Genomic DNA, 120,979 nt, shown 5'->3' on the forward strand with positions numbered 1-120,979 from the left:
CTGTGTCTCTTATTAAACCCCTAACTAACAATGTGCCCATGTGCATCCTCGGAGTTCGCAGTTGCTCATTAGGGAGATTTGAATAAGATTAGATCAAATAAAAGCGACAAACCCTTTCCATAATCATAAGGAGCGTGTGTTAAAGACGCACTTCTAAATATTGATGACACCAGGTGTCTGCGAAAAGGAGATCGTAACCTACCCTCCGCCGACACCCATCACAAACATGGTAAGGCTAGACAATTGTTCACCTGAAAAAAACACCGGAACATATCGTACACGTCAAAATAGGGAATTGAACATCATTGTGGCCACTGATGTGTGAAAGTTTGGAAATGTCATACATATGTCTACCATCAAACGGTTTGAAATCTGTATTAAGGCCTTGGGCTTTTGATCAAGTGTTGCAATAACGAACTGCATTGGAGATCATTTCTGTAATTGATGGTTCAAATTCAGAAATGTCGTCATCATGTCCATAATAAAACGTTGTGTAATAAAAGCTTTACTGGGGCCTTTAAGGTTGTAACTTTGATCATACAACGTTTGATCATGAGTCGTATGACGCTCTTTGAAATCTTCGTAGAATGAGTTGTGTAATGTAGACAGCAAAGAGTGGAGCTGCTGGAATATTGTTTCACATAAAAAGAAAAGTCTCCATCTTGTCATACGGTCATCTTGGTAACCTTTTGTCACTCTGAATCTGTAATCATAGATCGCTTTGGTAGATTGGTTAACATGGCTTTGATTCATGTGTGTGATGAATGGTGTTGGTTAACCTTTCTTTGCTTCGTACGTGATGGGGACGATGGTGTTCCTGACAGGGGACCGGCGTAGCCACAACTTACAGAAAACATACTGTGAATCATTGTCGGTATCACTGTGGTGAAAACAAAATAGTCTTTCCCGAAGCATTTTCAGGCCAGTGAGCAAATCGCATAGTGAAAAGGCGGCCCTTCTACGTCTGGAAAAGGCAATATCAGTCCTGCCTTTGATGACTCGGTAAAAGTAATGAGATTTTGCTGGGTTGGAAAATTAAAAAGGAATCTTCGTATATCAATGTTCTATTTTTTCAATGCATGGGATACACATTCTCCACTGACAAAGACAAGAAACATAATCTATCAGAAAACTGTACGGTACATTCTCGCGAAATCGATCTTTGGAAACAAGCTTAATTTGCGATATCGCGGTATTGGGGCAAGATCTCTTATGGTCGTGCTGTATTGTACATAGTACCTTTATCAGATTAAGTCGAAAAGCGAGAAAGTGATATTTGAACATGGTGTATAATCGCAAGCGCGACTTGTCAAATCAAGCCACGAAAACGCGAGAATGTGACATTTTATTTTCTCGCATTTTAGACGCTGTGTAAAATCGTAGGGTCATCGCGCATGAGCACTCTTGTAGTTCTGTGGACATTCTTCTTTCATTGTCTTCATTTTTCAAATTATGACTAAGCTTGTATGTACTAGTAATTTCGGCAAAACATAAAACTAACTTACCTTTCCGTTATTAGTCTTAGCCATGAAAAGAAGTCTTCTCGTGTTAAATTAAAAACCCTCAACAGGCTCAATATAATTTAACGAAAAAATGCGTATTAATGTATTAATGTCAAATGATAATGGAAACTTTTCGGGGTCTGGAATCTGGACAAAAACATCACCGTCAGTTTTACATTAAAGCGTCAGGAAGTTTTCAGACGGTTAATACTTGTTATTCACTTATACTAGTAGAATTACTATATACTATTACTTCACACTAGGGGGCACGGGTGGCCCACTCGTCTAAGGCGCCGCGATTCGCTATGCAGCGTTGCGTCCCTTGGGCACGACAGAAACCTATGACTGTGGGTTCGAATCCCGGATCGCCCCGATTATATTTCTAGGTTTGTCAGCATCATACCCGTGCTCGTGGGTTTCACCGAAGTGGTAAACGTCTGAGACCTGCATCACTTTGGGCTTTCCTCCCACATTAAGCTGACACGCCGTTATATTGCTAAAATTGCGAAAGAAGCTGTTAATTCTGGAGCAGATCCAAAAATAATTCTTTGACTACAATAGTTGAAGTTTAGAATTTCTTGGCACATAGCACATGAACCATTATGCATGTACTGACTATGCATTCCGGCAAGATCGTAAAGACGGTATCTGACGCACAAGGTATTGGTCAATCACAGAGCTGTGAGTTTCTCCAAGGTAATATTATACACGGATAGAATTGTAAAGTAGTCCAACTGTTAACATTCCTCTCCTTTCGTATGACTTAAGGTTGGCATCAATCAGCATGATTGTTGATTTAGAGGGTATATGGTCAAAGATAAATCTTTTTTCATCCCAGCTGATGGTTGAGTGTGACACTTCTTTGGCGTTTGGGACGCATGGTGCTTCCACTCTTCTTCGTATGCAGGCATCTATTGGCCACCTGTAACCTGCCGTGCATGGAAGTTGGCTCCTTGTCATACAAACTCTAGGAGCTCTCGCCTCCATTCGCTGATCTAACACGCTAAGATTTCGAGGAACCCATCTCAGACATTCACAAAACTTCGAGAATGATTGTTGAAGCACTGCCATGAGAGATTGTACACTCTTTCACGGTTGCATCTATCTTGATACGATCATCTCGCATGATGAAGACTTCTACTCTAGCAACCAGGACATCATGGAGTACTTGGATTGTCTTCAAGGCCTTAGATCGCATCCAAGGCTTCCACATTCGTGCTTGAATTCCGAATTGCAATTGTTGAATAATTGGGAGCTCCATCTCCATAAACACCAACCATACACCGTTGTATGTCTGTTGCCCTTTCAGCTTTCCTGCTGGGGAAATTGGAGATGGATTTGTGTCTTGATCTGGTCATATTCATGGTTTCAGGTGGGTAGTTTTGCTATTATAGAAGTCTTGTAAATATATCATGAAGCAGATACTTGATATTAATTGGACAGTGGTGTGAAAGAAAAATACTTTCCTATCAACCCAAACTTTCGTATCTTGTTCTATTAATTTATTGACTTGACAGAAAATAAGATAAAAGCAATTAATAATACAAACAGATAAATGGCGCCATTGTGGAAGAAGCCAACTGCTGAAGACGTTTTTGAAGGAAGGGGACACAGAGAGGGATGAGCAGGGGGATGCAATAGAGAAGACGCCTCACGCAAAGTGCACTGTGGTGTCAGATAAGTATAATACTTGAGTTTTGAGAAGTGTTGCAAGGTACTTTGTGCTTGCTAAAAATGCTGTGTAATATTCTCGCTCACTTAAAGGTCCAAAACAAACAACTGATTGTATAAGCGAAAATAAATGAAAACAACACTTTGCTTAACCATAAATTACCTTTTTAATCAATTAATTGATCACAATTGCGTTTTCATTCATAACTGGCAATATACGATTGAAGCATTCTCTGTAATAGAACTGAATGGTGTCAGGACACACAACAAGGAACATGACTACCGCTGTGTACAAGAGAACAACAGGACAACTATGTACACTGTTGTAGTTTAATATACACATTGTACCAACATATACACAAATAGTCAAATCAGTCCTCTGCAAATACAACAGAAACAGTGGTATAAGGAATGAAGTGGTCAACATGTTTAGTATCAATAAAACCCTATATTGCAAACACTTGTATTATACTTCAGCATGGTCTTTTCACCCTTCAATACCCATCTATACAAATGAAAATAAAACATAAAACAAATTAAAATCTGTATAAATCTCTGCAATAGTACAATATTAAACACAAAAATTCTTTTCTGACAATCATAAATACATATAGACAAAACATGAGTGTAATACTCACAATAATAGATATGTAAATTCACACAAATGAAGTGCAAGAAATGTAAAAAGAAAGGTTATACGAATATATGAAATTCATTTCACTATGACTCTGAAGATTTACATAGCACAATAATTTGAGTCAAAATCACCTTATACTACAAAATATTACTAAATTGGAATGAAAAGGTTCCAATCTACATGGGATAAAGCTCTAAACTAGATGTATCAATACCTCTGGGTGTTGTGTTACCTATCGAAGAACAAGTATTCTACACACTCTGTACACAGATTCCTTACATAAGTAACTGACTTAAAAAGGAAGTGTCAGATGTAGCTAAAATTTGGTCAACATTATTGATTGTTCTTTATGCAAATTCCCAAAAGCATATGTTTAATAAACTTACATTGTTTCAAGGTTACATGCCCTATTTCAACAATATTGAGTACTTGGGCATTACTCAAAATGCAATTTTGTGACCGCAAACAATGCATAGACATTCAACTGATACACATATTAAAGAAAAAGTACACATACAGAGGTGCTAGACTTACACCAAGCTTCAGATACCAACTGATGAATGTATGAATGGAACAAATAATGTGGAGGTTAATGAAGTTAGATACTAAAGAAACATCATAGGCTAATAGGCTGGCATGATGGTTAGAATTTAAGAAAGCATCTTCTCTGGAACCATGCTAGTTAAGAGTTCATGTACATCTGGGGCTATTTTGTAGACGTGAAACAACAATTATGCAGTCAAACATTTACATATGTGTGAATTATGTTCAGTATTCAAACACAAAACTGATAATAGTGGACAAACCAAAACACTCCACATTCTTAATTAGAGCTACATCTATAATAAGGAACAAGTGTAATGCTCACACACTTAACCCTGATACATCAGTGTTTGAAATTAAGGGAGGTGCTAGAGATTTTACCTGTAGAATTTGTATTTGACCCCCTAAATCTTCAACTTCTAATATTAAAGTGATGACAAGGACTCCATGATTTTCATACCTTAGTTTGACCACTGTTCAGCACGTAGACATACAATGCCAGACATTTACCCTTAAAGGGGTACCAGGCTCAAGACAATTGACAGTCCAAACAATGATTCAAAATCATATTGTTATTTCTAGTTGCACAAATTGTATGTGTATCAATTTGGCAGTTAATGATTACCCTACATACAGACACCATCTCATTTTCACCTGGGACATTCCTTACAATGTCTAGGCCAAGACTGGACATGGAATCAGATGTTGGAGCATTATAATGTCCTTCTTAAAAGTGAGTGAGACTGGTTTAAAGCCACTTTGAACAGTATTTCAGTTTAAAGTGGGAGGAAAGCCTAGAGTGGTGCAGGTCTTAATCAACCCATGCACATCAATCTTAAAGCTACAGCTGTATAAGGTAAACTTAATCTCACCTTGATGGATTCAACCTGTGCCTGCTGCATTTGCACTTCCAATCTGGTAAGTGACATTTAATATTAAACTAGCATTCAGTTGGTGGTAGCTTTTTCGAGACAATTTCACAGATTGTCAAATCCATTTGGTTGTCATGTGTGGATCCACTGCTTAACAACAAATTGTTAACCAGGTAACAAACTTGGGCATCATTTCACAGAACACAAACATCTAATTCCATTGCATGCTTCTCCCATATTAAACAATTCAAATAAACATGTCCCTGTTGAATTGAACTTGACTATCGCAATTTGGTTCAATTACTATAATTGAAATAGTTTCCTTAAGGACTGGTACATATTCTTTGTGGTCTTGGTGATGATGTCATTGAATCCAATGAAGTTGCAATAAGAACAAAAAATCATAAAACTTGAATCAATCACTGTCATAATTTTTCATGAAGATATCAACATTTTCATTCAAAGTTAACCTGTATTTTAACCAGAATGTTAACATCAACACGTAGAGCAGCCAGCAACTCACATCATACAAGAGCATCTGGTGTAGAAACTCAGTGTTTTAACTCTCACACAGTATCACAGAATTAACAACAGAAGTTTACAACCTTGAAATGGAGCCTTGAACATATGCATCATGGATGCAGATCCCACTCATTCAGATCATGTGGCATACATCCTTACTTTAATAACTATATACAAAACAGGATAAATAAGTACAGCCTACCAAACATAAAGAACTACACTAGGTGTATCCACAATACAGATCAATTGTTGATTACATCCTTTCAGAGGGCATTATCACCTATCAGAAGTATACATCTTGGGTTATTAGGTATCGATATATAACAACATGCCTACTTCATTATCACCAATCAGAAGGACACACCCAGGACTATTAGGCATCGATATACAAAGAGATGCCTACTTCATTATAACCTATCTGAAGGCGCACCTTGGGTTAATAGGCATCAATATATAAAGAGATGCCTACTTCATTATCATCTATCAGAAGGACACACCCAGGACTATTAGGCATCGATATACAAAGAGATGCCTACTTCATTATAACCTATCTGAAGGTGCACCTGGAGTTATTAGGTATCGATATATAAAGAGATGCCTTCTTCATTATCACATATCAGAAGGATACACCTTGGGTTATTAGGCATCGATATACAAAAAGACGCCTACTTCATTATCACCTATCAGGAGGACACATCCGGGACCATTAGACATCGAAATACAAAGAGATGCCTACTTCATTATCACTTATCTGAAGGTGCACCTGAGGTTATTAGACAATGATATATATAGAGAGATGCTTACTTCATTATCACCTATCTGAAGGCTCACCTGCAGCTATTAGGCGATGACATAGAGAGAGATGCTTCCATCCTTTCTAGTTTTGAGAACTATCATAAACCCAAAAAGGATATTGAACAACCTGTTTGTAATAGGATATGGAGCGACAGGTTCTGCATGTGCATTTAATACTCACTCTAGACCATATATCAGACTATACATAAGACCATATATCAGACTGTATGTAAGACATATATCAGACTGTACGTAAGACCATATATCAGACTGTATGAAAGGCCATATATCAGACTGTAAGACTACATATCAGACTGTATGTAAGACCATGTATCAGACTGTATGTAAGACCATATATCAGACTGTACGTAAAACCATATGTCAGACTGTATGTAAGGCCATATATGAGACTGTACGTAAGACCATATATCAGACTGTAGATAAGGCCATATATCAGACTGTACATAAGACCATATATGAGACTGTACATAAGACCATATATCAGACTGTAAATAAGACCATATTCCAGACTGTACATAAGACCATATTCCAGACTGTATGTAAGGCCATATTCCAGACTGTACATAAGACTATATTCCAGACTGTAAATAAGACCATACTCCAGACTGTACATAAGACATTCCAGACTGTATGTAAGGCCATATTCCAGACTGTACATAGGACCATATTCCAGACTGTACATGACCATATTCCAGACTGTATGTAAGGCCATATTCCAGACTGTACATGACCATATTCCAGACTGTACATAAGACCATATTCCAGACTGTATAGAAGACCATATATCAGCCCAAATAAAAGACCATACATCAAACTGTATATAAGACCATATATCAGACTGTACATGATACCCCATATCAGAATGTATACAGACTACATAACAGACTATATAACAATCTGTAAACAAGACTAAATAACAATCTGTACATAACAGACTGTACATAAGACCATATAACAGAACGTCAATAACACTGTATATAAGACTATAAATCAGACTGTGTACAAGATTGTATATCAAACTGAATAGAAGATTATAGAACAGACTGTACTTCAAACTGATACATATCCTTATATCACTATATCAAAACTACAAGTCAGAATGGATTGGAGATGAAAGGCAGATCTATGATTTTGATGTATCTTGATAGACAGACATGATACCTGACATCAAACTAGATACCTGATTCTGGATCAGTGATTGAATGTTACTTAATTTCTCTCCGACTTCCAACTCAAATATGTTCGTTAATTCCTGTTTTATTTGATGTTTCAATACGGGATGCACTTCTATTGTTGATAAACATCTAGTTAACAACTAGTATTCTTCTACATGAACACTTGGTCTGTACAAGTAACAGTGACTCACAATCCGAACAGGTGCAGATCACAAAACACCATAACAAATCCTGCACAGTAAGGGCAACACCTCACATCCTGTGAAAAAGTGACACATATTATCTTACAAACATGTATAACAGATTCTATTATGCTTTCTACAATGAAAAAACACATAGACGTTTATTAGATACTTCAGTCAATAATACTCACGGTCCCACTATACTGTGTCCTGATGAAAATGATAACAAAATGGCCGACTGGTGGGAAAAGGGGGATCACTCTAATATTTAGTCATCAAATATTAAATAAAATTTTACAAAGAACTTTCTAAACTGTATACAATTATATCAAGAAGAGTATGGTTGTTGAGCTTAAACAGAAGAATAATTTCCATGGGTGAGAGCATTGTTATATAAAATATACAGACAAAATAAAATCTAGGGATATAAAAGAATACAGAGAATAAAATACAAGAAGAGAGTGAAGAAATTCTGTACAAATGACTAGAAAGTTTGCCGGAGAACTCTCTACTGTTGAACCCAACTGGCCCAGAAATGAGTGCACACATCACCTCAAATCTGTACACAGCACATGTGCAACTCAATACACTGGTGTCTGTATTTACAATATATTGCACGTGAGATCAAATAGAGCGATGGAAATCACTAGCAGTTCATACCATTTCATCAACTGAAGTCAAACAGATTATAGAACTAATTGGAGAAAATATATTTCTGAGTATTATAATATATACATAATATAAACAAACAGAAGAGGGGACAGGAACATGCTGTAGGTAGCAATAATGAGGGTTTATATCAATTCTACACTTATTCCTTAAAACGGTAAACAGTGTTCAACCAACAGGGTGTACATGAAGTGTTGCACATCTTGTATTACAGATGCATTTCTATTTCATTGAAATAATGTTCAACATGAGGTAACTGAATCGGGCCATAAAAAAGAACCGTTTCGACATACCAGTAAGTTGCCTATTGCACAGGAGATTAACATGAAGGAAAAATGTTTCCGTTTTGGCATCCAGTGCTGTAGCCTATTGGATCAAAATGTGTTAAGAAGCATACCAGCTTAATTAACCAATATGATCTTTATTTGCAGTGGCACTTCAATCTACTTTAAAACAAGTATTTTACTTTATTCTACTTTTTTTATATTATTATTATTATTATTATTATTATTATTATTATTATTATTCAAGACATTGTTCATACTAAATCAGTTAATTTTGAAATTAATGATAGGAATATACTATGCCATTACATTTATAGGTACTACCAGTTTCCAACTACTCTTCAATAACTATTCCCATTTCGTGTCATTTGCACCTTCTCTAGGACATCATGTCTAGTTATCAAAGAGACTTATTCTTAATCAGTTACATCAAGTTACACACAACAATTGACTAATACTGTCCAAATCATACAATGAAGTAAAATATAACTTATTTATCACAACCCTGCAAGTTGCCTTGTGTGAGCAGTACACCCCTTACATATCAACAACTGTGCATAACAGCTTACTCAGTACTATATTCCTAAAGCACAACGAATGGGCTTTGTCTACACTTACTCCCAACACTACAGTACACAATTCAATAGATTCATCTAACATAATACCTCATTTAATTGTGTACACATTTCTTGCTAACTCTTCTTAAATCTGACCAATAGAAAACTTCGCAGCAAGACACAATGACACACAACTTGGCTAGAAAGTTGTAAGGAATATAGTATATATAGGAATCATGTCATAATTAGCTAGTGTTGTACCACTAGTCCACTAGCAACACTAAAACCATCAAATGTCTGACATATAGGACTTTCTCTTTACGATGGACAAGGAGCCTATACAATGGGCTAATACGCAGTTCTAATCACAATCACCTTCAGTTATCTACAGCTACATCAAATAATCTGAGATGACTAGGAAACCACTGATCTCACCAATTCGGAAACAATGTCAATTATGCCAGAGAGAAAACATCACCATTGTGGCCTGTTCGAACTGCACTACACCATCTTGGTTTGATGGAACTACATGTGACCAGCAAGGTTAGCTAAATTACCCTCACAGTTTCAATGCCAGACATAACCTCAGCCTCCAGTCTATGTGATGCCACTTTCTATATTATCCATATACAAGTGAGTGTACATGACTTGACCATGTCCTTCAAATGTCTATATCACCATGCTGGTCAAGACGGCCAGGTCTGGACAACTATATCTTTCTCCGGCAACTGCCTGAACTTCATGGAACCGTCAACGCCACACGAGAAAAGGTGATGACCCGGGCCCAGAGAAACCTGGGCCACACCTGACGTGGACCCCACATTCTTGAAGAAGGTGCTCTTGCTGTGCTCTCCAGGAAAGGAGAACAGAAGCTGGTGAATATCTAGGCCCCAGACCTGAAAGACAGTCACAGTATTACAAGATCATCTACAAAAGCTCAAGCATAATTATCACATATTGATTTAACTGTTAAGGAGTTTAAGGATTTGGTCGTTTTTTAATTATCAATCACTTGTAATAACTGGTACATTCCCACCTATCAATCATCAGTGTGTTTCAAATATTTTGTGTACTTTCCACACAATACACTTTTAGCACTTGCACTCATCATCGGACTCGAATGTGAAAATGTCGGATTGCACATTCTACAGATGAGTGTGTTAATGTGAAAGTAATGAATAGTAACACCAGACTAAGACTTATTTCAACTGTACATTTTTGACAGTATTTAAAAACAATTTCCATAACATGAAATAATTACATCAAGCAACTACTGATCTCAAAATGTATCATTAATTGACATTTTGACAGTATTAACTCTTGGAAGTAGGATGTGCATTATATATACAAGAGAATACAGTGTTATTCACAATGCAGTAATATATCTAGTCACTAAACTTATTACTCTAAACACATATTTTGATGTTTTTTCCATATATATTATGTAATTTGGTGAAAATAAAAAAACTGTAAAACAAGGAACAAAATTGCTCTGGCCTTCCATTAAATACAATAAATCTACAATCAAAGTATCAATCACTGCATCACCTTCCAAGTTACCTTAAGATTATAACCTCTAGTCAAATTTGGCAAATGTTCGACCATCTGTTTACCATGAAAAGTTGACACTAAGATGGGAAAGAAGTTATTTTTCTACATTTAACTGCATATAGCATAGTACAATCCTGACCTTCACATCGCCTTCGGCAGATCCTGTGACAAAGTATTCCTCTTCTGAATCCATGGCTAGACATTTGATTGGTCCATCATGAGCCTGGAATGTGTGTCGCATCTGTCTCTGACGCATGTCAAAAATACCTGACACAGGCTAAGGAAACTGCTTTCTTCTTATGGAGAATGAGGAATGTGTCATAAAGGTAGTCATCAAGCATTCATCCCAAGCGCTGCTCAATTGCAACACATGATTACACAATAGTGCTATTTTTAGCTTCACATGGAATTTCAACCAATACATGATGTGTTTTAAAAAAAATACATACACATCAGTAAAATGGAACTTCCATTGTAATGTATTGAGGTGAAGAGTTACTTCAGGAATTCCAGGATGTCGTTACTGCTTGATGGCTTCATTAAATTCATGTGTGCATCATACATCTTGAGTGAAAATATCTTCAGGTAAAATATGACGTGTATTAACAAAGTGTATGTGAACTCTATATAATAAAGAAAATAATCATTCATGTGAGTGAGCTTCTATGCCGATTTCAGAACTATTCCAGGGAAATCACAGCAGAGGACAGAGGGCTGCATACATTGTATCCATGTTGGGAATCAAACATGGGCCTCGGGGATGATGGGCAAACACTTTATCCACAAAGCTAACCTCTAATTGCAATAGACTTTCAAGGGTGTATGCTGTGTAGAGTGAGTGAGTGAATGTTTTATGGCATTGAGTAATATGCAGTAATCGGTACAGGAACAGGCCAATCAGGACATTCTGCAAACCCTTTTGGAGTCTCAAAGCTCTAACACTTGACATTTTCTGTAGATTTAGTGTCAATTCATTTTTATTAGCTAAGCTTACTAGACCAAAAGAAATTTTACAGGAAGCAATCGCAGCCTTATGACCTATCGTAACTTATAGTTTATCACAGGCTTACGAACATCAAGCACTACAAACACTTTGTGGATCGGACCCCGGTCTTGGGACCAGTGACAAAAGTAACAAAGCAATGGGTAGCTGATTATACGACACATATGGGCACTTCTGGGCACTTGGGTCTTATTCTGTATTTGGAGGAATCAGTAAAGGGTAGCTTGCTTTCAATTCTTTACGAAAGGATACATATTTCTCCCTTCCTGCCCCCACTGATCAGCATCTGGTGTTGTGGGGCGTACACGACGGCAGGACTCCCATGTTCATGACACGTGAATGCTGGAACAAACAACAGCTTTAATTTAAAACTGATTTTAAAGTTCTATCTAAACAAGCTGTCCCCGAAACCTTTCACATTAAAAGCTCCAATTTCTTTTGGCACCAATTTCTGGTGATTAAAGACTACAGACTATAAACAGTTTTATTTTGATTGGAATTGTTTGATGCATGCTGCAAAGGGTAAGTGTCCCTGCATGTTCTGATAAACAGCTATAACAGCAGCAAATTATGGACATGTACAGCTAGGTTAACATGGACTTCTACCAGAGTGCTATTGTACTAAGCGATCTTAGCGTTAAGGTGAGTGTAACTTCTATGCCTTAACATAGACTTATGACAGTTGTAGCACTAAGGTTGTTTGTACAACAGCACCCTGACCACTACCTCATGATGTTAGTACATGAGGGTGAAGGAGACAACTACACTACTACATGCAATGGAAACATTATTGCATAATAAGTCAAGATGAATTCCAAAGGTCCATTTGTAAAGATAGTTTCTTATGTTAATAAACTCAGTATAGTAGACATGAGAAAAATCATAAATGGAGGCAGCAGAAACAATTGCAGATCAACTGCCAGTACCCTAAAGTGTTTCTGACCATGTGGCCCAGCACCTGCAGTCTACTCACCGTGAACCAGAGCACTACACTGAGGCAGCAGCAGAAACAAATTCAGATAAACTGCCAGTACCCTAAAGTGTTTCTGACCATGTGGCACAGCACCTGCACTCTACTCACCGTGAACCAGAGCACTACACTTAGGCAGCAGCAGAAACACATTCAGACAAACTGCAAGTATCCTAAAGTGTTTCTGACCATGTGACCCAGCACCTGCACTCTACTCACCGTGAACCAGAGCACTATACTTAGGCAGCAGCAGAAACACATTCAGACAAACTGCCAGTACCCTAAAGTGTTTCTGACCATGTGGCCCAGCACCTGCACTCTACTCACCGTGAACCAGAGCACTACGCTGAGGCAGCAGCAGAAACACATTCAGACAAACTGCCAGTACCCTAAAGTGTTTCTGACCATGTGACCCAGCACCTGCACTCTACTCACCGTGAACAAGAGCACTACTATAGGCAGCAGCAGAAACACATTCAGACGAACTGCCTGTAACCTCAAGTGTTTCTGACCATGTGGCCCAGCACCTGCACTCTACTCACCGTGAACCAGAGCACTACGCTGAGGCAACAGCAGAAACACATTCAGACAAACTGCCGGTATCCTAAAGGGTTTCCCACCATGTGGCCCAGCACCTGCACTCTACTCACCGTGAACCAGAGCACTACACTGAGGCAGCAGCAGAAACAAATGCAGACAAACTGCCTGTAACCTCAAGTGTTTCTGACCATGTGGCCCTGCACCTGCACTCTACTCACAGTGAACCAGAGCACTACGCTGAGGCAGCAGCAGAAACACATTCAGACAAACTGCCTGTAACCTCAAGAATTTCCCACCATGTGACCCAGCACCTGCACTCACTCACCGTGAACCAGAGCACTACGCTGAGGCAGCAACGTGTCCCACAGACACACATTCTTGCTCTCTGATGAGTGGCCCGCTGTGGCTATCAGACTTGATGACCCCACAAATGTGAAGTCACTGGTTGTCTTGTTGTGACAGCTCAAGCTCTGCAACCAGGTTGTCAAAAACATCAAGTCAGGTTATGAAACAAACGGACTATTTCATCTTCTCAAACACAAGGAATCAACCATCATTTCATTTGAGATAAACTGGAATAAATCTGGAGATTGTGTGCTCGTGCACACACATGACACCTAAAAATGTGATCCAGTAGTCAACTAGGTCTTTCAGTATGTATATTATCAGTGTTTTGACTTCCATAAGCTGAGCTAGGTAACCCTTACCATGATTGGTTTGTTGAAGTTGCTGCCAAGGCCAACCTGCCACAGACAGATGGATCCCTCTATGTCGCTTACACAACACTAGAACATGAAGAATTAGTATCAGGAGATATCTCAGTCAAACAAACTAAACAAATATCATACCCAACTTTACCCCTTTAGCCAATCTCTTCTTATTCCTCTGAGTATTATGCTTTTTAAGTAACATAAACACCTATCAAACATGGATAACTCGTTTTTGACAAAGTGTTTCTTTTAACGATTTTTTCAGGTGAGATGAGACAAACATATTGTTTGACAAGATTAACTGAATGATCTATTTGTTAAGTATTTCCTTAGTCTGAAAATGCTCTGGCCAATGAGGCATAAGGTATCACTTCAGTACAGTGAAAGGTCTATTTCACATGTTCAGATAGCAATTTAGATTTAGTGCTTAATGATGAAATACATGAAGAATGTTTACCTTGTTGCCCTGAGCATTGAACAGCACCTTGGTGACCTTGGGGAAGGACCCTTGTTGTCTGAGAACAGTGAGAGGTTGAGCGTGGCCCCATTCCCACAGCCTCACACTACCATCAGCACTGCCACTCAGATCTGTAGTCACAACAAACACATGTCAACAGGGGATTTGAACCATCCCACTCAGATCTGTAGTCATAAACATACACATGTCAACAGGGGATTTGAACCTTCCCACTCAGATCCGTAGTCATAAACATGTCAACAGGGGATTTGAACCTTCCCACTCAGATCTGTAGTCATAAACATACACATGTCAACAGGGGATTTGAACCTTCCCACTCAGATCTACAGTCATAACACACGCATGTCAACAGGGGATTTGAACCTTCCAACAGCCTCACATTATCATCAGCAATGCCACTCAGATCTACAGTCATAAGCACACACGTCAACGGGGGATTTGAACCTTCCCACAGCCTCACACTACCATCAGCACTGCCACTCAGATCTGCAGTCATAAACACACACATCGACGGGGGATTTGAACCCTTCCACTCAGATCTAGTCATAAACACACACACACACCTAAGGAACGCAACACGGAACAGCAGCACCTTTGACAACTGTGTCACTCATGCTCCTATTTGGCAATTTGAAATGATACATATAGCCATGACTGATATCTAACAACTAAATGTTGCTTTTGAATATTGTTCTTCTTGTTTTTAACGTTCCATCACCAGTGACTGGTGAGTCTGTGTACTTACAGTGTGGCAGATGAGGATGGGATCCCATTCGTCGTACTCCAACGACCTGGCGCCGCAGGATCTGAAACACACATCACAGCATGAAACTCCACACACAGGGCATCATAAAGCCAACAGAGTGTTACTAATAATTATTCACAGTTCGACAATTACATTGGCAAGATTAACATTAGGAGTTAACATCTTCAAAAGACATCCCCATCTACTTCTGTATGAAATATTACAATAATATAATTTTATCTGACTTTAAAGCTGATATATTACCTCCATATTACACTGACAATGCTACCCTGCACATGCACAATAGTGGACGGACACCTGGTGCCCCAGACCCTACTGGTGGTGAGCAAACAATGACATGCCATGTTGTGGAGGTTCATGACGGATGCAGATCGGTGCAGTGACAACATACATGACAATGGTTACCTAGACACACGACTGCTGGTAATACACTAATCACAAGGTTACCAAGACTTTCAACTGTAGATTTGGTGAAACCTAACAATCATGGAATGGTGCTGACAGACACAGATCACAGTCAGGGTGAATCTGGGGTTCAAACCCACGACCAGTTCATCCTGACATGCTAAAAGGGCAATAATCTGCACAGTTACGACCACTTGGCCACCAAGCCACCTCTTCACTGTGAAAACAAAGCCCACGTAAGCGAGGTATTACTTCATGGAAGCTGTGGATACACATAAAAAAGATTCCTTTCCTATTGACACTTCTGTCATGAGAATCATATTCTTCATCATCATACATAACTACCATAGCTCACCTGGCATCTCAAACAGTTTAGCCATGTAAGTTTCAACTGACTACCTTCACACTTCTTTTTTTACACAGATGGCAAAACATCAAAGTATAAAAAAAATGATAATAATAGTAACATCAGCTAAAAAGACTCCATAGGATAACAATTTTTAACAATGACGCCAAGAGCCAAGTTGGGGCTAGCCGACTCAAAAGCTTTTGGCACAGTCTGACATACTGATGTCAACTTTAACCTTGATAGAACCATTATGGTCGCCGAACAAGAATGACTGTTGTTTTATGCCACAGTTAACAACAATGTAATGAAACTTTTACAGACTCATATATTACAAATGGTCATCTTTATCTTCAAAACCCAAAGGAAACACGAACACCAGACATGCTACATAACATTCACATATAACAAAGTATGACTATCATCCTTTCAACATAACTCTGTACTGAATAAAATCTATAATGTATATACATGGAGACAGAATGTGCTTCTGGATGTCCACTCCCTTATTCTTTCAATGCAATGTTTCATACAGATGTTTGTACCTTCTCAAGCTAAAGAAATAGAATTTAAGGATGTCAACTCCTTTCTTTAAAAGAACACATCGTTTCGGATTATATGCTTACCTCTTGATCAGGTGAATGAAGGAGTATGCATATACACCGAAACGATGTGTTCCTCATAATAAAATAGTCGACATCCAAACATTTTCTTCTTAATGTGTATCACTTCTAAATGCCTTTCATTGACACATCAAGCTTGATCATACAGATGTTTGAAGCTTTATCAAGCTTGTACTGGAATATTCATTGAAAGAATAATGAAATTGAACTCTACAAGTCAACTCTAGTCTTCACTAATACATATAAAATGTCACTTAAAGAAATTGTGAACACAAGGCTACACACACTGCGACAAGTAACACGACAAAAGGAATACTTTGTGTACATATTCTATAAGGAAAGAAGTCTGAGAAGACACACAACACGGAGATGTGGAAGCATGACAAGCTCACCACGCGTATCAAGCGTTTACTGCGGTCAAGCACAAACTGGGAAAATGCAGGATTGTGCATCCCAGGAAAGTGCAGTCCCTTCACCTGCCCTCCCAGATTAGCATACACAGAGGAAGAAAATACACATTAGTTCAGAGCTTAAACAGACATAGATTAGACGCTAAACCTGAAAATATAACTGAAAAAATTACCAGATTTACAAAAATTTAAAAGTAACAACACTCCATCCTACACATATCCACCATAAAACAGAACCAGTAACAGATATGTACTGAGGTTTCACATCAGTGTAGGTATAACATATCTAGACATGGCAGTCCTATAAAATACATTATAGAGATGTGGAGGATGTACACATTATGTCTTTTTCATGATAAGAGAAACTTTTATTGCTGTGTAGCACCACACCCAGCAATATTCCAGCTCTGTGATAGTGGCCTGTGAACGATTAGCCTGGACCAAACAAACCAGTGATTGATATTAAGAGCAATGTCCCGAGCCATCGGAGTACGATGACACACAATACTCCAAGCCACCGATGAGACAATTTGAAGGATATCTATTCCAAAATGCCACACAGTTACACAGTTACACATGCCACCTGTAGGGACAGAGAGGTACAACTGACAAGAACTGGGACACTTTCAAACATCACTTAGATGCAAGGTATCGCATTGTGAAGACACATGTATACTCCCTATGGAGTTGAGAATGTAATCTCAATACAGATTGATCCACTTCCACTACATGGGGCAATAATGTCATGCTATTTTAACATGCCTTCTGTGATCTTGTTGTTGTTATTATTATTATTAAGGTATCATCTATGTGAGATCATGTCCTAGGATCATAAAAAAGTGGGATGAGTGATTGAAGGAACCTATGTTTCCAAATAGTTCAGGAAGTGAAGAGTTTGTGCAGCAGCAGCAACGACATGTACCAACCCACCATCACAGCCACCATGTCAACTGACCACTTACAAAAATACTTAGCAATCAATATAATTAATTATTAAGTAAACAATGTTGTGGAATATGAAAACAGTTATTGAAAGTACCATTCCTGTTTTACGGGCTGTACCATCAGTAATTATTACCCTCCTTAATACACAAGAACTAGGGCTGGGTGTACTTGATGTACATGTAGAAAGAAACTAAGGGCTGGATGGTACTTTATATATATATATATGTAGCAGCAATTATTTCTGACATATCAATTAAGGTGAATTCATGTTTGAAGTCATCCAGGTCCTTCAAACTTTGGATATTTTGAATTGCAAGAGGTAGATATCATCCAGGTCCTTTAAACTTTGGATATTTTGAATTGCAAGAGGAAGATATGTGCTGAGGGAAGTGAACAAAAATAAATATTCATGAAATGCTGAAAAAGTGAAAAAATTGTGTCACCAACCATGTTTACAGCTTACTACTCTTCTTGAATAAGTAAAATAAATAATGTTAGTGCTTTGCAAAAAACACTGTCTCTCACACTAGCTTTCACACCAGACCACATTGCTATAACTATTTAGCAGGAAAAAGAGGCTGTTACTGTAGAGCAGCTGGAAAAAGGAGGATGAGGACATACAAAGGGCTGAGCTTGCTGAGCACGATGTGGTGGTGTGCGTTGCTGACCTGATGATCGAGCCATCTATCTCCATCTACCCAGGTTATCAGCCAACTATGGATGCATACTTTACCGACTTCACATTACACAGTTTCAATGTTGGTGAGTGAGTATGTTTGTTTTTTAGCTTTTTGCAAATCACAGCAAACTGATGATGGGAAAGATGAGTGACCATGCAGTCAATGCATACCACATCTGCTTCTACATACCAAGGCGTGTTTACAAAACCATCTTTGCACTAGGATAATTGTAAGTCTATGTTGTGACAGTCAAATTGTGCTCAAATTTCTTTGTCAAACAGCAGTCAATGGCCCAGTTCACAAAGTTATTTTAGTATTAGAGCTAGTCTTGAGCCATTTTACCCCATCCACCTACTCCTTATCCAACCATCCCACCTATGTAATATATGGTTATTCCTGTTTAAATGGCTTCCTCGTCATGCGTTCTCTGCCATCATGTTGCTGCAATATATTCCTCCTGTTTCTTATTTAACCCACTCATGTTAACCTCTCTCATGAATGTGCATTGTTGTTAATCCTCCACCCACAAGGTATCATTCTGAACCATGGTCACACTATTCAGTTTTGTTTTACATCGGTATTGATATCAAAAGTGGAATAATAGTGCATTTAAGAACTTAATTTGTTATCCATAAAATGAGTCAAATTAACTTGTCATCCGTCAACTTCTAAGAAATGACTATCAAACAGTTCAGTATTAGAACTGTGACGCCCATATTTTAACATTGGTTTTAAAACGTCCGAGTGCTGAGATCGCTTGTAAAACAATGCCTTGGTCATGTTGGTTGTGCAAAGAGTTTGAGTTTTTACCTCCCATTCATAGCAATTCAGTAAATTGATTACAAACAGAAAATATAGAGAATTTAGGGAATTTCCAAAGAAATACCCAGGTGTCCTCCTGAATTCATGACAAAGAGAAAGTAATGACACCAGGTGTTTGTGATATGACTTCACTCCTCGGTCTTGGTGGTTATTCGGGATCATATTGTGAGAATGGCAAACTGATCCCAAGCAAGATGATGCCACAGTACCACAGAATACAGAGATACAAAGATATTTAGTATATGTGTGAGAGAGACAGGAATCAGGGTCAAGGCCAAGGTCAAGTACTCGGTACAGGCTCACCTGTTTTGAAAATGGTTTCTGTAAGGCACAAAAGCATGGGGTATTGCATCAGCTAGTAATTCTACAAGATATTTCATATCTACTTCAAACCGAGACAGGAAAACAAACAGAACATGTTCATTATACAGAAAGGGTAAAATCAACAGGAAAGTCTAAGAACACTATGCACAAAGGAAAGAGCATTCATCTCATAGGGGCAGTGAACTTTGCCAGCCAGAGGTTCATGTAAAGATGCTACATGTCATTTACAAGATATAACAGAAATACATATATCACTGTCTACATCTGCTGTAAAAATAAATGTCCTTTAATGCCATTTTCAGCAAGATTACAGCAGGCCAAGGGACACCAAGAATGGGTTCGCCATACTGTACTCATGTGCAGAATAAAAAAACTGTCTTCAGCTTGACACGCCACTGGGATCTCAAACCTGTCTGTATTGTATATCCCTCTCAGTTGTCTTAACGTTAACGTTATGAGCTTACAAATGTAAAGAAATATTTTATCAGTAACCTTCAACGAGGTTTTCAAAAATCTCGAACTTAATTATATTTGTCGACAATAAGAATGGCAGTGACAATACAAAGTTAATGTCCTCATTTGTATTCTTATTATATCGGCATCAAACTGGCCAAGTTCACTGTATCACATAGAAATATAAGGAACATGATAATCCATGCCTTATTTCACATGGTAGATTTTCCAAAAATGAGTGTCATAGCAAAGCGCAAACAAAAGAGGGAGATGCACAGGAGGTAAAGTTATGCACATTAATGTCAAATGTTCCTACACTGACAGAAGGATCACTGTTGAATGGCTGACACTATAATCACAACATCTACCTCTTAAAAAACTAAACAGATTAATACAGTCAAGTCCCGTTAATCTGACATGGTTGGGTGCATGTGATTATGTTGGAGAAACAAAATTAACTACTGTCGACGTTCGTGATTGAAAATCGGACAACTACACGATAGATAACGTTAGAAACCAGTGTAATAAAAAAATTATAACTGAAATATTCGTATTGTTATGTTATATTGTGATAAGAATAAGTTTTTTAATAATGCAACCTCTAAAGCTTAACACAAAACTATTGTTACAAGCTGTATGATTCAAAATACTTTTGAAAGCGTAGTCTGGAGTTCTGCAAAGAGCAACAAAGTTGCTTTCTTAGGTGCTAATGTTGACTTCCCGTTGGTCATTTTATTGGACGGTCAAAGTTCGCAAAAGTTGTTCTAATGTGACCTGTAATTCGGTAATTCATTGTAAATTAGGTGTGTCGGAGTGCGAGACTGTTGGATTTACAGGTCTAATTAGCAGTGATTCAATCGGTTCCCGTCATTAGTGTCGGATAAAGCCAACTGTCAGATTAACGAGTGTTGGATTAACGAGACTTGACGGTATATACTTTTGTATGAGTGAAATATGAAAGAAATCCCTTATCATGACTGTAATTCACAATGTTACCATGTCTTCAAATGACTGAAACATGTAGGGGATTTATCTAGGATTAAAAACTGAATGCCCCAGGCAGGAGAACAAATACAGTCAAGTCACGTTAATCCGACATGGTTGGTTGTATATGATAATGTCGGATTAAAGAGTATGTCAGATAAACGAAATATAGTACCAACGTTCGTCGGTCATAGTTTGCGAAAGGTTCTTCTAACGTGACCTGTAATGGGATGTCCTCAGCGATAGCGAGAACTTGTATATGATTTTAATAAGATTGAGATCATCTAAGCATGTGATTAATCCTGTTTTCCTTATTTAAAGCATTAATTGTTTATTGTTAAGCAAAGTTTATCTCTGCAGCTTTGTAATATGCAACGACTAGCCGACTCGTCTCACATCAAAACGCTGGCTGTGTACTCGCGGGCAGATAACCACGTATTACGCGGATCACTGTGTCAGATTGAGACTGATTAATGAGTGATTTCGGTAATTAGGTGTGTCGGAGTCGGACTGCGAGACTGTCAGATTAACAGGTCTAAATAGCACTGATTTAATCGGTTCCATCATTAGTGTCGGATAAAGACGATTGTCGGATTAACGAGCGTCAGATAAACGAGACTTGACTGTTGTAGTACATGTATCATTATTTTGTTAAAAAATGGGATTTTGTTATAAATTCTCATTTTCTGAAACTCAGATTTTAACATTGCATTCCATGTAATAATGTAAAACTAATTATGAAAAGCCTCTTTTGATCCTGTTATCAGTGAAATACAAATCACCTCTAAAAAGACTTACTTACTAAACCCAATTTAAGAATGTTAAGCCAGTACTGACATTTGAATAACGGCCTCTGAGAAGGTCTAGATAATACTCTGGACCACATAAGTACTATACATGGAACAGAGTGAGTTACAGAGTGAGTGATTGAGTTGTGTTTACACCTTTGAACATTTTTTAGTTATCATAATGTGTCAGCTCGATGCAGGATGAAAGCCCAAAGTGTCATAGATGTTTACCGCTTCCATGAAACCCACGGTACAGCATGGGTGTGATACTGACAAACCAAGGATCATAATCTGGGAAAATCTGGGATTTGAACTCATGATCAGCAGATCTTGGCACACAACATAGCCAATTGGTGCACTGCAGCCCACAAGGCCACATGTGTCCCCTTAAGAAATCACACATGTCCAAGGTTTTACTAAACACAAGCCAATATCAACACCAACTTTTAGGGCCAAACATACAGTGTTCCCGTTCACCAGTAATTACCAGCTTTTTTAACAGTAAAATTAGGCTTGGACCAGTAATTCATGTGACTGCCAGTCCCTGTGGACCGGCAAATAAAGTACTTATAAATCTTTGTTGTTGAACAAAACATCGGTGATATTCATACAAGCACATTTTTCGAAAAAAAAATCAGCTTGTCTGTTACTATCAAGGTTTCCCCTTGTCTATTTCTAGGTTAAATATCCATTTGTAGCGACTTCATCTGGAGATATTACAAAAACAAAGAGAAAATTGTGACTGTAGTTTGTGTGAATGACATAGAGACTTCAGAGATGACATCTTTGCACTGAACATGAAGTTGAAATAATTAAAACCAAATAATTTTGATATGTTTTCATATTAGTTCAAAGTTGGGACTGGCAATGATTAGGGGGGACTGGTAATTTTTAGAGTTGCCAGTCCACAAGGACTGGCAGTTTTAAAAGCCAGCAGTAACACTGATATATTAATTATACCTCTGCAGAACAAGGCTCTGATAACCGTGAATCTTAATGTTAATATCATCTCTAATATTCAACAAGGAGAACACACCAAACAGTATTCTAACATCAAAAAGACCTTCATTCAGTCAATATATTATCACAAATGTCAAAGATGATCATGTACAATATGCAATGAAATAGCAAGCACATGATACAACTGCAAGCAAGAGAAAACATAATGGTAATACCCTGGCATGATACGTACCACGCTAGAGCCACGGCCAGTTTGGGCCTGTGGGGTCCCAATAGACATGGAGCCTGGGGTGCTGGGGTAGTAGGGGGTGCTGGGTGTTTGAGAGCCACTCTGGGGGAGCATGGGCCCATCTTGTGGAGTCTGCACCACCAGAAAGTCTGGGACATCAGATGGGGTCGGGTGGGGGCTGAAAGTGTATACAACCTTGGTCAGGCATCTCCACACAGTTAGTCAGGGCAAAATATTCTTACAGAAGAAAAACATATCAAATAACATATTTGTGAGAAATATCTATCCTGGCAATCTAAATACATTTACAGTAAAACTAAATAGGCATTTGATCTATATTGACAGCGGTTTTGCTGGACAAAAATTATTTTCGGACATTTTCATGATCTTGGTCATGTTTCTGGATCATTACAAAGGTTGAGGAAATGTTGATCATATTTGGATGACATTCAGTCGATTTCCTTGAAAATGAATTGATCTGAAATTCATGCATCAAGGTATGATTTAGCCATCAGTGTGTGAAAGTTGGGTTCAATGCCTCTTGAACAGTATTTCAGTTGTATCGTGGCATGTTAGTTGATGCTGAAGGACATGATGCGCCATGTTGGTGAAACCCATCAGCACGGGTATGCTGCCTACAACAAACTAATGATCATAATCAGGTTGAATCTGAGATTTTAAAACCACTCAATCAGCAGATTCGGTATGGCTCCACTTACCACTGCACTACCTGTAAAATACACAGAATTTTTAACCAAGATGACAGCATTCACATCAGGATTTGCACAAGTCTCAATGTTAACACGCCACCATCCATGCTCAGGTATTCCAGCTATATGATGGCAGTCCATACATAATCAAGACATGATCACACAAATCTGTAACTGACGTTATACGCAATGTCAGCCTACATTGAACACCATCAACCAAGTAATCGAGTTTGACAAACAAACCACTAAGTCAGCTCAAGGCAACAAGCCAAGGTTTGTGAGGACCAATTCTAATCCGGGATCCTCATAATTGGGGCAACAAGACTAGGTTTCTGGGGACCAATTCTAACCCGGGATCTCCATAATTGGGGCAACAAGACTAGGTTTCTGGGGACCAATTCTAACCCAGCATCTCCATAATTGGGGCAACAAGACTAGGTTCCTGGGGACTAATTCTAACCTGGGATCCCTATAATTGGGGCAACAAGACTAGGTTTCTGGGGACCAATTCTAACCCAGGATCCCCATAATTTGGGCAACAAGACTAGGTTTCTGGGGACCAATTCTAACCCGGGTTTCTGGGGACCTATTCTTACCCGGAATCCCCTCAAGGGCAACATGCATAGGACACTGGACACCTTTTCCACCTTGGCTACCCATGGGCTACTCACTTCCGTATACACTCAATGTCGTACTCAGTCTCATCCTCCAGCCATGTGGGTGGATGCAGGATGGCACCGATGTCAAGCTCCACAATCTCCTTCTGTGTTGACAGAGTGATGCAGTTTAGGTTGGCCTGTAAACACAATGAGAAAACCATGTACACCTGATGCTGCTGACTAACATGTGTACGTCATACTGACCACAGCCTCCCTCAACAAAGTCACATTCAGTCAAGGGACAGTCTTCTACAACAATACCAAATTTAAGAAAATTATTAGGTTATTCAGGATGACAACCAATTAACGTCCTTGAAAATCAACCAACCCTGTAAGACGATCACAATTATGACACTTTATGTAAACAACAGTCTCAGCAGGATCACCACTTTGTGGGACCTGAAACACCAACACCAAGTTCTGTTGGGATGGATGTCCTGTTTCAAGGCTGTCTTTCCACTGGACACTTTACTCCACATTCTCAAGTTCAAACTGACAAAGTTCATACCTGTTACAGACGATTGTACTTTACACTGCATACAAAATAAAGCTTTTTAATTTATTTTCATTACTGACCTCCTTAATAAGACAACACGGTAATCAAATTATATATTATTCTTTGCAAAATAATAAATAAGGTTACATCTGTCAAATAACTTGAAATCTTAAGTGGTTTCATGAAATGATTGATCATGATACCAACATTCAATAACCACTGCCATGTTTGACAAGTAAGGATTAAGATATGTAGATGTTCAACTTCTTTATTACAATTAGCAGTGACGTTTTTGTGTAGGTTCTAACACCATTAGCGAGAAAGTGATGTACAGAGATGTACGGTTGAGAAGCATAAGCATGTATACAGGTATGAGGTAGAGTTTATACAGTTGAGTTGATTGGGGTGCAGTAACAATAGAGTGCAGAAGCCTGCTATGTAAACAATGCCAGTTGTATAAACAAGAGGATTACAACTGTTTGGACTCTCTGATGAGTTGATGGTAAAACACTCCCTGTATAAACACTACCTCATGCTTGTTTCAATGCTTCTCATGACCAATAAATTTCAGAGACGTCAACCCTATAAGAATGGCAAAATAACATAATATTATGTTTTGGGGTTGAATCAAATGTTCAGTATAGGAAACAGGAGACTGAATACTAATAACAGCAAGTTTTCTAAAACATAAAATGACAGTGAGACGTAAATCGGTTATTTTTTTTAACTATCTTATTCAAGAAAAAACATATACTGTTGAAAAAAAGAAGGGGATACTTGGAAATAACTTTACATTTCCAAAATTGTAAGATATATTGGTTTCTAGTAATAGTTGTATGATAATAATGAACAAATTGGGAATGCATTACAACCAATAGTGAAGTATGAAAGTAGATGTTATGACCGCCAACGATCTTGAAGGACAATACGGGTAAGAGGGAAAATGTCAAAGTTGACGTATTTGGATCAGTAATGTGTAATACCATGAATTGTTGTTGGCCAGCATGAAGTAAATGCAAACTATTGGATGTGTTTTGGTGTAATGTTTTACAGACATAAACCTTCTTGCATAGGATCTTTGTTCTAATACCTGGTACTAACATTTATATTTCATGACTCTTACTTTCTTTGAAGATTACATCTTGCCTTGGGATGCATGAAATGTGTGGTAAATTGATCATTGAACAACTTTTGAGAAGGAAGGACCCACTGGAATCATTCTTCTATTACATTGTAATTGTCCTTAAATCCAAAATATTACATCCAATCCTGACTCTAGTATCATGTATCATGTATCATCAAGTACCAACACAGAAATGACATCTTTTAGAGGGGCCAACTTGACTTAGATCATTTTGTTCTCCAAGCATGTTTGCTTCAGTGAACACTTTAGCCCTTCAGGGTGTTTTGGTTCTGAAGAATAGTTTAAGCTGCCTCTAGCATGTTTAGAAATACTCAAATGGCGTGATCGGGGACACCAAGAATGGGCTTCACACATTGGCTACCCCACTGTAACCAAGTCTCCGTTTCATCTTGCATAGCCTGATGATTGTTATTACATGATAATTCTACAGATTCAAAAAGCTATAGATATTACCTGCAGCGTATTCACTATGTAAGTTCAAGCAATCTAATATACTATTTATTTTCCAACTTCCTTAATATAAGATGATTAATAAAACTAAGCATCTATTTGGTAAGAATGACATAAACATATGCAATATGTATGATTCTTTGATTAGCAAGCATTGCATCAGCAGATTAATGCCATTATATGATAACATTACAAAACAGGTAGTTGCCCCAACAACACATGGTCATGCATGACAGATCTTTATTTAGTATAATAGAAATTATCATACCTCCATGTGATTGGTTCACTTGATCTTGATAAAATACAGTGTATCCCACGTGAGAGGGAAATAAATTTCTGAGCAGGAGAATCAATTTTTTATACCCCTCCATGAAGGTGACAAGCTGCATGTAGATTTCTGAGCGCTTTGAAGTGAAAAGCTGCACATTTTTTCTGAGTCAATGAAAGTCATGTGACATAGCACAAGTAAACCTCTACTTAATCGAACAGCTGTTTTCTATCAAATTGAATTTGTTTTAATTCTTTTACAATGGCAGAATAAAACTTGTTGGTAAGATAAATTCGTTGTAGCAGTATCAAAAGGGGTAAATGTGGTTCTATGCGTCCCTCTGGCTCGTGGGACACAAAAAAACATATGTCCCCCTCGTGATACTGCTACTGCTCCAACTTTTAACGCATAACAAACTCTCAACCTAATTTAGATCTGATTTAAACTGACTGAATCACATAGTACATGCATGCAAAATATTGATAGATAAAAACTGTCATTCAAGAAACTGTTAAAAATGCCAAGCACTGATATGTATAAGATCTAAGATATACCCAATAAGTCAGTATCATCCTAAAAGTTATTTTCTCACAACTGAGACTCATTCACCAAGATCAAGTCTAGATTGATCCACTGGGTGTGAGAGAATATCCGTTTATCTTAGAAGCTCATCACCATTTGAGTGTGGCACAATATTTTCATCTAAAAGTTTCATAATGGCATACCTCTCCCAGGATAAAATCTTAAGACGCATTCAACGTATCCTTGCTGACAGATATTAGCAAAACATAAAGATAGTTTTCATTCTGATGTAAGTACGTCTCTTTCCAACTACTGAGCATCCTGTTCTAACAAGCATCATCAACTAACAAGAGACCATCTACATTATCAGTGCAGCAAGCTGAAAGAGCAGAAACATGATTCACTGCAATGAACTAAACAAAATGAATTAAATGTCAAAAGGACATATCAAATATAGATAGCTCATGCAATAACTCTTACTGTTGCCGAAATGCATTGCTTTAATTCAGTTATATCACAGCATAATGTTCTTGAAAGTTAAAAATTGACACATATCTTTGATGTTTCCACAAGCCTGGTTAAGGTGCTGACAGATGGAGGACCACAATCAGCAGATCCTGTTTGGTCTAAGGGAGGTAACTATGCACAACAATTTGAGTTCTGTAGAGCTGAGACGACATCGTAACATTAACAAATCTGATGTTATCCTCTTGGGAAGTAGCCCACAACAAACAAGTCATGCAAGGAAACCAAAGTCAGAGAATATTATATTACTGGCAGATAAACATGCAAGGAAAATAAAATAATTATGGAAACAAAACCAAGAGAAAATATGAAATACTTCAGCATGTCAATATCTTGCAGTGAAAGCTAACTTCTGCAATCTGCAATCAATCATGTATGACACATACATCAAAAGCAACAATCTACTGCAACAACAAAGTGAACATAAAAGGTGTTAGTGAGGAAATCAAATGGATTAAAATGATTAAAACTATGTCTTACATTACTGCAAGTGCTACAAGGTTAGCAAGGGATATAATTCCTACTGACCAATGTCAAAGAATTCCTGGTAGTGCCCCCGATTCCCGGATAGATTGCCCAGCCGGACGAACTCTACACAAACAACCAGGATGTAACTGAGACTAGCGTACTTACTACAACCCTAGAGCATGACTCTACTCCCACTGGGTAGACCGGTTTACCCTACACACACACAGAACAGTCAAAGCATATGTACAAGAAATAGGAAGTGGGTTAGAGTAGAATTGATCCACACAAATAATTCACGCTTCATCTTCGTTGGCCCACGTTTAAGTTCGGTACTCTAAAAAAAGACATGGTTAGTTCTACTGACAGAGTTTTAATGCCATGTGATGATGGTTGTAACTTGAAAGTAGAGACAGGATGATAGTACATAATAAATCAATATAGCAGTGCAATAGTCATGATAAACTGCACCAGTATTATATAGGAGGACATTTAATTTCTGTGAGAGAATATGCATTTACAGGTATGTATTATTACTTGGTAACTTCTTAAATAATATCTAATAAAAGTAAAATCAGTACATCTTCATACTACTTCTGGTTTGACTGTTTCAGTGGAGAATAACCCCAAAAGAGGAAAAAACACACAAAAAAAAGAAGCTACACTATAGGAATACCTTCCTTCCCCCGAACAAATCATTAGAAAAAAAAATGAGAAAATGAAAACATGTAATGTTTATCTAGTTCAAATAATACATTTATGATAGTGATAACCATAATAATTACCTTTGTTTCAAGCATTCAAAGATGAATTAAGTATAAAGAATGTTAAGGCAGGATAAGCACTATGAAATCAAATTCATACTTGCATCAGTCAGGTTAACCAGAAGTTTCAAATCATAATAACAGATCTCTTAAATGTTTTCGAACAACTGCATCACTGCAAAGGACTTATACGGGCAATGAAAAAAAAAAAAATAGATCTATGAAATCAAATTCATACTTGAATCAGTTAGGTTAATCAGAGGTTTCAAATAATAATAACAGATCTCTTAAATGTTTTCATACAACTGCATCACTACAAAAAGGAATTATACAGGAAAAGATAAAAAAAAGTAGGTCAACTGCCAGTTTCAGATTTTGGCACATGAAGGTGACACACTAATTTGTAAAAACTAAACTATTCACTATATGTGAGGCAATAGATTTGGGAGAAAAAGTGATAAGAATGACCCTGAACATCACATATTACAGAATAACAAATTTGGGGGCCACCACAGAAATGTGTACCTTTATGATCAAGGACACCATTTGTATCATGTCTATTGTGAAACAATGTTCAGTTCTTCATCTGTAGAATATAGTGACATACCTGTATTTTGTTTTGAAGTCAATTATTGTATTTTCCTTCATTCAAATCGCTAAGCTACTCAATATGTTCCTTCATTCAAATCGCCAACCTACTCAATATGTTCAACATAACCCAAAGATTTGAGTTTAATTTTGTCATGGAAGATCAGAGAAAAAAACATGCTTTCAATACAGAACTGTTATCTGTTGATAACAGATGTGGCATAGCTGAATGTTGAAAATACAGTTCATCTTCTAACTAAAAGAAAACAATATCAAAAAGAAAACCGACAACAAATTTACCTACAAACACAACAACGTAAAAAAGAGCATAACCTTATCACATGAATGGTCTTAGTAAGTCACCAGTCATCCCCTCAGAACGCTTTGCTGACCACGTGGTAATTGAACGTAGTTACCTGGTTATTGGCAAACGCTGTGATGATGTCCTGTTCCTTGTGTATGATCTTCATGGGGTCAGGAGCCCTCAAGGTATCGTTTTGTTCTGTGCTGGTTGTTCTCATGGAATCCTGATAATAGCAATCACACTGTGAGTTGTGTACAAAGCCTCTTTGACTCTTTTGTATGTTAGGTGTGCCGCACTCAGCAATATTTCAGATATATATGATGGCAGCCTGTAAATAATCGAGTCTGAAGCAGATAATCCCCTGATCGATATTGTGAGCAAAGATCCACAACGTCGCATCCCACAAGGACAGGCATTCAACATAGTCACCAAGCCTGTCCATCACATCAATTTGGACATCATTTACAGCAAGCACAGGTTGCTGCAGACCTATTCTAACCCAGAATTGCCAAGAGGTAGTTTTTCGAAGAGTATTTCAGTCATAGTCAAAATTGATTGTAATTTTAGCATCAGCCTCAGGTAATCTCCCAATGCTATGCTGCATACATTGCCAACATTTTAAACATTTCCCTCAAAAACAAAAACATAGATCAAATCTGAACTTCACACTCAACACAATCAAGCTTATGTAAATCAAGGTTACTTTGAAAGTTTAATGAGTGGAAATCTGTCACCTAAAAACAGATGTTATCCTTCATGGAAAGCATATGTGGAACGATAACAGGTCTGCCAGAGATAAATAAATATATGTTTTACAAAAGATGACGAGAAAGGCCTGTAGGTTGAAAATTTATAGGTCTGCCAGAGAAGATAGGAAGTACAATGACAAGGAAGTATGTACATACCACTTCACTGTCGACAATGTTCTTCTTCTTGCGGTAGATGTAGCGGAGGAAGATATCCTTCAAGTAGTCTTGTCTCACCAACTGGAACCAAAGTCTCTTCATTGGCAGCGTAGCCTGTCCAGCACTGTAACAACCACAGCTAGAAATTGAACTATTATCAATCATATCATCATAAAAACTTAAACATATTTTTGTGAAGTAACTCCAAGAAGGAATGTTGTACAAATTTCAGTTTAGTTAATGAGTGAGTTTTCCTCCAGTTCATATATTGCACGGGCAGCAATATCATTTCTGGGACACAATGAAAGGGCTTCTAACATTTGAGAATCTGAACCAGGTCTTCCACAAGAAAAAGAGACGGTTCAGCCAATGGGCAAACCCCACTGCCCTCAGCCAATGGGCAAACCCCACTGCCCTCAGCCAATGGGTAAACCTCACTGGCCTCAGCCAATGGAGCAAACCCCACTTCCGTCATACAAGTCACAGTGGCCTCAGAGCACATCAATTCACTGTACAAGTTGAATTCCCCATCTTTGCAAGGATCCTCTGGTCATGGATTTGAATCCAAGATTCTTTGATTCTTGGTCTGTCAGCACCGTGCTCGTGGTTTCCAGTGACAAAGGTCTATAATCTGTGCCCCTTTAAGCTTTCCTCCCATATTAAACTGACACACAAACTGAATGCTGTTTTAGTGGCATTTAAAGCCAATTCAATTAGAAAATAATTTATAATTTATAGTTTACATAATGATCTGCTTCAGATTTGTCCTCAACCTGATGGTAAAAGTGGAAGTCCACATGGAAATGTCACTTACTGAACTTTACTAGTCTCCTACTAGCTTACTTCTGCACATTTCAAACCTTGTATTCAACCCAATTTGGTGACATTCTCACTCGCTGAAGGTAAGTCAAATCAGTGGAACAAGGTAATGAATAAGAATGAGTAAGACCAAATGATACATACACAAAGGGAGTGTTGGCAGGGTCAAGGAGTGCCTGGACCTTGGAGCTGGGCACACCACCGACGACGTCCAGGTAGAGGCCAGGGATGTAGTTGTCCGGGGGTCCTGAGAACAACTCCAGGCGGCCCAGGAGGAACTCATCCCACTGTTCCAGGGTCTTCATCACAGCGTGGAGAAGTGGGGAGCAGTTGGGTAACTCTGTGGACAACAAGATGGCCACATTCTACTCCAGCAAAGAAAGGCCATGAAAGACAAATAATGGCTCTCATCAGAAGCTTCTGTTCAAGGTCATCTGGCTTTTTAGTCATTTTTTATTTCAGTGTGCAGAAAATGTATTCAAACTGCCATTGCCAAAACTGCAGTCAGTGTTTAGGCCAGGAAAGATAACTCTTCCCATAAATTCTAAAAAAAATAGACATTCAAAATACTAATATTGAAACTATTAAAACGATTCATGCACAAAGCCAAACAAAGATGATTCACAAAGCATGTATAAATAACCTGTATGATAATGAGAAACATTATTTAAACCTAACATGGCCTAACAAGAACAACAAATACATCAAAAATATTACTTTGAATCTCCAAGTCTGATATTCATGAGGTGTAGTAAGATTGATATGAGGGTATCAAGCTGCAAGGTTTCCTGCACATCAGTTGTTAATCCTCCCACATTGCTGTCAAGCATTACCTATGATCATGTCATTACAGTTAACCTTCACATATTTTACATATTTATCACAGAATAAAATATTTCAGTCACCATCGCAGCCCAACTTTATGTGTGGTGTCACAGATTCACACCTGATGATTTTACTGTATATTTGGATCCATCAAGGATCTTACAAATAGGAAACTGATTTCTATTACCGGTAATTAAAAAAAAGAAGAAGAATAAAAGAAGGGGTTGGGGGCAAAGCAATTAATATATTTTTAAAAAAAATACAATAAGATACTTTATATATACTTTAATATAACACAGATAAGATACTTTGTCAGGGATTTATACAGTTGGTATTAAATCAACATTCAAAATATGAAGGGTTGTTTTGAATTCTGTAAACAAATTTATTTCTGAAATCACAAAATGTTTGAGACGAAAGGATGCATGGTTACATGTCCTCTTCCAGTGATGAGGTACAGCATACACCATATCACATGTTGCACCCTGTCACTTGTGCATTACTGCATGTGCATTACCAAAACCTCAACAAAACAAATAGTTTATGCACAAAATTCTATCACAATCATTTAACAAAATTTTAAACTAATACTCATCTTCATCAATTTCTAATAAACAATCCTATCTGTGACTTTAGCCACCAGCACAAAGCCAATGTTTTGTAAAACTATGTTCAGTCTAGTAAATACAGAGAAAACAAATGATAAAAAAATGACAACTAAAATCTACAGAAAATGAAACTGAGAGCCATGTTCTTCCAAGTCGACTAAATGTTTTTAGCACTGACTGTCATTATTAATTCTACAGGTATTAACATGGCATGAAACAATACTGTCAGATTAGCATGACTATGTACTTGGTTAAACTGTCCTGAAACCTGAGGGGCTATGCCATGTTTACCCTTTTAACTCTCTTTGTTCATAACATGGAACAATGGAACATATCTCTGAAGTTCTTACAAATAACTCTGTTAGACCTTGTGGTCTTGTTCCAGATCAACAATCAGGACAGTGCTCGGGAAAGTTTTCTTAAATAACTACAATGGGGTTAAATGGGGTTTAACATCACGTCCAAGATTATTGCACTTACATAGCAACGTGCACGTACAGGTGTGTGTTTGTGTGGCTGCTTGTACTAGTCCGGACTGATGCCGATTTATAGTTCTAGCTCACTGAGATACCATGCCACAGTTTAACATGAAAAGCCAACTCAGACACAGTACACTAACTCCGAGCCGACCAGTCCTTGTTTTAGCCCCTAAATGCCGAGCACAAGACAGGGTAACAACAAGTACCATCTTTTAACTTCTTTAAATTGGTATGGCATGGCCAGGGATCGAACCCCGGACGTTCTGCTCTCCGGGCGGACGCTCTACCACTTGACCACGTAAGCTGTCACATTTAAATAAACCAGCAGAATTATGGAATGTGTCTTGAAAAGTTCATTTAATTTTTTGTTTGACAATATGGCTTGCATCCAAGGAACCATGGTCAGGGTTTTACTTCAAGCAAAATACTGCTTTCTAAACATATAAAAATTCAGAATCAATGCATTTTTTTACACTGCGAGTCCTTTAGGAAGCAAAAAAGTAGCTCTGTTTAAATCATTAAAAGAAATTTAAAATTAACTATCGAAACATACATATAGTTTGCTGGACATGTTCGATTTGATTCATAGACTCACTTAGTTTGAACAGTAAAGTCTAAAAGGTAGAATCAGACTTCACAAATACTTTACATTTTGATCACTGGTACAGTGATCAGCCAGGGACCCCAAACGTCAGGATTCACAAACGAAAAGGTCAGGTAAATCCCTGTATGTATGTGCATGAATGAAAGTCAATGAGTTGACCCTATGGTATTAGTTCCACACAGACAGACAAGGATGGAGTTCCACTATGTACTTTCTTCATGATAGAGCAATATGAAGAAGCATTCAGAGGATCAGACTTTCTACATTGGCCATTCAAACAACGGATGTTATTCCATACCAGGAACACGATCAAGACAGCAGGCAAATATTAGTATGGATAGAGGAAAAGAAGGAAGGGATAAAGTTTGTTATGATCATGATGGTAGTAGCAGTTTCAGTGTAAAACTGTGTGTCCCTAGCTGTTCATCATTTTGTTAGAATCATTCTTTGGGCAAATTAATACTGCTTGTCATAAGAATTCCAATTATGGTGGAATTATGGTGTTGTATGAGTATAAGACTGTCCTATTTAATCAAACAATAATCTGAAGTGCATGTTCATAGTAATATTATAATATTGTACAATAAACTAAATATTCAGAGACCTGCAACCTTTCACCAAAAATATAAGTTACAAAAACCCATTCCTTCAAAGTGATATGAAATTCAAATCCATTAGTTCTGTTGTGCAAAAGCACCTTCTGAAGGTCAAATACAAGCATAAGGTCACATCTTCATGAATACAACCAACAAAATTTTATTTAGTATTTTCTAAGAAAACAATTTAATTTTCAACATGATACACATCCTTTTGATGTTAAGAATAAATCTGCCAGAATAAATATTTCAAAAAGTGAGAGAAATATTTTTACTCTTTTTTGAGAACAGTGCTGTTATATCAAACTGGGGACTTACACCATTACGAAGGAAAAGCTTGCATTTGACGTATCTAGTCCCGCTATACGTGTTGTACATTTCTCTGTTTTTCACCATCCTCGAGTATCCAGGGCATGATGTCTCCATTCCATTACAATAAATACCCTGGGCCAATTCGCCACTAAAACTTTGTTTCGGGAAGTGATGCCACTATCTCAATCTGTCTTATCACCACAGAGTTTCTCCCACTCTTGAGTGCAATTTAATCATATGGCTATTTTCAGCATCATATAATTTGAATCAAGATCATAATGAAGCAATTGAAGCCAATAGGTCCAGGATATTTATCATAATAGAATGGAGATATCATACACAGGATACTCGAGAATGGGTAAAAACCAAATACAAGAAAATGTTACCATCCAAACAATGCAAATTGAGGATAAATATTTACCCATCACCACAAATGTTGAATACAATTTGTCAACCTTGTGTAAGATATGTAGTGTAGTTCATAACGAACTCAAAACATAAACAGAGAATTATACAACAAAAGGTGACAACAATGATGCCAGATTCCCTCTTCCTTACCACTCTGTGTCCACACATCAGAAGCTGAATACAGCACGGTAACGAAAAGCACAGTGGTATTACAACTAGTCCTACAATGCTTACTTGGTCAGAATCACAGCTCCTATAGAGAAGGCCAATAAATTGTCAACCTTTGCCATATACGTAAGTGGCATGTAGAAGACGTGGTGGTACCATTGACAACAAGATTCACATGGATTTAAACTTCTTTGTCCTTTCTATGTTATGAAAGCTAAAAGGCAACAATCCTGTCCTTCTATTCCTTGGATAATGAATCACTAATATTGGGATTTCTTAATTAAAAAAAAAAAATGTTTTCTTTCAGCTGATTTAATGAACAGTACTTTTTAAATGTAAGGGCTGGGTATGTCCCTCGACCATTCCTTCGGTGCCATTGTGACCATTACAAAAGCATACAGATTGGACAAGAAAGGGCTGGAAGTCTGACAGAATACTCTCCATTAATTCTTGACCCTTCAAGAGAAGAGAACGATATATTTGAAAACTGCTTGCTCCTAGCATTTCACCATTTCACCTGATAGCCAGAAGTAGCATGGAAACATATTCAGAATACAGAAGTTGGAATCCACACAACTTGTGTCTCGACCCAAAGAAACCTCTCATGACAGCAGTACCAAGGTCTGGGATCCAAACAGATTATAAAGAAGGTTGGTATTATTCTTGTATTTTGTTGCTGTATTACTGAATGTGTGCATGAATTATCCACCTATGAGAAGAACCATGGTGGACAAAGGTGCCGATTGTTTCGTATCCTAATCGTCAACATACCCTTGGAAGTAAGTCAGCAATACATATTTATGGTTAATAACAAGCATGATATCCCCTGGGTGACTACTCAAATCCTCCGCTGATAAGCATTGTTAGTGTTTCCATCTTCAAACCACCAAAATACTGCAGCTGACAATCCTTCCTTTCAGTTCTAAGAAATCAGGTTCAGGAACCATAGATATTACATGATGTCTTCCAGGAACCATGTCAATTTACCTCCTAAACATTTTCTATAATATGTTCCAGCAAACCTACTTGTGGATTAATTGTACATGTTCATGCAAATTTCAATAATTTATATTTTCATGTCATTAACCCTAAGAACACAAAGCTCAGGAAACAATCTGAGGAAATTTAAACACTTTCTTTGATTCATTGGAAAGTGGTGTGTAATTCTACCTGCCAAGCAAGAGCTTATGGCCAAGCTACCAACACTCCAGGCAGTGAAAACAGAGAACAGCAAGGTGACCCAGACAACAGACAGAATATACAACGTAAACTATTTACCAACATAATAATGGTTTTGGCAAGAACAATCTATCAAGGAAAAAGTAAACAAACATAGTAACATCTATAAAACATCACAAAGCACTTCTAAACTCACACAGAAAAACAATAAGTTACAGTGAAACCCAGTTAGCATGGTTAGTATTGACACAGTTAGTCTTAAAACCCTGCCTCCTGGACAATTACTCTCTGTCAACCTCCTCACAATGATAGCCCATTAGCAGAGCTCTATACATCATCACTGCCACCAACCATAGGCCCTGCAAGGTGTTGAACTCGCAACCAATTGACCACTATGATTAAAAACAAGCAATTATTGTTTTGATGTTGTATACACTTCCCCAAAAGTTGAAACAACCTTTCCAAGATTTTTTGAATGCACGCTTGTGGCAGTGATGATACCGGGAGGGTAAGGAAGATGTCACGTGCAGGGAAGGGGCTTAAAGTTCTGTATACAAAGGGACATTACTCCATGTCCATGACTTGTAAAAAGTTCAGGACTTCAGGAAGTTGTTAATCAGAATGACTTCACTAGGAATGGTTCAGATTAACAGGGTTTCACTGTTGATAAAGATTACAAGTATATTATTGTTGATAAAGCTTACAGAAATATTACTGTCAATAAAGCTTTCAGGTATATTACTGTCAATAAAGCTTACAGGAATATTACTGTCAATAAAGCTTACAGGTTTAATAATCTCAATAAAGCTTACAGCTATATTATTGTCAATAAAGCTTACAGCTATATAATTGTTAACGTAGCTTACTGCTATATTACTGTCAGTAAAGCTTACAGGAATATTACTGTCAATAAAGCTTACAGGTTTAATAATCTCAATAAAGCTTACAGCTATATTACTGTCAATAAAGCTTACAGCTACATAATTGTTAACGTAGCTTAATTACTGCTATATTACTGTCAATAAAGCTTACAGGAATATTACTGTCAAAAAAGCTTACAGGAATATTACTGTTAATAAAGATTACAGGTACAATACTGTCAATAAAGCTTACAGGTGTATTACTGTCAGTAAAGCTTACAGGTACAATACTGTCAATAAAGCTTACAGCTATATTACTGTCAATAAAGCTTACAGGAATATTACTTTCAATAAAGCTTACAGCTATATTACTGTCGATAAAGCTTACAGCTATATTACTGTCAATAAAGCTTACTGGAATATTACTTTCAATAAAGCTTACAGCTATATTACTGTCGATAAAGCTTACAGCTATATTACTGTCAATAAAGCTTACAGGTGTATTACTGTCAATAAAGCTTACAGGTGTATTACTGTCAATAAAGCTTACAGGAATATTACTGTCAATAAAGCTTACAGGTGTATTACTGTCAATAAAGCTTACAGGAATATTACTGTCAATAAAGCTTACAGGAATATTACTGTCAATAAAGCTTACAGGAATATTACTGTCGATAAAGCTTACAGGTGTATTACTGTCAATAAAGCTTACAGGAATATTACTGTCAATAAAGCTTACAAGAATATTACTGTCAATAAAGCTTACAGGAATATTACTTTCAATAAAGCTTACAGCTATATTACTGTCGATAAAGCTTGCAGGTGTATTACTGTCAATAAAGCTTACAGGTGCATTACTGTTGATAAAGCTCACAGGTACATTACTGTCAATAAAGCTTACTGCTATATTACTGCCGACAAAGCTTACAAGTATATCATCGCGATAAAGCTTACAGGTAATCATTGTAAGTCCTGTTTATTCCCTAAAATCCCTTTCTTCTTTAACACTGAACATTCCAAAGAGTGATCTGGTGAGACTTGGAGTGTTTTCCCATGTGTCACTCATGTATAGGCATGGTGAGTGTACATCATAAATGCACGAATGAATAATGTCATTCAATGATGGTTGTGTAGCTGCTGTTAGATGCGGTGGGACTCACCTGGGAGCTCGATCCCTATCTGTGGCAAGAAGAGCTGTAGGTTGTGGAGCACCAGGTGAATTGTAGCGTACCGGATCAGACACCACGTGTAGGAGTTGGGGTCACTGTGTTGCTGCACGGTCGTCAGGTTCCTGCAGAGTAGAAGGAATGATTTGGCTTAGTGATGTTGCCAATAGAATTTCACATACATACATGTCAGTCATGCGAGAGGAAATCCTAAAATGAGGCAAGTCATCGACTTAAGCCTCTTAAGTGAAATGTGTTAGCATGGGAATAGTTATTCTTTCAGCAAACAAAGGATCTGGGGCGAAACTGTGATAATAACCCATAGAACTCTGTTAGCTAGGGGATACAACTCAAACAGAGACAGGGGTCTGTGACACACAGTGTATTTGGTCTGTCACTCCCAACTTACTGAACTAAAGGATCCTTGTCACTCACACCATACTGAACCAAAGGATCCTTGTCACTCACACCATACTGAACTAAAACATCCCTGTCACTCACACCATACTGAACTAAAGGATCCTTGTCACTCACACCATACTGAACTAATAGATCCCTGTCACTCACACCATACTGAACCAAAGGATCCTTGTCACTCACACCATACTGAACTAATAGATCCCTGTCACTCACACCATACTAAACTAAAGGATCCTTGTCACTCACACCATACTGAACCAAAGGATCCTTGTCACTCACACCATACTAAACTAAAACATCCCTGTCACTCACACCATACTGAACCAAAGGATCCTTGTCACTCACACCATACTGAACTAAAACATCCCTGTCACTCACACCATACTAAACTAAAGGATCCTTGTCACTCACACCATACTGAACTAATAGATCCCTGTCACTCACACCATACTAAACTAAAGGATCCTTGTCACTCACACCATACTGAACCAAAGGATCCTTGTCACTCACACCATACTAAACTAAAACATCCCTGTCACTCACACCATACTGAACCAAAGGATCCTTGTCACTCACACCATACTGAACTAATAGATCCCTGTCACTCACACCATACTGAACTAAAGGATCCTTGTCACTCACACCATACTGAACCAAAGGATCCTTGTCACTCACACCATACTAAACTAAAACATCCCTGTCACTCACACCATACTGAACCAAAGGATCCTTGTCACTCACACCATACTGAACTAAACATCCCTGTCACTCACACCATACTGAACTAATAGATCCCTGTCACTCACACCATACTGAACTAATAGATCCCTGTCACTCACACCATACCAAACTAAAGGATCCTTGTCACTCACACCATACTGAACTAATAGATCCCTGTCACTCACACCATACTGAACTAAGGGATCCTTGTCACTCACACCATACTGAACTAATAGATCCCTGTCACTCACACCATACTGAACTAAGGGATCCTTGTCACTCACACCATACTGAACTAAGGGATCCGTGTCACTCACACCATACTGAACTAATAGATCCCTGTCACTCACACCATACTGAACTAAGGGATCCTTGTCACTCACAACATACTGAACGAAAACATGCCCAACACTCACAATATACTGAACTAAAGGATCCCTGTCACTATAATATAATGAACTAAAATATCCCCGCACTCATACCATACTGCACTAAAGGATCTGTCACTACACCATGCTGAACTAAAAGGTGCCCAAAACTCACAATGTACTGCACTAAAGGATCCCTGTCACTCACATCATAGTCAACTAAAAGATCCTTGACACTCACACCACATTGAACTGAAAGATCCTTGACACTCACATCATACTGAACTAAAGGATCCCCATCACTTACACCATACTGAACTAAAGAATCTGTCACTCACACCATACTGAGCTAAAGGATTCTGTCACTCACACCATAATGAACTAAAGGATATGTCACTCTCACCATACTGAACTAAAAGATCCCGATCAATCACACCATACTGAACTAAAACATCCCGATCAATCACACCATACTGAACTAAATCCCTCTGCAGCAGCATTATGACTCACAGTGTATTTGGCCTGTCCAATTCATCTTCATCCTCTGTGTCACACTGTTCTGACACATCGGACAACATGGAATCTTCAGAGTCATAGCTGATGATGGACTCGGAGCTTGGGACAAACGGCTGGAAATATTGATTTGCAATTTTAACAAGAAACAATCACCAAAATATCAATAATGATTATCAGTAAGAAACTTAGTTAGCAATGCAAGCATATGTTTTTACATTATACAAATCGTCAAGAATTGTGTTTAACTCCAATCTCTAGCACTGAATATAAATAATTATCAAAAACTTAGCTGATTACCATGCACTCTTTAACATGTTTATAGTAAAGATACAAAGTTAAATATATTACAAATTCCGCCAACAAGACAATGCAATTCTGATCCCCTAAGACAAACTCAATACAACAACTCAGTTGGATAGCAACTTCAGGCAAAACAAACTGATATGCACCATCCTGGCAATAATCTTGCACAAAGTAAAATGAAGGCAATATTTGCTGATCTGCAGCTACCTTGGTCATGAAGTAGGTGATCATGCTGAGCTCTGGAGGCAGGAACCTCTCCTGGAATGTTTCCCTCACATCTGAGGGTTTAGTAAAGCCAGGGGATGGGCCTATCAGCTTCATGTTGAGACGATGACGCTGTTTCGCATTATCATCAGCGGAAGAATCTGCAGCCAGTTTCAGTGAATAAGCCTAAGGCAACTTTGCTTAAAAATTTCAGGTGCAAAAATATTCTATGCTATTATCAGTCTAAAAATCACCATTGTGTTCTATCTGCTTGAGATTAATATGACACAAACTGTAATCTGTTGAAACAAATGCGCTATTTTCTCAAATTTGTTGTCATAAAGTGGTTTCTCCTTACTTTACCTGATCATCAATGCTTTAATGACAATACCATAAATATAACACTTTTTTATTTAAGTTCTTATTTCAATCTAAATCACAGACCTATGATGTATGGGTTTTTTTTAAAACTGTAACGAAGCAAGGAAACCATAATTCTGTGACTCACGGTTTGGAGGATTATTGCTGGATCTCATAACAGTCTTCACTCCCCCACCAAACAGAGCAGACCAGGTCTGCTGGTCAAACACATGGGCGGCCAGGCGGTACAGCATGAGTGGGTCGTACGTTGCCAAGCCATTGATCAACATGCTCACATACACAGATAACAAGGACTCGCACAGAAGGATGTTCAGTTTCGGGGCATCCTCATCTTTTTCTCGAGCTAGCAACACTCGGAGAGATGTCACTCCTGTGAAAGGGTATGAAAGTTTACTACAGAATTAGTTGTCTCCATTACAAGTCTACTAATATCTTACAGTCTGTCATCTTTTAAGGAGAAAAGCCTGGGCCAGCAAATTTGATCCAAGTCTATCAACAGCTACCTTCTCTGTCTGCCAAATCAAATATCACAATTTATACCACTATAGCAGTTGACCTTAATTACACAGAGATAATATGTTTCATACATATGACTAATTACAACAGCAAGATCGCAACTGATCTGTGGAGCATAGTCCCTCGGTACACCTTGGTTTTTCAAAAGGTCTCACCTGGCCACTTTGCTGGTTGAGAGTTGATAACTGCATCCCCTGACCCGCATCCTCGATGACGCTGTCTTCGCACCCCAGCCATCAAGTAGCTGGCTTGGCACACAAAGTTTGGACTGCAAAGGAGGAACAGATGTATTTTCAGTCATCACAAAAGGAAGAAATTCTTTCACTTTGTCCTAAACCAGTGGGTGTGTTGGGTAAGTATAGTTTCAAGATGATTCAATGACAATCTGGTGGTTACAATGTTTGGAATTGCTGATCGTGTGTCCTCACACCCTGACCGTATGGATCACTGCTCTGCCTATCAACCACTGGTTTGATTTTTGACATTTCACTGACCACAGCTTGAATAATCCTGACTTGCATAAAACTACAAGCACAGAACTGGACCATGATACCTATTAATGCTTTTGCTTTGAATTTGTTCTAATGAACTTAACAGCATGCATTTCTTAATTACGAGCATGTATATCCTTATCACAATTAGTCAAAATTGTGGTCACTGGTGAGTTAGTGAATTTGGTCAAATTCTACTTTGAACAGTATTTCAGTATGAGACCAAAGCAATTAGACTGATCAAACAGGTCTCAGACATTAATCACTTTGGTGAAACCCACAAGCACAAGCCTAGAAACATAATCTGGGATTCGACCCCACGATCATAGGTTTCTGGCATGTCCATGGACACAACTCTGAATAGTGAATTGCTCCACCTGAGACAACTGTGCCACCCATGCTCCAACAATGATCACTACTCCAGCAGCTAATGAACATGTTATCCATAACCTACCCAGTAAAACCTTCCAGTCCAACATCTTCATCATTGAGGGACACCACAAAACTGTCACTATCACAGAGACACTGGTAAATACACGAGGACAACGCGACCGCAAGATTTCTCAACAAGAACACATTTCCAACATCAGTCGCCAGATTGGGTGGGATGGGGATTTCAATGATGGTGTGTAGGATGTCCTGGGACAAGCACTGCAGGTAATGGATAGGATCAGCCACCACAGTCTTTGAGCTGGCGATACTGGCTGAGAGAAGGGGCAGCGTGGAGGGGAAGGGGAGGGGGGACAGGAGCTGCTGCTGGGGCTTCTCCTGCTGGAGCTCCTGCAGCAGCAGCAACAGCTCCATCCTCACAGAGGCCAGGCCCCCACCCCCAGAGCCCTGCAGGACACAGTAACTTAGAAGAGTCCTCAGAAGCTGTTGGTTGTTTTTCAACCACTGTTTTCTTCGTGCCATTCTTTCCATCTTGGCTTCCAGATCTAGTTTGTCAGCGAGGATGACTTCATGTAGCGATGCTTTGCTTGCAGATGTGTCAGACTTCACTGACAATGATCGACCAAACTTGGGAACATCCAGAAACTCATCAGAATCTCTACTAGCATCCAAGTTGGCTTTAAAAAACGAAAAAAGGTTTAAGCATATTTTACAATTCTAGATTCAATTTTTACATATTAATGTTCTTTTTACCATAAAATTGGAAATTACAATACCTGATATCAATCTGAAACAAGAACTGAGCTCATGCTTTGAATATTTTTCAGTTCTACTTATACCATTGCTAGTTATGTAGTCTGTGCCAAAACATTTGAATCTGTAAGTCCAAACTTGGATCTTAGCATTATATTGGACTTTTAGCAGAAGTTTCTAGACCAAAAAGACTGCTCAGGTATGTATTGGAGGAGACCCCAATGTTACACAGATGGTAAGATGACCACAGGTATGTTGCTGATAAAGCAAAGATCATAATTGGAGTGATTCTTGGATTTGAACCAATGTTCAGCAGATCTAAGCATGGCTAAGGGATGCGACTCTGAAAAGAGATTTGCATAGATCTATACTGCTTGACAACCTGTTGCCCTGAAAGAAAAATCTCTCCCTTAAGAATATCTTACTTTCTGGAAGTTCTTCTTCCTGTTGACCATAGTTACAGAGGACTCTGAGGACCTCAGCTTCTTTCTCCAGCCATATATAGAGTTGGTAGCGCAGTTGGCCACCATCAACCTCAAACCCAGTTGCCAAAGTTCCAAGTTCCTCCATCAACACTTTGAGACAAGCAATGAACTTGTACTGCTGCGCCATGATGTCAAGCTTCTGAGGAGTGGACTCTGCTGGCACGGAACTGTCATTAGTCTCACTCTTTGTCACATTCTCACTCTTACTGAACACTGACTTAGGCTCAATGTACTCCTCTTCTTCCTCTTCTTCTTCTGATGCATGTCCTATCATAGCCAGTTCACGGTCTAAATCGTCATCAAATCGAACACCAAATGATGGAGTTCCCCAGTCCATGTCTGCCTTACCATTCCCAACACTGAAAGTCACAGGTGTTCCCCAGTCCATATTGTCAGCAGTATCGGACTTGCCATTTGTCAACGGCCCATTCATATCTTTGTTCATATTTTTCAGGTTACCAGAGACGGGTGTGCTCCAATCATTCATACCAGTGTTGGATTCATCCAGCTCAGACAAAGTCCCCGTACTGATACAGCTCACATTAGATGGGTTCCTGTGCTTGTCTAAGGAGTACATCTTCTTGCCCTCCTCAGCATCCTCCACCATTGGGGGAAGCCGAGACAAAACCTCCAAGGCCATCAGAGGGCAGCCATTCTTGAAGTGAGCATGGGCCGTTGAGAAGAACAGCCTCCTCTCTGTTGGTGTGACTCGGTCAATGGTTGTGATGCTGTTGTCCTGCACAGCTACACTCTCGGCCCGAGTGAAACCCGTCATCACTGTTTTACGTCGGCCTAATGAGGCACATGCCAATCTCTGTCTCAGAAGTAAAGGATGAGTCCTGAGATAGTTATAGAAGTTAAACACATTTGGAGTAACTGAGGATGAGTCCAAATCGAATTGTTCATGATCCATTTGTGGCCGTCCTATATTGACTTCCATCAGAGTCTGAAGGGCTCCTTTGTAGTCCTTCAGCATCCATAGTGACATGCTCCTGAGGAAAGGATCCGGGTGAGCTTTGAGGCTGTCACAGCTCATGCCCTGCTCATCACAGCCTAGGATGTTCTCATATATGATCTTCTTGGCACTGTCCGGCATCATGTCCTCTCCATCATACAGATGGCTTATGACAAGAGCCAGTTGGATGTCATGGAGCTTCTCCAGGCAGACCTGAAACACAAAACAATATTGAAGGTTTGAATGTTTGTTGCTCAGCAATATTACAGCAACATGACGTTGGCCTGCAAATAGCACTGTCTGGACCAGGGATAGACATTATCACATGTCTTTGGGGTACGATGCCTTGCAAAGTTACATGAGTCACCTAGGAGGACAATCTGATCCAGTTAATAGCCTCTAACCACACTCATAGATTGCTTGAGAACTATTCTAACACAGAATCCGAGATCAGGCATAGAAAGGAACAATTAATTCTCAGGCAATGGCTTATTTAAGAATTGGCGGCAAGAGTTAAACATAGACTCTTCTTATTTCACTTCCTTTCATCAGCCAATCACATAATTTGATTTGCCTTGAATCAGTGAGAATTTGTTTTTGTTTTGTTGGTTGGTTGGTTTAACACCGCACTCGTAACTATTCCAACTGTATGATGGTGGTCTGTAAATAAATTGATTCTGGGCCAGACAATCCAGACATTGGCATAATGAGCATCGATCTACGCAATTGGGATGCGATGTCATGCATCTGCCAAGTCAGTGAGCCTGACCACCTGATCCGGTTAGTCGCCTCTTACAACAAGCACAGTTGCCTATTACAGCAAGCATGGGTTGCTGAAAACATATTCTAACACGGATCTTCATGGGTCAGAATCAGTGAGATTGTTTTAAAAAAGGCAAAACATTATTTTGTGAGAAAACAATTTGCTGAGGACCTCATGCCTGAGAACCAAGATTAGTAATCTTGTTGTCAAACCACACTGCAACCTGAGTGATTGGTTCACCTCAATAGCATCTTTGAGTGATCCGGCCAGCAGGAAGAAGGCTGCTGCCTCCTGGAACATCTGGCGACCCAAGAGAGCAAAGGCGTTCTTCAATGCTGCCTTCCTCCATCTGTCCTGTGTGAAGTCGTTCTTGAAGAACATCTGCATCTTCTTGTCACTCACAGATCTGAGACAAACACAATACACAAACATTTATTTTAGGGTTTGAGATTCTGTTTTGAGTGTGCGAATGTTAGTTCTGTCACAGTCAGCACTATTCCAGCTATAGGGCGGCATTATAATCATAATGATAAACTGAGTCTGGAGAAGCCGACTGATGGTTGATAACATGAGGATGTTCCACTCTGTCAAGGTACAGTGAGTGAGTAAGTGAGTGTGTGTGGTTTTAGCAATATTTCAGAAATTTCATGGCGGGGGACACCCGAAATGGGCTTCACACTTTGTAACCATGTCGGGAATTGAACCCGGATCTTCAGTGTGACGAGCACTAACCAGTAGGCTACCTGACCCCCCCTCTGTCAAGGTACAACATGACATACAATCAACAAGGTGATGCATTATAATTACATCCCCATGTAAGCTATTATGACAAGCATGAGGTACTGGGGACCTATTCTTCCCTCGAATCCCCTTTGGAAAGTACAATGATGTTTAACTTCTGTTACTCTACCTGTACAGTCCCCACAGGACATTCTTCTTCTTCATTGCCAGGAAGAACAGGGCTGCATCAAGAGGGTTCTTCTTTGCCTGGAAGGCAGCTTTAGCAACCTGGAGGCAACAATCACAATTAGCTACTTCGTGAAGTTCATGAATTTAGGACATTCACACACATACATTCACATGAAACTAACAAAGCATGGATCAGTCAACCAGTCTACTACCAATAATAAATTCCTACATTCCCAAGTCATTAATTCATAAAACATTACTAAAACATGAATGAGGGACATGAGTTGGCTCCTGTGAGGTATCACAGAGGTCACAGATCAAATCACTCTCTAAGGCATGGTTCAACTTTGAGCCAGCATATTAAAGGCATTTTCAAGGCTAAAAGTAAAACCCACAAGTCCTTGCAAACAGATTACCATATTTACCGCAATAAGCGCCCAGAGCTCTCTCAAAATTAGAAATAAGGGGCTCTTATTAGAATATCATTTTGGTGAAAAATAAGTTCAAAGATCGTAAATTTCATTATTTATGCTGACAGCCTCAAATGTTTATATACGACAGATATATTTTTCCGGAATTTAATTGCCCATAATTAAGGGTGCATATTAAACAAGAGTGCGTATTACACATGAATAAGTAAGTCATGTGTAGATTGATCAATCGGAAGGGGTGCTAATTGGGATTGTTCACTAGCCAATAAATTAGCAAACATCGCCGTGGGGGCTTATTAGAGCGGGGCGCTTATTACGTTGAATACGGTATAAGGAAATGTCTACTTTATTTCATGCTCAGAAAGATTCCATTTGAATATCCAAATACATAAAAAAAACATTTAAGTCCACTCAAGAGTTTCATATTGTTTAGCAATCCAGTAAAAGACTCATTTTTTATAATTGATTTCATCAGGCATTGCTAGAGAGAATAATATTGATAAAATATTTATAAAACAGCAGAGTCATAAATGGCTGCAAAATTCAAGGCCTTACAAAGCATTTATCAAATCATGGTAGATTGAAAATGCCGGGATTAAGACCTTTTAAATGCCAGTCTGCCAAATTTGAGCCTTTTTAAGGGGTGTATTAACCTATTGTGTCATAGATTACCTTCTCAATACACTTCTTGAGCTGGCTGATGTTGGTGATCCACCACCCAGCTCCATACTGTTTCAGCTCCTCCCACGTAGGCTCCCCCTTCTGCATGCTGGGGATGAAGGACAGCAGCTCCTGGAATTATACACACATCAGTAAACAAAGGACAGCAGCTCCTGGAATTATACACACAACAGTTAACAAGGGACAGCAGCTCCTGGAATTATACACACATAAGTTAACAAGGGACAGCAGTGCCAGGAATTACACACATCAGTAAACAAGGGACAGCAGCTCCTGGAATTATACACACATCAGTTAACAAGGGACAGCAGCTCCTGGAATTATACACACATCAGTAAACAAGGGACAGCAGCTCCTGGAATTATACACACATCAGTTAACAAGGGATAGCAGCATATGGGATTATACACACATCAGTTAACAAGGGACAGCAGCTCCTGGAATTATACACACATCAGTTAACAAGGGATAGCAGCTCCTGGAATTATACACACATCAGTTAACAAGGGACAGCAGCTCATGGAATTATACACACATCAGTTAACAAGGGACAGCAGCTCCTGGAATTATACACACATCAGTTAACAAGGGACAGCAGCTCATGGAATTATACACACATCAGTTAACAAGGGACAGCAGCTCATGGAATTATACACACATCAGTTAACAAGGGACAGCAGCTCATGGAATTATACACACATAAGTTAACAAGGGACAGCAGCTCATGGAATTATACACACATCAGTTAATAAGGGACAGCAGCATATGGAGTTATACACACATCAGTTAACAAGGGATAGCAGCTCCTGGAATTATACACACATCAGTTAACAAGGGACAGCAGTGCCAGGAATTACACACATCAGTTAACAAGGGACAGCAGCTCCTGGAACTATACACACATCAGTTAACAAGGGATAGCAGCTCCTGGAATTATACACACATCAGTTAACAAGGGACAGCAGCTCCTGGAATCATACACACATCAGTTAACAAGGGACAGCAGCTCCTGGAATTACACACATCAGTTAACAAGGGACAGCAGTGCCAGGAATTACACACATCAGTTAACAAGGGAAAGCAGCTCATGGAATTATACAATCAATTATCACTTAAACCTTTCTCTGTCACTTGACCTGTCATTGAAGCCTTGCCATGTTGATTCCCTGCTTTAACATGCAAAGCCAATGAAGAAACTCTCAGTAAACAAGATTCATTTCACTGCTTTATTCATGGTGTTCATGGTACACAGAATCTGCTAGCTGATCTGAAAGCAGAGGTGGCTCCAGGATTTTATATTATGCCTAAAGATGTGTTATATGTTGGCATGAAAGGTGTTTGACACAAACAGTAACAAAGCTGCCAATCCTCCTACCTCAGTAGCTTCTGAATGGAATGCCCAGACCAGCTGGAAGGACTTGAGTCCCTGTCTCTGCAGGGCCAGCTTCTGGAGAGGTGGCAGCGTACCCAGGAGGTAGTTGTGGTGCCGCATAGCCAGCAGGAACCGTACACCACAGTCATCCATGGACTCTGTCACAACAGTCAATAAACCTTACCATCAGTAAGTCATGTTCCTCTGATTGCACAGTACACTGGAAATAATCATGACTAGAACAGAAAACACAGTGACTGATGGGCTACGATCCTCGCCATCAATGTATGATGACACCAGTCTGTGACAAAACCTTTCAAGCCCTTGGCATCATTTTTTGTACAGTTTTGTTGGAGTTTATAAGCTGAGTTTACTAGATAAAACAGCATTTAACTGCACTCAGGCTTGGGTCTCGTGGCCGAAGTCTGTGATACGCAATTAGCACAGTCACAGAGTCTGACCACAGATCCTCTTTACATGGCTCTTACAAGCACAGAATTCTAGGGACCAATTCTTCATTGAAAATCAACAATGATAAAGTACATGTTAACTGTGCATTCTTGATATATCAATCTGACACAAAATTCAACACAGAAGATTACCTGTGGCATGACTGATGTCTGCTTGGCCTTCTCCCATGCCTACAATGACAAAGCACACATGAAACATGATCTAAATCATGACTAATATGCTCTCAATAGTAATCTAGGTAACACAAACACATCAGGTGGCATATATACTGCCGCCACGACACATACATTACTTTGTTCATAATAAGATGCATATCACAAAACACAGTTAAATAATGCCGCTCAAACAGAAGAAAATACAAGCATCAATTTCTGATATTAAATGTCACAATACTTTAAGTGAATGGGTATTATTTTACACCATGTTTAGCAAAATTGCAGCCAATATCACATAAAAAAACATATATATGACTGGAACGCTTATTGGACTTTTGGATACAGTCAAAATGTGCTTTAGTACCACTTCATAGACCATTATTAATGACTCAACACTTTAGGTAAACTGACGATCAACTTTCAGGAAGTTCTTAACTTACCTGTCTTTGGCTGATCGTGTGAGAAGTTTTCTGAGATGTCCACCTTTGTACTGGCCACTGTGTCTGCCAGAGCCATGAGGTACATCTGATCCAGACTGGACAGTCCAGGGAGGCGGATATGGAGGAGATGGGCCCCGAGGACCTTGCCCTGCTTCGGCCCGAAGTAGTGGGGGTTCATTGCAGTGTGGCTGGAGGAGTGCATCCTGGTTCGCTTGGTACCAGAGCTGTCTGCAGACGTAGACAAGAGTGCTTCATCTAGAGAGTCATCGTTCATCACATCCCGGCTGAACAGCTCTGTGTAGTCTTCAGGATGAGGGTTGGTGTTTGGAGCCGTTGCTGCTCCTGCTTTTGAGATTTCAACATTGACTCCAGTGTTATCCTCATCTGCAGCTAGTAAAGCATATATAGGTAGCGGTGGGATGGAGCTGATCTCGTTCACATCAACAGTTATCTCTTCTTCCAAGCGTAACTCACTTTCCTTATTGCTGGCCGACACAGACACACTTCGTGGACGTATTGATCTTACAGACACAAGCCCTTCCTCATTATCGAGGTCATCGACGTACACGGCCTGCATAGTTTCACTTCCTGCCATACACCTGGCCAGGTGAGCTAAGATAGCCTTCACCCTTTTGATTTTTCCAAAGTTCAACAACTCTATCAACTGTTTTGGATGATATTGGGGTAAAACAGGGTTGGCTTGCCTTGCTGCCTCAAACAGACCAAAGTCATGTATTACACTTAGGCTGGTAATGCTGTCACTCCTTGAAAGACTGTTCTTTGAAGCTGCAGAACCTTGCTCTGATTTCTTCCACATTTCTTTCCTTTTGAAGCTGTTGTGAGATAGACTAGAATTAAAATGCTTAAAACTAGGCATGGAGTAAGATGGCTTGAAACTAGTCGAGGGTTTCTTTCCAAAGTTTGAAGAGCTTGCTACACATGACCGATTCACCTCATTTAGTGTTCGTTTGTCAATGTTGACATCGTCACCAGAAAGACTTTGGTTGTCAGCACCTGAAGCCCCTCGCCATTGAGAATACACATGCATCTCATTGTCCATTCCTAACACAAGGATGCCAGCACGAACCCACGATAAATGCATTGGCAAGGGAGGTAATCCATCTGCTGTAGTGAGCTCCAACGCTCGTAATCTCATCCAGCGAATTTCTTCTTGGTAGTTGTCAACGACAAGTGACTTTGACTTTTGCATCATAGGTCGAGATCGCGCAGTCAAGGTACTGCTTGTTGATTTCAACTGTTTCCCAGTGAAAGCCTTCAAAGATTCTTGTGAGATTTCATTGGATACCTGGATAAAACAAAGACATTTGTACCATTGACAGATATGAATTTGTAAAAAGTATAGAAGTTTCTGCTAATCTATTTCGGAACTTTGTTTGTGACCCTAGATAAAGATAGCTGACTATGGTAGGTACCCAGTACCCAAACTACTATCAATGATGTCTGTAAATGTAGATTGAGTTTGGCCCGAAAGCTATTAGTGAAAGTTCAATACTCTGCTGCCATATGACATTGACAATTAGAGGCATTAATGAGTTGAAGAGTGCCAGTACACAACTTTCAGCCCATGCACCAGTTTAAACCATGCACAAAGCCACCCCTAATGTCTCCAAGGACAGTAACATAACTGCAAAAGAAATGTGATCTCATAGAACTCAAAAACATTGCATCTTTACACAAACATACAATTCTCAGACTAGCTGACACAACTGCCAAAAGATCCTGACACAACTGCCAAAAGATCCTGACACAGTTGCAAAAAGATCCTGACACAAGGTAAAAAAAATTAGAAATAACAGCAAGACCTGAGATCCTTGCACAACTAAGAAGGTTGCTGCCAGGGTGCATCTCCATACCTGTGAGTACATCAACACCTTGGATCCAACTCCCACGGTGAGGATGTGTGAGCCGTCCTCAGCTGACACCCAGTCCAGCTGCACCAGGCACTTCTGCATGAGAAGCCCCAGCTTGTTGCCCTGTTCCGCTATGGATTTCCTCACTGTGTGAATGGTGCTCAGGCTTGGCACCGACTTTGTGCGGGGAATGTTTGCAAATGATGAGGAAGGGGAGAGGCCTCCCACTGGTTTGGAGGCTGACCCATCGGGGTTAAAGATCTGGGCCAGATCAATCTCAGCTTTTGGGTCGGGGATTTTGATGTTTTTAAGTTCAATGGTGTCCTCCAGAACCCATTCAGATCCACCTGTAGGAACAGACATATTTCTCAGGATTTTTATACTAGCACACTGTGGAAAAGCATTTATGTTTCTTTATATATTTAAAATGTTCATATAGCATTCATTGATTATTGTTTCAGTTAAAATAACAAATATGAAGAGTGCTTATTTCAATAAGTATTGTCTTATGGTATAATCATTATACAAAGACAGGGATAAAAATCTGAATTATTTCTTTCAGCTTTGGTATTGAAGGAGTACATTTTGTCAGAACATCACAGAGATATGATAAGACATGCTGCATGTTTGCCTACCTGTTGATTCGCACTCATATATTGCAACATAAAGGTTGACAAACTTGTCGTGTGGGTTTTCCGACATTGCTCGGATTGCACCATGTCTGTAGGCAACAGCGATTCTCCCACTGTAGGCACAGCACACAGTAATAGGCTTGCCTGAATAACAAGAAATCACTCAACATTTCAATATGCATCACGGACATGTGTTCTGTGAAATTACAAGAAAAAATTTCATGAAAAACTTCCCGGTAAGGCTACATTGGGGTCATGTCACCTATTTTGCATGTAATACACACAGGTTATCCTAGCGTGGGGTCAGGTCAACTATTTTGCATGTAGTACACACAGGTTATCCTAGCGTGGGGTCAGGTCAACTATTTTGCATGTAATACACACAGGTTATCCTAGCGTGGGGTCAGGTCAACTATTTTGCATGTAATACACACAGGTTATCCTAGCGTGGGCTCAGGTCAACTATTTTGCATGTAATACACACAGGTTATCCTAGCGTGGGGTCAGGTCAACTATTTTGCATGTAATACACACAGGTTATCCTAGCGTGGGGTCAGGTCAACTATTTTGCATGTAATACACACAGGTTATCCTAGCGTGGGGTCAGGTCAACTATTTTGCATGTAATACACACAGGTTATCCTAGCGTGGGGTCAGGTCACCTATTTTGCATGTAATACACACAGGTTATCCTAGCGTGGGGGCAGGTCAACTATTTTGCATGTAATACACACAGGTTATTCTAGCGTGGGGTCAGGTGACCTATTTTGCAGGTAATAATCTCAGGTAAGACTAGCATGGGGTCATGTGACCTATCCTACCCCCAACACTCACAGTTAAGACAAGGACAAAAATGAGGAGACAAAAATGGTGCAATCAAGTGCAGACATTTGTTTGCATGTCACCTAACCTGGTGAATATTGTGTCAAGTGAATATGCAAGCCAGATAATGTGTGGTATCAATAGTCTATGAATCAAGTGCAGCAATAAAATTCTCCTTCTCCTTATTGCACTGAACACTAAAATTCAAGGCGTCTTTCAATAACCAATTTCAAAAATTGTAAACAATACAATCCAATACATAGCATGCTAAACCAAAACCCTACCACCCAACAGCCCGCACTGACTTTTCACATAGCAACTACAAACAGACCCTGGCACCAAAGAAACCCACATTTCCTTGTTGTTTTGTAAAAGTGGAATCTTTTCAGTATCCCTATCTATCAGCAGGTGCTCAGTATATTTCAGCCCCTACCTGGTATAGTTATTGCACTGTCACTGTGGCACGTGTTCATCATCTCCCACTCTGACCATGTGTAATCCGTGTCGTAAGGTTGTGAACACACGCGTGTCATGACTGCAGGTCGTCTTGGCCTCGCCTCCTCCTCCAGGCTGTACTCGTAGCTGGTGATGCTCAAGAAGCTCTCCTTGTGCTGCGTCGGAGACGCACTCTGGCTGGCCTCCGTCACATCACACTTCCAGAACCGCACATCACCATCAGAACACGCCGTCACCAGCAGGTACGGAGCAAAGCATGCTGGGTAGATGGAGGCCGAGCTAAGATGGCCAGCAGCAACATTCACACAAAGAACCTGCACATCTTCCGGGAGCATCAGCATTTGATTGCAAACCTGAAGGAAAAGATGTTACTCAACATCATAGTTCATGAATCATAAATAGTTATTCATTCAATTAATTTTTGCTAGGAGTACCTATTTGATCTCATAGTCAAGAGCAAGTTGTTCAAAGGTCATAATTCACGTACATTTTTTGATTATTCAAAATGAAATCCAAATTCTCGTAGAGGAGAATCTTAAGGACATGCTCTGAGTACTTCAGTAATATTAATGGTGTCTGGAGAGAAGAACTTGGGAGTGATAGCTATATTCTTCATTTAAAGGTCATGTTGTGGGGATCACTTCTAATTGAAAATGAAAACTACACATGTAAAGGTATTTAGCAGTTTAAAAAAAGAAGATATTCTAAGGGAGACGGACCAATATGCAAATGGATTAACCCCTGTGACTTATGGTCAGTCAAGGATAAAACATATCAAATTATGATAAATTTTCTCCAGCAGAATGTGTACAGGCCGAGTGCAAGTTTTCTGTCCTTACCTTGGTGGTTGTGATGGACATGGTCATGACTGATGCCTGTCTTATGAGGTCTGGCTCATCAAAGGAGGCTCCTCGGAATGGGGAATTCACATCAAACTCATGGCGTACGTAATCACCTACAGGATTAGCATTGCACCGGTTGCCTGGAAAAAGGAAATAGAGGCACTTTCAAACAGTAGGTCAAACCTTTTTCCCAAAATAACTCACATTATTATTATCATACAACTCAGCGTTAGAGAGTTGCCAAACAGCGTAATAATTAAAGACTTGTAAAAATTTGCCATTTCTTAGGGGTTTTGCTATATATTGTCACCATAAGGACTAGTGGACTAAAACTGTTCTGCAGAAACTGGTCAGTCCTAACTGTTGATCATGTCCGGTCAAAATTTAAGAATGCCCGAACAATACTTTTTAAAATGTCCAGACAGAAAAATTTAAATGTCCGGTAAGCAATATTTTAAACCGGACATTTGAGATTCCCAATCGGACATGTCCGGCGCATATGACGGTTTCCGGACCCCTGGCTGTAACTGACAGAAACGTGGGTGCAATAGTAGACATGCTCTAGTTTTATGTAAGAACAATTGATGAGTTTTCTAAATAGAAGGAAGCCATATACTGTAACTTGGAGTGTTTCGAAACATGACCCTTTGATGTATGTGATGCATGCTAATCTGTTGGAAACCTGTGAGAGAGTGAGGTGGGTCTTTTGCTCTTAAAACAAAATTCCAGACATAGTCATGGTTGGAGACACACAGAATAGACCAACACTCTTTTTCTAAAACAGTAAGGCATTTGCTAATCACACCGAAGATCTGGGTTCAATGCACGTCCATGGGTACAATGTGTGAAGCCCATTTTTCGCTCTCCCCTGCCGTGATATTGATTGAATATTCTAATGTTAGCATAAAACCATACTCACTCACTCGGTCATTTAACAAAAGGATTAGTTATTCTGGTAAATGTGCAACTTCTCTTAAACGGCAATACAGACAATGAATTGTTGAAGTGGTAAAAATGTTCATATCAAATACAAGACCAAATATAACATAACATAATAGAATCATAATGATTAAGTCTTGGTCCGCCAGAGATATCGAACCTATGTTAGACCATGATCTTGCAGACCGTGCACCACCACAAAACCATGAAAGAAGATATTTATTGAGAAGTACTTCCTTCGCAAACATGCACGTTTAGCAATTCAAATACTGCATGCTGCAGTTCCCATATTATGGACAGCATGTGTGGCAACATATTTCACATGTCTGACAAACAAATACTTAGAGAGTGCATTGTAAAATTTAATAACACCAACAAGGCTTGACTTTGGCAGTACTCTACCACAAACTGTGAAGTCATGTCTACCATGTCACACGTCTTAGACTTCCAATATGTAGAACTGGAACACCTACTCTTGCACAAAACATTCCAAAAGCTGCTTCATTGTCTCTAGGGATGTCAGTTTGTCTAATGCTGACAAGATTTCAGCCGACATGATTATATTGTGTCGCATTGAAATGCTTCAAGTATTATGGTGAAATCTATGGTTATAAAGCACACATATATATATATGCAGACTAAAACCTATCTTCATTGACACCTGTATTTGTCCTTTCAACCTACTGAAAATTTAAGGCTTAACCAATGCCACATCACTAGCCATTGTGTCATAGTAGAATGGGGGCACACAATTTCGAATATTTACAGCTATCCCATCTGGATTTGAGACCTCTAAATTGAAATCCATGGACCCGAGACCGACGTTACAGTGAGGGATGACTGTATAGATACTGTTGTCCTGTTCCTGTATTCTACCACCTACTGTTTCTCCTTTAGTTGTACATAAACATGTTTAAAATGTGCAAACAATAAGCGGAAAGGGTGTTCTAAATTGTTTAACTAATTCAAAATCCAATTGACTTTTGTACGTAAAATATGTTTAAACTAAAACATAAACGTGTTCTGCGGCTGCTTATATACCAAGAGTAAGGATACAAATATACAAATGGTTTTAATCTGAATATACACACAAAATAGTGACCATCTTCAATTTAAGACAGAACAAAAGTGTCATCTTCTCACAGACAATCTGATATGTCAGCCACCATGACCGTGGGTTTAATGGTGATCTGCACTGCCACCACAACTTCAATCCAGTATTCTTATTTCATGACAGTCCACATGTAAAAATTAAATCAGCTGTAAGCAGATAAGGAAGGGCTTGGACACAGACTGAAAGCAAGGACAGATAACTCTAAAGTCTTACCCTCCGATTGACTGTTGAGCTGGGACGAGATGGTGATCTTCCACATGTGGAGCATGGAGCCTCCACTCACGTTGCGCTCCAGCACCACCAGGTAGAAGTTCTCCTCGAAGGAGCTCATGTTCCTCAGGTCCACGATGGCCTCCATGTTAGGGCCCCCTAAATCACCGGACGAGAAGCGTCCCGTCACAAGCTGTTCTTGGAACACGTGCAGGAGCTGGATGTTCTGCCAATCCTGTTAACATCAAGGGTTTTGGTTAGAGAAAGTCCTTTTATCAGTATTTCAGTTGTTTGACATTGAGCAACACAGTCAAGTGTCCATCTTACAAATCCTATTGTGACAAACCTGAAAGTGTGTGAGTTGGGCTGAACACTGCTTTGACAGATCTCAGTAATAATCATTGCAGGTCCCCATTGAGGAGAAAGCCTGAAATGATGCAGGTCTTAGACATTTACCACTTCAGTGAAACCCATGAGCACAAGAATGGTGCTGACAAACCAAACACTATTGTGGGATCTGGGATTCAAACCCCGAATCAAAAGATTCTGACATGACTGAGGGATGCAACTCTGCACATCAAAATTGTACCTCCTCAGAAGTGTCACCCTTGCCCCCCTTAGTTTAGAGCTTGTACAATAGTTACATCACAATTATGAAAGACACTGAGTTAACAAGTTGCACCAATCTAACAAGATCTTACAAAGAATAGCCTTCGCCAAGCTTGGCATTACAGATTATCATTTGGTGATGTAATGTTGCCGTTAGCAAAATTCCAGCCATGCGGGGTCTGTAAATAATCTAATCTGACACACAATCAGGTCGCACATTGTGACCACACAACCCTCATTAGTCATCTCTTACGACAAGCATGGAGTGCCAGAGAGCTCCCTGCATACAGCCCCATCAGTGAATAAGTATGATTTTACACAGCTTTTAGCAATATTCCAGCAATATCACTGCGGGGACGCCAGAAATGGTCTTCAGCATGATGACCGAATGCTTTAACCAGGAGGCCAGTCCGACCATCCTGCAGTCCAATGACTGTGAACGTCCAGACAATGATATCATCACCTGCTGGGCATCGTTGATCCCCTGCAGCTCCATGATACATCCAGGTCTGGCCGATGACTGCTGACTGACGATGTTGAATACTTCACTAGCAGCTCGCACTGGGGAACCTGTGTCACCATGGTAACTAGAACTTGTTGTGCTGGAGAAGCTGAGGGCTTGCTGCAAAACAAAGCGTTCCTTGTGGTTAATATCAAGATTATTTATGCACTTAGGTCTGTTTGCATTTAAAAACATGAATATTCTAACCATATCATTACTCCATTTGAAGGCTTTTCAATAGCTTAGAATGAAATCATTACACAAAATGCAGTGCCTCACATTGCTGACCAATAATACCAAACAAAACAACCTTCATTTCTGAACATATGGGTCCGCTGATATGACATAGGACCTGTTTCATGATGCAGATACAGGGCCTCATATGCTCAGTTATCAAGGGATGTACAGTTTTCAAAATGGGTCAGTAGGTTTAATATTCTTGAAACAGATACATACAAAGTATCACTTGACCAGTGACAACTGAAATCAATCTGGACCTCTGTGTCTGTTTTGAGTCATTGTTTACATGAACTTCTTATAATACAAAGACCTACATCTTTCCTCTGTACTGAAGCATCCATGAGGAGAGTTCTGGCATCTATCACAGCTTGATAAAGTCTCAGACAGTTTCCATCTGATGCCACAAACAGTGCACTGGGGGAGTTACTGTAGGACCCCAGGGAGGTACTGCAACAAACACGAGTGGACTCAGTCACAGGCATCAGTAAATGGCACTCAGTCACAGGCATACCAATACAAGGCATCCAGTGTTCACTCAGGTATACCAATACAAGGCATCCAGTGTTTACTCAGGCATACCAATACAAGGCATCCAGTGTTTACTCAGACATACAAATAAAAGGCATCCAGTGTTTACACAGGCATATAAAGACAAGGAATTCAGTGTTTACTCAGGCATACCAATACAAGGCATCCAGTGTTTACTCAGACATACCAGTACAAGGCATCCAGTGTTTACTCAGACATACAAATAAAAGGCATCCAGTGTTTACTCAGGCATATCAATAAAAGGCATCCAGTATTTACTCAGGCATACCAATAAAAGGCATCCAGTATTTACTCAGGCATATCAATAAAAGGCATCCAGTGTTTACTCAGACATATCAATAAAAGGCATCCAGTGTTTACTCAGGCATCCCAATAAAAGGCATCCAGTGTTTACTCAGATATACCAACACAAGGCATCCAGTGTTTACTCAGGCATACCAATAAAAAGGCATCCAGTGTTTACTCAGGCACAGGCATACCAATACAAGGAATCCAATGTTTACTCAGTCACAGGCATACCAATACAAGGAATCCAGTGTTTACTCAGTCACAGGCATACCAATGCATGGAAATATCTGGAATATGGACACAGATAACTGTCTACCACAGTATCAGCAATTTTGCAACTTTGGAGCTATTCAAAGCAGGCTATTTCACAGAATGAAGCGTACCCTGTAGCCATAGATCATGTCAGACATCTTTAATTTGATCAGTACATTACACATAGAATTAAATAAGCCATATCATCAAAGTCATCTTACCTAGGTAACAGTGTTGGCACCCATGCCACATTGGAGAATGCCGAGATGGGAGGAGCATTAATCCTAGCCAGCTCAACAATTCCTCCAGACTTAGACAGCGGACCGACTGGGTCGACTCTCCAAAGAATGAGTTCACTACAGAATGAGAATCCTCCATGACTTTCTCCATCATCATCTGTTGCAGAATCCTTCTCTGGAGACTCCTCCTCGGGAATGTTGTGATGGGATGTTGTGAGCAACAACGGTAACACTGGATGACATGATGCAGAGTTTGTTCGGAATCTATGGCCACATGCTCTAGAAGCATGTGCTACACTGACAATTGTCTGAAACTTGGAGTTGTCTGAGAAACTAATCTGCCACTGATTAATGCTTCCGTTGCTGTGTTTTGAAATCATAAGTACATTTGGAATCAACATATTGTCATTCTGACCAGGAGAGTTTTTCCCTGTTGCTGTGGCAGGCTGTCCACTGTGTCGAACAAATCCCTCGTGTTCCATCATGGACACTTTACTTTCACTCATCTTCATGGCTGACTTGATGTCCATCTTGCTGTAGTTGCAGTACATGAGGACGTTGCTGGCCATGGTGCGAGCATCGGGGATGGGAAATGCGTTGGGCAGCCGGGATGAGAAGCTGACTTGGGCCTGACGGAAACAGTACGGGTTACACTCATCCAGCCAGTCAACTAGCCTGAAACAAAAGCAAGGGAGATCATCCATGCTCATCAGAAGTAGAAAGTTCACAACCATGATGACTGTCAACACAAATTAATTACAATGAAGATCTTTAAAGTGAGGCCATTTATATCCTGACTTCAGACATCCTGCTGTGTTGCATCAAGTATTTGCATCAAATGGCCAAATGGCCCATCATCTCCTAAAAAAAGTGGGATCAAGTCTTTGGGTGATATATTGTTGAAACAAAAGATTGACTACAAAACATCAATCATCTTCAATCATTTATCTACTTTCAAAATCATGCAGATGTGGACGTAAGATTTTGCAACCAAAATAGTTAGATTCTCATAAAACTAGTTCACTGTTCTAAATAATCAAAATGTCCATGAAAGAAACAAAATTAAATAATTTTTACCCTCAAGCAATGAATTGTTAGTTAATTACATCAAGATGCAAGTTGAAGAATATTACAAAATATTTTAGCCAAAATATTAATCAATATGGCTAATATCTTGCGACATGATGTTTTGCAGCAGGTAAACAGAAATAGGAGACAGTATGAGTTACAGATAAACAGTAGAGTCAGACTGTGTTTATATGTCACCATGGTCACAGAAAACAAGCATGATATAACATCAACATTTCCATGTTCTGGCTCAATGTGAGCATGGTGGGTGGATACAACACACTGTACTGCAGAGTGTGGGGAATGTATACTGTGTTGGTTCCCTCCACCAAGCTGACAGTGGAACTCACCACACAAGAAAGCTGCCATCGACTGGGTGTATGCTGAACAACATGTCAGAACTCTGATGCCAGTCTCGCAACAGCACCTCGATCTTCCGATCCAACGACTCCACGATCGAACTCTGAAATATCATAGATGGTAGTTTTACTTTTACTTCAACAAAATCTGAAGACTATTTTACTTGTTTGAGTGATTGAAGTGTATTTTAAGTCATATCACAGCATGTCAACCTAATACAAGGTAAGCCCATAGTGACCTTGTGGGTGACCTTGAAATGGCATTTAGAGTGAGTGAGTGAGTATGGTTTTACACAACTTATAGCAATATTCCAACAATATCGCTGCGGGGGACACCAGAAATGGGCTTCACATATTGTACCTATGTCGGGAATTGAAGCCAGGTCTTCAGCGTGACAAGCAAACCCCAACCGCCCCCATGGAATTTAGAAGCAGGAGTGTCAAGCAATGATAATGACTGATAAAGGTACCAACACCTTACTGCAGTCAAAATCCACAAGTCAACCCTGTCCTCCTTTGTTGTTTAAAGCCGCACTCAGCAATTTTCCAGCAATATTACGGCGGTCTGTAAATCATTTACTCTGGACCAGACAATCCAGTTATAAATATCGTGAGCATCGATCCATGCACTTGGGATAGGATGACATACATCAATGAAGTCAGCCAGCCTGAATACCTGATCCCATCAGTCGCCTCTTACAAAATCATGGGTTGCAGAAGACTTCTTCTAAGCAGAACTTCACGGGTCCTGTGCTCAAGATGGTAGGGATTGAGGCAGCATTGTTTTTAGCAATATCATGACAGAGGACACCACAAATAGCTTTCACACATTGTACCCATGTAGGGAATCAAATGTGGGCATTTGGCATAACAACCAAACCAAACTGAGGCTATCTCAGGGGCCCTCTTAAGGTTGCAGATGTTCATAACTTCTGTGAATCCCATCTGTATAGTCCAGTGCAAACATACAAATGCTCCAAAATGGTGTGAATCTGAGATAGACACCCTTGACCACTGAATCCTGGCTGCCCAGGCACTAGAGGTGTAACGATACAGTGAGGGTGTGATACGTTTCGTGTCCTGATATGATTTGTATCCCGATACACTACTTATATTTCATAAGTTGATATTCTTATATTTTGCAGGTGGGTCACAACTCTGAATCACTAGTTTGTAAACTTCAAAGATCAAAGATGGTATATTGTAGGACAGAAACATAAAGGCCATAGGGCACTGTGAATGTTTTCTATTTATAGCCAGGCGGGAAATATTAGTGAATATGATGTAACCTGGTTGTTGAACACAGTGGTTGTTGAACACAGTGGTTGTAAATTCATGCATTGTATCGTGGATCTCTTATCAGCATACAATACAGTATCGCCGTATCATTACACAACTAAAAGGCATGCAAACCAAGCACCACCACTATCCACCCCTATTTATTTACACCTTTCCCCACATAAATAACAAGTGTGTAGTTGCAACACTGCTGCTTCCTTACTGAGATGTCGGTGGAGCTGCCAGTGCCCTCCTCTGAAGACATACTTGACATACTGTCTGTGTGGCTCCCAAGGCTCTTGTTGTCCTTGTGGAAGTTCTTGTGCTTGTGTCTTCTTTTAAAGAATTTGTTCCTCTTCTTCTTACCATGACCTGCAAAATAAGATAATGATCAATCTGATCCTGTGCAGTGGACAAAGAACACACTGTATTCATCTTATGAGTTGGCATTACCTCCACTTCCATCTGTATTTCAGTTTTATATCAGCGCCTCAGCTTAAAGTGATGCAGATCATAGTGGTTTAGGAGGTGTGGCATCAAATGATGCAGGTTGCAAAAACATACAGGAACATAATATTGGAAGCAAGGTGGTTTCCAAGTTAATAAAGTAACCTAGAGGCCTGTGTCCCATTCAACAAAGCGACCTAAGTGCTGAGGGGATCATAACTTTAACCATACTTTAACATAGGCTTATGGTTTGTTGTTTAACGCCTCACTCAGCAATATTCCAGCTATATGACAGCGGTCTGTAAATAATCGAGTCTGGACCAGACAATCCAGTGATTAATGTCATGCCCATCGATCCACGAAATTGGAATCGATGACATGCGTTAACCAAGTCAGCGAGCCTGACTACCCGATCCCGTTAGTCGCCTTTTACGACAAGCATAGTCACCTTTTACGGCAAGCATGGGTTGCTGAAGACCTATTCTACCCCGGAATCTTCACGGGTCTAACATAGGCTTATAACTGTCATAGCGCTACAATCACTTTGTGGAACGGGACCCAGGGGTCTCTTCAGCAAAGCCATCTTAGAGCTACAACTGATTTTGGCCCTTGACCCTTTCCCTACTGAGACACCTTCTCAGCATCAGCATGAACACTGTTTTGCAGAACAAGACCTAGACTTGCAAGGTGCATACCTGTCTCGTCCTTGTCAGCTTCCTGATCGTCATGGTCGTCCTCATGGTCATGTTCATGTTCGTGCTCCTCGCTGTCGAACTCATGGCTGGTGTGGACCTCCTCCTTATGGCTCTCCTCAAACAGCATCTGCTTGTGGAGGTCCTGCAGAATGTGCTCAGCCTCTATAGTGAACTGCAGCTCCTTGTTGTTCAGCCAGTGGATCTTGAAGTTGTGATCCACGTCGCCCTTGTTGCCAATAATTGGCTGAAGTGGAATGTCTACAACAGAGAAGGTCATACAGTCATCATCCGTCAAACAAAGTGGTGTCACAGCAAAACATGCTTAACCTGGAATCACTCAACATCCTGCAGTGGTGGTCTATATGGAAAACACAGAGATGTATATATATATCCTGCAGAGGTGGTCTACAGGGAAAACACAGAGATGTGTACATCCTGCAGTGGTGGTCTACAGGGAAAACACAGATCTGTATATATATATATATCCTGCAGTGGTGGTCTACAGGGAAAACACAGAGCTGTATATATCCTGCAGTGGTGGTCTACAGGGAAAACACAGAGCTGTATATATCCTGCAGTGGCCGTCTACAGGGAAAACACAGAGCTGTGTATATCCTGCAGTGGTGGTCTACAGGGAAAACACAGAGCTGTGTATATCCTGCAGTGGTGGTCTACAGGGAAAACACAGAGCTGTGTATATCCTGCAGTGGTGGTCTACAGGGAAAACACAGAGCTGTATATATCCTGCAGTGGTGGTCTACAGGGAAAACACAGAGATGTGGCTAATGGTACCCTGAGTTTTCCATTTTCACAGGTCAGGATTAGAAGCTCACCTTAATCTGAATCACCAACAAATGACTAAAAAAAGCTTTGATGAACCAGAGAACATTCAGTTAAAGGGATGCTGGGTATCAAGCAAGTTATCACCAACCGAGTAGGACATGCTTGTAGCTATGAATTATATATACAGTGAGTGAGTGAGTGAGTTTGGTTTTATGCCGCTTTTAGCAATATTCCAGCAATATCACGGCGGGTATATATACAGAGATTAACAACAACAAAGGCTTGAATCAAGGCTTCCCTAGGCTGAATTACTCAGTAGTTGATCACTGGCTTGTAGAAGGTTGGAGCATCTGAACCAAAATGTTGCATTGAAAGAATAAAACAAGTCAAAATACATTATCAGTGAGCTCTGTTGACAATAAAGTTCATAAATCGCCACTTGCAGAATGGTGGTGGTAACTCCACTGACCTGTCTCTGGGTTGATGCTCCCAGCCAGGTGGAAGTGCAGTACCGGGGAAACACCGTTGTGGTGGATGGCGAACTTGTGGAAGTCATGGACGCTGCCCATGCTGGGGAGACTGGTCATGCTCATCACAGTGTCAGGGCCGTACTTTGGGTGCTTCTTACGCTTGTGGATTGCATGCCTGAATACAAATCATACAGGGAATTACATCCTGTGTCTTTCACATTATATCATCAAAACAAGTGGATTAAAATAGCAAAACTCCAACAAGACACTTTCATTCTCTATCATTAAGTCAACTAAATATATTAATTTGATGACCCCATTAACTTTAGAGACCATCTAGAAAATATAACAGTGCTTCACCTCGCAAACAAACAAAATATCAAAATGCATGTCTCTAATTTGACTGAAACTATTGAAGCCTTAATGTTTATATTACAGTATAATGTCCTTTCCAAATGACAACCTAAATATTGTCAATGTTCATAAATTAAAAATGCAAAGTTAATCGAAATGTCTTTCCTTTGTACAAAATGGTAAATTGGAGTTACATTTGTTGAAACTGCCAGTAAATGGATTGTTGTTCCCTGATCATGTCACAGTCGAAAAGTCATGTCACATTGTAGTGAGTGAGTTGGTTTTAACGCCGCTTTTAACAGTATTCCAGTTATGTCAGCTTAATGTGGGAGGAAAGCCCGAAGTGATGAACGTCTCAGACGTTTACCACTTCGGTGAAACCCACAAGCACGGGTATGGTGCTGACAAACCTAGAAACATAATCAGGGCGAACCGGGCTTCGAACCCAGAAATCATAGATTTCTGGTGTGCCCAAGGGACGCAACTCTGCACAGCGAATCGTGACGCCTTAGACGAGTGGGCCACCTGTGCCCCAAATGTCATATTGTAATGTTGCAATGCTATTAAGTGCTATAGCAATGCTATGCTATTTCACATCAAAGGAATATTTTGAGCTGGGTTCAACAGGGTTCACACATGGGACCAAAGCAGGGAAGTGAAGTCGGCCTTCAGCCTGATGTAACCACAAGGCTATACTGTTGGAATAAATAATAATGACTACAAACAGATGAGTAGCAACAGCTAGCATTACCTACCTTATAGTCTTAAGTCTCTGCAAGAACCTCTTCTTGTGACGGTGTGTATGAAACTTGGGATCAAGCTGTCCACTTGGGTCAAACTGCTCTAAGTCCAGAAGACCATCATCTGGGAGGATAGTTTCACACCAGATACGACATACGTTGTCTAAGCAGGATGTCACCAACATGTTGGCCACAGAACCTCTGGCAGGACAGAATAAGGATATTAATTCTAACCTCAGAATGCCTTTGTTTTACTAAAATCTAACATTAGATGACACTGATGTGTATTTTTCATTTCTCTTTTCAGATGAAATCATTTAAATCCCACAATAACCGTTAAATATGAATGTCATAAAATATATAACATGATTACCCAAGGTCTCATCACTGCCGGTAAAGTCAGGACAATCCATACTGACCAAACATCATAATAAGGCTGACCCACAGATTAGGACCCATTATCAGCTGATCCTGGCATGGCAAAGAGATGCAACTCTGCATAGCAAATTTCGCCATCATAGACACATATGGGCTTTGTGGACCCCTGACACTGCATTAGAGTGTCAGAGTTATCTCCCTTACCTTGGCATGAGCAAATTCCAGCACCACAGACATCTGGGCAATGCATGCCCCTGACGCTGTTATCAAGTGTCTGAGTCACCTCCCTTACCTTGGCATGAACTTGCTTGTTTTCCTCCAGGAGAAGCCAGTGACAGCACGGGGGTGAGAGATGTACACAAAAGAGTAGTGCTGTTCCTCCACCTTGGGACTGATACTGTCTGACCGGATTAACTGGGGGCTCACTGAAACAATAAACCAATCTACTGCTGAACACCTTGTAGGGTCTTCGGAAAGTGAACGCTTTAACCACAAGGCAACCCGACTGGCCCTGGCACCTTGGACAAATGTGCCACCCATGTCCCCGGGGGTTGAGAGTGACACAAAATTGTAACATGTTACTGTATATCATCTTTGTCACAAACCTCTGGGAAGTTTTACACTCTTTCAGGGTTCAATTACACACATAAACAAGGTCACATTTGACCACCTTAACCTTTTTCAGTCCATTCCAAAATCAAAAGCAGGATTTTCCATTCCAAATAACACTTTTTTTAAATACCCGCCTGCCCGACAGCCTAGACGGTCTATTTTGATGACGGATGGTCAGTTTTGAAAAGTTGCATGCCTGGTGGTCGTGAGTTAAAGTTACTAAGTTGACAATCCACCAGGGCTTTTTCATCTTCTGAGAACTTACATTAAACAGAATTATTCTTATGTTTACCCTTTCGTTAGTTTTGTTCGTCAGTCTAGAAAATTCTGGACTGGCAACATTTTATCTCGTCTGGTAACTTTGCAATGTCGTCAGTCTGGTTGTCTAATTGAAATTTTAGGGAATTTTATATACTGCAAATAACACATATTCAAATGAGATGGGTCAGGTCACTGACGAAGATTGTACAGGTTCCAAGTTTTGTTACACAAGTTAGCACAATATACTCCAATACATCCAGATAATGTGTCACTTTAAAAATGTAAGGATAAGACACTCACATTTTTCACGTTAAATTCATAATTTACACCATTTGAATCAGGGGACAACTTGAATCTTTTGATTTTAACATCAGTGCTACGACAAGGACTTCTTGAATTCCATGCTTAACTCTAAACACTGCTATCTGTTGCTGAATCCTGTATCAAGGTACATGGTTCATATACTCACATTTTCTGTCTTCATACCAGATTTTGACCAGTCTGTCAGCCTGAAATAATATTCAAACACTGTATACATTTGACTTCACAGTTCTCATTTCTTCCGAAAAAGACATGATAGTTGACACCTGGCAATATTTGTCGTTTATGAAAATACAAAAACATATATAACAGTGATATGCACATCCTCTAGTCTGTTAGTCTGAGACTAGTAACCATCTGGACAGACAAGTTGTTTTATGGAAAAATCTAGGTAATTTACATAACCTAAATGAACTTAGTTATATTGCATAACCAAAACAAGCTTCAGACTAGTTGCATATGATCCATGGGTCTACTACCCCTGTAATATATGTGAACTGGATCATCGCATGTGAGTTAACTCATTAAATGTTAAAATGCAGCAGGTGCCAGGAATTCAAAATATCGATGTTCTGTTTCCTCCATACATACCTTGCCTGCTGAGGCAAATACATAACCATCAGGAGAGAACTTGAGGTGAAACACGGCAGAAGAGGGTCTGAAAACAACAGGTGCAAACAGTACTTTAGTAACCAACAACACCACTACACAACAACTACAGTCAATACAGACATAACTCAGTCAACTACATTAGATAACAACAAACCCAATTGCTTAGAAGTGACTATCAACTACATAATTCACATGCATAACACACAACAACTACAGTCAATACAGACATAACTCAGTCAACTACAGTAGATAACAACAAACCCAATTGCTTAGAAGTGACTATCAACTATATATCTCACATGCATAACACACAACAACTACAGTCAATACAGACATAACTCAGTCAACTACAGTAGATAACAACAAACCCAATTCCTTAGAAGTGACTATCAACTACATAATTCACATGCATAACACACAACAACTACAGTCAATACAGACATAACTCAGTCAACTACAGTAGATAACAACAAACCAAATTCCTTAGAAGTAACTATCAACTATATATCTCACATGCATAACACACAACAACTACAGTCAATACAGACATAACTCAGTCAACTACAGTAGATAACAACAAACCCAATTGCTTAGAAGTGACTATCAACTATATATCTCACATGCATAACACACAACAACTACAGTCAATACAGACATAACTCAGTCAACTACAGTAGATAACAACAAACCCAATTGCTTAGAAGTGACTATTAACTATATATCTCACATGCATAACACACAACAACTACAGTCAATACAGACATAACTCAGTCAACTACAGTAGATAACAACAAACCCAATTGCTTAGAAGTGACTATCAACTATATAATTCACATGCATAACACACTCATTGTTAGCCCCTTCGACTTTGTCTATCCTCAATGATCTAGTGAATTATGTCTCCAATCTATTACAATAAATACAGTCATACAGACCCACACAGACCCCTAGTTTTGCTATGAATCAAAATATGTAATGCTAACAATAGCCATCCAATCAAGAAATAAATATGAAGTTACTGAGAAAGACTAGTCACTTGCAAAACAAAGCCTTCACAGCGAATGGGTCCGTGTATTTATCATGATAGAATGGAGATATAATATCCTGGATAAGTGACGATGGAGACTGCCATATCCAGAGTTGACTGCAGAATAACCCAACAGATCAATAAGAGTATCTGTGCAGGTTTTGTGACGGACAGATATATAACCATAAGACTACCCAACATCCTGTTCTGGTGTGAGGAGTAGACTTCAGCTGACCAGTGTCAGATGCAGAGATGAGATCTTGTTGGCTTACAAATCAGCAGAATTCCTGCATACTTCACATTAGTTATTCACATTATCAGAAGGGGGCACTGGTGGCCCAGTCGTTTAGGGCGCCGCAATTCGCTGTGCAGAGTTGCGTCCCTTGGGCACGCCAGAAATCTATGATTGTGGGTTCGAATCCCGGTTCACCCTGATTATGTTTCTAGGTTTGTCAGCACCAAATTGTGCTTGCGGGTTTCACCGAAGTGGTAAACGTCGGAGACCTACATCACTCCGAGCTTTCCTCCCACATTACGCCCACACGCCGTGATATAACTGGAATACTGTTAAAAGCGGCATTAAACCCAACTCACTCACTCACATTATCAGAAAATGACTTATATACAGAACATATATACTACACACACTTCTACAGAGAGACAGGCAAGTCTAAAGGAAAAGCAGCTCAATAGCATCGGCACTCACAATGATGATGAAATGTTGGTAAACTAATAAATACAGAATTTGAGTTGAACTATATCCCTTCTTAAATTTTTTTAATTTTTTTATTATGGCCGGCGGAACTTAGATGGGAATGTCAGTCATGAGAGACAAGAAATATACTTAAAATAGCCTTATATATGCTTACTTGCACTTCCACACACTGTCCCACTCGGTCACGTGAGGCTCGAAGCTTCGCTCCTTCTCTGGGTGCATCACATGACTGAAGTGCGTGTGTATTGGATCATCATCCTCGCCTCCTGATGGGCCAACGCTGAACTGTACTCTTTTGGAGGAGGCATCCTCCTCACTGGGATCACGGTGGCTCATCTGCCAGATCTGGATTACCTCCCCTCCAGTCAGAAGTTTGGACCCTGAGACAACCAGGTCAGGGCAATGGGAATGTGTACATCTCATATTAGAACACTCAAAGGGAGACAACCAGGTCAGGGCAATGGGAATGTGTACATCTCATATTAGAACACTCAAAGGGAGACAACCAGGTCAGGGCAATGGGAATGTGTTCATGTTATTATAAAATACACTAAGGGAGACAAACAGGTCAAAGCAATGGGAATGTGTACATCTTTTCCATTCGTCACCACTCACCTCTTGCCGTAACCGGCAAGAAGACTTGTCCCCCTATCAATGAATGTTATGTGCGAAAATACGACAAACCAATCAGAATGCGTGTATGATTTCAAGTTCTTTGTCAAAGAATACCTCAGAAATTATTTTTGACTTTACATATGTCTTGCATCTAAAACATTCCCAAGGCACAGTTAAATGTGTTCAATCATACTGTATAGTTCCGCATGTCCAGATTTGCTTTAGATTGCATCTGAAATATATATAATATATTGGGAAATATATGTGAACCATAACACGATGATTTGACAATTATTTTAGGTATGCCTGTTTGCGATAAGACGGAACCCGGATTCAAACAACTTAATTAGTACTAATTGGGCCTTGGCACAAATACAGCGTATCAAAGGTTTTTATGTCTTTTTACACATAAAAGTGTGTAAAAGTATGAACAACACAGACTATTGTGAAACTGAGCATAACAAGGTGTTAGTAGATCATGGTGAATGTCCATGACCTATGACACCTTGACGACAGGTGAAAACAGGTGGTTGAAACCCACGTGCATGTGATTTGTCAGTGGTACGTGATTTGTGAGTGGCATTGTGAGTGGGATAGTGAATCATCGTCAAAATATCAGAACGTAAAAGTAACATATTCCCTTCTCAAACAACAACTTACATGTCATTATTATTATGTACATAAACATAGCCGTTATTTTTATTGTTGTTTTGATAACTTTTTTCCAGGCTAATTTGCATAATGCCTATAGCCTGTTTCTGCCTTGTCAATTTAGACTTAGTTTTATTTTTGAATGTTGAAAGTGCCTACAAATAACATCCTTTAAAGTATATTTTGTATTGAGCACTGAGATAAAACTAGCAAATCAGGACTAGTACTTTTGCAGTTGTTTTGTTATTTCGTATTTACATCTACGTAATACTTTGTGTCGATTATTAAATCCAGCAAAACAGTTCTTTTCATTTCCGTGAGTACTTTAGTCCTTATGAAAAAAGAGGACACCTAATTTTCAGTCTTTAATGTGCTATAAAATACATTCAGATATTAACTGAGCCAGAAAACGTGCTGGCTTTGTGATGCAGTTTTTACTGCAAAAAAACATACAGGCCCTACAGGCTACTGGAATTTTAATTTTATTAGCCCAAGGTATTTCCTCTTGCCTCGGGCCTAAGGTTGATCGTTAATTTCCATCCCTGCATGACACATAATTTATTTTACTATTTTGATTCATTTTGGGGTGCTGTTTGTGTTCTACATTTTATGCCTTAAAATTTGTTATGTGCAAAACAATATTTAAAAATCTGTTTCAGCTAGAGATAGTATCAATTCATATTATATTCAGTGAGAGAAATTAAGTCCAAAGTCAAGGGATCCTTGTCATAACCCTATTTTTAAAAGGTAAATTCAAATATCATAGGAAAAGGCCTCAAGGACACTCTAAATTTTAGAATGATAATTTTGTAAAATGTATTTCAATTAACCAAAGCATCAATATATCAAATGATCCCTCCAGTTTACTCAAACATTCATGTTCATAATCTGAATGAATGATGAATGAACAACCATATTTTTACACATCTCTGAAGAAAGTCAATTTTTAAGCACTGATTTAATAACAATCTACACGAACATCTACAAACTGTTTCCATACATTCCAAGGTTAAAGTTATAAGTTTCCGCAAGTACAGCAGTAATCCCTGGATAATCCCTCCCACTGACAGGACATAAACAAATACCATGCTGCTTGTGACCCAGTCTTGACCTCTGTCTCCATGTTATTTACACGAGACAGATAATCAGATTAGACGTAGTTAAAATCACAAGGGCCACCAGTATTTGTGCTCTAACAAGACAGAGGCTTACAGTTTCATGTATTTATGGTATTCATTGCTCGGGACAACACACTCCTTATGACAGGCTGTCATAACTGTCTGGGGATGATTGGCACAGGTTCCTCATGTCTTTGTTTTGTCAGAGTTTAACTACATGAATATGAACTGCATGGATTGGGGCTAACTCTGTTCATAAAACCTACTACATTTCTATCTTGAGAAATACATCTGATGAGTGGCCATCTGTGACGATGTGTTCTACATGAAATAGGTTCCCTCTACAGAATTCATCAACACACTCTGAGGCCTCTGGTTGGGAATTTAACAATAACAAATACAAGGTCAAAATGATCTTTGAAACGATGGCATATAATTCATAGTAGGTCAAGATTAAAAATGTTTAAGGCCTTTGGACCTATGGCATATCGTAGGTAACAAAATAAGGCCCTTGGTTTTTTTGTATAAAATAGGGCAAAATTAAGGCCATTGGAGCTTCAACATGTGAGAGGTCAAAATTTAAGTCTTTGTAACCAGAGATAATTCTCATAATAAAGACCTTTGAAGCTATAGATGATACATGTCAAAATTAAGACCTTTGTAACTAGAGATAATAGTTAAAATAAAGACCTTTGGTTCTTCAGATGATACATGTCAAAATTAAGGCCTTTGGAGCTTTATTGTGTCAAGATGAGATGATCATATTCCATCCCAGAGATGTTTCTGGACAGTTAAATATAGTCGAAGTAAGGGTCAGAGTATGTATCATTTTTAATAATTTACCCAAACAAACCGATGATAAACAACAAAAACAGATTTGCATAAAATATTGAACAAAACCATATTTCTATGAATGAATCAATAGGAATATAGGCAGGATGACAGGATAGTTATTGACTCCAACATGCATAAAGCAACTTCACCAAATCAATTATTGAATTAAAACTATAGATAAACAATAAAGTCAATACCTGGTGACCCAGTCAACACACAATACTATCAAGCAGCATGTTACCCTGTCAACTAAAAACTGGTTTTGTTTGTCACTGAAGTGCAGTAAAACAACATGTGCTTTTGGACTCCAGACTGATCCAATCTGAAGCCCCTAATCGTTCTGCCCATTTATTTCGAGTATTCTGCATAACTCTTCTGTATTTTATACCACTGAAGTAAACAAAATCAAAGCATTCAAAGATTAACTCTGAACTTACCTGTCATTTGAAAGCAGGGTTTAATTGCCACATGGCTAACCAAGTGAAAAAAACAACAACCCCAAAATACCTGAATACCCTGTTTTGGATGGGATGCAAAAGGAACCACTATATATTTTGGGGGCTTAGACTCTTTTAATCCTTAACATTCACCTTCCATGTTCCAACTGAGGCAGTTGACGAAGCATTCTGTTTCAATAGTCGCAGTCTTGTACCAACGATAGTCTAGTTTCTGTTGACAAAAAAGAACATGTATTACATCAGTGAGCTACAGCCAGGGAAGAACATACGTATGGATGTTAGTTCTCGTTGTGACAGTAGGCATGGTAGATGACTCACTTACTGAGACAGCCATGAATTAATGAAATATTTGGATGCAATCTTTGAATGTGAAGGGTGTTGACAATATGTTCTTTTAAAAGTATATCTATCATGCTATTGCAAATAAAAAAGTCTAATTTTGAAAACAATTACAAGAAATTCAATACAACAATACAAATGCATAAATATGCAATTAACATGATTAATTAATGAATTAAAATCAAGCCAATCATCCTTGATGTGTGCACAAATGAAATGAAAGGACTAATTTTAGATTCTGACCGAGTTTCACAAAGACATTTTAACAGATGACACTAGAGAACACACGGAGAAAGTGATGTGACATTTATTTTCTTTTATCTTTATGACATTGAATTTGACCTTCCTCTTTGTACAATGTCACGCCACAACTGCAAGACGGTCGGTGCAGCCGCATGCATAAATCTGCAGCTGTGACAGCGAACGCACACTTCACACACTTATCCTCACACCTGGCGACATGGAGATCAATACAAAATATTGCACATGTCACAACACTACAAAAAGCTGTTTTTCTGAGACACACAAATTTGTCATACTACTCAAAGTTTACTGAGGAGCAAGTTTTGATGTTATCTAAAAATCATCCAACAAATAAAAACTATCCTGGTATACAATGAAAGGGTAAAACCCATAGGACCTCAATTTCATGATGAACGGAGAGAGGCATGCAGTCATGAGCACGAAGTGCACAAGGTGCTTGACAACCTGTGTTAGGATGTATCGTGACAGAATGGCATCACATGGATCACATACACACAACTGAAAGTTGTTTCTTTCAACAATGGATTCCATTTCGTGACTTTTGTTGTTTTATTTTTGGTCAGATACTCTCATTTTGAAGGGTGATCAGACTGATTATTGGTCAGATGTTGTTTGTTGGCATTGAGTGACACATGACAACAGACTTTTGTTCATTAAACATGTCTTCATGCAATATTGTCTTTAGCTATTTCAACAGATGTATTACCAGTGCTGATCCTAAGCAAATTTTGCGTAGTATATGATAACACAGGGATTCATCAGACAATAGTCAGCTTCAAGTCTGCAGTCAATGCCAGTAAAAATACCCAAATGAAATATAGAAAGTACCCAGTTCACGTTTATATAGTTGTCACTAATGTTATGGCTTTGTAGAGGTGACTTGTATTGCACTGATAATAACAGGACCAATAGAGATGAAGGGGCTTTAATGCTTAGTTTTACACCATTGCATTCAACATAACCTCTGCATTACACATGTTAAAGAGATAAGAGCTTTAGAAAGAATATAATTAATTACATCGTCCCAATTTGACTGCCAAGGGCACTTTGATTGGAATCCTAGATAAATCGTTCACCATCTGCTTTGATCACATTGTGAACTACGGCCCAGGATGTAAAGTTATCACAAAGGGAAACTTATCAGTTGGAAAGATGAGCCCAAACTACATATATTGTTGATTTTGATAGTGAACAATATGAGACATTGTCCCCTTTTGCAGTTAGCAAATGACTTTTCCTCGATAACACTGTCAGTGCCACTTGGTAAAAAATTCGCTTTAGGCAAGGAAGGTATGATAAAAGTCTGGCTGACCACAATCTTGTAACATTGTAAGATAAAAAGGACCTAAAACCTGAATGTGGTTGTCCGACTTTGCAACAACGTTCTGTGATTAATGTCACCCATATTTCATGCTTTCAATAACTTGAAACTATCCTACAGTGAAAACTGCAGAAAATAAATAAAAGGGAAAAAAAAACAATAAAAGCTTCCTATTTTCAGCCGGTTGAATGAAGTTTCACTTGGATCAAGTGAGATGTGAGATTGGATTACCATGTTTACATCACTTAATCAATAAGTCATTGATTCACCAACTTCACAGTGCTTCACACAGTGACAACACATCCACATGTTTATCAATAACCTTGTCCACACGAGCCATAACCTCTCGGAACACTCTCCGTTGTTATAACTGATTAATGGATGATTATCATGATTATATGGAACAAAATAATGACAACTTGTGAAATATCTAATACCTTAAATATAGAAGGGAGTGAGGTGATATTGTTTAGTGCTGATGGAAGTCTAGCCATCAGTGAGGGAGTTTGGCTTGATGCCACTATTAACAGTATTTCAGTTGTCAGCTTGATGTCAGAGGAAAGCCTGATGGGGTGCAAGTCTTGGGTGCTTACAGTTACAGGTATGGTGCTGACAAAGCTTGATCACAATCAGGGCACATCTGGGATTCAAACCCACAACGATCAGATTCTGCCATTACTAAGGGAGGCAACTCTACACAGCGAAGTGAAGCACCTTAATCACTATACTACCAACGTGACCTATATATATATGTGAAAAAGTAAGCGTGTGATCCGTTAAGTGAGTTTTACACAAGAAAGCAACATAGCATCTTCCCGAGGCAAGAGAGTTAACTGACTATAAAAGTCAAGTTTCCACCCTTGCCGAACTAGGCTGGTATTATGGAGTTACATTTTGGCTGGACTAACGACTCTATGCATAGTCCAATCAAAATCGCGCACCGAAATCGAAATCCGGTTCATAAAGTGTCATGCAGATTTCGGTCAACTGCAGGATTTGCAAAGCATGTGCACCGCTAACTCGTTGTCAACAGATATTTTCTATATCTTTTCATGTTTTTAATCAAGGTGCTCACGTGATTTGATGCACTTCAAGATGTAAGACTCGTTTGATCACAATATAGATCTTGATTATCGATCAGATCGTCATGAATGGGTGCCACCATTTTGTTTGAAGCAAATGCAAGTGATACAAGAGGTTGAATCTGATTGGTCAATTGGAGAGGCATAGAAAGGACATTACTCGTAATAGCCACTGGTGGCGCTACGATCGAGCCCAGGAATTCCAGCCTAGTTCGGCAAGGGTGGAAACTGGAGTTTTAAAGTCAGTTAAATCTCTTGCCTCGGGAAGATGGCAACATAGTTATTCCCAGCAACCGGCAGGCGTACTAATCAGCACGAAGCTTACCAGTCTACAGACAACAATTGAACCATGACACGTACCAGGATACACCAACACACTACACCAGAAAGTACACTTGAGCATCTGTCTTCCAAGACAGTCGCTCGTCCATGTCTATTCTCAGTGACCATTGGTGCCTGGGTCTAATAAACTTTCTTTCGGTCAAGCAAGTTCATATAAATAACAGTCAGATTAAAATAAACACAAGTGGATAAGAGGTCAAAAGTTTGGGCACACAGTCTGTACAAATGGTAAATAGATGGGTGTTGCATACAACAAAAAATGAAAATAATCCTCAAATAAGTTACAACTGGTTATTATGAAACAAATAAAAGTGAATCTGGTGTAAGAATAGGTAAAATATTTCCACCTGGTATGTACATACACAACAATGCTATGAATGACAGTTAACAGGGCTAAAGATTAAAGTCTCTCATTATGGAAAGGTACAGATACTGCAGTGCACACATTGCAGGGGTAAGCTGTTTTCAGGGGTTAAAATTCCACTGCATTCAGACCTGGTCACAAACTCCTGCATAGAAGAAACATAGACATGCTGTTGATCCAAAACAGTGTTTTTGACATGGATGCTGTTTAGTTAACACTAATTAATTTAACCCCTGAAATTGCTGAAGTGTTGATAACAAGTTCGCTGCTCCAACATCAAAATGAGCACTTCTAACAAAGACGAGAAATGTCACTTAAAATGTAACTTCTGAATAAACAACAAATGAAGACATTTTCAGGTAGAAAGATATCAATTTATCCTTTTCAATAACAGCCTAATGTTGCTGTAAATATTTTACTGTTTGTCTGATTGTTATCGTTTACTGCCATACTCAGTAACATTCCAGCCACAGGAAGGCGCACCGTAAATAATCAAGTGTGGACCAGACACACCATTGACTGATATAATGAGCAATGTCTCACTATGTCAGAGTATGTTGTCATGCCATCTATCACGTTACAAAATCTGAATTGGTTAAAATTAAAACCTTTCTACTTGTACAGCAAAACAGTCATCAAGAAATCACTACAAGAATGGGCATTTGGAAACCACTGTGTCAAAGAACACTTGGGTAATCAAAATAACGACAATTAAGTTATAAAATGAAACCTCTCGGACTAAAGTTGCGAAAATTAAACTCCAAAAGTGTTCAAATAACTCAGAAACAGTAAGTTTTTCAAATTAACATTTGCATGCTATGTCTTGAATCATAACAGCAGTGTGACTCAAATGTGTCAAATGTGTGAAAAGATCCTGATTCAAACTGATTTCCTCAGAGACGGTGCAAATGCACTTCCAAGTTGCATCATAGTGTGTGAGTGAGTGAGTGAGTGAGTGAGTGAGTTGGGTTTTACACCACAGTATTCCAGTTATATCCCAATGTGTCAGCTTAATGCGGGAGGAAAGACCAAAGTGATTCAGGTCTCAGATATTAACCACTTTGGTGAAACCCACGAGCCTGGGCATGGTGCTGAGAAACTTAGAAACACAAATGGGGCGTACCAGGATTTGAACTCATGGTCTGGTGTGCCCATGGGACGCAAGCAACTCTACACAGCGAATTGCGGCATCTTAGATGACTGGGCCACCCTGTGCACCTCAAACTACATCCGAAGGAATGAAATCTCAGAGTTTTGTTTCTTGTTGACAAGAATTGGACGCTTGAATGAGTTTTAGATATAAATGTTCATACATGTCTCTAATCCAAAATTCATAAAAGAAACACTAGTTGCCAGTTACATATTAATTTCAATGTGTTACTTGCATGGGCCTACAACTAGTAAAAGGCCTCTTAAGCATTGTCCTGTAGCAACATTCAACAAAGAATACCCAAACTGTATCATCATGATAATGTTACCTTATGTACTTATGTATTTTGTCAACAACAATGTACTCGTATATGTGGAAACAATAAATCAAACATGTAATAATATTTTCAAATTTATATTGAAAAAGACATATATGAAAAATGAAATATCTCTTTTTAAATAGAGTAAAAATATTATTTAGTGGTAATTTTATTGTTAATGCTGGTGTGTGTTGGCTGGGTTCATATATATATATGGGATGGCAGCAGAAAGCAGTGTTGCATTAAGTCATTGTGGCCATGTTTAAACTACTCTTGGTCCCTTGAAGCACCTTTGTATGTCTAAATATTATCACACATCACAGCTAAGAGTGAGTGAGTATGGTTTCACGCCGCTTTTAGCAATACCAGAAATGGGCTTCACACATTGTACCCATGTTGGGATCAAACCCATGTCTTCAGTGTGACGAGCGAACGCTTTAACCACTGGGTTACCTGACTGCCCCGTTTAGCTTAGAAGGGTTCAAGCAATATTCGTGCGATGTACTTTTCTGTGTCAAGTTTAATCAGATGCAATTCTACATGCAGTATATTAAAAGATCATAAGACTAAGAAAAAAAGAATAATTACACAATAAAGAACTTGCATAAATCGTTTAAATGTCGCATTTAACGACAATACTGAAAAATATTGGAAAAAGAGAGAAATCAACTGTTATGTCACTGTTTCAGTCGATTTGATTATACATTAAATGAGAGTTTGCAAAAGTTATCTCGGTAGGCTAAATATGATTAATATTGTACAGTAGTGATTTCTTGATGGGAGCACATGAACATTGTAAAGACACATGCTAACGCAGGAAAACCAGGAAAACAAACACACAAACCTTTGTATGTCCCTGAAGTAAAAGAACAAACACAGTAACATGGTGTAGTGTTAGAACTAGTGTACAAACCTATTCAAGGCCAGACTCCTTTCTATAGTTTACAGATTATTGTGAAAATAAAAAATAGAATAAAAATACTTGAGATTTTTATTCACAAATTTTTCAAAATATGTTGCCCTGTGTGCAGTGATGGTAGAGTTGGTCTGGTTGTCCTTCCATTTAAATATATAACATGCAAATTATTTTATTTTATAGGTTTGACATGGTCAGTGGATCTGTAAACCAATTTCTAAAAAGGAGTCTAACCTAACCATTTCAATACACCATTTCAGCTAATCAAAACCATAATCACTATGAGTAACTGATAGAGAAACCTCTTATGCTATAAAGGTAATTCAGTGACAAGAGCATTCCACCACAAACTTAGGATCTTAACAATAGACACATTATGCCAAAACTTAAGGACCTTTTGCACATATATACCAGTAAACATTCCCTTATGTCACGTTTATTATATACTGTATTACTCATGCTTGTACTTTCTAGCTATCTACAACATTTATTGGTTTCAAAATCAGTTTAAAAGCACATATACAAGAAGTAATGTTCAAATTCTCAATTGTCTCCGATACTAACTTGGTGAGGACTTGAAAGAAAAACTTTTACAGCATCTGGTACAGCAAGAAGTGATCAGAACAGTAAAGTTATGCTTTTCAATATCCCCTTGTTTCTGTCATTTGGTCTACGACAGTGAAATCTCATGAACTGAAACTCCATCACCTCATTATTCATAAGCAGTTAAGATCTGAACAACTACGACCAAATCCAGAATATTCACTGCATGAGATTATTGGTCAGTATTGATGATGTATGACGATCTGGCTTGGACATTAGTTTGTTAACTAGTCCACATAAATGATCTGTAATAGAATTGCTTTCTACTTAACGGTAAAAGTGGTAGTCCACAAGGAAATGTTACTAGTCCTTCCTGAATTTTATTAGTCTCGGATGAGTGGTATTAATTTCGAACCCTGAAGGCCTATGTGATTATCCCCCGAGCTACAAAGCTTCACATTAACGACTGGGTTAGTGAACGGTGCATGATTACAAGACCAAAATGTAATAGCCATCTCATAAACATTGTTCACATTGTCAGAAGACAACCTGATTGACGATCATTTCGTAACTATCCCCGGTCCATTCCCAATTTCAATGAATAAATTATGTTTTGAAATCAAAGTTTGTTTATTATACTAACTACACCTTCTACCAAACATACATCTACGTATTCGGGCACAATCATTTCCATATTGGAGGGATGTCCTACGTGTTAAAAATACCAAACTTGCAGTGCTAATGGCATCTTCCCGAGGCAACAGACTTAACTGACTATAAAAGTCCAGTTTCCACCCTTGCCGAACTAAGCTTCGATTCCAGAGTAATGTTTTGGCTGAACTAGCAAGTCTGCATAGACCAATCACAATCGCATAACAAACTAAGTTAAAAAACAACATGGATCTCAACGTGCAGATTTCCGTCGACTGCAGGAGTTGAAAGCATCAACAAAGCTTAATAGAGCGTCAACAGATTTTTCCAAATATTTTCATGTTATTACTCAAGGTGCTCCAGTTAATTGATGCACTTCACAAGGTAAGGCCCTATTATTGCAGGACCGCCTCCATGGTCTAATGGTAGAGCATCTGCCCGGAGAGCGGAAGGCCCGGAATTCGATCCCCAGCCGCGTCATACCAAAAGACATTAAATGGTGGTACTTGTTGTTACCCTGTCTGGCACTCAGCATTAAGGGGCTAAAACAAGGACTGGTCGGCTCGGAGTCAGTGGTATGGTATCTCAGTGTGCTAGCACTATAAACCGGCATCAGTCCGGACTAGTAAAAGCAGCCACACACACACACATACACGTGCATGCACGTCGCTATATAAGTGCAATAATCTTGGACGCGACGTTAAACCCCATTTCACCTCATCTCACCTATTATTGCAGTATAGATCGTGATTATCGATCCAATCGTCTTGAATGGGAGCTGCGATTTTGTATGAAGTAAATGCAAGTGATATTACGAGAGGTGGAATCTGATAGGTTAACAGAAGGGGCATAGAAGGGACTTAACTCGTAATAGCCACTGGCGGCACTACAATCGAGCCATGAAATTCCAGTACAGTTCGGCAGGAGTGGAAACTGGACTTTTAGAGTCAGTTAATGCCCTTGCCTCGGAGAGATGTGCTAATGGTCCATGCATGTAAGTTGGTGTCTTTGAAGTGATTCTAGATAACATTGTGTTGAACGTCAAATAAGCCCGAAATGTCATCCATGCAAATATGTATACACGTAGCATTGTCAGTGTTTGAAATTTGGGATCCTTATCAGTCTCATATCTATGACACCTCAGTGCATGACGATCTGACAAACCCTCTATAGGAGGTGAATCTTTGCCAACCAATCTAAACAAAGGGTGTTGAGTTTTTTATCCAATCAGATATTAGCTTAATAAAATGATTCGGCTTTAGTTCCTTCCCATCTTGATTGCAACCTTTTTATCTTTACCCACCTAAAACAAAAAATCTCTTGACAAAAAACAGTTTTGGGTGTACTTGCCATAGCTTTCACAAACGACATGGGGTATAAATTATCAACAATATAATAGCATGGCCTTTATCATTTTCCATTTGGAACTATCCATTTGTTTTCAAGACAATGAAATCAGTTATGATTATCTTTATTTAACAAATAGCTCAACACTGAATGGATGACACAACCTCCTACTGTTTAGCTAATCATCATTCGGAGACGTAAGAGGTCTGATTTTACTAAGACTGTGATCCTTGTCTAAATGACAAACCTGAAATATTTTGGGGGTCGTCTAATTCAAATTCTAAAGCCTAATTTCTAACACTGACTATGATCTTCAACTGTTTCAACAGTGCACTTTAGATGAACACAGGTTAATGCCATGGGATGCCTATATTTCCCATGTCTTCATAAGGTTAAACATGAAACTATTTCTCTAAATATCTCTCTATATATATAATACTTGAAGCTACTTACATGCTGACTTTCATGAATCAGTGGAGTTGGTTCAAATATATGGACTTTCCTGCCATAGCTGGCTGCAATCTGAAAAGAAACAATAATATGAGTAAGCAAGGAGAGAACGCTAAGCTTCAGCAATATTCCAGCTATGTATGTCTTCTCACATTGTGTAGCCGTGGGAAACTGCCCAGGGCCATAGGGCTGATGAGGGCATGCTTTGCCCACTAGGCTAACCCACAGTGCACTGCTACAAAAAGCTACGAGAAATTACAGATCATCTGTGCCAATATCTTTACAGTGAATGAAGCGTGAAGCCCAAAGCCCTTGTCAGGGACTTGCAACACCACTTCAAACAGAATTTCACTTATATCACAGCATATCAGCAAGACATGGGAGGAAAGCCAGAAGTGATGCAGGTTTTACACATTTACCAATTTGGTGAAACCCACATGGTCTGGTGCTGACAAAACTTGAAATATAATCCAGTGTTACAGGGTTAGAAACTAACAGCTTTTGTCCACTAGTCCTTATAATGATAATGTATAGCAAAACCCTTAAAATGCGCCAATTTCTACTAGTCCTAAGGATACCTTTACTATTGGGCAGTTAGGTCAGGACTACAGGACTAGTGCCAATTTCTAACACTGCTGTTACGATACCCATACCAAAGCACAAAAATTAACACAGATAATTTAGAGAATCTTTGCAACTCTATATATTCTTTTGAAACTGAGTTACCTCCATTCTTAAACATGTTCAAAACGAGTGAAGAATTTCCCTACCTTGCCAGTGTCTGTTGAGCAGTCAATGCAGCTGACTTTGATGTTGCCATGGGAGACACCGGGGATGATCTGTACCCGCTCAAAGTTGCTGGCTAGTATGACAATGTTGCACCCTGCGGCATATGCCTGAAAAAATAGAAGTTTTTAATAAGATTATTAAGATTAATAGTTTTCAGAATATGACTGACCCATAATGTATAAACATAAAAATATTACAGTTCAACAATCATTACAAAATTGAAAAAATAAATTTTTGCTCTCATATCCAGGAATGGAACCTTTTTATTTATGCAAAAGAAGATTTCTAATTTTATATCCACAGAGGTTAAATAAGATTAAGTCTCAAAAGATATATGCATGATCAAATGAAAACTTGCTGCCATGTGCCCTATTGTAACTGGAACCAAACAATTACTTGCGACTGTTTACGAGTGAACATTGTCATAGGACCTTAAAAGTTCCCGTGTTATTCGTAAAGTGCATTGTCTTAGAACAGCAACTCTAACTTTCAAAATCCAACAAACTATACATACATTATTTCAATAATAATAATAATAATAATAATAATAATAATAATAATAATAATAATAATAATATTGTATTTCTAAAAAGATACTTTAATCATGTTATTCAAAATGAAACTTACGTCAATACGAATTTGAACAGTGCAAAGATATATTTTTATATGCACAGGTGATCTACTAGACGAGTTGCCAGTGCAAATCCCTTTGGGACTCCAAAGGTAATGGAGGATCCACACCAGTCTAGCTTTGACTGACAACTTTCCTCATTGTGGAGCAATAAAGTCCCTTCCTTCAGCTCGTACTGAACCCACACAGACAGATCAGTGGCTAATTTCAACAAGGGGAGGCTAACACTGTGACCATAATACACACGGACTGCACAATTTCCCACTTGGCTGCTTAATAATAGGAGGAGAAAGGGCCTTCTCCCACAACCAAACTGGCGGCTTCTATGACACAATTAGGCTCCATTACTGAGCGGAAGTGAAGATGGCAAGAAGGAAAACGAGAGAGGAGAAATGGCCTTGGGTTAAACATGACCGTAACTTATTAATGACCAGCCAAAATAATAGTATTGATCTTTCATACCTTGTCCAACAGCCTCCGTGAACGTATACCATGCATATTGATTTTGAAAAGGAATGAGCTCAAATAGTCATTAGAGGAGTTCAAATTAACAATGATTAATGCAAGCCTATTTCTTGTCTTGAATACCGCCTTTTCATCAAAGGTTAAAGCTGCGGCTATTTGCTTTAAAGAATTGGAACCAAACAAATCAATTGTGACTTCAATACTACTAATTTTCAAGTGATTCCTATCAGCTGTTCTGTGCAGACTGAGAACCACTTCTTCAAGCACCAGAGGAGCTACAACTGCAAACACCTTCAGACCACATCCTAATTTGTGGTACAAAGAAAGAACAGAGCTCACAAAGTTGCCCAAGGTGAATAAAGCGTATTTATCTAGAAACAATTTGATTTCTTGCCCAGATGTTGAAAAATACATGTCATGTTCAATTTCAGCCACACAACTTTGTTTATCAAACAGAAAGGAGCAACCAATTTTGAGTAAGGAAGTGAATTTTTTCCCCGCTTCAGCCAGCAATGTACATGCAGCTACATCACAGCTCCATCCAGTAAATAACTGAGACTGGGACAGGGCAAGCAGTGGTTGATAGCATGGCAACAAGGCTTGCTGTCAGGGATCCATGGTAAACACTATGAGCCCTGTCACACATCGTATCCACCCAGTCATAATTAGCTTGCCCTTACAACAGGCATGAGGTACTGGAGGCCAATCCTGCTCTCACAGGGGAAATGTTAAAATATCAAGAGACTGTTTCTGTAACTTGTAGTTTCCTCCTCATGCAGTCCTAGCATGTTCATTTGAAGCTATAAGTCCAGGCCAGTTTAAGGTAGGGCTGGGAAGATACACTATCTGTGCAATCTGATACATATCAGGATACTTGCATGTGCTCTTAAGCCTTTTTTTTCATAGTTTTCATAGACAGGATGGCCTAATACCTGGTACACTGATGATTAACAGTTGGCGGTGGGAAGTATGCCACAACGGATGAAAATATTTACATTTGATTTTTCACTATGAACTTTCAATACTACCGGTAATCAGTGTTTAGTGTACTGCAAACATTTAAGGTATGAATCAATATTTTTGACTTAGTGTGCGACTGTGATCGATATCATGAAGTAAAAATCGTGACTCACCGATGCATCATTGCACCACTAGTTTAGGATAACAACATCATGTCAGTTCCTGAATGGTTCCTGTTTATTGGTTGTTTTGGTTGTTTTGTTCTTGTTTTGGTTTGTCACTCTCAGTTCATGTATGTTAATCTAAAAGTGTTTACAGCTAAAATGGATAGAATTATCAAACAGCTCTCATGTTATCAAAAATGAGCAGGCCACTGTAACTTGATAATGCCTTCATATCACGCCCGTTGTTAGGTGATGTCATAGGATAGGGATAGGTGACGTCACGTTCAATAGTGACGTCATCTGGTTTGTTCCATGACATTTCCATATTTGTAAAAGTGGGTCAGTGACAATTGTGTTGATTGCAGTAAATGTTTCAAAACCGATATTGTTGTTTCTTTTTATTTGATAACAAATTTCATCTATTTTAGCTATAATAACAGTAACGCTATTATTCGGGGCATTATCATTTGTAGAAGCTCTCGGTCTTTTCAACTGGCCTACTGCATCTGGCAGTTAATCGAAGCATATTTTTTTAATGAGTAAACATTATGTTGATCTTTTTTTGTTCCATTTATAAACTTCAATTCATACACTGGTGTTTCAAATTGCTTCCGAATTCAAAATTTAGAATCATACAATATGTTGTTGTGCATATGACAATACACACATATTGTGCATCGTAAGATATCGTTATATTCATAAAACCTTCAATACCCTTCCCTAATTAACACAAACATCTACTGAAAATAATTTTGCAAAAAGAAATATTTGGGCTGGTAGACTTTTTGGCTGAGGCAGATGAATTAATCTCAGACTTTCTTGTGGAGATATATGATTTAAGTAGAGCTGACAAAATGCTACTGATCAGGGCCCTGATTATTCATATCAGTTCCATCCATATGCCTACACAATCTGCAGACAGTAGATGACATACTCGATTAGGTCCTCTATCTCTCATAATGACGAATGAGCCCTCCACTGCACTTTAAAACAAAAGTTCATACAGAGCCTGAAGCACAATACACATGATGAGGACAATCACACATCAGTGCGTTTCAAACAATCAAGAATACAAAAATCAAACTAAAAGCTGTCCACGCTGACAAAGTATAGTCATAATTGATTTTTGGAAGATAAAAATAAGTCAATACAACATGTATAAGAAGGGACGTAACCACCATTTCTTTCAATCAATGTCTTCTATATAATTTACAAGAAATACTTTAAACATTATTTTGATATTGATTTCAGCCACTAAACACATGGCTGAATAATATTTTTAAGAAAGAGGCCTAAATGAAGTCATTTGCCATGTTCATACTCTGAAGGTCTGTGTCATGATTACCTCTATTGACCTTGACCTCATGAAAGAAGTAAAATAAAAACTGTCCAGATTGATATTCCATCTCCAGAAGTCATGTCAAGTCTGGTCAAAATATTATCATGATATTATCACGTTCTAACAAAGTTCATTATCAGTGACCTTGACATCTATTTTCAACTATCTCCTGGCTAACATGTGTGTGTGTGTGTGTGTGTGTGTGTGTGTGTGTGTGTGTGTGTGTGTGTGTGTGTGTGTGTGTGTGTGTGTGTGTGTGCGTGCACGTGCGCATGCGCGTGCGTGTGTTTTAATACTAGTCCGGACTAATGCCAATTTATAGTGCTAGCTCACTGAGAGGACTTGTTATAAGTCTTGACAGTGATGTACTGTATCTCACTCTGTGCCCAAAACTTTTGAGACAACAGGTCGGTTAGTAACATCATTTTCAGTTGATTGTGCTGTTTTCATTAGACTATACTCAGCTGAGCTTACTCGACTGAACCAGACTTTGGCTTCAGGCAAACTTCTAAAGTCACTTACTGCTGTGCTTGACATGGCCACTGGTACCTTTTTTGAGACAAATAAAAGTCTTGATGGACCAGTTGTTTCACTCCAAAATCTTCACCATTTTACACAAACTACTAATAAAAAATGAGCTGAGGGCACTTTATATATGACCAATAGTCCCACTCCAAGACCCGAACATAGAGCAAGGACTAAGGCTTACAAAAAATAAAAGAATTGGTTGTCAAGCAATGGCCTTTTTTTTATTGTTCTTAAGTATTGTAGCATTTTACTGCCGGGGTTGTGTGTTCGAGATGCGATTTATTTAAATATATGTTGTTGTTTTTTAAAATGGAAAAAATAAAATATGCAGCGGACTTACCGGAAATGATAATGCGGGGGGTGCATAAGAACCAAGACTTTAACATTTTTAGCCTAAATTAACTCTTCAACATAGACTATTATATTGTAAAACAGGTCCTGGGAGTGGTATCCCATTTTGACGTTTTTTTGATTCACATCTGTCAGTGTCCTAACAAACAGGAACAAACACCAAGGATTGATCTACTGTCTTTCATCTATTTCTTATGACCCTGGTACATGACAGGCAAGTACATGTACATTTCATGTCTGAGACGAAGAAATAAAATTGTAATAACATGTGACTTGTCTCTGATAGAACCCAATGCCACACAAACCCACCAACATCTTGTACACATCAGTGGGGACAAACCAATTTAGTAATGATTGTTTTTCTCTCAATGGGTCTTGTGGGAGTTGTAATGCTACAGTATCAATCAGTGCATGTGTGGCCATCATGTTTAGTTCATGATTAGGGACCTAATAATCTTTCTGGATGCTCTCTGGCCATGTGTACCAAATCAAGTATGAAATTCCCTCAAATCAATGAAATTTGTAGTTGGAGTAACAAATGTCACACATTAAACAATGTGCAGGATGTATTCACATCTATGAATCCAACAATGTCGACTGAATCAATAGGCTGGTCATCCCTTGAGTCAAGTAACAAAAGTCACAAGACAACATCGCTCATCCAAACCATGTACATATTTATCTTAAAATTATAGACTGAGAGGGTACAAGGCCTATGAAACTTGTGCCAAATTCTATCGCTGCTACACCTAAATACTAGAGAAGCATCTGCAAGGATCCCCATTAAGCGTGTTAAGTTTGAACACTGAATAGGCAACTTATCTCTGTACGGTATTCTACCACAGGGGCCACTCTCGGAATTTTCTGACATGGGCCGTTTAAGTGAAAATTTCAAATATTCCAGGGGTACACCCACACTTGCCCATACAGCACAATGTTAAAATGGCCCATTGTATTTGAAAATGAGGGCCTTTTTTCAAATTTAGGGGTTAAAAGGACAAGGACCCACCCTAGAATTAACCCTGCTACCCTCTTATCACACAATGAAACATACTGATAAAGACATTGATGTTCAAGATAAGATAAGTAAGAAAACATACATCTTCATAATTAAATCTTCGTTGTCTTCATTGAAATTCCTGCATTCTGATTAGCTGAATTGATCACATGTTATTGCATTCATTTCCCAATAGATGTAAAAAATTGAGCCACACCCACCGAGGCACACTACTTTTATTTAAGAGGAATGTCGGGATTCCCAATATTACAGTCGAGGGATTCCCTTTCTGCTCATGTGTATCGTCAAGCACAAGACATTTAGTGACATTCATGCATATTCATTGTCCAAACAACTCTTTGAAACCGAAGGCCGAGAAGGAATGTAACAGCAAATGTGCAGGCTCACGCACCTGTTTTGTTCCTGCTCGTCTCGGTTCCACAACTTTCATGTCTTTGGGTTTCATTTCTAACTTGCATTTTTTTCCAACTGTGTTTTCCTGTTTTCAGGGAACTAATGGTTGAATCTGGTGGTAACTGACCATGTTATTTGAAACATGTTCCTTACAATCTGACTGTTGCAGTTCTTCTTGCCTCTTGATTAATCATGTTAATATGAGTGAGTGAGTGAGTTTGTTTTTACGGCGCTTTTAGCAATATTCCAGCAATATCACGGTGGAGGACACCAGAAATGGGCTTCACACATTGTACCCATGTCGGGATTCGAACCCGGGTCTTCGGCGTGACGAGAGAACGCTTTAACCACTAGCCTACCCGACCGCCCCCATGTTAATATGAACATTGTCCCATGAACATTATTTGGATCCTACTCAACGATGATTGGCTACTGACTTAGTAGGCGTGTCAAGTTATGTGCATAAATTAAACGATCGCCTGATTCATGTCACGCCACAGTATGTATTCCTACACCTGGAATGTTTACCAGTCTCGTCATTTTTGTCTGTTTTGATATATACAACTGTTTTTGGTTAAACTGTTATTGTTGATAAAACATGTTTTACGTTGTCAATTTAATTATAAGCATTGACTGTGTATTTTTTTCGGTTCATTGAGTGTGCAAACTTTTGTAAGAATCCGCTACAGTTTGCTCATCAGATTTTCTATTCATACCTCAATGAACCTAAAAAAATACACAGTCAATCCTTAAATGGATAACATCTTCTGGTTTATTGCATATAGTGATGTATCGATGTAGATTCTTACAGCTTTATCAAGCTAGAGTGACAACAACAAAGTCATGAGAGGTATTACATCTTGTCTGCCTATGAAGATCTAATCAAGCAAAAGACAACTATTCTATCCTTTTAATCCTTATCCTTACAGTACATCTGGCTTCATTACCTGTGTGCTTCATTACCTGTGTGCTTCATTACCTGTGTTCTGATTGTTATCATTACTGTACATCTGGCTTCATTGCCCGTGTGCTGTTTAAATTTATTATCGTTACTGTACATGATCTGGCTTCATTGCCCGTGTGCTGTTTGTTATCATTACTGTACATCTGGCTTCATTGCCCGTGTGCTGTTTGTTATTGTTACTGTACATCTTGCTTCATTACCCGTGTGCTGTTTGTTATCGTTACTGTACATGATCTGGCTTCATTGCCCGTGTGCTGTTTGTTATCGTTACTGTACATGATCTGGCTTCATTGCCCGTGTGCTGTTTGTCATCCTTACTGTACATCTGGCTTCATTGCCCGTGTGCTGTTTGTTATCATTACTGTACATCTGGCTTCATTGCCCGTGTGCTGTTTGTTATTGTTACTGTACATCTTGCTTCATTACCCGTGTACTGTTTGTTATCGTTACTGTACATGATCTGGCTTCATTGCCCGTGTGCTGTTTGTTATCGTTACTGTACATGATCTGGCTTCATTACCCGTGTACTGTTTGTTATCCTTACTGTACATCTGGCTTCATTGCCCGTGTGCTGTTTGTCATCCTTACTGTACATCTGGCTTCATTGCCCGTGTGCTGTTTGTTATCATTACTGTATATCTGGCTTCATTGCCCGTGTACTGTTTGTTATCATTACTGTACATCTGGCTTCATTGCCCGTGTACTGTTTGTTATCGTTACTGTATATCTGGCTTCATTGCCCGTGTGCTGTTTGTTATCGTTACTGTATATCTGGCTTCATTGCCCGTGTGCTGTTTGTTATCATTACTGTACATCTGGCTTCATTGCCCGTGTACTGTTTGTTATCGTTACTGTATATCTGGCTTCATTGCCCGTGTGCTGTTTGTTATCGTTACTGTATATCTGGCTTCATTGCCCGTGTGTTGTTTGTTATCGTTATTGTACATCTGGCTTCATTGCCTGTGTACTGTTTGTTATCGTTACTGTATATCTGGCTTCATTGCCCGTGTGTTGTTTGTTATCGTTATTGTACATCTGGCTTCATTACCCGTGTGCTGTTTGTTATCGTTACCCTACATCTGGCTTCATTGCCCGTGTGCTGTTTGTCATCCTTACTGTATATCTGGCTTCATTGCCCGTGTGTTGTTTGTTATCGTTATTGTATATCTGGCTTCATTGCCCGTGTACTGTTTGTTATCGTTACTGTATATCTGGCTTCATTGCCCGTGTGTTGTTTGTTATCGTTATTGTATATCTGGCTTCATTGCCCGTGTGCTGTTTGTTATCATTACTGTATATCTGGCTTCATTGCCCGTGTGTTGTTTGTTATCGTTATTGTATATCTGGCTTCATTGCCCGTGTGTTGTTTGTCATCCTTACTGTATATCTGGCTTCATTGCCCGTGTGTTGTTTGTTATCGTTACTGTATATCTGGCTTCATTGCCTGTGTGCTGTTTGTTATCGTTACTGTATATCTGGCTTCATTGCCCGTGTGCTGTTTGTTATCGTTACTGTATATCTGGCTTCATTACCTGTGTGCTGTTTGTTATCGTTATTGTACATCTGGCTTCATTGCCCGTGTACTGTTTGTTATCGTTACTGTATATCTGGCTTCATTGCCCGTGTGCTGTTTGTTATCGTTACTGTATATCTGGCTTCATTGCCTGTGTGCTGTTTGTTATCGTTACTGTATATCTGGCTTCATTGCCCGTGTGCTGTTTGTTATCGTTACCCTACATCTGGCTTCATTGCCCGTGTACTGTTTGTTATCGTTACTGTATATCTGGCTTCATTGCCCGTGTGCTGTTTGTTATCATTACTGTATATCTGGCTTCATTGCCCGTGTGTTGTTTGTTATCGTTATTGTACATCTGGCTTCATTGCCTGTGTGCTGTTTGTTATCGTTACTGTATATCTGGCTTCATTGCCCGTGTGCTGTTTGTTATCGTTACTGTATATCTGGCTTCATTACCTGTGTGCTGTTTGTTATCGTTATTGTACATCTGGCTTCATTGCCCGTGTACTGTTTGTTATCGTTACTGTATATCTGGCTTCATTGCCCGTGTGCTGTTTGTTATCGTTACTGTATATCTGGCTTCATTGCCTGTGTGCTGTTTGTTATCGTTACTGTATATCTGGCTTCATTGCCCGTGTGCTGTTTGTTATCGTTACCCTACATCTGGCTTCATTGCCCGTGTACTGTTTGTTATCGTTACTGTATATCTGGCTTCATTGCCCGTGTGCTGTTTGTTATCGTTACTGTATATCTGGCTTCATTGCCTGTGTGCTGTTTGTCATCCTTACTGTATATCTGGCTTCATTGCCCGTGTGCTGTTTGTTATCGTTACTGTATATCTGGCTTCATTGCCTGTGTGCTGTTTGTTATCGTTACTGTACATGATCTGGCTTCATTGCCCGTGTACTGTTTGTTATCGTTACTGTACATGATCTGGCTTCATTGCCCGTGTACTGTTTGTTATCGTTACTGTATATCTGGCTTCATTGCCCGTGTGCTGTTTGTTATCGTTACTGTATATCTGGCTTCATTGCCCGTGTGCTGTTTGTTATCGTTACCCTACATCTGGCTTCATTGCCCGTGTACTGTTTGTTATCGTTACTGTATATCTGGCTTCATTGCCCGTGTGCTGTTTGTTATCGTTACTGTATATCTGGCTTCATTGCCTGTGTGCTGTTTGTCATCCTTACTGTACATCTGGCTTCATTGCCCGTGTACTGTTTGTTATCCTTACTGTATATCTGGCTTCATTACCCGTGTGCTGTTTGTTATCGTTACTGTACATCTGGCTTCATTGCCCGTGTGCTGTTTGTTATCCTTACTGTACATCTGGCTTCATTACCTGTGTACTGTTTGTCATCCTTACTGTATATCTGGCTTCATTGCCTGTGTGCTGTTTGTCATCCTTACTGTATATCTGGCTTCATTACCCGTGTGCTGTTTGTTATCGTTACTGTACATGATCTGGCTTCATTGCCCGTGTACTGTTTGTTATCATTACTGTACATCTGGCTTCATTGCCCGTGTACTGTTTGTTATCCTTACTGTACATCTGGCTTCATTACCCGTGTGCTGTTTGTTATCGTTACTGTACATCTGGCTTCATTGCCCGTGTGCTGTTTGTTATCCTTACTGTATATCTGGCTTCATTGCCCGTGTACTGTTTGTTATCGTTACTGTATATCTGGCTTCATTGCCCGTGTACTGTTTGTTATCCTTACTGTATATCTGGCTTCATTGCCCGTGTACTGTTTGTTATCGTTACTGTATATCTGGCTTCATTACCCGTGTGCTGTTTGTTATCGTTACTGTACATGATCTGGCTTCATTGCCCATGTACTGTTTGTTATCCTTACTGTACATCTGGCTTCATTGCCCGTGTACTGTCTGTTATCCTTACTGTATATCTGGCTTCATTACCCGTGTGCTGTTTGTTATCGTTACTGTACATGATCTGGCTTCATTGCCCGTGTACTGTTTGTTATCCTTACTGTACATCTGGCTTCATTGCCCGTGTACTGTTTGTTATCCTTACTGTACATCTGGCTTCATTGCCCGTGTACTGTTTGTTATCCTTACTGTACATCTGGCTTCATTGCCCGTGTACTGTTTGTTATCCTTACTGTACATCTGGCTTCATTGCCCGTGTACTGTTTGTTATCGTTACTGTACATCTGGCTTCATTGCCCGTGTACTGTTTGTTATCGTTACTGTACATCTGGCTTCATTGCCCGTGTGCTGTTTGTTATCCTTACTGTATATCTGGCTTCCTTATCTGTGTGCTGTTTGTTTATCTTGCTGTACATTTGGCTACATCCAGTTATCTGTATTACCTGTTGTTATCAATATTAATCTGCTGCTGATCACAACATACATATATATACCTCTCATCACTTGGTTGTTGTCACTCCAGCTTGATAACAGTGTAAGAAACTAAGAATCAACATCTAATCGTTGCTATATGCAATAAGCCATAAGTTGATATAAATAAAGTTGTACTTTTTCTAACTTACTCACCAACTTCTAGAATGCAAATCAAGCAGTAAAGATATATAACCCTATCCACTCCCATTACCAATTACACTGAAGAAAATGTATTTACTGGCTCTTATCAATGTATACTACTGAAAAGATTAAAGAACACAACTGAATAACTGAAGTCATATGAAAGAATTGGGTGTTCTTTACATATTTTGGATGAAGATAAGGATATGTTGCTTCCCAAAATGAGGGAGTGGGTGACTTTTGTGTAAGGAACCTAACCGTCAGCAGAGCTAGAGATAAGCAGCGTATTTGCGTAAAATACCCCACAAAAATATTCAAATACCAATTACTTTAATTAACTTGCGTACAGAAACGCATGCATTAAATGAAAAACTCAAATGTATAAAAACAGCATGCGTAAATACCCAATGAAGATTTTTCAGCATGCATACAAAGGAGCTAATTTCCGAAGCAAAATTGCATGCTAATTTACTTTCCGAGTCAAGCCTATATATTTAGAATAGTTATAATGGTCATACACATCTAAAACATTATTTCATTTTATTTAAATCTTAAAATGTTCACTCTTTTGGGAAAACATCCAACAGAGTTATGAATAGATGGGTGAAAAAATATTGGTTACCCAATGAAAATGTAATAGCCCAATTAAAATAGAAACCCTTGAGTAAACACTCAATTGCTCAAAAAGTTATCTGGAGCTCTGTGTCAGCAATACCACAGCTATCTTCAACACTATCACAAAGGCCACAATCAAGTCTGAAGCATAACAGGACACAATCATCCAGGTTAGATGCCATGTTATAACATTCCCCAACTATGTCAGATCTCAGTAGTCTTACGACAAGCATGACCTGGCATTGATGTTTTCAAGTCAAATAGACCAAATTTTTTTACAAACCTGTAGAGGTTATGAATTCTCTGATGAAATCCTCCTTGGGCCAGTTATTGCATTTTCCTTGCTCAAGAAAATCTACATGACATAGTTGTAACCATTTTCCTTAATAAAAAATGTTACCACACAAAAAACTTCGTTTTTGTATGATATACAACAACCCTTACGGGGCCTCACCCCCCACGGCGCCTCACGCCAGGGGGAGCAACTCTCACCCAAATCACTTTCAATATGTCAAATGCTGACGGAATGTGGGGAGGTGGGTGGCCGTGCCCCAAGGAGGATTTCATCAGAGAATTCATAACCTCTACAGGTTTGTAAAATTCTCTTTCAGATTAAATCCTCCTTGGGGCACTTATTGCATCAAGACAGATTCCCAAAGATAATGTAGGAAGTGGCATCCGTCACAGGCGTAAATAAATACATCGTATTTGATTATTCAACAGAATAAAATATTGAGTTCAATAAATGGAACCAACCTTATCGTGAGGCACCACCGTCGAAAGGCGGGGGCTAGAGACAGGGCGTGGTCGACCATATATTATGATAAAGCCTGTTCTTGCGGCTTGTCATAAGTTGAATCATAACTCGAAACACCCCCCACCCCACCCACTTTTTTGAACAAGTGATATAGGGGTGTAGATCACGAGAGACTATAACCCGCGCTGAGCTAGGCCAGAGGGTCCCCGAAGATCGAAGGAGTACGTGTGCAAAATACGAGTATTATCGAGTAGTAAGGACTGATATTTATCGACCGCAGAAGATAAAATCCGGACCATTACTGAGCAGTATAACCGGAGGACTGTCTAACGAGGTGTGTAATGAGCCACAACGGAGTCTCGAGCACAGTCTCGAGATCTTCCAAGTTCGCCCAATGTCGACGGAGTGCTTGTTGAATGGGACTCATTCTCAAGCACACCCGCCAGACCACATCCACTGTCGCCGCCATGTTGTCCAGTAACTGGAGCCATGTACGAGCAGTGCGACTTGCGCTTAAGGAACTTGATATCTTGTGATAGAGATACAAGTCCTCTCACCGTGTTGAAATTAGCCTCTAGGAAGACTAGATTCTGAGTGGGGCTCAGATCTGACTTCTTGAGATTGACCATCTACCCTCGAGTGATCAGAATGTCTATCACTTCTTGTGTAGCTGACTCAGGGATTGCGATAGAGTTCTTAGTAACCAGTCAACGAGTTACGGATGGCAGAACCGACCTTTCAACCTGGCCACTTGGGCAGGAAACAACATCAGCTTGGTGTACACCCTCGGGGCCGTGGAGATCCCGAATGGTAGAACCCTGAACTGATAACACCTCCCGTCGAAAGAAAACCTCAGGTATTTCTTGAACTCGGGGTGTATGGGTATATGGAGATAGGCGTATTTTAAGTCTATTGACGTTAGCCATTCTCCTGTCTCGACAGCTGAGATCACTGTTTGGTGACTAGGAAATAAGTCGAGTAGAAGCCCTTGCTTTCCTGTCCCTCGGGACCCGGTTCGATCGCAGCTTTCATAAGAAGTGCGTCGACCACGGCACGGAGGAATTCCGCCTTCTCTCGGGTAGCAGGCACCGGAGTGTGCTTTATGTTTCCACCGAGGCAAATGGCCATCCCTTATAGTGGACGGGAACCGAGGATTGTGATGTAACTGTCTCCCATTCCTTCAGGAATAGAGCCAGTCGGCCGCCTACGGGGACATCCCGCTGGAGGCAGTGGACCCAGGCTGTCGACAGTTCGATAACTTGCGACTGTGGGTCCACCAAGGTCTCTTCGGACGATGGGTTCCCAAACCCGCAAAAAAGCTATTGGCCTCGACCGGCTTCCTTGCCCCGGCCTCTCTTGCGCCTCCCGTCGCCCTTACCTGAAGGAAGCGACTGCATCCAAGCAGGTGTGGACTTCTGACCCGGTGCGTCAGCGTAGGAGGGGTCTAGTGGAGAGGCCCGCTTACGTGGTTTTAACGCTTAGTACCTCCAACAAGGCCTTAGAGTCTTTGATGGAAGTATACAATTGAGCAGCCTCTCGGACCACCTGCTGAGCCCCAGGGAAGAGGGTGGCACCCATCTTATACGGCAAAGCAAGTAGGTCTTGGCCTGTGGAAGTCGAGTATTTAGATACCGACATCAACAGCCTGCGCATGACCATACCAGCGCGCATAATGAGGAGGCACAGCTACGAATAGCGTCCCGCGCAAGATGACTGAACTTCCGTTAGTTGCGCGGCCAACTCCGAAGAGTCGGCCGGCCCCTCTCCCGCTAACTCCCTCTGTACAGCCGACAGATACTCGGGGTGTGCGGACACACAGAGCTGTTGGCATACATTATGATATTGCTCCTCGAAGCATATGTAAGCAGCTTTCAACCGACAGCCCTGCTTGACCTTATTCAATTTGGGGGTCTCAGACTCCGGCATGGGCGCAGCCACCTGCGGCAGTACCTGGACAATCCTGTCCCGCACGTGCCTCTGCACCCGGCCCGAAGCGGAGTCGAGGTGCCAAGGTGCCGGGGGTTCAAGGGAACACACCTGGCACTAGGCTAGGTATCCACTAGTCGAAGCCTCGGCCTCGGAAGAGGCGTCTGGCTCCGCTAAGGAAAATTGTGCGTCGGCAGTGCACAGGCCGGTGCCTGCCACCCCCTGCTGGGGAGCGACCTCAAGCTGGTGCCGAAGCCCGGTCTCGGATCGTCCCCGTGACCAAGGGAACCCACTGGCTCCGGGCTAGGTATTCACTAGTGGAAGCCTCGGCCTCGGAGGAGGCGTCTGGCGCCGCGAGGGAAAATTGTGCGTCGGTAGTGCACGGGTCGGCACCCGCCACCCCTCCGCTGGGGAGCGACCTCAAGCCGGAGCTCGGTCTCGGATCATCCCCGAGACCAAGTGAACCCACCTGGCCTCGGGCTAGGTATCCACTAGTGGAAGCTGCCAAAGAAGTGCAGGAGAGGGTGCAGTGCTTACTACGGGGACCCTCGAGCCTTCTCCCCCGGCCCCCGGAGAGGGAGATGGGGAGACAGTCTCGGCAGCTTTTTATTTTTTTATTTTACCCTTTTTAGATGGGGAGGGGGGGTGGGGAGGTCTCAGCAGATCTGATATCTACCCCCACCTTTAAAAGACCTCTTTAAAGTGGAGCAAGTCAACTTGTCTCTTTTGGGGGGCCCGGGGGGTAAAGGCAATGCCCGTCCTCCGCCAGACCTTTAAGGCAGCGTTCGTGCCTGTCTTATAACAACCCGTACACAGTTTGAAGGTCTTTGTAAAAAAGACCTAATTTCTGAGGTGGGCGGGAAGGGTATTAAAGTGTATCAGTGCAATATAAAGATCGGAAAGATACGGGCATAAATTGTAAAACTAGAAGCAAAGGCGTAATGTAGAATGCGATTTGTAACGCGATACTAATAGCCAATGTCGTAGTAAAATTATAACACCAAAGGGGGCGTGTTACGCGCCAAGGTGTAAAAACCCGTAAAAAAGGTAAGTGTAGTTTATAAATTAACACACCACCTTGGGTTTTTGTAAAGGAAAAAATTGTAGACCAATGCTGTATGATATAACAAAACCCCAAGCCGTTTCTAATGGCCTTGGTGTTACATGTATCAGCCCGTGGAACTACAATATGGACGCCATTACGGCCATTTGAATTCAAAGATAACGTGCACGTGGCGTATAATTACAACTCTATAACTTTACAATGCGAGGTATTACGCATTAGGTATACATACAGTTTGGCCAGCCATGGTTCTTGTCGAACGATAGATACTCTTATTTTGTCTTGTGTGAAAAATCAGCACGTCTGTCTCCTACAGATGACATAAGGAAAGTGATTTGGGTGAGAGTTGCTCCCCCTGGCGTGAGGCCCCGTAAGGGTGGTCGTATATCATACAAAAACGAAGTCTTTTGTGTGGTAACATTTTTTATTAAGGAAAATGGTTACAACTATGTCATGTAGATTTTCTTGAGCAAGGAAAATGTGATAAGTGCCCCAAGGAGGATTTAATCTGAAAGAGAATTACATCCTTACTTTAATATGTTTCATATGGCATTGTTGATTTGATGTTGCAAGTGTGTACAATAATGTCTGATATAGCATCATCATAGGGTTGAGCTACAGATTTTGTGCCAAGGGGTGTTTCTGCACATCTCGAAGTGACAGACTGTCACATGAGTGAACATGACATAAAATCTCTTGCAGCCAAGCTGCCCATCCCTGGGACTGAAGCCGTAACCTGCACAAAAACTTGGATCTACCTCACTACAGACTGAGCTACGAAGGCCTTGACATGTGCTCATTTCTTTGGTCTCTACTGTATCTCTGACAACATATATATATACCGTATACCACTAAACATTTAAAAAGTGATTTTCTGAAAGTCCAGATTGTGGATAAATTTGAATGGATGTTTGAAGATGATTTAGATTTGGGCATGGATCTGGTGCATGTTAAGTTTCATTTCAAGTAATAATAAAGATTTAAGCAAAGAGTGCAAGCATTGTGCAATATCATTATTAGGGTGCAGCATAACAATGTGTGTTTGTGTTGAGTTAATGAAGGGGAAGAAGTTAATCCTTGTTGCATCCTTGTTGCTTCACCTCCCTCCCAAATGACAACAAAATTAGTCCTTAAGTTCACTCTGATGCATGAGCCTGAACAATACTACACACCTCCAGCTCAGGTCAAATATCAAAATACTGCGAATACTGGTCTGTGTGTTTAATATGCTTAAGGCCCAATACAGGCTACCTGTGGTGCCCATGTACCATTATGCTCATTAAATAACTGAAAAAATGGCATACTTATGGCTGCAAATAAGAGTTTTCGTGTGGTTGACAAGGTGACCATATTTCAAATATTGGATTTGCCCCCTACAAATTTCTATATGCTCATTCATGGGCAGGTGTGTGAGACATTTCAGGTTAATTGGTCCATTACAGACAACAAATGATGCACCGACAGACCACAAACAAGTAAGTCATGACATAAAACGTGGAGGGTGGAGACTTTATATCAGGGGTCCGGAAATCGTCATATGCGCCGGACATGTCCGATTGGGAATCTCAAATGTCCGGTTTAAAATATTGCTTACCAGACATTTAAATTTTTCTGTCCGGACATTTTAAAAAGTATTGTCCGGACATTCTTAAATTTTGAAAGGACATGATCAACAGTTAGGACTGAGCAGTTTCTGTCTGCAGTTGTAACACAATGAAGAGTATCTACACTGACAAGCTTTGTTTGTTTTGATTGCTGTAAAAATACATCGTACCTACATGCTAGTCCAATCGGTCAATCACTGTAATAGGCAATAAACTGAGTTGACACTGATTAATCGACTATTAATTACTGAGAACATCTTGTTAATTTGAGGGAAAGGTGTTTACAACTGTACATAAATACCTTGCATCATCGATGTACCTCATTATCCTCAAAATGCTACGATACGTAACCTCAGACAAGAAGCGAAAGCGTGACGACAGCCAGTCGACCGATGCAGATCAGTCGAGCGGATCTGCCAAACCCTCAAAGTCTGGACGATCATTTGTAAGTCGTGGCTAACGACTTTCACTTGGTTGACATACAATGAGGAATTGCAGATTTTATTGTTTTCAGTAGCTAGTCGTATATTGAATCTTGATTGACCGCCATTTTGCTTTCTGTGACGATCAATAGTCAAATCTTTTTATGGTCAATAATTAAGAACAGATGAAAAAAAGTATTCAAATAACTATTGCTATCAAAGATATTTTAGTATTTGTGATTATATTATCTATCTTGTTTTTAAATAATCTTTAGTTATTTAAAAAAAACTTTTCTTCCGTGAGGTCACTACGTTAACAGATCGTTATTTTAACAGAAACAAATGTATGTTTTCCATGTATATCTATAATGATATTATTTGTTATTAATTGTCCGGTGAATTAAACAATTTAGATTAAAACAATTCATAATTGGTTATATTATGAATACGTAACAACTTGTAATGTGTGTGAAAAGTTGTACTAAAATACGCTATTTGAAGGGGGCGTGGCCTAAATGCAAATGTCCGATTGGGATTTTATATTTTCCGGACCCCTGCTTTATATCATCGTTGCCAACAACAAAATTCATACTATGATCCTTCAAACAAATAACAGGCGTTATCAGCGAGTCTTTTGCATGCACAAGAAACAGCGGTTTCCTCTACTGCAGTGGCGATGTAACCTGACGTTTGATTGACAGGGCCAAGCTACAAGGTTGTTGAATAGGCTTATTAGTGTACACTCAATTTTTTTGAGGAGCGCCCACTATGTGCCCACACACCCAAAATATCTCATAATACACTCTTAATTCCATTCAACAACAAAGACAAAGGCCATTCAGGGTTGGAAGATGTATTTTCACTGGTCCACATAAATGAGCTGTCATCTACCTCATGAGTGAGTGAGTATGGTTTTATGCCGCTTTTAGCAATATTCCAGCAATATCATGGCGGGGGACACCAGATATGGGCTTCACACATTGTACCCATGTCAGGAATCGAACCAGGGTCTTCAGCGTGACAAGCGAACGCTTTAACCACTAGGCTACCCGACCGACCCTCATCTACCTCATGGAAAAGGTACTACTTAGTAGTAGTCATCCACAAGGAGATATCACCAGTTCTTCCTCAATTTTACTAGTCTCTGACTAGCAGACTTATGTCAAGTTGTAATCCTAGTGTCGTAAGAGACATACTCAGTGTAAATGGTGAAAAGACAAGTGAACAAAATAATCACTTATAAAATACATCCTCTCTCATCCATACTTCACAAATTACATTTCCATTCATATCATGCACTTATCAATAGGGATGGGTACTGGAGGTTTAAACTTATAAAGTGTATCACAGCCTTCTGTGATGCACAAGGCTGCATTGCGATATGTATGATGATATATTGTACAATTCTTAATTTTGAATTCAGAAGAAATCTGAGATATTAAGGTATGAATTGAAGATTATAAATGGAACAAAAAAAGATGCTGGTACAACATGATGTTTACGCAGCCATATTGGGACCCCAGATGCATGCTGCTGGGTAGCGAAGACATTTGGAACGAAAATAAAATACAACACATGATAAACATCTCTATTTGAAATCATCCGATATATTGAGCATGAAAAAATGATATTGTGATACGTATCGTGGAAGGAACGAACCTCAACTTACTAATATACCGATAATACCGCACACCCTTACTTATCAACAATTGCATCTGCAAGTGATGTTTAAACCAGTATGTATAATGGGAGGAGATCCTCAGCTGTTTCCCAGCCTCAACGGTTTGAATCATTCAGACCACAATTTCTATTCCAGGCACAAATAACATGTCTTTCTTCAATCAGTGTGACCTCAGCCTGTCGTGTAATTTGTACCTGTGACTGTCTACATGTCCCAATTAGCGGCCCTCAAGCAGCTGTTAGATAGATAGATCCACACAGAAAATCCTCTACCATGTCTACAGTGCAGTGGTCGAGGCAAGCTTCTTGGTGACTTCATTGATTTTTCTCAACCTTCTGCTGAATTTTGCGCTGGATAACAAAACAGCTGACATACAAGATTAGAAATTAGAAGCCCTAATGTGTGTTGTCCGTCACTTCACTCCCCCATATAGATCTCATCAAAGGTTCTACTGAACATGCTCAAGATGCAGTATCCACCTACACTTTTCATATTTTATGGTTCACAAATTTTCTGCTCCATCAGCTTCAATAAGACAAACGAAATATACATTTGTATAGCGAACTACTATTGTATTTTATTTGAAATGTGGTTGTTTTGATAGGAAAAACGTAAATGCTAATTGTTTAAAAATATTCACACAAAAATGTTGGCTTCTGTCAGACTTTGTTCTTATTTTGGAAGTGTTCGTTATGGCCAAGGTCCATATATATACGCATCTGTTAAAATATTATTCAAAAAGTTTAGTTACCATGCATACTTTTGTTAGATTTTTGTGTTGTTGCATCTCATCCATCACCATGATCAACCAGGGGCGGTCTGGTAGCCTAGTGGTTAAAGCGTTTGCTCGTCACGCCGAAGACCCAGGTTCGATTCCCGACATGTGTGCAATGTGTGAAGCCCATTTCTGGTGTCCCCCGCCATGATATTGCTGGAATATGGCTAAAAGCGGCATAAAACCATACTCACTCATTCATGATAAATAATAAAGCAGTAGGCAAGCAAGAAAAAATTCAGTCCCTTCATATTCTCTGATGTTTTGGACACCAGATAATCAAATCTGAAAATACAAATAATGTTGCCTTGAACAAATGCAGCTACAGACTTCTATCCCCAAGAAACTGGACTTCAGAGCCCTGGACTGTCCAACAGACACTGTCAATGTCCTGCAGTTGTCCCCAACCGACACCATTCCCCTAATGACTTCACACACTCCTCACCTTTCAATTAGAGATGTTTGCTCAACATGTAATTTGGATGTTGAGCCCAGAAGGACAAGAAGTCCTTGGGTGACAAGGTCAAGCTGTTTACTTGCTTCTGAATGAATTCAGTGGATCTATTGATGCATGCTAGAGTTCCCTTCAGAGACAACAGAGGAGATCATCTTCATTAGAACATCATTACAGATGTCATAGAGATATTGGCTCCCCCCTATCAACCAGTGAAGTACTACAGCAAGCAGCTATAGGACTTGGGGCCCATATACACAGGGATCCATCAGGGCGTTCACAGAGACCAATATTTGATGTCTACAGCAAATGTCGGTCAATATTACCAAATGGAAATCTAAATTCTCCCAATAAATTTTCATAATAACACTATGTTTTAGCATTGCTAAGGTGGCACATAATTTACTAATCACATGACCAATATGTTAAAACGATGTACAACCCGTGAAGATTCTGGGGTAGAATATGTTTCAAGCAACCCAAACTTGCCATAAATGGTGACTATGCTTGTCATAAAAGGCGACTAACGGGATCGGGTGGTCAGGCTCGCTGACCTGGTTGATACATGTCATCGATCCCAATTGCATGGATCGATGCTCATGATGTCAATCACTGGATTGTCTGGTCCAGACTCAATTAATTTACAGACCGCTGTCATATAGCTGGAATACTGCTGAGTGCGGCGTAAAACAACAAACAAACATAAAACAACATCCCAGTAGTTTTATTTTGACATGGAGACTCACATTTAGTCTATAAAAAAATAAATGATTTAATTATTTTATTGCATTTACATGTATTAATATATATTAATATATATTAGAAATGAGCCCAGGGAATCTATTCATTTTCTGAAACAGGAGCAAGCTAGACTTTCCAAAGTATTGTAGACTTGCTAGAGACATTTCCCATATACTATGACCACTTTGTGGATCAGGCCCTAACAGTAAAAACTAGGTCCTCCAAGTCAGCCATTGTATAAATGCTCAAGTCCAGAACATCCCGAACATCCATGTCCACAACAGTGATCAGTAATGCTGAGAACCAAAGAATTATCACTTACATATTCTATAAAGAGAACATCATCCAAAACAATGCATCCCTGGCTATGTAATTCTTCCTCATCTCCATTTGGCAAAACTGCACAGTCATCATCTTCCAAGTACTGTATCATTCCAATATTCATGTACACTACACCTTAATCATGTAAGTGGAAATAGGATATTCAGTATAAATATGTCAAGCCAACTCATTAATGTCATCCATATTTATGTTGGTAAAACATACTGGCTTACAGAAAATGATGTACTGAGTTACATACATGCCGAGTAATCACATTCACAATTTATCATGACCGCCTCCGTGGTCTAGTGGTAGAGCGTCCGCCCGGAGAGCGGAAGGTTCGGGGTTCAATCCCCGGCCGCTTCAAACCAAAAGACGTTAATAGATGGTACTTGTCGTAACCCTGTCTGGCGCTCTGCATTAAGGGGCTATAACAAAGACTGGCCAGCTCGGAGTCAGTATACTGTGTCTGAGTGGGGTATTCATGTTAAACTGCTGCATGGTATCTCAGTGGGCTAGCACTATAAATCAGCATCAGTCCTGACAAGTTCAAGCAGCCACCAGCCAGCCACACATCCGTCATATTGCTGGAATATTGCTGAGTGCGGCGTTCAACAACAAAACAACACACACATGCATGCACGTCGCTATATAAGTGCAATAATCTTGGACGCGACGTTAAACCCAATTTCACCTCACCTCACCTCACCTCACCTCACCTCACAATTTATCACACAACTCTGGGTAAACTATTCTAGCAGCTGTGAAACAAAAACAGGACATAAAATGAACAAGAGCTTCAGGCAAGTTATAGTCATAATCAGAACAGCTGAAGCCAGAAATCTTTATTCCTAGGTTCATAAGGATGATGTTACTTCCTTGTAGAGTATCAGCCAACATTATCAACTGCTCTAGATACCCTAGTATCATACATGTATACAATAGATAATTCAAACATTTATTTGGAAATTACACAATTCTGATTGGTCAATCAGAGGTTTCACAGATGCATCACCATGCAAACCAATATTTGAAAAAAAAATGTCCTTAGTTAGTCATTGTCACCAGGCATTTTGAAATCATATGTACAAAACACAGTTTTTCGTTTAGAATATTCAAAGTATGTGTGGCAATAGATGTTGGGAAGAAAACAACAGAAATTAACTGAGAGAGTATGTTTCAAGTCTGGGGATAACAGTTAGCCTGAACGCATTTCCAAGCATGGCTAAATCTACAGGTACCTTAGCTCTACACTGAAAACACAACATGTTCATCTTCTAATTGTTATTAATCATCCTCATTTATCATGTTTATACAGGGAAAAGCACATGGACCAGTTTCCCCAATAATGATAACAAGGCAAACTGTCAAGAGAGACAATTTCAAATTGCAGGGAAGACAAGTACCGGCAAGTCGACACAAATACTTTTGGCACAGACTAAATACTGATATATTTGGTGCAATATTTCACATGAGATTATTCTACTACAACGACATTACTTTATAAAATCAAAATACACATCCGTTCTAAAATTGTTGTAATCATAACAATCAATACACGGTTTTCCTTTTACCACAGATAAATATACACAGATAATTTCAGATACTAGCAAATTTACAACACATATAAACATCTGGTACCCTATTTTACCTATAACATCAAGACATTGGAAACCTATAAGCACAACAACCAGTTATTGGAAATAAACAAAAGCTGAAACTGGAATGGAATTATTGTTATTTATTACCTCTGTTCAACAACATTCCAAGTATAAGTTGGCACTCTGAAAATAAGCAGCCAGACAAACTAGAGATTAACATAATGAGCAACATCCCTCCCTATATAACGGTATGATGACACGCAACTCAGTAAAAGAATTCACCCAACAAGAGCACCTGATCTAATTAGTAGTCTTGTACAAGAAGCATAGGTTTCTAGGGACTATTCGAAGAATCCTCCAGGAAGGACAGGTGTGATGGAACAAATCATTAGCAAAGTGTGGCTTTTAATATTATGTTTCACAGGATTTATTCTAGCTTTTCCACAAACGGTTGGTCCAATTAAAAATAATATAAATGAGCTTTGTCAATCATTTATTTATTTATTGATATGAAAGTCATTCTACTAGGGAGTTAAAACTGCAGGTGGCTTTTTGAATCACTGATAGTGATGTAGATATGGAATTTCAAAGAACATTTTTTATTGAATAAGAGGGACTAAATTACTAGTGGGAGACATAATAAAAATATATTCTTTTTAGTTTCATTTATTTTCTTTTTCAGTAGGGGTGGCAGGCCTGTGAAATGAAATATAAAAAATGTGTGGCCTTACTATTTAGGTGGGAACCACTGGCATTCAATGGCCTCTCTATTACTAAAAAGCTCTAATTGACAGTAATTGTCCTGTCTCCTCAGGGCCACCAGATGTCTTATTGATTCCATGAAGTCATAGGCTGATCATCGCAAAGGCATTGTATTGGTAATTTCTATACACTCCCGTAAAAACAGAAAGAATTTTTTTTTTTCTTCTCTAAATTTACATTTTCATGTAGACTTTATGAGCCCTGATAATGATCCTTGATCTATCAACAGCATAGCCATGGTCATGGGTTTTGCCCACTGGCAAATACACAAGAAATGAAGCATGTTCTGAACACTTTTTGTACAAATGGACATATGCAAAACTTAGTCGTTTGGTGAACTGGAAGCAGACTGGAAGCAGACTGGAAGTCATTCAAACTGTCCTATAAACACACATATAACAGTCTGCACCATACACTTTTGAAATCATATACCCTAACTTGTCTTTTGGCATAATGTTCCGAAGATTCTAGTGTGATATGATATTTGGACTGTTATTAGTTGAGCTGACTACAAGGACAAGAAATTTGAAAGTCCATTGAAACATCTGGCTAAAGTCGCTGACTACAAACGTTATATAAAATTACATTACAGGGCTGCAGTAAGAAAATTCTTATTTCTTATTACCTGACCGTGCTGACAATAGGACCTGAATGAACCATGAAACCATAACGACATTTTTGCTGAGTTTGCAAAAGTAATGTGTTTATAATATTAATATTAATTTTAATTATTATCAGAGAATCACACTCCAACGTGGCCCCTGCAGCGTTACCAGGCAGGTGACTGCATGTCATTTCCAAAGGGTAAGGGACATGTACAGTAACCATCTTTTCTCAAGCCCATGTCTCTTACACATTCTGTTTGGTCTAGAAAGTTCATATAATAATTGGTGGAGAATGCACTATGCCGTACACCTACAACCATTTTGGTTAGAGATGTGCAGTAATGGTTTCTAAGTTTTTCAGATGCTATTTTTGTCACCTCGCTAAAATAAGAGGAGGGTTTCGGGGGCTTGCCCCCAACTCAACAGCTAGAATTAGATCTTTCTGTCAGTATTATGCAATGTTTAATTACCAAAGTAGACACAAAATGCAACGTGTTTGCTGAAATGTGACTCTGATAGATGTCACTGTTGAGGTTGTCACACGCCATTATCCATAATAGAACTTCTATTTCAAGTATGTTTTCGATGTTGGTGTCCAAATGTTTATGCATCCTTTTGATATTCAATTTTAATGTTTACTCATATTTAACCATACATACGCAAAAGGGTCATTTTTTCTGCTTATTTTGAGCTTCATCGCCCTTATTTTCAAAAAGTGATGCTGTCACGTGCAGCATTATTAGTAGCATCAAACAAACATGGCGGATAGGTGTCCAGTACAATGCATGTGTACCAATAATTGTCCACCTAATAACATTAAGTGTTTTAAACATATTTATTGCACAGAATGTGTGAAGCTGGTAGACAAGTAAAGACTTATGTCAATACCGCTTCTGTTGCTATACAAATGTCATCAATTATAATGTACAGTCAATGGTAAGTAATAAGGTATTTATTTTTCATAAAAACACAGTTATCGACTCAGAACGTGCTGAACGCGCTGAAGTGAGAGAGTGAGTTGGGTTGAACACCGCTTTTTAACATTATTCCAGTTATATCACAGCGTGTCAGCTTAATGTGGGAGGAAAGCCCTAAGTGATGCAGTTCTCAGACGTTTACCACTTTGGTGAAACCCATGAGCACAGGAAACATAATCGGGGCGAACTGGGATTCGAACCCACAATCATAGGTTTCTGGTGTGCCAAGGGACACAACTCTGCACAGCGAATTGCAGTGCCTCAGACGACTGCTCCCCCCGTGCCCCCACATGCTGAAGTAAAAGGCTATTAGCAAAAATAACTGACATGAGAGATTATAGGATAATTTGCATAAAAATGTACTGAAAATGATGCAAAGACCAAATTTGGACTAGTTGACTCAAAAGTTAAAGGGTACAAGCACTGGAACTGGACACAGTTGGTCTGTGAGCAGCAGCATTCTAGTCACAATGGTAGACACAGCCTGTAAATAATCAAGTCTAGACCAGGCAGACTGGTGGTTGATATATGAGCAATAGTGAAGGTTTGCCAATATTATAAGGGATGTACTATTTAACATTCTGGTGACAGCTTGGAAATTTTCTTAAAGACTGGATATGTTTTCAGTCACTATCAAAACATGCAAAGTAATTTCTGAACAATACATTGTTTTTTTTAACAAATCATTGTTTTTCACCAAATGCAGAATGTCCGGCAAGCAATTGAGGTACATGTACCTTTAACATTAGAGAAACTGACTTGGACTAGCGGGCTACTTGCATCCTTGTGAACATTTGCCTATTACAACAACATGAATACTTGGCAAGAAATATTCTGGCCGAGAAAAAACATGATAGAAAATCAGGGTCTGAAACAAATGGGATTTTTTCAAAATACACGCCCTTTAAAAGTAAGCAAAGAAATAGCATTTTGGGTCCAATATTTCGTAATCATGGTAAAATTGATTTACCCAGATTAAGTGTTATCCATGGCAACTGCATTTTCATTCATAAGTGGTATAATTCTGCAAATATTTGCTTATTCAAAATGACGACAGGAAGCGCCGTAACAATCTTGACTGTTATTCACATTGTTGCTGGTGTGCCAAAATATATATGTGCATAACCATGATACAAGATGAAATAGATTACAAAATTCAAGTATAAAATATTTGAAGAGAAACTAACTCATTGCCAAGCCCGTTGCTGACAATAACGGTCATTCATTTGCTTCCAACTAGTACATTTTCTCAAAAACCAGCAAAATGAACTAACTCAAGTGTTATTTATGGCACAGTGTTGATTATTTCCCAGAGATTGGAAATGGTGAATCTGTCCCTCCTACTTAACCAATATGTTTCCTTATATGTTAATATCAATTATTAAACATTCAACTTTCTGAATTAGAGCGAGTGAACTTTGCTCAACACCATCTTCATTAGTATTAAGTTATTTCACTATATATCAGCTTCAAGTGGAAGGAAAGCCTGCAGTGATGCAGGTCATAGATGAATACCACCTTGGTAAAAGCACAGGTATGGTTCTGACAAACCTAGAAATTATTGGGCCGAAAAATGGGATTCAAACCCACAGACATAATTTTCTGGCACAACTAATGAACCGAAACTCTGCACAGATAATGGTGGCATTTTAGACGACTGAGACACCATGTCCTCTGCAGAATTAGAAAGAGGAATTATTAATTATCACATGCAATGATGCACTCTTTTGAACCACTGAAGATCCACCATTAGATTATTCTACACCGACCATGCTGACGGTGATCACTGACTAGAGGACCTATCTATTCCGCCCTGGAGTTTCCACAAGGGTACATCAGAAGTCACTCAACCATAAATATTATTAATTGAAAGTAATGAAGAAGAAGTTGATTATTGGGAAAAAGAATGTGAAGACACCATCACATTGTATGCACACAGCATACAATTAATCTTTTCATCTTATCAGATATGGAATATAAAATAACAGTTGTATTTCTGACATGCCTGCATGATCATATATATTATATAACGTTTAAAAATTGACTTCAGTATTTATTTGTGTTTATGAAGGAATAATCGTAAAAGCCAGAGTACATACTATGTAAATCCACAACCTCATAAAATGAAGAAATCTTCATTATGTACAGCGGTAGAAACTAACGGTGCTGCAGTCCAAAAATGATAACATATAGCATAGCCCTTAAAATGACAAATTTCTACAAGTCCTTATGATACCTTAACTATCTTTGCACTTTATTGTCTAGTAAGTTAATTAGAATTTCTCACCTCTTAATGAGCAACTCAGATTAATTAGATAAACTCAGTGTCATGAGCATGTCAATAAATAATGCTAAACACAGATTGTCAGAAGCATGATAAGTGAACCACTTTTTGGTACTTCACCTCCAACCCAGCCCTTGTCAATATTTCATGTACAATGTATGTGTATGCAAATAAAGATGAAAGATATTTGCTTTTCATTGTATCTACAGTCCATCTTTTGCACTCTGTATGACGGCGGTCTGTAAATAATCAAGTCTGGAGCAGACAATCAAGTGATTGACATCATGACAGGATGACCTTGTCGTAAACCCGACTTTTTTATCAGTCTCAACCGAGTCCGAATTTGACTGATTCCACTGTATACGTACATCATTACTCATCATAAAATCAAGTTCAGGCTGTCAATACCACAATTTCTCCTTCCTTATCACCTAGAGTTGCTTTAAACAAGGAAATACAGCGACATCCTTAAATTCTTGGAAGTCAAGTGCAGTGTGCCACATGGAGCCAGACATAAATTAGTTCACACTCACAGCATTAAATGGCCACCAACTACAGTAGTTCTCGCCATTTTTCCTGTGTTAATTTTTAAATATTATGTGCAAAAATTTGACTGTACCATTTACTTTGATTTTTGTGAAACTTTTAGCAAATGCTTTTATTTCTGTCCATGGAAAAGGTTAGAGTCTATTTATGTTATAACACGACGACCGAGAATCAAAAGAGTGGAAATAGGACTTTCTCATCAACTGACTGTACAAGTTATTGCCATTGGTTAAACAGCACATGATCATGCACACCTCTTAAGTTATTCATAATATTTCATATCATCTCTGGTATCACATTCAAATGCTTTTTTCAGTCAAATTCAATCTACAGATGCTTTTCCATGACATTATGTGCATGTACTACGGATTTCATGATATATTCAGGTTATGCGCATACAAAGATCATATATTCAAGGAGAAATGAAGCAATGACTGAATTATATATGCATCATCATGGTGATTTCTTTTGTTTATGTGTGAATTAGTTATGTGACACCGTTGTGTATCTTTTCGAAAGTTGTATATGAACAAGGAGCTTATATGATTTGTTTTTTAAGCATGTTTAGTACTTCCTAACAAGAGTTAATTTTGCTGATCATTTCTGGATATACATGGATCGCTTATTTTGCAATATTTCCATTATCTCAACTTCTGAACATGTGTCTGGCCATACATCACTGAATTACTAATAAATATTCAAGGATCTTACTAAGGTAGGGTCTAAACATTGCAAAATAATCACAATCTTCAGCTGCTAATTATTTGTGTATCATTAGGCAATATATTAAATCATCTTATTTCTTTAATATATGAAGAATCATGTGTTTACCCATCATTTTCCCGATAGAGAGGGTTTATCCATGCCTAGCGATCACAATCAGCTTTGTATTGTGTAACCTACAGTAAGCATAGCATAAAGGTTATGTCAGTGCATTTGGACCAAATAGACAGCCTTAATAGGATGGGGAAGGGCATAACAGAACAAAACCAACAGTACACTGTCACTGTCATATGTCAATGAACTGTCGTTATGCCTTCATAATAGTGTAGATATGCTGTTCCCGTAGATCGAATATCTGCAGTGACAGGTGACATTGACTTCAGATGTGGGGAATTTGAAATCAGTATGCTTAGCAAATTAGGTGGTAATGATATCCGTTTTCAAAAGATTACTTGAAACACCACCTATGCACACACCACCACATTCTGGGCGACATATGACAGAAAACAAGAGAACGGTATATGTCCCCAAACGCCCCCTCATTGAAACCAGATTGATCACAAATGATGCCGATTCGGCTCGCTTTCACAGATGTACCCACCGTAAAATGTATTCCTTCTACGCTTCCGACTGCATAACACTGTTCTCCGGAGTTACAGGCCCCTGTAAGGACCTGGTGCCGGTTCATTCTTTACCGATCCTTCCACAAATATGAAAATCGTTTTGACATATTCATCATAAACATGACGAGATCGCTAATGTCTCGTCCGTCGCCATTTTGACACAACTTGTTCTACCTTCCTTCCAACTGTTTCCACCAGTTATTTATTCATCTGTGCGTTGGCACAAGAAATTCATTCTCATATTATTTTGGCAACAGATATTTCCTTCATTAAATACATTGAGATCTATAATTGTTTGTGAATATATTTACATATTTGTGTATATCATATTTCTTTCTGTGAATAGTCATACAAATGTAACGACATAAATGCACAGCGAATGAATGATGTAAGACCAGAATGAGAGTTGGCTTTATATAAAACCCTTTGGAATATAACGTTTTGTATTTGACCTTCTCTCCGTCTCATCTGTTACACTATAAGATTGTTCAATATGCGCTGATGGATTTTTTTTCGTAGTGGCAAGTAGATCAAATCTATATTTGGCATCAATCTAACGACGGGAATGCGAGAGTGCTTAATGATTATAGCAGCCATTCGTATTTATGAAGATCGCACATTAAACCATACAAGTGTACAAGACTCAATTGCGAGACGGACTGGATTATTAACATAACGACGTGACATAACATGAATATTATTTCACTCACTAAAAGAGACACGATTGTATGCCAATACGGGTGAATCTAAATTGCGCGCGCGCGTGTTTTCACCAAATGATAATCAGTGCGTTTGATTGACTGAGAATGGTTATATAGGACGTATGTGAGTTGGGTTTAACGCCGCTTTGAACAATATTCTAATCATATTACGGTGTCTCAGCCCAATATGAGGCAGGTCTCAGACGTTTACCACTTTGGTGAGACCCACGGGCACGGGTTTGGTGCTGACACACCAAGAAACATAATCGGGGCGAACCGGGAATCGAACCCACAATCATAGGTTTCTGGCATGCCCATGGGCGCAACTCTGCGCAGCGAATTGCGGCCCCTTAGAATGCATATATGCGTCTGTTTATCTTAAAATACTCTTTGAAAGTTGCAGACTCGACTAACTGCACTACCATCCACTCAAAATTCCAAGTGGAATAATGCCACGAATCCATATTTAACATTATGACTTAGTCTTAACTATTTGTATGATTGAGTGCACAAGTGAGTGGGTGTGTGAGCTTTTTCCTCGCTCCTATGAATATAGTGAGCTAAAACTTATGACAGCCATCGAGCCATACTAATTTTATTTGTTTGTTGTTTAACGTCGCACTCAGGTTATTAATCAGTGTTTATAAATTGTGTTTGATCTGTGCCCGGTTTTTTTTTCCAATGATGGGAATAGGGACTCAGTGTATGTTAATAAAATCGTTTATCCTCAGAGTTTATTTTGCATTTTTATCAAGCGAATTAATTGCTAGAAAGGACAAGAACGCATTAAAAAGATTAACTTCCCCATATCATGAACAGAACAGACGTTTATTCAAAAAGTAAACTTGGGCTACAAGCTCTCTATAATTGTGAAACTTTGGACATATTAATAAGAAATGTCTCTTTGCCATTTACAAACCAATTTTCCCCATGTACGTAAGATACCTCTTTTACGAAAAAAACTTACTTTAGGAGTATGATCCCACATGTGGTATATGTAGGGTTTCCATGCTCGTGTAAACCGCAGTCTCCCACACCAGCAGTCCAACCTCTACACATTTGTTTAACTGGTTTTCAAGGGATTGAGAAGACAGAAGCCAAGTTGACCTAGATACAAGGTTACAGAGAATCTGAGGGAGACTGCTTCGTCTGAAGGAGAAGATGTGCACTGGGCAGAAGACTCCTTGAATTTTTGGATGAGGTTTTACATTTGCTAAAGCTGGGTTGGGCAATAATAGTTTGGTTCTCCGTCATTTGTGTGAGGCTGTTCCACTTTACACTAAGGTAAACAAGTAACAATTACCAGTGCACTCAACCTTACATAATCACGGTATAAGCCGTCCGACAATTGGGAGGTTACCGAATAGTGCATTTCTGACACTCGTGATGTAAACTGACCTGGAAATATTAAAGCAATAAAACAAATGTCGGTGGGATAGACCAATGTGTGAAATCAATCCGTCTCTTCGACATGACGATCAAATGCTATTTTTTTTAAAACAACAGGCTTCCAACCAATTATTATATTTAGGGTTTTAGTGCTTAAAGGTATATTTCAAGTGGAAATTACCAGAATTTATTGTTCCCAATGGGCTAAATGTCAACAGTTCACGGTGAGGTGTAAAACATAAACAGCTACAAAAAAGATGAATTGTCTACTGCAACGCAATGGGGAAAAAAACCTTCAAAGTTCAGATTCTTGCCATGTAGTGACCTATTTTCTTGAATATTCCACTTACATTGATCAGACTATCATAGATGTAGAACTATCACATAGACTGGGTGGCTAAGTTATATAAAATCCATTTAAATTTACAAATTCAGTTTACTGTTGACTGTATTTATACATTGTTATTAGTTCTGTGGTAAGTAGTTTTATATAAATCCGGAGTACCAAATGATAGAATATGTTCAAACTACATCTCGAGTTAGGGTCTTTCGTCGTTCATATAGTGTACATTTATTCAATATTGACCCTCAACTAATTCTTACCATACAAAATAGTTTTAGAAATGAAAACAGACACTTTCAAACGAGAACTTGCCGTACCACTTAAGGGAGATAACTCTATTATTATAAGTGAGAAATGTCGACGGTCATTTGGAATTTTCGTATATGAATCGGTCACGAACGAGTTCGATTCCCATTGACAAAAGTGTTTTTGAACATTCATTTTGTTCCAGACAACAACATGCAATATGAAATGTGTTATTCTCCCAGTTATGAGAGAAACAGAACAAACAATGATGGTGGTGCATATATATTTTAATTATCCAAAATCTATAAATTCAGAATAACTATACTGATGGAAATGAATAAGAGAAAAATGAAAGGTATAGGTTTATAAGCTTTACTGTCAGTTCATTCGAAATAGCATATATAAAAATTCAACATATGTCAGAATCAAATGTTTTGATGTTTATGCGCATTGTTTCCAACACATATTTGGTCGACAAGGCTGGGAACCCATGATAGCATCATATACTGTGTCTAAAACTAAGCGTTCTCTTATTAATTTCCATCAGAATATTATAACTTGAAGGATTCAACAGCACACAAATAACATGAATTGCTTTTGAAAGAAACTGTTCTTCATTTGTTCAGTGCAGGACTTAGGCTTTACGAGGTGATGACAAAATAGGAAAGTGAGTGAGTGAGTTTGGTTTTACACTGCTTTTAGCAATATCCCAGCAGGGAGGGGAAGACACCAGAAATGGGCTTCACACATTGTACCCATGTCGGGAATTGAACCCAGGCCTTCGGCGTAGTGAGCAGACGCTTTAACCACTAGGCTACCCGACCGCCCCAAAATAGGAAAGACTATGTGGATACAGAAGACATCCGATTCCAATTTTTTAACTCCTTCAGAGTCTTCAGACCTATAAAAATAATAGATGATTGTATTTCTTAAGATATTGATTATCCAAATACAGTTCTAATATTTATTCGTTTTGCCCGAATTTATCTTATGTCAGCAGGTGACAAATGAAAGAAAAGGTAATAAACCAATAGATAACTGGTATTCTTCACATCTCAGGTTAAAGATACACTAGAGTGACAACAGCAAGGAGTAACAAGGAAAATATAGTTATCCTTGTTCAACACAGTAGTCAGTATATCAAAGTAATCTGAGAAGTGGCTTTTTATGATCCAGGTGATATTTAGACCCGTGAAGATTCCGGGGTAGAATAGGTCTTCAGCAACCCATGCTTGCCATAAAAGGAGACTAACGGGATCGGGTGGTAGGCTTGCTGACTTGGTTGATACATGTCATCGATCCCAATTGCGTGGATCGATGCTCATGATATCAATCACTGGATTGTCTGGTCCAGACTCGATTATTTACAGACCGCCGCCATATAGCTGTAATATTGCGGAGTGCGGCGTTAAACAACAAACCAACCAACCAACCAATTGTATTTTAGTTCCAACACTGATGCTTAATCCTGCACATGAACACACAATAAACTCTCATATCACATCAGCAACACAATATAAATAAAAACAGTAGTCCTTTTATGGCTGTAAATAAATACATATCAATCTATAGAGAATTCCATGACATGTGACAAGTACACATATTGGGGAATTTGTCAAATTTGGTTCCAAAGATACAGAAATATTTTTTTTAAAGATCAGACCACATTATTTAGCCTATCTTTTTGCGAAAGTAATAAAAGAAAATGATCTGTTTTGTTCTGATTTCTAAACATTATTTTGTTTGTTCAAACTTATGTTTTAAATTTTTTTTAGTAATTCACCTGAAAACGACCATGACAACATCAATAAAGAAAACAATGTCTTCTAGAAATTGGTCAGAAGGATCATGATTCCTTGTCACAAATATCTTGAAACACAACATACAGTAATCATTAAACAACTGCATCGTTTTATCTACTTTGCTGAGATCATGGACAGGTATTATTTGATATGATGAAAGACAAATATATATGAAAGGCACAACAAGAACATCAGTGAAACAGAAGCACATTTATGTGACCATGGTTTAATTGTTTAATGAGCATCACACAACAGACCAATTGGTGACAAAGTTACAGATATTATGTATATATTCCTTGGTATTTATCAGAGAATAATGTTGTCATCTCACTTTCACCCTAGTTTCTGTATTGTTGTCAAGTATTAATTATTATTGTCTATGAACCCACCAAACCATAATTTCACAAATGTGGAATAGAACTAAAATCTTAAATAAGGCCATTATAAATTACCGTATTCGACGTAATAAGCGCCCAGGGCACTCACAAAATTAGAAATAGGGGGCTCTTATTAGAATTTTATTTTGGTGAAAAAAAAAGTTGAAAGATAAATTTCATGGTTTATGCTGACAGCCTGAAATGTTTATGTACGACAGATATATTTTTTTTCCAGAATGTAATAGCCAAATCTCGAAGTGGGCGCTTATTACGTCAAATACGGTAATCGTGAGATTTTCATCTCCGGCTGCTTCACTACAAAACATCCTGCCTCACATAATTTTATTGTTCCAAAGCCCCTGCAAAGACTATCACTATTGCTGACTGACATAATCTGTACTTTAAAAGTTGTAGCAGAATCACGAGGGGTATGTGGGGTTTTATTCGTCAGGTTCGTGGTATAAAACCTAACGAGGAATGCATAAAACCCCATGTACCTTGAGTGATCCTGCTACAACAAAATAATGTTACCGACACGTTTCAATATGACATAAAATAATTCAAATAAATTCCAAATTAATAGAAAACAGCTGCTCCATTGAGCTGAGGTTAGTTTGGGCTACGTCACGTGACATCCATTGGCTTGGAAAAAGCGTGCAGATTTCAGCTTTGAAGCTGGATATACGGGATTTATTCTGCCTCTCAGAAATCCTCGTGCAGCCTGACTTGCTTGGCGGTGTAAGAGATTTCTTCCCCCGCTGAAAAAATTAATTCCCCTCCAAGGCGGGATACAAACAGTATTTTATCAATATCACGTGGACCAATCAGATCTCATCATTCTGACATGGAGGTATGATAAGCACTTAGATGTAACAGTTATGCTTCATGTGAACCATGTATGTCGACATTGGCTTGAACAGTCGTAAAAAATATACCAATTAAACTGCCTCCCAAAATGTTTGAAAGAACATCTAATAACTACTTTGTTGAGGATAATACAAATAATTTTCTCTTTACCCACTATGTCTGTCAACAAATTTCAGGAATAAATCCTCCAAAATAGATCAACATGGGACAACCCTAAGTTTCTTTCATGTCTTTTTTTAACTCTAAAACTATGTTAAAAATTATGTTATCATTTTTTTACCACATGCCGTATCACCATCTGTTTTCTTCAAATAAAATCTGTAACCCCCCTCCAAACAAAAATATTACTGGCTTTGAAAACAATATGGACGGCTTTGCTCACTTTTTACATATCCTTTCACTTCGAATGTTTTGCACAAAAAGGTATTGTCCTGGCATTTTTGTAAAATTTCATCAGTCCAGGGATAAAGTGAAACATCTGTTGTAGCACAAGTGCGAGTAGCGACATTTACCTATCACCATTGGTATAGCTTCACTGTTAGACTAGTGCATAGCATAATGGAAATGGGTATTACTGTGTGAAATCCATAGACCAACAACATCAATTATTGCATGATATATGATACATTTGACAACATTTAAATGTTCAACAGAAATATTGTTCATGATGCAATAACAGACCATCATGTCTGTTTTCTCAATCATCCAGCATCTTCCTCACGGACCAGTCACGACAGTGGAATTAAATCTGAACTTTTCATATCTAATTTGTATATTCTGCTTTATACTGGTGTACTAAAAAATGTCCTGTTCTCATGATTTACTTGAATGAGCATCGTCAAAACTTAACGAGTTGGTATACACTACACTCCTTCATCACTGTGAATACATCAGGCTGCTGTGCTGTGTTATTGATGTGCATTTCTATTTTAAGTCAAGCAATGAAATGTGGCTGCATATAACTCATGGAAGGTCTGGCTTGTTGGTCAAAAATAGCATTCAGTATTTATTGGATGATGGAGTGAGTTGGGTTTAATGCCGCTTTGAACAATATTCCAGTTATATCACAACGTTTCAGCTAAGCGTGTGGGAGGAAAGCTTGAAGTGATGCTGGTTTCAGATGCAGGGAATGGTGCTAACAACCTAGAAACATATCACGGTGAACCCCGATTCAAACCATAAATCATGTTTCTTGCTTTTCCGCGAGGAGCAAACTCTGCACAGCAATGCTTGATAATGAAGCAATGTGTGGATTAGATAGCCATTAGGCACATTGCTCTTTGTGCTATGTAATCTGAATGCTTAATGATAACAGTCAGTGAATATGGTTTAACGCCGCTATTAGCAATATCATTGCGGGGGACACCAGAAATAGGTTTCACATTGTACCCATGTAGGGAATCGAACCTGGGTCTTCAGCGTGACAAGCGAACGGTTTAACCACTAGGCTACCCCATAGCCCTGCTCATTGAAAACAGCATTCAATAGGTATTCATTGGTGATAGAAAAGTAGAGCTTGGATGAGTCTAAATTAACTACTCAGGTACCCACCCCCGTATTACCTAACCCTACCCAGGTACCCACTGTAGGTCTCAAGAGATTGGTACAAAATGTTCGTTTGGGAATAGTTTTACCCTAGCCCTGGCAAACTGTATTCAGATACACATATAAAATGATCTGGTCATGCACACACTGAAGTTGAACAAAGTTTTATGTCTATTCAAACGTCAGAAGGAA

At 39.1% G+C, this 120,979-nt stretch overlaps 1 protein-coding gene across 7 annotated transcripts; it reads right to left on the reverse strand.

The window, feature by feature from the left end:
• Positions 1 to 3,342: 3,342 nt before the first annotated feature.
• On the reverse strand, positions 3,343 to 113,668 carry LOC139479553 (dmX-like protein 2). 7 transcript variants are annotated; one of them, XM_071262393.1, is made up of 49 exons: positions 113,496 to 113,668; positions 84,185 to 84,310; positions 83,418 to 83,486; positions 74,459 to 74,537; positions 70,805 to 71,030; positions 68,888 to 68,954; positions 68,445 to 68,484; positions 67,395 to 67,527; positions 66,740 to 66,925; positions 65,630 to 65,805; positions 64,378 to 64,635; positions 63,459 to 63,607; positions 61,949 to 62,061; positions 60,513 to 61,205; positions 59,517 to 59,649; positions 58,924 to 59,082; positions 57,855 to 58,086; positions 55,586 to 55,728; positions 54,724 to 55,099; positions 53,472 to 53,612; positions 52,840 to 53,183; positions 50,966 to 52,271; positions 50,502 to 50,540; positions 49,903 to 50,057; positions 48,519 to 48,638; positions 47,417 to 47,514; positions 46,747 to 46,912; positions 44,729 to 45,956; positions 43,615 to 44,227; positions 42,825 to 42,937; positions 42,281 to 42,523; positions 41,776 to 41,933; positions 41,260 to 41,378; positions 39,236 to 39,366; positions 37,315 to 37,344; positions 32,181 to 32,376; positions 31,218 to 31,341; positions 30,425 to 30,535; positions 28,720 to 28,782; positions 24,799 to 24,923; positions 23,421 to 23,595; positions 17,215 to 17,298; positions 15,428 to 15,488; positions 14,662 to 14,792; positions 14,202 to 14,279; positions 13,820 to 13,964; positions 12,237 to 12,326; positions 11,121 to 11,248; positions 3,343 to 10,326 (listed from the first exon to the last, which is right to left on the reverse strand). In XM_071262393.1, exons 1-49 carry the CDS (start codon positions 113,580 to 113,582, stop codon positions 10,117 to 10,119), a joined length of 10,170 nt encoding a protein of 3,389 aa, XP_071118494.1. In that variant the 5' UTR covers positions 113,583 to 113,668; the 3' UTR covers positions 3,343 to 10,116. The 7 variants fall into 7 exon arrangements, with proteins under 7 accessions (XP_071118494.1, XP_071118514.1, XP_071118499.1 ...); XM_071262413.1 differs by lacking the exon at positions 17,215 to 17,298 and adding an exon at positions 19,983 to 20,000; XM_071262398.1 differs by lacking the exon at positions 37,315 to 37,344.
• Between the last annotated feature and the right edge of the window lie 7,311 nt (positions 113,669 to 120,979).

This window comes from Haliotis cracherodii, unplaced genomic scaffold (assembly GCF_022045235.1).
Source record: "Haliotis cracherodii isolate W230 unplaced genomic scaffold, xgHalCrac1.p SCAF_1, whole genome shotgun sequence".
Classification (NCBI taxonomy): domain Eukaryota; kingdom Metazoa; phylum Mollusca; class Gastropoda; order Lepetellida; family Haliotidae; genus Haliotis; species Haliotis cracherodii.

Coding starts and splice junctions, on each gene's coding strand:
- LOC139479553 (XM_071262393.1), bottom strand. CDS start 113,582: ATGAACCGGCACCAGGTCCTTACAGGGGCCTGTAACTCCGGAGAACAG. Junction 59,650..60,512: donor GTGCCAACACTGTTACCTAG/GTAAGATGACTT, acceptor TGTTTGTTGCAG/TACCTCCCTGGGGTCCTACA. Junction 12,327..13,819: donor GCGTAGTGCTCTGGTTCACG/GTGAGTGAGTGC, acceptor TGTTTGTTCCAG/CATTCACGTGTCATGAACAT.